Below are 144,179 nucleotides of genomic sequence, written 5' to 3' on the forward strand. Positions count from 1 at the left end.
ATAGGGGCTTGATGCGAGAACAGTTCCAGGACAAAGAGAAGTACTCTTGTAAAGAGGTTTTGAAAGATGTTAGAATTTGGATAGCTCTGATTGTTAATGGAAGGAATTTCCAGGCTATAGGTGCAATACAGGAGTATAGAAGCTAATCAGCAGATAGGTTAGGCTTGTGCACCAGCAAAAGTTGTGGATTTTCAGATCTGAGAGGTCTTTTGGGTAGATAGTTGTTAAATAATGCACTAAGGACAGGGTAGGCTAAAGGCTTGTGGATTATTTTATGAGCAATTGTCAGTTGTAGGTAGATGAGATAGTGTGGGAGTTCAAGCCAAATAAGGGAGTGTAGAGCTGTACAGTGGTGGGAAGAATAACAATTCTTTGTAGCAAACTTGGCGATTTTGTTATAGCATATTTCAATCTTAGTTTTTAGCAAGGATTGTAGGTTAGCAAGTAATGGGGCACCATAGATGAGAGAGGGGAGTTGATAAGTGGTAGCAAGGATTTGTTTTGTGGATGAGTTAGGAAAGTGTTTGTGCCGATAGTGAACGCCTAGTTTCTAGTGTGTTTTTGTTAATATTATGTTGTATGTGCAGGTTAAATTTTAGATGTTCATCTATTATTACTTCCAGTAGATTAGGGTAAGTAACAACTTCAATTATTGTGTTGGTTTGAGATTGTATGGTAAAGTGGGCTTTTCTATGAGAGTTTTATCTTAGGGGTAAAAAATAGTAGCTTAGTTTTGTGTGGATTAAGTGTCAGCTGATTGTTACTGAGCCAGGTCTCAATGGAGGTAAAGGCCAGTTGAGTGATTTGCTGAAGATGAGACATGGTATCAATGGAGCAGATAATAGTAGAGTCATCTGCATATTGTATGAGAGAGTCCTGGTGGGATGAAGACTAAAGATTATTAATAAAGATGTTAAATAGGAGGGGACCTAATATAGAGCCTTGGAGAACACTGGTAGAGTTGTGAAGATACAGGGAGAAAGAGTTCTGCCATTTGACTATCGGTTGTCTGTCTGATAGGTAACTTGAAAACCTATTAAGGAGGGGAACCAACTTTTGAGAGCTGATTTAGAAGTAGGGGGTGAGACACCATCATAAGCTTTTGATAAGTCGAGAAATAGGGAAGAGAGAATTCTGCCTGAGTTTCAGGCTTTATTGACAGTATCCATGAAAGATATTAAGGCAGTCATAGTACTATGAGATGGTCTAGAACTGTGCTGTGTAGGTGGCAGAAGTTGGTTGTTAAGAAGATAGTTTAGAAGTTGTATATGTATAGATCATTCAAGGAACTTAGAGATGGGAGACAGGATGGCTGTAAGACGGTAGCTGGAGATATCAGTAGAGTTGCCACCTTTGTGAAGAGGTAGAATAAATTACTTTTTCCAGAGTTTTGGGACATAGGATTCAAGGATGGATCTGCTGATGGGTATACTGATACAGTAAGCAATTGCTTTGGCTGCTAGTTATAGATAGTCTGTGGTAGGTTATCAGCTGAAGTGGAGCAAGGTTATTAGTTTGAGAAGTAGTCTTTTCATGTTATTAGTTGGAACGGGCTTAAGGGTGAATGTGGTTGATAAAGTGAGAGTTGAAGAGACTGCTTATTTTTGATAGAGTTTTATCAGGATATAGACATGAATTACTTTTAGTACTAGATCTTACGAGTGAAGTAATGGATGTCCATAAATTTCTGTTTATGATTTGTTTGAAGTTTTAGACAGTACTCTTTTTTGTTATTGTTCACTCTTTTTTTTTTTTTTTAACCTGGTTACTGAGCTGCTTGAATTTGACCAGGTCTGACGGGATTTTATTTTTAGCCGTTGTTTCCAAGCTTTGTCCCTAATTAACATTAGTTCATTTTTTGGCTTAATTAGCCATGGGACATGGTTGGTTTTGATTCTTTTTACTAGAGAACGTAAGAGGCTGTTTTGAGTTTTTAGAAATGTTGCATTAAAATACTTCACCTCATTGTCTAGAGATAGTATTTTTAGGATGCTCCAGTTCAAATTTTTTAGAAGATCAATAAATGTCTGTGGTTTGGAGTTGGTCAGATTCCATATTTGTTTATAATGGTGTTTCTTTTGAAAGGAGGGAACTGCTGTATGAACAAAGGCAGGAAGCTGATCACTAAGTGCATTTGGAAGAGTGCCAGCTGTGGAGATTTTATTTGGATAAGTAACCAATATCCAGTCTAGGTTGCAACCTTTGTTATTACTCATGTTGAATTTAGTTGGAGTGGGGATGACTTGGGTGAATTTGAATAGTTTTATATTTGAGAATGGGAATTTAGAACAGAAGTTTAAACAGTTAATACTGACATTGCCCAGAATTATGATTTCATTTTTAAGTGTATTAGAAATCCAGACGAGGATCTCTTCCAGAATAAGTATGTTATTGCCAGGAGGTATATATAGAACTATGATACGTATTCTTTTAGATTTCTTTTTTTTTAGAAAACAAATGAGAAATTTGGCGTTAGAGAACTGCAGAATATAATTTGAGTAAGGGGTTATATTGTAAGTGTTAGGGAAAAGGAGTGCAATACCACCTCCTTTTTTGTGGAGTTTATCTGACCTTATGGCACTGGAGCATGGAAGGAGAAATTCAGAGTCTTTTATGTTTAGTTTGAGCCAGGTATCAATAGCAGTAATTGATTATGGGACACCCAGGCATCAAAGTCGATATTTCTGTTACAAATACTTTGGAAGTTTAGTGTAACAGTATTTAAGGATTTATAGGAGTTAAAGGGGTTAGACAGAGTTGATAGGTTAATAGTGGAAGTAGGTCTTGGATTAGGGTGGATATCACTTCATAGGGGTAAGTTTGAGAATCTGGACAAGTAAAAAGATGGTAATTGATTGCTTTTTAATCTGCTAAGGTGATTCTGATGGTGGAAAATAGTGTGTTTTAATGGAAATATTATCAATTTGGGAAGAGCAATGGGCTTACTTGAAATAAGCTGGGAGATATATCAAAGTAGCTGTTTGATGGGTTAGATTGGAAGGATGTGACAGATGTTGGTTTGGAGAGAAAGAAGATAGAGTTCAGGGCTGTGTAATTTAATAATAGAAAGAAAAATAGGGAGAAATGGGAAGGCAACAGTACATTTATAGCTGTGAGAAACATTAAAGAATGGTGATATGAAGTGACTCTAGGGAAATGTTTGGATTACAGTTAGAACAAAACAGAGCTTAGAGTGTAGTGGAATATAATAGAAAAAATATGGGGAACGCAAGTAAATATTAAAGAATTTGGTAAGAGTGAAGCTGAAATAAAATATGATTTGAGAGATTAAGGTTAGCTAGGGGAAACTATGAGAGGAGAGGATAACTGACATGAGATGAAGAATTAGGTTAGCAAGAGTTTAAGTACTGGATGAGATGGTAGTAAAGAGAGGATTGGTTATGGATGGGAAATATGTACTAATGAATATTAAGTTACTAGTGGAGTGTGAGGAGTGACAAGAGAGTAGGAATGGTGCGAGGGAATTAAAGGTGGCAGTATATGAACAGAGGGAAATTAGAATAGGTGAGGGTGAGTAGAGAGGTAATTGATAAGACCGAGACTGGTCTGTCTAGGAACAGCGAGCAGTGTTAAGTGATATAAATTTAGTTATAGTGGGGCAAACTGAATAGGTAGCACCTGTCTGTGAGAAACTGCAAGTGAAGGATAAAAACTATCAGTAAGGTAGTTCATGCAGTATACATGTTTAGAGAAAATATGTCTGAAATGGTGAGGTGTTAATATGCAGAGGGTTGTGTTAAAGTCTTATTTTATGAGGAGCTAGTTTAGGGGAAAGCATAATATACAGGTTGATATGGAGGCAAAGTTATAGTGTAGCAATAAGGGGCTACTTGTGTTAAATAGCTCCAGTAATGCATAAAAAGTACATTGGTTGCTCAATACGTAAAGATAGTTATTAGATGGATTAGATGAACGAGTAAAGGAACCACAGTACAGGAGAGGTTAAACAAATAAATAACACTGATTTTAAAAAAATGAAGGACAGAGTTACTAGGGCAGTGAGATGGTAAGGAAAAACAATATCTGAAGAACTCAGGTATGCTGTCCCTAAGAAAAACATTATATGCTAAAGCTACCACTGTTATCACTGAAAGTGAGGTACTGTGGTATTCCGTTGGTGAATTAGAACATAAAAATATTCAAATTATGTCAATGGAATACATACAAGTCTTGAGGTGTAAGGACTTGATAGGTGTAAGGACTTGCTTTAGGTTAAGTTTCTGTGTCACTGACTTCCAATAAGGTGGACAGGAACTGGTGACTATACTGGGCAAAGGGTCCTTTTCTCCTGTGTTATTAATTAGAGGTAGAAGGGGTAAGACTATATATGAAAATATGTATAGGAGAATTGATACAGAAAAGTTACAGAAATATTAAGGCATTAAATCAATTTACTAATCAAAAAACTGGTAATTGCAATTTACATAACTGTATAAGTTGTCATTATCCTAGACTCAGAGACAAAAATGAGTTAATGGGCAAAAATTGAAAGTAATGCAGCTAGTAAACTTTGGGCAACAGGAATTAGTTGGACAAAGGGATGAGGAATAGCTCATAGAAAGAAAGCCCTACTTGAACTTCACATCATAGTTAGAGTAAGTGCAGTACGCATGTATCGAGCTAAAATATCTGAGCGAATGAGATTAGAGAGACTAGAACTGGTGTAGCACGTAGAATAGCAGGAGGATGAATGAGAACCAAGCAGACAATAATATAACTGATGTTGAGGAATGAACAATGAAATACGGGCAGTACACAAAGTAGGGATAGCGAGAAGTCAGAGCCAAAACAGGGGAGATCTGTATAGGACAATGTGTTAATACCCTGGATTCTCTTGGTGAGGGACCTCTGTGGATATTTTACCTGATGCATATGTCTGGTCTGGTATGTGCTGAAGAGGCATTGTACTCAGTCATGGGTCTGACATGGGCTGAGTAAAGTGGCACTATAACTTCCTTGGATCTGCACGCTATACCCTTACTTATAAGTTGGGTGACATAGAAGGATTTTCTTGCTAGCTTGGCTATTTGTTGGGTTGTTCTTAGATCCCTAACTACTGTGTCATCTCTTAGGAGTGTCTTATCAAGGGAGTACTTTTTCCCTAAAGGTACTGTGACAAAGGGAAATACTGCCAGCCAAGCTATCTGGATTTTTGTAAATAATTTTATGTTATTTGTGACTATTGATATGATTTATACAGAAGTGTGTGCAAAGTACTGAGCTAAAATGTAACTATGACATGCCCTATTGGAATAGAACAGGAAGGTACCTGCACTATTGTAGAACAAACAAACGAACTGGGCAAAAGAAACGAACAATCCAAAACAGAACAGGAACCCAACAGCAACCAGCAGAAAAAAGAGGTTAATCCCAAAAGACACTTTCTTTTAACATAAAGTCGATTTAATAAACAATTTTTCTCACGTTTTCGTCACTTTAAATAAAGTAACTTCTTCAGAAACACAGACAAACAGCCAGCAGTTACACAGTTTCTACAACATTTAAACTATGTAGTGTAAAATCATGTGACTAGTGATAGCAGTGAATTAAAAGTGCAAAAGCACAATAATTCAAACACTATTAAAATAAACCTTAAAACTTACATACTTCTTCAAATAAAAAGTATGTATGCAATCAATATACAGTATACAAAAATTATGTTAATATCTATACTTAAAAATTATAACCTAAAATGCACTGTCGTGTAAGGTTTCTTAATTTAAGCAAGCATGAAATATTGCAGTTCTCATTCAAGCCAGGAAAGCAGAAAGCATTAAGTGCTAACTGCCATTCTAGTTCTTGTACCTCTAATAATAACCTGCACTATTGTGACAGTTTAGATGTATATGTTTAATGAAAACTGGAACACAGGAGGTTAACTTGAAAAAAAATCAGAGAAAATAGTTAAAATTAAATTGTTTCATAACCACGTAATAAAAGAGATGTTATCTCTCAGTTTCAGTGCAGTAGACACAATGTTATACCTAGAAGTTTTTTGTATTGTCTTGAAAGAGAAGTAATTACTAGATTTAAGATGTAGAATTGTTTTATTGCTTTATGACTTCCAGGATCTGCAAACATCTGAGAGATATGCATTTTCATAGGGAAATGCTAAAGTTCTGTTAGTTTCTAAATAGGGGGGTTTAGCTTGGGAACCGAAGTCAGGTGACAAAAAGTGCTGTCATCCAAGCTAACTCAGCACTAATATTTGATATTAATTTAAGAACTCTCTCAATGAGCGAGAGAGAGAGAGAGGCAGTGCATTTTTTTTTCAAAAATAATTTTTATTCATTTTGATTTAAGAGATACAATACAAAGGTAATTGTGGTTACAACAATACATTAAAACAACAGGTATCGTTGAATAATAATAACTATCTACACTATATACAGTGGTGCTGTCAGAGGATAATTCAAAACATGAGGATAATCCTACTAAGGGAAAGAAAGAAAGTTTGGAGGTGGTAAGTTATTTTATCATATAAAGTATAAAAGCCTCCATTAAGTACCTAAACTAACCCTGTTCAGTTGTCTTGAGCCTCAAATATGAGGGGAATTTAGAGAAGCAATGGTATTTATGTGAGGAGAGGAAGGAGCATGTGAAAGTGGAGCAACAGGTAGTAGTGTGTCATCCGATATTTTGATAGTTAGTTATCAGCCAAAAGTTCAAAAATGACCTCCCAAAATTTTTGAAAGTATATGCGCTTATGTGTATTGGCAATAATGAGCTTTTGAGAAGTAATGTATTTAACAGCCAGATTTCTAAACCCCTCCCAAGTCATTTTAGAGTCGTCTAACCAATTTTTGGAATATAAAATCTAACTAGAAGGCACAGTGCAATTAGGATGTGGAATCTTCATTTTGAAAATTCAATGTTAGTAATGTGTAATACAGCCATTTCCCAAGAGAGAGTTGATTTGAGATAACCCATCTTTTCAAGTCTCACCTTTTGAGAGCACCAAATACTGTGTGAGTAGCGGAAGAACGAAATTATATGTAAGATATCGGCATGGGGGAAAGAACAGCAGGGACAGGTAGAGGATATATTAGGATTAAAGTTGTTTAAATGACTAGGAGTGTAGTACAGGTTGTTGTTAATAATCAATTGAGTATAGATGAGCTTTTTGAAAGGGGAAAATATGACGGTAGATTTAATAGCTGAAATGTTTTGTTCATCTGTTAAGATAATCCCCTTGTTTATCCCAAAAGTTTGCATATACCAACTTATCTTGAAACCTAATTGTATCTATAAGTTTATGAGAGCGTGAGAGCATATTCTTATTGTCTGATAAGACCTGGATCAGATTAGAAACCTGTGTAAAATCATGGTCTGGAATCGTGAGGTCTTGAATTAGAGATGTAATAAACTCCCTGATTTGATGCAGGATTATAATGTATTTCTTAGATACTTTTAATGTGTCTCTTAATTCTAATGGTGAAAGAGCTTTATGTTTGTGGATGTCCCATAGAGAGTAGTATTTTATTAAAAGAAAGTCACCAAGGTTGATCATATTATTATTTAATTTGATATTTGGGTTTAGGTGAATGGGTTAGAATACGAGGAGAGCTTTATCTAGCTTCAGAGATTTAAAGATCACTTGGAAGGAATTGATTTTACATTTCAGGATGTGGTGTATTTTTAATTTCCTAAGAGTTACTGGATCTAAAAATGGGAGAGCCTTGGGATTTAAGGCATTACCCATAATATGATTATACCACATTTTAACCCAAGGGAGAGTCCATGTATGTTTAGATGGGAGATAATTAACGATAGACATTAATCTGTTGGCTCGCAAAATAGTATAATAGAGATGTAAGTCTGGCATACTAAGACCTCCTTTAGATTTTGGGAAGATGAGTTTCTGATATGATACTCTAAACTGATTTTGGATGCCAGATACATTTTGCAAAGGCTTTGTGAATTTTAATGAAGAATGAGTTGGGAATGAAGGAGAGAGATGCATATAGGTGATAAAGGAACTTTGGGAGGATATTCATTTTAATAATAGACGCTTTGGATAGTAGGGTCAGTTTCAACTGCTGCCACCTGTTTAGGTCTTGGGATAGTGTTGAACATAGTTGGGAAACATTAGAAAATATTGTAGAAGAGAAAGAGTGGTCATAGCATACCCCTATGTATTTGCAAGAATAAGACATGTTAAAGGGAGAGACTGGAAAGAGATCTTCTTTGTGAGCTGCTGGATTGATCAGGAATGTGAATGATTTATTAAGACTGATTTTATAATCAAAGATATGAGCAAATGTGTTTATAATAGCCAATATTTTTTTATAATCAGTCAGAGGGTGTTCAAAGTAAACATTCAGGTCGTCAGCAACAAATGCGGTCAGACTTATATTCATGTTTAGTATTTTAGGTATTGAGTGATAGGTTGATTGTTTAATGGAAAGAAGTAGTGGTTCAAGATATAGATTAAAAAGAATAGGTGAAAGGGGGTACCCTTGTCTAGTCCCATTTGAAATTTTTATTGGCTGTGAGGCTTTCTTATTTATATGTATACACGTGTATGAACTGTTATACAGAATTTTGATTATATTAATAAAGTTAGAGGGGATATCAAAGTAGGATAAGACTGTGAATAGAAAACTCCAGTTGACCCTATCAAAAGTCTTTGAGGTATCCAGAATCATTGCATATCTAGGGCATTTATCATTTTTCGAAAGTCCAGTCATAGACTCTAATGTCAATGTATTGTCTCAGTTATGTCTTTGAGACATAAAGCCTGCTTGCTCTTTGGAGATCAAGGAAGTGATTACTTTTTTAATTATTTCAGCTAGCAAGGAGGAAAATATTTTGATGTCAACATTCATTAGAGAAATTGGCCTATAATTATTCACATTCAATTTATCCAAGTTGTTTTGGGGAGCAATATGGTCTTTGAATGGTTGAGATAAAGGTCTGATATTCCATTAAGTGAGATATAGTTGAATAGATTAAGCAAGATAGGAGCTAGTACCGCTTTAAAGGTTTTATAGAAGTCAGAAGAATAACCATCGGACCCTGGAGCTTTCCCTGATTTAAGATTATCAATGTTATTTAGGACTTCTTGTAAGGTAAGAGGGGCAAGTAAGATCTTCTGTTCTTCATTAAGATTTGGAAAAGTGATGTTGTTAAGATAATCTTTTATCACTGGGATTTGGGTTTGTTGATTGTTGTTTGCATAGATATTGGAATAAAGTTGATGAAATAGTTGGATAATTCGTGAATCTGGTTTGTAAAGTGTGTTCTGGTGATAGATAAGATTAATCCTGGGTGATCTCTGTTTATTCTCACTTAGTCTGGCTAGTAATTTGGAAGGGGTTTGAATCCATTCAGAATACTTTGTTATATACCGAAGTTCTTGCAGTGAGTAATTGGAATGGTGCAGGTCAAATAATTCCTTTTGTTTGTCTAACATTTCTTTTTCCAAGGCTGGGGAGTGGTTGATGGTTTTCTTTCTCTTTCTTTAGTTTTTTAAGATATGTGGATTTTTGTATAAAAAGACCTCTGATCACAGTTTTGCATGCTGCCCATTGGATGTCATAATGAATGTCTGCGTTGCGAGGGTCAGTACTGAGCTCTTTTAAAGCTAGTGCAATTTCATTGGTAATTGAGGAATTATGTAGCAAATTGTTATTTAAAGACCAGTTAGAAGCTGTAGTGATTGTAGGGGGGTAGTACGCAGGGTTTGTAGATACAGAAATCTTTGAGTGATCTGAAAGAAATCTTGGATCAGCACAGTATTTTATTTTCCAGCTTGTTACTATATTGGAAATTAGAAAAAAAATCAATACGGGACCATGAGTTATAAGATCTGGAATAGTATGTATAATTGTTTTTAATATGAATGCTAGCCCCAAAGCAAACAGGGTCTATCAGTCCAAAGTCTGAAATTAGATCCATCAGGGCAAGTGAGGCTTGTGTGTTGTATGATTTAGATCTAGTAGAGCGGTCAAGGTTAGGATCGATTACAGAATTCCAGTCATCCCCCAGGATGTAATAGAAGTTCAGGAAATTAAGTAAGAGGTTATAGATCTTCATAATAAAGTCATGTTGACCAGAGCATGGTCCATATATATTAAGGACTAATATTGGTTTGGGTTGTAATGGGGTTGAATATGTAAAATAACTCCACCTTCCTGAATTCTTGTCTAGGATGGTAGGTGTAAATGAGTTTTTAATGATAATAGCTATGCCTTTAGAGCTAGAGCTATATCCTGCTGAAATTATATCTTTAACCCATTTCCTCTTTTTTTCGTTGCCCCATTCCTCTTGAACCATGTGAGTTTCTTGAATAAAAAAATGACCGAGTCTGATTTTAAAAGGATGTGCATTAACAGGTTTCTTTTATTTTTATTTTGGAGTCCTCTAACATTCCACGAAGAAATTTTCCACCTCATACCTATATTTTATGTATACCATGGTTTGAGTCGGATACAAATCTGAGGTAACCAGAGTAATCCGGGATCTATTATGAGGCTTAAGATAGTTTTACCACCTACGTACCAATATTTTACAAATGATAATGCAGCACTATACTCTCTCAAATCAACACCTGTGCCTAACCACAAATACACTAAGTATGAGAGAGAAAGAAACAAAATTTCACAAGTGAACATATTCTGGGAACAATACTAGGATTAGCTAACACAAACACAAATCTCAATTTACATACTATGTACAATATTAAACTAATTCCAAATTACATCATCAGGAACCCTACTAACATATCCAACAAGCTCTAATGTGAGGTTTTTGCTAAGTTAAGGTAGTGACAGAATTTATAGGATTTTAAGGTTACAATAAGTAAATAAATAAATTATATCTTAGAGAGGTATACAAAGCAAATACCATCCCTTAACTAGAATATAAAAAATAAAGGAGTGGATACAAAGCCTTACAAAAAGGTTCAGGAGAAGGGAGATGTTTCAACAATTAGTTACAGACAATGTTAAGCAGATTATATGCATATATTCAACAGTTTAAAATAAACAACAAAGCACACATGACTCATCATATCAAACACATAAGGCAATTACAGTTACCAGGTCATTAAGTTTGCCTATTGATTTAAAGTTGGTGAAGTTTAGAGAGCTCTACAAACCAGCACACCATATATTGTTTAATTATAAAAATACTTTCAAACAAAACATGAATGTGAATTTATCACTAAACCAGACCTCACACATATAATCATGCCAAGTATGCAGTAAGGAATAGTATGACTTTACCCAGATACAGATAAAAAGAAAAAAAAAAGAACCAAAATAAAATCAGAGTTGTGCAGCTCCGGTGTTAAAACATTAGTGTCTTAGCTTTAAAGGAAGCACAATAGATTACATTGAACCACCACCCATTTCGGATACCATGGCATCAGGTTAAATCAGTTACTTAACTTTTATTTACACATAGACAAGATATTTGTTGAAATTAACCTCCTCTTGTTCTGAGCTCAACAACTGGCTCAGCTGCTCTCCCAACAGCTACAACCACCATAAGAAAATGACTTGCAAGATAATTAAATCAAGTTTGTGATATAGATCGCTGGAGCACCAGGGCAAATTTTCTTGATAGCCCTATATATGCAAGACACAAACCTTCTGATCCTAGTCTAAAATAAGCCAGATCACCTCATTAGATATAGATTATAATGTATAGTCCATTCATATAGACGTTGCGCTAGTTCATTTGAGCTCTAGTCCAAGCTCAGAAAATCTACACCATGTCTGATGTCTCCTCATAGAATTTTAATTTATCATTCCTCTCCTGACCCATTCTAACCTGACAAATTGATTCCGCAGGTGCAGAGAGGGGTATGCCTATCTGAGGCATACATAGGGAACCCCACCAGACAAACCGCAACAACTGGAGGCATAGGAAACCTCAGCTGAGCATTGGCCCAAGCAGAGTAGTTGTTAGTATCTCTTCCGGTATTCTCCTAGCTGCTTACTGGACCTGTAACACTTGCCGGTGACTTGATTTATTAGTACGGGGAACCAAACTAGGAGTGAGTCACTCCATGAGAACACTGGATTGAAACGCTCTCCCTTGAACAGCAAACAGATAACGGCTATAACAGAAGAGCACTATCATACCTGCGTGATGAAGATGCTGTGCACAAGATCCTCAGTGATATTCCTTACCTCGCTGTATGCTTTAACATTAGGACCAAAGCATTCACTAATTTCGGGTTAGGATACAGGATGATAACAGAGTGTGAGGAGAGGAGGGCATCAATAGCGATCCTTATGATCACGGCCACAAAGTGTAAGAAGATTGCAGGAAGTACTCCATGCTTTAGTTGTGTTATGGATTACTGGAGCCATCAGTTGCCACTTTTTGAGAGTCCTTCTGGCAACCTCCCTTCATACTGAAGGGGCCTGATGGATAGAGCTAAGCGTAAGTGTTTTCCTTTTTATTTTTTTAAAAGTGCAGAAAGAAAGAAATTCTTGTACATGCAATAGGTGGTGTGTAGATGGTTTAGTAACAGAAGGTATTGATCGGAAAGGTTAGCGACTGCTCTGGGAAGGAAGAGAATGAGAAAAAATAACTAAAGTAGAATGATGTGATATTTATTATAACTAGGCAACAGGTATTTTACCAAAGCATTTCTTGAATATCAGATTGGCTTCTTTAAGTGAAGCCATTGAGTATTTAACTTCATTTTGGTAGAAAGTTAGAGTATTCAGGAACCGCATTTGGAACTTTATCTTCCTTTTGATGAGGTCTGCACAGTACGGGGAAAGCTTCCGACTATTCTCCTTTATTTCTATAGGGAGATCTTGAGAAATGGAGATGATTGTTCCACACTAATTGCTTTTGTTTTTTGTAGGAGGAAAGAGCATCTTGTACATCTTGGAAATTTAGGAGTTTCACGTATATAGATTGTGGGTTTGTGCTGGTTTGAGATTTGTAAAGAGCTCGGTGGGATCTTTCAATAGTGCATTCCACTGGAGATTATCTTGTGTGTAGTAATGTACTGAGTATTTGCTTTATTGTAGGTATCAATTGTTTGTGATCATATTTCTCCATTACACCTCTTATAATTAGATTATTCCTCCTGCTTCTCGCTTCTAGGTCAATCAGTTTTGAGTGCGTGTCTGACAGGGCCTTGTCTTTAGCTTTGAGTTCTGATTTTAGCTGTTCTAAGTCCATTTCGTTTGATTTGATTCTTTCTTCTACAGAATCCATTCTTTCAGCGATCTGTTTTAAAGTTCCACCAAATGTGCTGAGTTGGTCCGAGAAGCTTTGAACTGCCGTTTGTAGAGGAAGGCGGGCACTCTTCAGATCCTCCATAGTGAAGGAGTTTTCAGGTTTTTGTTTAGAGAGATCTTTATTTAACTCTTGCTGTGCTTTAGAGACTTTTTGCCTTTTAGATGTAACTTCTTTTTTGGGGGATGTTATTTCTGAGAGCTTAGTTTTGGATGTGTGTTTCCATACCTTCAGCTTCTTTAGGCATTTTACTGCACCAATTTTGATTTCTTGCTTCCCTCGTGGTCGCTGTCTGTTGTAGAGGTGCTGAAGCCTCGAGGCCTCTATTTTACATGTGAAAGTTCGTGCTGTATGCTTTTTATGCAGTAAAACTAAGTTATTCTGATGATACTTGTAGATTTACTCAAGATTTCTATACAACCAGATTCCTTGCAGGTTTTCCTTTTCTTTAAGCCTTTTATAGCTGGCAGGTAATTAACAGAAGTGGTATTATCTAAACTTTGTTAGAGAGCTTTGTGGAGAGGGTGCAGCTCAGACGACCACCATCTTGGAATCAACTGTGCATTTTTGTAATTTGTCGTTTGACCTGACAACATTCACTCATCACCACCTCTGCACTTACCTTGCTGTAAGTACGTTTTTAGGGCATAGTAACTCTTTCAGATTCAATAGGAAAATAGTAAGGTATAGCTTAGATGTTTTTTTTTTTACTTATTTGAGACTGTCCTGCAATGTTGTTTTAAATATTTCCTGGGAATGTGAACTTTGATGTAACTGGTTACTTACTGAGTATTGTTTTTTTCTTTTATTATTTATTATTAAATATATTTAAACCTTTTAATCATGGCTGGTCTGTTTAGTGATATTTACACTCTGAGAGTACTTGTATATCTATTTGGTGACATTGTACAGGCCACTCTTAAATAGCCTTGCTGTTGGTCAGACTACCATTTGGATTAATAGTAACATTACACAGTAGGATTGGACACACTTTCCTAAGGGCTTTAAAGTAGCTGATAAAACTTGGCTGGTTGCAGCGGAAACTATCTTATAGTCTGGGCAGAAGGGGGCATAGCTAGTAAACCTGTCCCAGCCTTTCTCAAAGGTGTGAGTGTGTGTGTGTGTGTGTGTGTGTGTGTGTGTGTGTGTGTGTGTGTGTGTGTGTGTGTGTGTGTGTGTGTGTGTGTGTGTGTGTGTGTGTGTTTGCATATAAATCAAATTTCAACAAGTGTGTGTGTCAGATACTTGGGGAGAGACATGAAGCACTGGTGGGACAGAGAGGGTACTAGAAATCTTGATTTGGCCACTCAGCTGAGATCTCATCCCTATAGCTAAGCCAGTGTGCCAGTGGGGAGTCATACTGGGGATCTGGAGAAAGAGGGAGAAACCAGCCCCAGACTGACTGTGATCTTTGTGGGTTCTTAAGGGAAATTGCACTTTACTGTGTGTGTGTACTTGTCATCCTCCCAGTGTGCATGTTCCCCACTGTTGCCAGTGGTGAGGATTGAGGCTCCTTGATTACTGGGCCAATGCAGTGGTGTCACAGGCACTTTAATGCACTTCTTGGCATTGAGTTTTAATATGTGGCTTTGGCACCAGACATTTGTCTGTGTTAGAACCTCTTGCAGGATGTTATTGTCATGAGGTGGATATATATTAGCTCCCAATTTGCTGTCACCTGCAAACTTGGTGAACCAGAAGCCCTTGACATTAGCTTTGACCTTCACAGGTTCATAGGTGTGTACTAGGCTAATGGCCCTGGAGTCTTTACAAGCCTAGCCCATAGGATTACCCTGGCATCGTGCCACCCGACCTTAGTTCCCAGTGCCTCTATCGAGTAAAGCCACTAGAGTCATCCCTGGGCTGAATTTTCTATTTCCCATCCACTCATCAAGATTTCTTTGAAGAGGGCCAATGAGGTGCTCTGCTTGACATGTATGGGAAGTCTATTCCATAGCATGGGCAGTCTCTGGGTTATGAACCTGTCACTCCAGCATGTTCTGTTGATTGTGGTAATGAGGTTGTGGTCACTGGAGCATGTGGTGCGGAGGGATTTCTTTAGATGTAGCATTTCTAACAGAGCTGGGTCAGACATGGCTTTGTAAGTCAAGCAAAGATTGCATCTAAGTAGGCAATATGACACAGAGAATAGTTGGAGTTTTTTGAGTCTGTCCATATAGGACAAATGTTTAAGGCCCAGGATCCTCTTTGTTAGGTACTTTTGCAGCCTCTCCAGTTGTTGCAGGTGTTTAGTGAGGTACATGCCCAATGGGGCATTGCACTTAATGATTGGCCTAATGAGGGAAGGGTAGCGGGAGACAATGACCTCTTTCTTCCCGGATGCAAAACACTTAGTAATGAGATGTGCCACATAGAAGGACTTTCTGCCCACAGTGGCAATGTGGTGGTCAAAAGAGAGGTTGCTGTCAACCTGAGTTCCCAGATCTCTTATAATGCCTTCTGTGTTCAGTGGACTACCATCGATATGATAATACATGGGAAGCTGTTTTTTCCCAAAGGGGATGATGAGACATTTTTTTGGCATTGAGCTTAAGGCCATCATTCTGACACCACTCATTGGTCTTTCTGTAGGATGTTAACATCACTTGGGAAGTTAATGATAGCTCCCAACTTGCAATCATCTATGAACTTTCGCAGCCAGAGTCCCTTTGTGTTAGCCTGGACTTCAGAGAAGTAGATACCAAACAGGAGAGGACCCAGGATTGATCCCTGTGGGACTCCACTCATGACTGGCTGGCAGTCTGACTTGGAGTCAGCTACTTTCACACCGTGGGCTCCACCTGTGAGTCAGTTTGCAACCCACCTACTGATATAGGGGTTGATGCCTAGCTTAGTGAATTTTTCTATGATTCCTGAGTGGGGAATAGTATCAAAGGCCTTGGCCAGATCAAGGTAGGCTGTATGAACCACCTTGCCTTCATCCACAGCTCTGGTGATTGACTCAAAGAAGTTGACCAAGTTCAGCAGGCATGACCTACCCTTCACAAAAACAAACTGTGTGGGAGCCAGAGTTTGGCGATATCCTATACCCTTGTTTATTAGGTCTATGATGATGTGTTCCATAGCTTTGCATATCACACTCATCAGGCTAATGGGCCAATAGTTCCTAGGGTCTGTAGTTACTCCTCCTTTGTGGAGAGGGATGACTGTAGCAGTGCACCATTTGGTAGGGACAAAGCCTGAAGTGAGGCTGTGATTGAACAGGGCACACAGGTAAGGTGCCAGTTCACTCTGTAGTTCATGTAGAACACAGCCAGGGATATTGTCAGTTCCCATAGAAGCTGTATTCTTAGCCTTGAACAGTGCTGTTTTAACCTGTGCAACAGTAATACTGGATGCCTGGCAATCTACTGGTATTGTGACTGGTCCTTTGGGGAGGGGGAGACGGGTAAAGTTGACACTGAATCTGTCGGCCAGTATATTGGCAATATCTGTTGGCTCAGTATAGGAGGTACCATTGTGCAGTAGCTCAGAGCAAATCTTGGTATTGCCATGGAGATTCTTTAAATAACTATAGAAGGCCTTGTGGTTGTCTTTAGTATCTGCTGCAATTCTGTTTTCATAGCTAGCTTTAGAGGATTTGATGAGGGATCTCAACTTTTTGTTGGGCCTAATAAGGGAGTTTTTCCAGTCTTGGGGCTTCATCTTATTCCTCATCAGTTTCCTCCTTCTGTTTGTAGAGTTTCTTTATGGCAGGGTACCACCAGACTGAATTGCTTATTTTGGAGGAGAGCATCTTGGTTCTATTGGGTATGGCGAGATCCATGCATTTGTGCACGTGTTTGTACAGTACATTGGTGTATGATTTGGTGGTCATGCAACTATTCTCCATTTGCATGGGTGCTGTGAAGTTAGCCATCTCTGTTTTTAGGAGCCCAAAGTTAGCTTTGGAGAAGTTTCTCATGATGGTTTCCTTTGTGGGGGTGGGGGGTGGGTTAGGAGGGATGTATATTTCCAAGGTGATTAGTTTGTGGACGGATCTAACCAGGGAGGAGTTGATTATTGGTGTAGAGCAATGGTTACCCATGTTAGTAATGACCAGGTCAAGGATGTTGCTACCTCTAGTGGGGGTAAAAACGAGCTGGTCCAGGGCACTGGAATTAATGAATTCCAGGAAACGTTGGACAAGTGTTTTGGTACATGAGTAGTTTTCCCAGTTAATGGACGGGTAGTTGAAGTTGCCCAGTATGAGAGTGTTAGATTGGGCCCTAATATTCTCCAGGGTGCTTAGGAATGTGGAGTGTGAGTCTTGGGACATGGTTAGGGACCTATAGCAGGCTATGACTTGAATCACCATCTTACTCAATGTTAGCTGCACCTGTAGTATCTGAGATGCGTTATGTTGGGCTACCAGTCTGGAGTTGTGTGCATCCTTTATGAATATGGAAACACCACCACCTTTGGAGCTTCAGTCCAAGTTCTGGGGCCAAAATGTGTGGAAGGAGTTATAGCCTGGTTGTGCAGGGGTGCTTTCTGCTGCATTGAGCCAGGTCTCTGTTATGGCACAAATGTCAATGTTGTCCATTTTAAGGAGTACTTTGAGTGAGTGAATTTTGAGATTTAGACTTCTAACATTGAGCAACATGACCCTCAGATTGCATTTATTTGTAGCTATCAAGAAATAGATGCCAAACAGGAGACAGACCAGCACTGACCCGTGAGGTACTTCATGGTGACTGATCTCTTGGTGGAGGTATTCTCACCAATCCTGACTTCTTGTGCACTATCTGTGAGTCAGCTGGCAATCCAGTGAGTTATGAAGGGATTTATGTCTGGTTCAGGGAGTGTGACAGCAATACCAGAGTGAGGTATTTTATTGGACACCTTATCCAGGCCTTGGTAGGCTGTATGCACCATTTTGCCCTCATCCATTGCCTTGATGAACCTCTTAAAGAAGTCTGCCAGGTTAAGTAGGCATGACTTTCCTTTAACAAAACCAAACTGGGATGGTCCCAGTGTCTGTAGGTTCTTCCTGTCTTTTGTTGATCATTTCCATGATAATTTGTTCAATGGTTTTGCCTATTAGACTAGTCAAACCAATGGGTCTGTACCTTCCAGGTCAGTTGATGGTCCACCCTTGTGAAGAGACGTAACCATTGCAGCTCTCCATTCACGTGGTATATAGCCTGTTTTGAGGCTGTAGTTAAAAGGTGATCTCAAGTAGTCTCGATAGGTCATGTTTCAAGCTATTTAGAAGGCAACCTGGGATATTGTCTGGGCCCACTGGGGCTGTGTTCTTGGCCTTTGTAAGTAGCACCATGACCTGCTCTCTGCTAATTATTTGGGGGGTTATGCTAGTAGGGATTTCACTGCAGGAGGCATGGGGAAGTGGGATTGAAGTTAGAGCTGAATTTGTGCCAGCAGATTCGGTATGTCATTTCACTCAGTGAAGATGGTGCCATTTACCATCAGTTCAGCACACTGCTGTGTGTTAGTTTTAAGGTTTCAGACATAACTGTAGAAAGTCTTGAGGTTGACTTTAGCCTGAGAGGCTATATTGAGCTCATAACTGCCTTGTTCATAGGTTCATAGGTTCATACTAGGCTATCTGCCCGAGGGCATTTACAAGCCTAGCCCATCGTTTTGTGGCTTACGCCACCCCTTTAGTATGGGGAACTATACCCATTATTTTGCTGTGCCTCTGTCGAGCAGTGACACTGAGGTAATCCCTGGGGTATATCTGCGATCTCCCATCCATTGGTCAAGATTTCTCTTGAACAAGGCCAGCGAGGTGCTCTGCCTCACATGTACCGGGACTTTGTTCCACAGCATAGGGAGTCTTTGGGTGATGAATCTATCCCTCCAGCACGTCCTATTAATAGCCGTGCTGAGGTTTAAGTCTCCCGCCCTTGTGGCTCTGATGGATCTAGATTTTTGAGGTGAAGCATATTCATCAAATCTGGGTTTGACATGGCCTTGTATGTTAGGCAAAGGTCACCTCTGAGCAAGCGGTGGCGACTGAATAGAGCTGGAGTTCTTTCAGTCGGGCAGCATAGGACAGATTTTTGAGACCCTTTATCCTTTTGGTGAGGAACTTTTGTGGCCTCTCCAGCTGCTGCAAGTGTCGGGTCAGATACATTCCGAATGGGGCATTGTACTCAATCATTGGTCTGATGAGTGATGAGTAAAGGGAGACTATGACCTCCCTTGATCTAGATGAGAATCCCTTCATGATAAGGTGGGCAATGTAGAAGGTCTTCCTGACTACTTTAGCTACATGGGTGTCGAACGAGAGACTACTATCAACCTGGGTCCCCAGGTCCCTGATAACTTCTTCTGTGCTCAGTGGATTGTCACCTATTTGGTAGCTAGGGGTAACCTTGTTTTTCCCGAATGGTATGACTATGCATTTTTTGGCATTTAACTTTAGGCGTGGCTCTGGCACCAGTTATCCATTCCTGTGAGACCCTTCTGAAGGATATCTGTGTCAGATGTGTTTTCTACTATGGCCCAGTTTGCAGTCATCTGCAAACTTTGTCAGCCATAACCCTCCTGTGTTTGCTTGTACTGAAAAGTAGATGCCAAACAAGAGTGGGCCCAGGACTGAGCACTATGGGACACCACTTGTGACATGCTTTGACACTGACATGACGCCAGCTACTCTGACCCTGTGGGTTCTGTCACTCAGCCAGTTTGCAACCCATCTTGTGATGTATGGGTTAACATTTAAGCTGATGAGTTTTTCAATGATACCCAGTGGGGTATTGTATCGAAGGCCTTAGCCAGATCGAGGTAGGCTGTATGGACTGCCTTTCCTCATCAATGGCTTTGGTGACTGTTTCAAAAGTCAACCAAGTTTAAAAGGCATGATCTGCCTTTGACAAAGCCAAACTGGGTTGGATCCAAAGTCTGCAAATTCCCTATGTCTTTATTTATGAGGTCCATTATGATCCTCTCCATGGCTTTGCAGATAAGGCTTGTCAAGCTAATGGGCGGTAATTTCCAGGGTCGGTGGAGGCACCGCCTTTGTGAAGTGGGACCACAGTTGCAGTGCGCCACTCCTGGGTGCGTATCCAGAGGTAAGACTTTGATTAAACAGCTGTCCTAGCTGTGGGTTTAATTCCTCATTGAGTTCGTGGAGCACACAGCCGGGGACACCATCAGGTCCCATGGATGCTGTGTTTTTTGCTTTGGAGAGAGCAGTTCTCACTTGGGCGCTGGAGATGTTTGGGGGGCTGCAATCGTTTGGTATAGATATCTCTCCTTTGGGGAGGGGAAAAGTTTGCACTGAACCTGTCAGCCAGTATGTTGGCAATGTCTGTAGGATCAGTAATCTTCACATAATTTTGAACTAGTTCTGAGCATATCTGAGAGTTTCCTCCTAGGTTTCTAACATAGCTAAAGAAGGCCTTATGATTGTCTTTTGAGTCTTTAGCTATTTTTCTCTCGAAATTTGCTTTGGATGATTTTATGAGAGCTCTTAGTTTTTACTTATAGTGATCAAGGGTGTCTTACCTTTTAAGGATTTTGCTCTATCTTGTAGTAGCTTCCTCCTTTTGTTGTAGAGTTTGTTTATGGCTGGGGTCCACCAGACTGGACGCTTGCCTTTGGTACAAAGAGTCTTTGTTTTGCTTGGGATTGCCTTATCCATGCAGTCCTGCAGGTGCTGGTAGAAGGCATTTGTAAGTGATTCAGTGGCTTGAGTACTGTTTTCCGCCGGTTCGGGCGTTAAAGGAGACCACACTAGTCTTTAGAAGTGTGAAGTCGGCTTTTGAGAAGTTCTTTACTGTGGTCTTTTTATTTCAGGTGGGGTGGGATGAGGACCTCCAGCGAGATTAGTTTGTGATCTGATCTCACCAGTGAGGGGTATACTTCCGGTGTTGAACATTGTGCTCCCATGTTCGTGATGATGAGATCAAGTATGTTATCTCCTCTTGTGGGGATGGTGACTAGTTGTTCCATGGCATTTGAGTTTATGAATTCCAGGAACTTTTGGGCTAGGGTGTTTGGGCTTGAGTAGTGTTCCCAGTCTATATTAGGGTAATTGAAGTCACCTAGTATGATGGTGTTTGGTGATACATTTATCCCTCTAGTGTTTTCAGGAAGGCCATGTGAGGTTCCTGAGTTTGTGAGGGTGGCCTGTAACATGCTACAATTTGCAGAGCAGTCTTGCCTACGGTTAATTGCACCTGGATGGTCTCCGATGCATCATGCGTTGCCACCAGTCTTGAGGTGTGGGTGTCCTTGATGAATATGGATACCCTCCTCCTTTCTTGGTATTGTCCGGATTTTGGGGCGGAACGCATGATATGAGGTAAAACCTGATAGCTGGGGTGCTCTCAGGAGCCTTGAACCAGGTTTCTGTCACAGCACAGACATCGATGTTCTCCATACTGAGAAGGGCCTCGAGTGCGTGCATTTTGAGATTTAGACTTCTGGCATTGAGCAGCATTACCCTTAGTTTTTTCCTTTTTGTGTTCTAGGGTGGTAGGTTTAGAATTTGAGCCTTGCCTAAAAAGGCACTATGGGGTGGCAAGAGCCTTTGCCAATATCCGAATCCCAGGGTGACAGGTGCAAGCCGTCCCTTGCGCAGCAGCGTGGCTTGTCCAGCATGTCATCCCAGGCAGACAGATACTGGATCCCCTTTGAATGACACCAGTGTTTAAGCCAATTGTTAAAGCTGATCATCTTATCTCTGTATTGTGGCATCATTCTTGGTGAAGGTAGGATACTGCTCAAGGTCAGGGTCATACCTGCCTGGGCTACATAATCAGAGAGCTCCTCAATGTCTCTTTTCATGTAGTCCAAGGAGTGCGTCTCAGGTCGTTTACACCAGCGTGGACAATGACTGAGTCATATTTGTACCTGCTGTTGAGAGACCTGAGTGCTTGCGTTATGTGGCGGATTCTAGCCCGACAGACAGCTTACTGTGACCTTCTCCTTACTCAGTCTGGTGAGCGGGACGTCAGTTTGTCTGACTATGGAGTCACCAATGACTAGTGTGTCTGGCATTGTGTTTGGCCTTAAGGGCTGTGACTGTTTGACACTCTGACTGTGAGGTCTATGTGTTGCAGGTGTTGTGTTCTGAGGTGGTGGTTGTTTGGGTGTCTGCTTTGGTGGCCTCTGCTGTTTTGGTAGATTTTTGATCAGAGCCTCCGAGTATGTCTTTGTGTGTTTATGTGTATGATTTGAGGTTGTAATGGTACTATGTGAGACTGGGTCTATAGTGTGTGTGGTAACCTTCTCCTCCTGACTGGTCTTGCCAGTCCTATGTTGAGAGAGCTCAGCCTCCAGTTTGGCCGTATAGTTGCATCTCTCGCATGTATTTGTGTTTTGTGGGAGGAGGAGAGGGTTGTCTGTGTACATGAGGCAATTGTAACCCTGAGATCACAGCAACCTATACAGAATTGTTCACAGAAACCCTGTACATTGCATTTAATAAATTCTTTTAACTTCCTATTTAGTTTAATTAGTGAGCTCTTGTCATTATAAAAGTTGCTCTTTCTGATTTAGGCCATGTCTTTATTCATTTTGTTATATACCTTCTTAAGGTTAGGATTCCATCATTGTGGTTGATTTTTGGGTTTATTTTGGGCTTACATCTAGTAGGAACAGCAGTCTCTATGCAACCATTTACATCGCTGTACAGGGTTTCTGTGAACAATTCTGTATAGGTTGCTGTGATCTCAGGGTTCAAAGGGGCATGGAAATTTGACAAACTGTTGCTTAACAGGATGTAGTTTGCTTTAGAAAAGTTCCTGTTACAGGTTTTGCTGGTTTTTCCACGTTGATTTTTATTTCAAAGGAGACAACTTTGTGATAAGATTTCACTAGTGAGGATGTGTTGGGGGGGCAATGTTTTCTCAAACTGGTAAGTTCTAGGTCCAGTATGTTTGAACCTCTGGTTGGAGTGTGCACTATCTGGTCAAAGGTACCTGTGTTAATAAAGTCCAAGTAATATTGTGCCTGCAAGGTGGATGTAGTGCATGTTTCTCTGTCTACGGAGGATTAGTTGAATTCTCCCATGAGTAGTGTATTTGCCTGGGTCTATATCACAATGTCGATCTAAAAAAAGTTTGAATGTTGTAATACCAAACCCTATAGTCCGAAACCCAAGAAAACCAAAAACACAGAACAGTGATTTCTTTCCCTGGGAAAAAAATCGCTGTTCCGTGACCAAATAAATTTTTAACTTTAAACTTAAACTAAAGTGGGGGACTTTGCCCCCTGCACCCCACAACATAAGGGGCTATGCCCCCCACACCCCCTACTTAAATATACCAACTCTGAGATCACACCACAGTGGAGGAAATAGCAAAGCCCCAAAAATGGCCCACCGATTTTTTTCCCTGGGAAAAAAGTCGATGTGCTGTGGCTTTGCTATTTTCAACTTTCGGACTTTAGGGTTCGATATTACAATGTTCAAACTTATTTTAGTTCAGCGTTGTAATATAGACCCTATTTGGCTGTATGGTGAGTGCCTCCTCATTACCTAGGTGTGTTTTATGGGATTCTTAGGGCTTAGATGGTGACCTGTAGCTTGCTAGGAAGTGGTAAGGGACTTTACCTATGTTGATTTGCCCATGGATAAACTCTAGGGTGTCATCCTGTTTAACCAGCCTAGAAGTATACATATTGCTAGATCAAGACACCTCCATCTTTAGTCACTGTCTGTGTAGATGATGGTTGAAATGTGTGATCTTGTGACCAGGTTGTATTTTGTGAATTGATTATTGAAATATACTTGTGTGTATCTCCTTGCTATTACTTCATCCTTATATGGCAGTGGTGAGATTTAAGCTCTATCAGTGCCAGCCATCTTGATATCACAGTGGGTGGTATCCTGTCATCTGGAGGTCACATTGGTGGCAATAATATACTCAGTTAGGTAACACGGGATATAGTGTTGTTGCCATCTCTGCATTACAGTGACAATTTTAGATCAAGTTGATTCTAGAATAGCCCAAAGTAGAACAGTTTGAATTTATTTCTTGATGTTAATTTTAGGCCTTGATTCCACAGGTTCATCAATGAAAATGTTTGTAATTGTTATTTATCACATTCATTGATTATTTAAAGATATGTATTAAGTTATTTTATCTCTTACTAGGTTATTGTAAGGATGTTGCAGTTGAAAGAATCACAGTAATAAATAGTACAGAGATTACCTCATTAAATATCCTTGAGAAACACAATCCATTTAGAAAAGTATTATGCCATCCTTGATGGAGAGATGTATCTGAAAAGGCAGCATATTAAGATAGTAATTCACACAAATGGTAAACAGTTTGCAGGGTTAGCAGTTAGGAAAAAGGAATGTACTGATTTGTACATACTACTTATAAAGCTGCAGTAAAAACATATTAATATGAACCATGCCTGGTGGTAGTGTGCAAAGCATGCACAAATAAACAATTCAGTGTGTATAGTGGTACTAATGCAACTTACAGACAGTATTACAATACAACTACAGATTCTGAGCAGACCTGCAGCTGTCACTCTGCTGCATAGCTCTCAACCTCTTACTACAAAAAATCAGGACAACAGTGCCAAAAATAATGCAGGAAACAAATATCCCAAAATAGGGACAGATTTTAAACATTCCTCGTACAAACATAAAGTTGCTAGAATTAAAGTTCTTGTGTTACCATGCATTTTCTGAAGGATATGAAGTCTGAAACTCATTAGTTAGTGAATTCAGTCCTCACTGATTTGCCACGGAAATCCAGAAAACTAAAAATTTTATGAAGAACAGATCAAAGCCAAATGGCTACCAGTCTCCTACAGAGTTCAGATACTTCTAAGGTCTCTTCTTTCAAATTACTTCAATCAGGTGCCCTCCCCCCTTGCAGGCAATCTCCATAATAAAACCACCCCGTACAACTTCTGCAATGTCTCCAAATTAACACTTTCACTCCAGACACCCAAACCAAACTGCACTGTGCTGACCATTCCTTCTCTAATCTTGCACCCAAATTCTGGCAATCCTTTCCCTTCGTTTAAAAAAGTATCTTCTTTCCCCATGTTCAGAGGTCAGCTCAGCAGGTACCTTCATCAAAAAGTTGACTGTAAGTGTTTCTCCACTGGACATATAATCTAACACCCTCCTCATCTGCATCACTCTACTTTGACCCTCTGTTCTCACCTGCTGCTTCCCTTTCATACTTACTAATAAAATTACTTCCCATTTGTGTTTCTACTCTATTAATAATATTTAAATAGTGTAATCATTTTCTACGGGAGTATCTGCCTTCTGAGATTACTCTGTGAATTTGTTCTTTTTTGTGTGTGTGTGTGTGTGTGTGTGTGTGTGTGTGAATTTCTTGACGCAAAGTGTGCCTGCAAATGATCTGTTGTGATCGTGTACTACCCTGGTGAACAAACCTAATAAATAAATAAAAAAATGAAAACAAATACAACCATTTATTCATTTTATTTATTAATTTGTTTATAAAATCAGTAGGTTGACTGATCTGAGGCCCCATTTTAGCCATTAAATGAACGCAAAAGCAGAAAGGACACAAACAGTTCCCAGCCTTACAGTACATAAATATGAGAACTTTTAATCACAAACACACGCGCGCACACACACACACACACACACACACACACACACACACACACACACACACACACAAAGTGTAGTCACACTGAACATGTGTGTGAGCGCACACAGAAAGACACACACATATATATGGATCTAATTTGAAATAACTAATTATCAAAATCTTGAACTACAGAATCTCGAGACCACAATGTCAAAACTACTATATCCCGAATGTGTATAACATCGACATGCAAAATATCGAAACAAAAGAAGCAAAACCTAACCTTCCTGCCCTATACTACTACTACAAAATAAAAACAAAGAACTATCTACTTCTCTACATTTAAGCAGGGGCAAGACACCCTGAAATCCCCACACCCCCTGCTCTTTAAATATATCAACTCTGAAACCGCACTAAACTGAAGAAGACAGTAAATATACCTTTCTGTGCTGTACAGCCACAAATATACACTAACACTTAAAATAAGACTTAAAACACCAATATATTCTTATTTATACAGTCTGGTCAACATAGCACACTTACCCTTCCATTGCAACAACTAGAGCATCTATTCCAAACCTCTGACAGCTGCAAACAAACCCAACAGAGCACTACCTCTGACCTTAATAGCCGCCATACCTTTTTTCTAAAAAACGCTGCAACCTTAAAGAGATACATTACCATTTAAAAGTATACTGCACAACTGTTAACTTTTGACATTTCGACTGTCGCTGTTGTAAACATTCGGAGAATAAGACTTTCAACATTGTGGTCTGGAGATTCTGTAGTTCGGGATTTTGTTAATTTGTTATTTCAAAGTAGATCCATATGTGGACATATGCCTGCTTACATACATATTTTCCTTTGTTGTTAACAAAATAACTATGATAAATGAGTAGTAAGTATGAAAACTCATCATCTTATAGTGGAAGTTTACATGCGTAGCAGTTCTGCATTTGGTCAAAAATGAATAACTGTCGAGCTTTACATATTTATCTCAGTATAATACAATGCTTGCATGATCTTGCAGATGCACATATACTATAATATACTATACTAGAAGATTATTACTTTATATCAAGGTATATATATTTCATAGGTTCATAGATTCATAGGTAGATACTAGGCTAAATGCCCTAGGGCATTTATAAGCCTAGCCAGAGTGTATTTGGCTTCCGCCTCCCTATTAGATTAGCCTACTGTGCCTCTGTAAAGTAGGTCACAGAAGGTACCCTTTTAAGATTAGTTTACTGTGCCTCTGTCTAGCAGGGACACAGAAGAGATTCTAGGGGTGAATTTGCGATTTCCCATCCACGCGTCCAGATTTCGCTTGAAGAGGGTCAGCGAGGGGCTATGTCTAACATGAATTGGGATTCTATTCCAGAGTGAGGGGAGCCTCTGGGAAATGAATCTGTCCCTCCAGCATGTCCTATTTATTTTTGTGCTGAGGTTTAGGTCCCTGGAGCGTGTAGCTCTAAGGGACTTGGATTTTTTGAGGTGGAGCATGTCCATTAATTCTGGGTTTGAGATGGCTTTGTAAGCAACTGAGTAGAGCTGGAGTTTTTTTAGTCGAGCTGCATAGGACATCTGTTTGTAGCCCATGATCCTCTTGGTGAGGTACTTTTGGGGTCTCTCCAGTTGCTGCAGGTGTCGGTTATAGTACATCCCAAAAGGGGCATTGTATTCAATTATGGGCCTGATGAGTGACGAGTAGAGGGGCACAATGACCTCTCTTGATCTAGATGCAAACCCTTTCATGATAAGGTGGGCTACATAGAAGGTCTTTCTAACCACTTTGGCAACGTGATTATCAAAGGAGAGATTACTATCTATGTTGGTCCCCAAATCTCTAATTACTTCTTCCGTACTTAATGGATTACCACTGTGGTAATTTGTGGGCACCTTGTTTTTCCCAAAGGGGATGACTATGCACTTTTTAGCATTTAGCTTGAGGCCGTGGCTCTGGCACCAAGCATCCGTCTCTGTGAGACCCTTTTGGAGGATGCTTGTGTCAGCTGGAGATTCGATTATGGCCCCCAGTTTGCAGTCATCTGTGAACTTTGTCAGCCATAACCCCCCCGTGTTAGCCTGAACCTCAGAGAAGTATATACCGAACAAGAGAGGTCCCAGAACTGAGCCCTGTGGGACGCCACTTGTAACTGGTTTGGATTCGGATATGGCACCTGCGATTCTGACCATGTGGGTTCTATCTCTGAGCCAGTTTGCAACCCATCTTGTGATATAGGGGTTGATATTTAAGCTGGTAAGCTTATTTATGATGCCTGAGTGGGGTATTGTGTGGAAGGCTTTTGCGAGGTCCAGGTAGGCTGTGTGGACTACCTTGCCCTCATCTATGGCTTTGGTAACTGTTTCAAACAAATCAGCTAGGTTTAAGAGGCAAGATCTGCCCTTAACAAAGCTGAATTGGGTAGGGTCCAGTGACTGGAGGCTCCCAATGTCTTTGTTTATGAGTTCCATGATAATATGCTCCATAGCTTTACAGACCAGACTAGTCAGGCTTATGGGGCGATAGTTTCCTTTGTGGAGTGGGACCACTGTAGCTGTACACCATTCTTTGGGTACATATCCTGTAGTAAGGCTAAGTTTGAACAGTGACTTAATGTGAGGGTTCAGTTCTTCTTGGATCTCGTATAAGACACAGCCTGGGACACCGTCTGGTCCCATAGATGCTGTGTTTTTGCTTTGGAGAGGGCAGCTTTCACCTGTGCATCTGTGATGTCAGGGAGGTTACATTCAGTTGGGATAGGCATTTGATCCTTTGGGGGGGAAGGGGAGGAGACGTTTGTGCTGAATCTGTCTGCCAGGATGTTGGCTATGTCTATAGGTTCGGAATATTTTGTACTATTATGCAACAATTCAGAGCATATCTGGGGGTTTCCGCCCATGTTCCTGACATAACTAAAGAAGGCTTTGTGATTATCTTTAGTGTCTAGGGCAATTTTTCTTTCGAAACTGGCCTTTGATGATTTTATGAGGGATCGAAGTTTCTTGCTAATACTGGTCAGAGATGCCTTCCCTTTTTGGGATTTTGCTCTGTCATGTAGTAGCTTCCTCCTTCTGTTGTATAGGTTATTTATGGCCAGGGTCTACCAGACCGGTCTCCTGTTTTTGGAGGAGTGAGTCTTGGTTTTATTTGGGATATCACGATCCATGCATTCCTGCAGGTGCTCATAGAATGCATTTGTAAAGGATTCTGCGGATTGGGCTGTATTATCCTCTGACCCATGGGGCTTTGAAGGATTCCACCTCAGTCTTGAGAAGTGCAAAGTTGGCTTTTGAGAAATTCTTTACAGTGATTTCCTTGGCTGGGGGTTGGGACGGGATATGGATGTCCAGGGAAATTTGTTTATGGTCTGATCTTAGCAATGAGGGGTTTACCTCTGGGGTGGAACATAGAGCCCCCATGTTGGTGATGACCAGGTCCAATATGTTGTTCCCTCTTGTGGGAGTGGTGACCAGTTGTTCCATTGCATTAGAGTTTATAAATTCAAGGAACCGTTGGGCGAGGGTGTTTGGGCTTGAGTAGTTTTCCCAGTCAATGTTTGGGTAGTTGAAGTCACCCAATAACATAGTGTTTAGAGAGACCTTCATATTCTCCAGTGTTCTCAGGAATGCCAAGTGGGGTTTCTGTAATAGGGAGGGTGTTCTGTAGCAGGCTACAAACTGAAAGGCAGTTTTGCCAGCTGTTAGTTGCACATGGATGGTTTCTGATGCCTCGTGCAGTGCCACTAACCTGGAGGTGTAGGTATCTTTGATGAATATAGATGCTCCCCCTCCTTTTGTGCTTCGGTCCGAGTTTTGGGGCCGAAACGCATGGTATGAGTTATAACCTGGTAGTGCTGGGGTGCTCTCAGGAGCCTTGAACCAGGTTTCTGTTACTGCACAGATATCGATTTTCTCCATACTGAGGACAGCCTCGAGTGCGTGCATCTTGAGGTTTAGACTTCTGGCATTGAGTAGCATTACCTTTAGTTTTTTTATCCTTGGGTTGTCTATGGAGGTGGGTTTGTCCTTTTAGCCTTGCCTAAAAAAGGCACTATGGGGGTGGCAAGAGCCTTGACCAGTATACGAAAGCCTAAGGGTGACAGGTGCAAGCCGTCCCTAGCGAAGCAACGTGGTTTGTCAAGCATGTCATCCCAGGCTGACAGACACTGGATCCCCTTTGAATGACACCAATACTTTAGCCAATTGTTGAAACTGATCATTTTGTCTTTATACTGTGGCATCGTTCTTGGTGAGGGCAAGATGTTACTCAAGGTCAGGGTCATACCAGCCTGGGCTACATGGTCAGAGAGCTCCTCTATGTCTCTTTTCATGTAGTCCAGGGAGGCACGTCTCAGGTCATTCACACCAGCATGGACAATGACGGAGTCATACTTGTACTTGCTTTGGAGTGAACTGAGTGCTTACGTTATGTGGTGGATCCTGGCACCCGACAGGCAGCTTACAGTGACCTTCTCCTTGTTCAGTCTGGTGAGCAGGACGTCAGTGTGTCGGACAATAGAGTCCCCTATAACAAGTGTATTTGGTGTGTTGTTTGGCCTTAAGGGCTGTGACTGTGAGGCACACTGATTTTGTGGGATATGTGATTTGTGGGTATTGTTGAGGGGTGGCTGTTGCTTGGATATCTGCTTAGGAGGTCTTTGCTGTTTAGGCAGATTTTTATTTAGATCCTCCGAGTATGTTTTTGTGCGTTTATGTGTTGGGTATGCAGATGCAATAGGTCTGTGTGAGACTGGATTTGTGGTGTGGGTGGTTACCTTTTCCTCCTGACTGACTGTGACAGTCTTGGGTTGAGAGAGCTCTGCCTCCAGTTTGGCTGTGTAACTGCATGGAATAACAAACAATTTTCTTCTTAGTGCCTTATATACATAGAAAGAATAACATGATATAGTTTGCAGTGGATTTATTAATGGTGCACTTCAAGGGGAATTTACTTATGGTATAGTTCATAGGGGATTGACCCATGATATTTTTTGACAGGGAATTTACCCATAATATAGTTCACAGAGGATTTACCCATGGTATAGTTTGCAGGGTATACACCCTTGGTATAGTTCACAGGTGTAGTTCACAGGGGATTTACCCATAATATAGTTTGCAAGGTATTTACCCTTGGTATAGTTCACAGAGGATTTCCCTATGGTATGTTTTTCAGGATAATTACGCTTGGTATAGTTCACAGGAGATTTACCCATGGCATAGCCTATAGGGTATTTACTGTTGAACTAGTTCAAATGGGATTTCCTCATGGTATAGTTTGCAAGGTATTTACTCTTGGTATAGTTCATAGGGAATTTACCCATTCCTTCAATGTCACTAGGTGAAGTTGATTGGCTGCATACCATGCATTCTACCATTTTATTGCATGTATATATATATATATATATATATATATATATATATATATATATATATATATATATATATATATAGATAGATATATAGATATATATATATATCTACATACATATATCTATTTATCTATATATCTGTATATATATATATATATATATATATATATATATATATATATATATATATAAATATTGCAAGGAAAGATTTTGTTTAATTTAAAATTACTCTGTGACTAGATATGGACAGTGAGGACTTTACAAGAATAGTGTAAATATTTTAAACATAGACTGACCAATCAGAGAGGAGTCCTTTTTTACTGTACTGTTAAAATGTGTATTCTTCAACATGATAAAAATATTCCTTAAATATATTGTAACAGCACATTATGGAATGCCAAAAACAAGAAAACATTATGTTATGTATTGTACGGTGCATATCATGATTATGCACTGCAGATCAATATAATAAAAGTTAAGAACAAGAAATGCCTTCTGTTCATTATTTCAAAGTCTGGCATGGTGTGTATAAAAAGTTTGGTAATAAGTAACCAACTTTTTTTGGAAATGGTCTCCTGGCAAGAAGTACAGCTGTAAATCACTGAGAGGGCTCTCATGCATGATAGCTAATGTAGCCTGAATGTAAACTTGTTTGCCACAGTCTGCTGAGCTTTCCAATGAAACAAATAATTAAATGATACTGTGGAACAATTTGCCATAAAACTGTCTGTTTTGATTTGTCTAGAAGTTAAATTGGTTCCTGTCTAAGTTATATGTTTTCTCCACAGCATTTACAATCACAATTTGAACTCTTTCTTTTCTTTAGTTTTAATTTATTGTAGAAGGGGCAACAGAACAATATAATTAAGAAGACAGATGAGCTCATTGCACATTCTGATGAACTTTTTTTAAGTTTTTCTTTCTCCTTTTTATGTCTTTAGTGTACCCTTGCCTTGTTCCCTTCAGTTTTAAATGGATTCATAACTGTAATCTGTGACCTTTGTATGGTGGTGTTCACAATATTTTATCAGAAGCAGGCCTAATTTTAGTGTAACCTATTGTAACCACAATGTTTTCTTCAGAAAATGCATTTTTTGATGCTGATAAGAACCTGTGTAACTGCTTATTTCAGTGCTGCTAGTGCTGTGTCAGCAGATGAATATGCACAGCATTTGATGAATGCTGCTCACATCTGTGGATGGAAAAGCAAAAGGCCTGCCACTGGACATGGTGTGCTGCGAATTGCTGCCACTTTTGGAACTGTCACAGATCATGGAGCCATATACAAAAAAGGGGAAAAGGCCTTATGGATGGATGTGTGGGTTGTAAGAGAGACTACAGACACAGCAAACTAAACTCATGTTGGTGTAATGCAATACTTGAATGCCTATGCAGTCAGGCCTAACTGTGCAACACCTGAGCAGTGATTTACATGGTATGCATGTTTTTGTTGCAAACCATCTCTTTGCCAGTTGACTGCTGGCACTGCTGCTGATATGGCGTTACTGCTTGTATCATATTATGATATTCTTAGGCAGTAACCATAAACCATAGAATTCATATAGCAGATGCTACAGGGTACTTTACAGTCACAAGGTGGGTTAAGATAGTTACTAAGACTGTATGGCAGGCCATCACTCACTAGTAGAGGTTTTGCTGCCACTGTCAGAAGATTTAAGTCCAGTTCTTTTGATATGAGAATACTAAAGTGTAGAGATTATTTAATGATGGGCAATGCTCTAAGCATGTGGCTGACTTCAGAATGAAGTCTTCTTCCAATAGACTTTGTCAGGAGTTCATTTGCCCTGGCGACTGTCCAGCTGCCTAAACAAGACATGGTACCAAATGTTGATAATGCAAGACATTTGTTCTCACATGCCTGCTAGCAGAAAAGCAACCTAGTATCTGCTCATACATTGCAGATGTGAGCAAGGTGATCAGTACTATTATAGTAAATCCATTGGGGCGATGATGATGTTATCATTTACATGCCATTTAAGGTGAATGCTACATCTCTGAATCATACACTATTGCATATCATGTACTATAATGTGTACATAGTTTACAAATCAATGTATGATATTGGTTTGTCATTAATTTATAACAATAGTATTAACTATATGCATGCTTATTTTTACATGGAAAAAGAAAGCAGACAAGCTTGTGCCTGCAAACTGAACATGTAACACTAGCAAATGTTAGCATACATTTGTTCATCATGACTATGGCTTTGATATGTTATGCTACAATCTGTCAGCATGTTCTGTGGAGGTGGCTTTTACAGCTTAATGGCTCCTGCCTATGTCCCTTTGTGACAGATGTTCTAGTGCTGGTCATGGTGCATGCACTCTAATGGTGTTCACGATCATGTTAGACAGTATGACATAACTTAGGGACACCATTTACATACTGCATATTGCAGTGCTCCACTGCATGCATCTAGCAAATTAAAATGCATACTGTGCTGAAATAAATACATGGTCACTAACTTTTAAAGTTTGCTGGTGCAAGGTGTTGTATTCCTTTTCTGACTAATTTGCTGCTTTCCCCGTGAGATAGCATGTAAAGGTTTAGAGGTACAGTGGATATGAAAAGTGTACACACCCCTTGTAAAATGCCAGTTTTTTTATATAAACAAATGGGACCACAATAAATCATTTCAAAACTTTTCCCACCTTTAATGTTACCTATAACCTGTACAATTCAATTGAAAAACAAACAAATCTGTTAGGGGACAAAATATAAAAAATAAAAAACGTACAATAAGCTGGTTACATAAGTGTGCACACCCTTAGACTAATACTTTGTTGAAGCACTTTTTTATTTAATTAGAGCATTCAGTCTTCTTGGGTAAATACCTGCCATCAATTAAATAGACTCTGATTAACCCCAAATAAAGTTCAGCTGTCCATGTAGGATTTTCCTGACATTTACTTAATTACCTGCTACAGCAAAAGCCATGGTTCGCAGAGAGCTTACAAAGCATCAAAGGGATCTCAATGTTGAAAGGTATCAGTCAGGAGAACATTACAAAAAAAATTCCACAGCATTGGTTATTCCATGGAAAACAGTGGACAGTCATCAAAACGTGGAGAAAATATGGGACAACAGTGACATTGCAAAGAACTAGACATCTCTCCGAAATTGATGAAAAGAAGAGATGAAAACTGGTCAGGGAGACTGCCAAGAGACCTACACCAACACTAAAGAAGGTGCAGGAATTTCTGGCAAGCACTGGTTGTGTACTACATGTGACAACAATCTCCCATATTCTCCATATGTCTGGACTATAGGGTAGGGTTGCAAGACGGAAGCCTTTTCTTACACAGAAAAACATCCAGGCCTGGCTAAAATTTGCAAAACAATACATTAGGTCTCCCAAAAGCATGTGGGAAAATGTGTTATGTCCTGATGAGACCAAGGTTCAACATTGTGGCCACAATTCCAAAAGGTATGTTTGGCGCAAAAACAACACTTCACATCACCAAAAGAACACCATCCCCACGATGAAGCATGGCGGTGGCAGTATCATGCTTTGGGGTTACTTTTCTTCAGCTGGAACTGGGGTTTTAGTCAAGGTGGAGGAAATTATGAACAGTTCCAAATACTAATCACTTTTGTTCTAAAACCTTCAGGCATCTGCTAGAAAGATGAAGATGAAAAGCAATTTCACCTTTCAACATGAGAATGATCCCAAGCATACATCCAAATCAACAAACAAATGGCTTCACCAGAAGAAAATTAAAGTTTTGGAATGGCCCAGCCGGAGCCCACACCTAAATCCAATAGAAAATCTGTGGGGTGACCTGAAGAGGGCTGTGCACAAGAGATGACCTCACAATCTAACAGATTTGGAGCATTTTTGCAAGGAAGAATAGGCAAATATTGTCAAGTCATGATGTGCCATGCTGATAGACTCCTACCCAAGAAGACTGAATGCTGTAATTAAATCAACATACTTAACATACAAGGCCATGTCAAACCCAGAGCTGTTGGACATGCTACACTTAAAGAAATCCCAATCTCTCAGAAACAAATGCCCCAGGGATCTAAACCTTGTCATCACAATGAACAAAACATGCTGGAGGGATAGGTTCCTGATCCAGAGAATCCCCAGACTCTGGAATAGACTGCCCATACATGTCAAGTAGAGCGACTCTTTGGCCTTCTTCAAAAGGAACTTTGATGATTGGATGGGAGACAGGAAATTAACCCCGGGGATCACGGCAGTCATCCTGCTAGACAGGGGTCCAGGGAAGCAAATATTATGGGAAGAAATAGCCAGGGAATTGTTATGGATAGGCTTGTATAGGCCCTAAGGCTGATAGCCTAGTACCAACCTATGAACCTATGAACCAAAAGGTGCTTCAACAAAGTATTAGTTTAAGGATGTGCACACTTATGGACCAGCTTATTGTACGTTTTTTATTTGTCATATTTTTCCTCTAACAGATTTGTTTGTTTTTCAATTGAATTGTACAGGTTGTAGGTCACATTAAAGGTGGGAACATTTTTGAAATCATTTACTGTGGTCTCATTCTTTTATATCACAAAAACCTGGCATTTTAACAGGGCTGTGTAAACTACTTGAAAACCTACCTCAGAATTTCTGTTGCCACATGTTTTCTTATGCAGGGAGAAAAGCTTTGACCTCTATTAAATTATTAAAGGTCCTATTTACAAATACTGCAACAAATCCCTGACAGTAAAATAGACAGCATAATATGCTGCATGACGTGCACAATGGTGAAGTGTACCCTAAGTATGAGGATTGCCTGTACCCTGAGGGCATGCCTTCCTTTCAGGTGACAACGCACAATGCAGATGGTGAGAAACGGTCCACTTCTGCAGATGGGTTACTACAGCAATTCAGCAGTGGCAGATATGCAGTCATTCATGAGCTACGTTCAGAACTTATTGGGCTGCTCTAATTATCATGCTTTCTCAGTGCTGCATGAAATATGGGAATGTGTGTCTGCACTGCAAATGATGGTCATTCATCCCATTTTCAAACACATTTCAGAAAGCTAGATTCCATTTTAAGAGGGATGATACTCCACAACTCTCTGGGATGGCCTTCAGCTGTTATATGCACATCAGATTCAAGAAGATCAAAACAGATTCTATCATGGTCAGGAAATAGCAGATCGACTTTTTGTCCTCGTCATACCTTCCAACCTGCAGACAGAACAAAGGCCTCTGTAAAGGTGGGATATCCAGCTGAAAATCTGGACATTTATTAAGCATAAAATTTGAATATCTGGCAGCATATAATGCACTTCCAGGAGGAATGTGGGATACTACTTAGAAACACGTTTAAAACACAGTGACAAAAGGACAGAACAATATGAGGACATTGTCAATGAGACAGTGTACAATCTGTAGACGTTAATGAACTGTACTACAAAAGATATTAGATGCGTGTCCTCTTTCTTTAAATTATTGTTGCTCATATAGCGTGTCTTTCATGTACTTGACACCTTCAATCACATGTGAAGAGGAGTATTCAGAAATTTGTGTGAAGTGGTAAATCGGGCCTGAAAATAGGAATGTTCCACCATAATAGGGACAGTTCCAAGGTCTAGTCCTTGTACAAATAATAGTGGACTGATGAGAAGTTGTCAATATAGTTAGCATGTGTTTCTGGACCTCAAGAAGACACGTGACTGTTTCACATGAAACACCTTGTGGGAGAAGCTACTACAGTGTAAGGTCCAAGGTCACTGCTGCATACCGTATCATCTCTCTGTTCAAACAGCACAAGCTATGTCTGCTGTTTCGTGTGTTAAGTAAGATATAATCAGAATGAGTACAGTTCTCTGCCAAATGGGTGTGTCTTATCTCTACTCCTTTTCATGATTGTCATCAACAGGATATCAAGGTGCAGCAAAAATGTGGGGGCTATCCAGTCTGGGGATAGGGAAGTGGCTGGGATCAAAATAAACATCTCAAAATTACAGGTCATGGTTGTCTCCTGGAAAAAATGTGCATTGATGTCTGCTGTTAAGTCACAGGGGAGCAGTTTACATGAGTCAAAGTGCTTAAATGTAGTGGGATGTAAATATCATGGAGCCTTGTTCTTCGAGGGCTGGAATATTGAATATCAGATTGGTGTAATGAGAACTGTACTGCTGGCAGCATGAAGCAATAGCTACATTATAAAATGAAGCTTTGAATTTGGTGGCCATTTTATAGGTCAGTAGGTAAGCACTGGGTTACTTGCCCTTGTGGGTCATTCTAAGCCGAGCCAGTTTCCCTCAACAGTGAGAATTAAACTTATGTCTGTGAGGTAAATACCTTAACCATTATGCCAAACCTCACCCCCAAAAATACTGGATTATTACAAGCCTAGCTACAACCAAAGGTTAGAATCAAACCCTGTCCCCTGTATCTGCCTGTATCTGAAAGGTAAAAAAAAGCTTAAGCATTACACCAAACCCACTAATGTATGTTATTGCTTATGGGGAGTGTGCAGCACAGTCATGAACTTGGATACCTTTATCTATGATAGCAATGTCTGTGATAGGGTACCTGCAGCTGATACATTAATAGACTTACTTGCATAGTTTGGTCACTGTTTTTCACTGGAAAAAAAAAAAAAGAAAATGCCCTAAATATTGACTTAGGAGCTTGCAACTTAGAAAAATAAAATCAAGTCACTGGAAAAAATATAATGACACTGATGTTTTGTTACAATGAATCACAATTGGTCTAAATATGTGTAGTTAACTGAATGAGAGTGTACTTAAGTGGGGATAAATGAAGTTTGCGAACAAAACAATTTGTCCAGGGACATTTTCAGTGTTTAGGGGTTAGGGGAAGTTAAATGGGGGTATGGGGTTTTGATATGGGGAAGGACGTTACGGCTAGGAAGTAAGGGGAAGTTTAGGCAGACTCTGGGAAGGGAAAGGTTAATTTAATATAGGGAAGTTTCGAGGATGTGAGGTAGGTGTAGGGTGGGACTTAAGGGTTTTATGTGAATGTAGCTAGGAAAGGGATTCAGATTTAGGTGTGATCTTGCTAAGGCAAGTGCTACGTCAAGATGACCTGTGGGTATTTTGGAGAACAGGTAGGCCTCGTGTTAATAGTGGTTGGATGGTTATAGTAGGGGGATGGTTTATATATGTTATTTTTTTATTTTTGTTGTTGTTGTTGTTGTCCCTCTGCTGGGTTCCTCTTAGGTGATTAAATAATTTATTGTGGAGATAAGAAGAGGATAGTAATTTGTATTGGTTCAGTTTTAGAATTATTGTTGTTGGATTTGGTTATGGACCTTGCTGTTTTGTCTCCTTGATGTTGGTCTGAGCCATAGCAACCCTTAGTTTAATGTTTGGCTCCATTGCAGTTGCCTACTGTTGCTCTAGTTTGCAGTCAGTTTAAGTGAGGATTTGGTGGTATGCTGCCTAAGGGCAGGTCCCCTTATTTTATTTAAGCTGTTCGGCCCTTTTGTTTCACTTGTTTCTGTGGTTTGCTTGGTTAATGATCTTGTGGGTTCACTGGTGGTGGATCAGCAGAATGTGTGTTTTTGCTGTTCAGAGCAGTTCCCAACTGAAGGATCATGTTTGTGAGTCAGGAAATGCCTGCAAATAACAGCCATCCATTGTGTATGCACAGTGGGACACTAATGCTCATGGGAGCAGGGAGGTTGGTGAGCTTTTACATTTAGGCTGCTGTTCCTGAATTGGAGTGCCACCCTTTGCCATCCTGGATGTTTGGTTAGAGCATCCATGGAGTTTATTAAAAAAGAGACAGTCAGTATATAAATGTAGCAGGATTTCAATTGAATCCAACGGAAGTAAATCTGATGTGATTTTAATGTGGGTAAGATTTTAATTATTGCTTTAACCTGTATCTTGAAGTCATTTGCACTTATATTCCATAGTCAAGTTTCAGATCATATGTTACAGTGATTTCCAAGATGAGGAACCTGTTTTGGAAAAATACTTTTTAGTTTGGCCGTTTTTGAACTGGGCATTTTGAAAGTAGTAGGGTGTTAGCAGTGGATATGAGTAATTAGACTATGAGTAATTAGCATCTGCTAAAGATAGAATTATAAGTAAGTGAATTTGGTTGAAGAGCTACACTTGCAGTGATTGTTAAGCAGCCATCTTTTCACAAAGTAAGAGCATTATGCTCCTACTGTTGGACAGGCCAGCCCAGTGACACATTTTATTAGTAGTGATCTGTAACCCTCTTATAGGATGTGCAAACAGCACTTACAAGTAGGTACTACTCATGATTAAGATATTCTAGCTTCAGATGCTAGCAGAGTATATGCATGCAAATTTTAGTTTATTTACGAATGAGTTACAAATTTTTTTTTTTTTAATGTTTTTATCTGCTATTGCTTGTTCAGGAGTATAAATTAATACAATGCCTGAGCAAGTGAGAGGAGTTAAGAGGTGTTTTTTTTGTCTGTCTCTTGTGTTCTGCAGTCTTAATGTGTCTCTTTCTTTGTGCAGATGACTTTGTGCAGTACAAAACTAAAATCATGGTTTTACCCCACCCAAATCTATCATATTACACAAAGATAATTTCAAAATCTATAGCCCAAATAAATCTCTAATAGAAATTGTCCCCCACACGAAACTACTCAGAGTAGTCATAGATGAACAACTAAACTTTGATATCCACATACAACAAAATATATAAAAAAACCCATCAAAAACATGGATTGCTTTACAGACACATCAATACCTAACCCCTACACTCTTACCTCTCTGCTACTTGGAACCATTCTTGCTCTCTATCCTCTACTAACCTTCCACCATGAAACTTCTTAAGTCTTCACTGTACTTGCCTCATTACTCGTTTCTAAAAACGTCATCTTTAAAATGCCAGTGTATGATATTACTTTTGATATACTGTACAGAGGTTCTCCCTAACCCCCCACTTTTCAATATCTATACATGTTACAATGTGTTAATGACCCATTATTGTAATTGTATAACTCAAGAGTCTACTATTTGGTACTGTGTAACTTTTCTATTATTGTGAAGCTTTTCTCCCTGGGCCTCCACTGAAAATGGGCTCAATACAGCTCAGTGGACTTCCCCAGTTAAAAAAAACTTCAAATAAATAAATAATTAGAATAAATACTATAAAAACCAACACAGCCACCACAGCCAGAGTATGATCCTTCATCATATCCATTCACGTGAATGATCTGAAAGCGTTCATTCATTATTACTCCTATTAAAGTTGTGTTTTATGTATGTTTTATTCAATTAAGTGATTGTTTTTTTCATAAAGGACTTATTGGTATTACCCTGGCTGCAGTGGCTGTGTTGGTTTTTATAGTTTTTGGTCTCTTCCTACTACACATTTCTTTAGTGGGAGGCTTTATATTTGCATTTTTATCTAAATAAAATAAGCAAATATGCAGAGCTTGTGACAGAGGTGGGTAGCCATTGTGTCACAGGTGGCAGAGCTGTTCCAGGAAGTGCCTAATGCTGAACCTGGGATAGCAGAATAATCTGGTGAATCCAGTCGGAAGAGAAGATGTCCAGCCATGAAGAGCAGGTCAGTGGCTCAAGGGACATGGGCATGACAGTTGAGGAATGTTGTCACACTGGATCTTCTGGCTGCTGTAGTGATGCATGATAGAACTGCAGGCAATGATATGTTTTGGGAATTCCACTAGGCATGGTGGCTCGGAGGGTTTTGGGAATAATTTCAGATAGTTGCAGAAGAGGTGCATCAGGGGTTGTGTGAAGCTGTAGGTACTATGGCATATGTAAAGCCTTAATGAGCAGGGCCAAGGTGAGGCAGACAGTGGGGAGTGTAGCTTAGTGCTGTCCATGGGGAGCTGGGGGTCATCTGTGGGAGAGGTGGGATCACTCTCTGAAGTTGGTTTGGGCTTTGGCATATGATTGGGAGACTGGTTAGCTACACAGGTTTTGGGCAAGTAACAGGGACAGTTTTTCTGACCCCTCACATACTGTCCTTAGTTAAGGAGAAGATATATATGGGGGAGTATGTTGATATCTTGGAATTAATTGATGCAGAGGGGGTTCAATGACTGGTGGAATTTGAAATGGCAAATTGAAAAGACCTTTTGGCAGGTTTAGTGGCTTTGGGGAAGAGGAGAGTAGGTAGGCTGTGACCCAGAACATGGGGAAATTGAGTGGTAGGCTTTGTGTACTACATGGTAGTTTGGCTGGAGAAGGATGCCACTTTGGCCTTACCACTTTTGGCTTACTATCTTACAATTCAGGAGGCTCAACATTTACGGGCTGGGACCGCTTAGTTGAAGTATGACCAGAGGTTTCAGAAGCAAAAAGCAGTTGCTCACTCCCTCTGTTTGGAAGTTAGACATCCAGACATGTGGCTAGCCACTATGATGGACAACTTTGGATCTGTTAGTAGAGGGAGGAGGATAGGAGCATAAGGGGTGGGGATATGCTGGGCTTTTAATGTGGAGAATTGCTCATGGGTAGGGGTGTAGGTTCTCACATGCTTGCTCAAAGTGTATGGGGATCCATCCAGCCATGAAGTGTGGTCGGCAGAATGGTAATTTGGTGAATCCTGGTTTGCTTTCCACTGATGTGGGTGGTTTACCTTATTTTTCTTTTCAGGGTTTTCAGAGCCTACGAGGTAGGAGGAATTTTAGGAGAAGAGGGGAGGGGTATCCTTTCGAGGGGCAAGAGGAAGGCCAGGGATGCATTCTCCCATTAAGGTGCAAGTATTATTGCATATGCTCCAGCAATTTCCTGATTTGTCAATTAAGGAAGAAATAATTGATGGATTTTCCTGTGTGTTTTCTAATTAAATTAATGGTGGTGGGGGATGGAGTGGTTTGTAAGAATTTGTGATCTGTATGGGGGAAGGATGATATCTTGGAGGGTTTTGTAGAGAAGGATTGGTGGGTGGGTAGGTTTCTGCAATGAAGACATAACAAATGAAGAACCCTGAAAAACTCCAAGATGAAGCTAGAAACCAGGTCCCAGAGACTACAAGTAGGTTACTGTGCCCTTTTGATAGCCCCCTTTGGCAGTTTTAAGGTCTCGTCATTGGGTCTAGATCTTAAGATGCTGGCTTATGAGTTCCAGTTGATTTACCATTTATCATACCTGGAAGGTAACTTGCTTAATGACTTTATTTCAGTAGAGGATACCAAGGCCAGTTATGCATCTTTGGATGATGCTGTGAAGCTTATTCGGGAGTATAAGGAGCTGTGGTTGGTGAAGGTGACATTGAATCTGCATTTTGACTTTTGCCAGTGTGGGAGGAAGAGTGGCCATTGTTGGGTATGGTAGTTGGGAACAGGTTTTACTTTGACAAGGGTATACCAATGGGATGCTTGGTAGCCTGCTCTACTTTTGAGAAATTTAGCACTGTACTTTATTGAGTTTGGCAGCAGTGGGTGAACACGTAGAGGGTGGTGCATTACTTGGATGATTTCTTGATAGCATGTGAAGGGTTTGGCGGAGCGTGGGAAGGTTTGCAAGAGTTTTTGGGGATGTGTGAGGAGCTGGGAGTCCATTGGATATGCAGAAGCTGGAAGGCCCAGCTAAGGCACTGGATTTCTGGGGTTTATTAGTTGATGCAGAGTGTGGACTGTTTTTGTTTATCGGTAGACAAGATAGCACTTTTGAAGGGGTAAATTGGATGGGTGGTGTGCAAAGATAAGATGCAGATTAGGGAGGTTAAGGAGCTTTTATGGTTCTGAATTTTGCATGTTTGAAATTTCATCCAGGATGTGCTTTGTGTAGGTCAGTGGTCTTCTTGTTAAAAGGGGAGAAGAGCAAACATCATTGGGTCAGGATTAATAAGTTGGTGCAGATAGATTTATCATTTTGGTTGCCTTTCTTGGAGTGGTTTAATGGTGTTTTCTTTTAGCAGATGGATTCAGTTGGTCAAGGAGAATTGCACAGATGCAGCAGGAGGTATCACAATGGGTGCATTTTTGGTGGGGTATGTTTGCAGGTATTTCACCGGCAAATTGGAAGCATGAGTGGAAGAGGGATGTTGCCTTTTTGGGTTATGGCAGAAGTTTGGCAGGAGCAGGTGAGGGAAAAGAGGGTAATTTCTTTAGGATAATATAGCGGTGGTGTGAGTTTTGCAGGTAAAGACTGTGAGGTCTAAATTTTTATTGTTAGTTTTACATAAGTTGTTTTTCAGAGTTTGTTAATTAAGTTGTTTCACAGATATGCATGTGTTAGGTTCCAGGAATAGGATTGATGACAGTTTGTCTCAATTTGAGTTTTCTATGTTTCGACAGTTGGTTTGGGGTGCAGTGGAAGAGCCAGTGGTATTGCCAGATGAGGTACAACATCTTTGGCTGAAGTAACCAGACAGCTGGTGCAGCAATCCTGGGCACCATCTACTAGGAGGGTGTATGGTAGGGCAGCATATGATTTTGATAAATTTATTTCACAGTTGCCTGAGGAGGAGGGAGTTTGGTCAAAGAACTATTATCATGATATTTGGCTCGGGCTTTGGTGAAAGGTAAGGCAGTGCAGCCAGTCAAGGTGGACATGGCAGCGATTAGTATATTTGTGCAGGTGGCTGGGTTGCATGGTTTCACTAAATCCTGGACAGTGGGGCATATGTTGAGAGGATGGGGTAGAGTAGTTGGTGTGAATATGGATATCTGTTAGCCTTTGACAAGACAGATTTTGAAAGTTTTATTGAAGGGTTTAGATTTAGTGGTTGGTGATTCAGTGGATTATGTTTTTTGGGTAACCTTGTGTTAATGGATGTATTTTGGAGCATTCAGGGTGTCAAAACTGTTAGGGTCACTAGTTTGGGACAATGTCATGTTTTTTTCTGTGATAGTGCACATTTGATTACATACATCTCATAGCAGATCAACTAGGAGGGGGCACACAGATAGTTCTTGGGAAAGATAGGTGTGATTGGATGTGTCTAGTGGGTTGAGCTGGGAGATTAATGCAGACTCATATGGGAAGCCCTCAGGACTTGGCTTTTTGTTTGAGAGGGGGTAAGGTGGTAACAGCTAATCAGTTTGCATATGTAGTAAAAGGACTTTGCATTATATCGGTTTTCCAAGAGAGAGGTTTTCGACTCATTCTATTCGCATTAGTAGGGTAGGGCTTTGGATTTAGCAAGGGAAGGCAGATCATTTGAAGAGTAGGTCAGTGGTCTTCAAATGCCTTTTTATCTTATATTAGATAATGGATTAAGTTGATTGGTTTAATATTCATTTTTTTATTTATTTTTTTTTATTTTATTTTATTTTTTTTAGGAAAGGAGATTGTCATCCTAGGCCATTCGTATATTCATTGGGCAGCGAAGAGGGCTGCTATTAGGACACCTGGCAAGGAACTGGGTTTGCATTGAATTGGGTGGAGAGTCAGGTGGCATGGTATTAGAGGCCTTAGGTGGTATCAGCTTATGGAGAAATTTGCATTTATACAGTCATGGATGGGACTTCCTTGAGTGTTGGTGGTGCATTTGGCTGGTAATGACTTGGGAATAATTCCTAAGAAGCAGATGGTGTATAGGATAAGGGAGGATTTGGTTACATTGAAGGGGTTACATTGGGATATGTGAATTGTATGGTCCAAGATAGTATTGCAATTATGTTGGAGGAATGATTTTAGTTTTATGGCATTAGAGTGGGCACAGCACTTTATTAATTTTAGGCTAACACAGCAATTGGTTGCTTGGGGTATCCAAGGGATGGAGCATAGGGACTTTGATGACAGGTACCCAGTTTGGTTTAGAAACAATGAAGTATACTTGAATAAGTTTGGTTTGGATCTGTTTAATGTACATTTATGTTTATTTTTGGAGGGTTTAGTGAAAGTTTTTCATTAAATGAGGATGGAACACCCTGGGGTCAGGCTGATGGGTGGAGAAGAGGTGCAGGCTTGTCCCTCTTCTGTTCCCCTCTTTGTGTTGGGTGTTGCTGCAAGGAGTTTGGGGGATAAACACAAGCCATACGATGATACTTTGATTAGTAAGAATAAGTGAGTCATGGAATGGATGCTGCTTATTCGTGCAAGGTGAACAGGGATACACCTCCCTGATACACGGTTACAAGGATGTTACATGTTGCATTTACAAGGATGTTCATGTTGTGATTAACATTTTGAATAAAGTTATGTTGTTGTATGTTAAGAAAGGTCATTGAATGCCATTTTGTTGTGATGTGTTTTATTGAAGGGGACTGGGACAAATGAGGTTTGGAAGCAAACCAATTTGTTCAGAGACATCTTCAGTGCATTAGAGGGGTGTGGGGTATTAATTTGGGGAAGCATGTTAAGGCTAGGAAGTAAGGGAAGGTTTGAGTAGACTCTGGGAGGGGAAGGATTAATTTAATATTAGGAAGTATAGAGGACGTGATATAAGTGTAGGATGAGACTTAGGGGTTTATGTTAGTTTAAATGGGAAAGGGAATCCAATTTAAGAGTGATCTTGCTACCCAGCCACCCTCCATTTCTTTTTGGGTTATTTTTGGATGGTGTTGTTATTGAGGTGTGTGTTTAGACAAAGAAGAGGGACAGGCTTGTCCATCTTCTGTTCCCCCTCTTGGTATTGGGTGTTGGGTGTTGATGCAAGGATAAATTTATTTGTTGCTTGAGTAGCGAAGGATGTAGGTTTTTTATTTAGGGGAGAATGTATTATATTGTTCTTTAGTTAGGGCCTTTAACTCTGTATTTTTAACTGTGGTAGAATTTTAATCAAGTGATGTGTTAATTAACTAGTTCTAAGAGGTTTAATTAAGAAGATTATTTTATCTGATGAAGTCCAGCCACTGTGCTGGATGAAAAGCGCTTAATAAATAGAGTTTGTGGTGTTTCTAGCATCAGTTGCCTTTTCATGTTTATTCAGTTTGTGAAGTACTTTTTCATTTTCAAGGTGTTGATGCAAGGAGGTTGGGGGATGAAAGGGAGAGGCAGGATGCCACTTTGATTAGTAAGAATAAGTGAACAGTGGTATGGATGCTGCTTATTTGGGCAGAGTGAGTGGGCATATGCTGTCCTGACGTATGGTTACAAGGGTGTTACATGTTGTGATTAACATTTTGAAATGAAGCAATAAAAGTTATGTTGTTGGAAGTTAATAAAAGTCATCAAATGCCATTTTGGTGTGATATGTTTTATTGAAGAGGACTGGAACAAGGGAGGTTTCCTTTTTATCCACTGTTGTGTGACTCAGAGTTAGTATACTTAGAAATGTGGGGGGTATGGATGTGCAGAAATGTACGAGTATGGCTGTACATGGGTTCTTGCCCCCCAACCCCACCCCACTCTTGCAAAAGTGCTGTTTAAATGTCTATTTTGTCCTGTGATTATGTTATAGCAGCACATCAGTTAGATGACAATTCAGTAGGTATAAGGAACTTTATCTTTATTAACTTAGTTACACAATTGCACAGTTAGTATATTTACAATTTTGGGGGTGCAGGTGGACTTGTCTCCTGCCAACACACTATTTTTGAATTCTTTATTTTCTATGTTACATCAATTTAGTTTTGATTGTCTGTGGTCCAAATAGCAGTGTTTTCAACTGAGTAATGCATATTCTGTCAGATGCAGTTAAAACAGAAATTCTAGTTACTACCATTCTAATTAAATAGAGAGGAAGACACTGAACAAAATGGATAGGCCACAAGCATCATATTATAGGATAAGCATTGAACTGTGAAAATTAAAAGCTTTCACAAAAAAAAGTACATCAGTATTGGCAGACTTTGCGTTGTCACTTTGTGGTAGGACAAATTAAAAATACTGCCTACCACTTATACTGATAGTGGGCATTAATACTGCCTAGAAAGTCAAACTAGATCAAAACAATCCTTTTTTCAGTTTTTGACCTCACTCTGTTTATAATGAAAATATGTGGTTGTGGAAGCAATAAAATCAGTCAGTATTAAAAGATATTAATAGCAGTTATTTAGAAATTATTTGATGTATTTGCTTGTATGAATGCATTAGGGTTATTAAAGTACTCATTTCATATCTTTTGTAAGCTTTCTGCAAAATATTGCAAAATGCGATAATTTGTACCTCCTGAGTTCTGATAAAACAAAATGTTTAATAAGGAATAACAGAAACCAAGATCTTGAAATGCACCTCAGGTTTAAAACCTACAAAGGGTTGAATGTATATGTAAAGGAAACAAAACAGTGGAAAAATTTTCCAATACCTTAATGCATATATACACATAAATATTTTTCACATTTTAAAATGGGATGCGACTAGAATTGTTTTATATAGTGTTAATTTATATAGTGTTAATTCATTTTTTTATTTTTAAATTCATCTTAAATTTATTATTTTTTGACCATTTTTTCTGATGAAAATTGCTTTCCTTTTGGATATGTTACTTTGATTATTTTGTTCACTTGATTAAATTAAATATACATATATTCTTCTACATACATATATTTTTATATATATATTTTATGTGTACTTTTGTATTAATGGTTTTTAAATACAAACTAATGAATTTTTACAGATAGTGTAAAAGCTATTTAAATTACGCTTGTATGAATGAATGTTATTCTACAAGCATGAAGTGCCTTTAAATTGTAAATTGTATTATTGAATGATTGCTCGAGTCCCTTGTTAAATGCATAAATAGTGGTTAGATCCACTGTTTAAGTATTTCTGAAGAAGTCGAGACATTGTGTTCGACGAAAAGTGTACTGGTATTTTTAAACACTTAAATTAAATATAAGTGTTATTGAGTGGAGATCTTGGTTTCTGTTATTCCTTGTTGCGGAAGTTTGAGGATTTTTTATCAGTTTGTCAAAATGTTTAATAAACCAGAATATTAGGGTCTATATTAGAACATTGAAGTTTCAAAACTTCAAATGTTGTAATATCGACCCCAATTCAGCAAAAGTTGAAAACATCGAACATACAGAACAGCAAATTTTTTCATAGGGAAAAAAATTCACTGTTCCAAAACACATACACACAACAAAAGCACACCAAACAAACAGCAATCCACACACATACACCTAACATCTTACACCTAACCCTACACTAAACTATACACACACCACTAACTATCCACTTACCTTAACCCAAACGCTAACCCTAAGATCTGTCACTATCGCACATTCACCTCACCCGGACCCTAACCCTAACTCACCTACCCCGCCCTAACCCTCACGTCCACACAATCGCACACTTACCTGACCCGCGCCCTAACCCTAACTCACCTAACCCGCCCTAACTCTCACGGCCACATAATCACACACATACCTAACCCACACCCTAACCCTAACTCACCTAACCCGCCCTAACCCTCACGTCCACACAATCACACACATACCTAACCCACACCCTAACCCTAACTAACCTAACCCACACTCAATCGCACACTTACCTGAACCCGACCCATAACTTTCCACCACAGCACTGAAAATACAGAAGCAACAGAAACAGGCAACCAAATTCTTTCCCTAGGAAAAAATTTGGTTTTCTGTTGCTTCGATGGTTTCAGCTTTCGCTGTATAGGGGTCGATATTAGAACATTCAAAGTTTTGAAACTTCGATGTTCTAATAGAGACCCAAATATGGGATGTTAAAAGCAGGTATTCAAAATGTAATTGCCGAATTTGCTGTAAGATTAATTAATAATGCTCAGAACTGAGAATTCTCTTTTAAATAATGAAAATAAACTATATTAGCACAAACATCAAACTGTCAGTATACTTTTGAAGGGACTTGCTGATGTCTTGCGCAAATTTCTTGATTTCTAGTTTATGCCTAAAATCACTTTACTCTTTGAGATAGCTTTTGTTTTGGCATTATACATTGTCTTTTCTATATTAAAGTACTTAAAATAAAATTTGACTGACTGAGAAGATAAGTTGTACAGTAAATCATCCTTAAGTGGCTTATAGCATGAATAGACCAGTTGAACTTAATATATCTGCAGTTACTGGAGCCATTTTACTCTGGGATGCAATGTTTCCTTTCTGTGCCCTTTCCTGAAGCTGTTGTCATATATATTGACCTCCAAATATCTTCAGGAACATATTGACTTTAATGGAAGTCCAAAGAGGTCTAGAATCCTGGATGAATAGTGAAAAGAGCTGGAAAATATCAAAAGAAAGATACAAAGTACAAGAGAGAGTGAGAGTTTCAGATGGTGAGGGTTTTCATACCTTCCATACCTTCCTGCACTCATGATCAGTTTGACTCAGTGGATCAGACTATAGGTGACTAATGAGAGAGACTGGCTAAAAGCCGCAGCTATCATACTATTGAATATGACAACCTGTCTCCTACTTCCATTAGCTTCTGTGAAATAAAAACTAATGTGGCATCATGAAACTTTTTTAAGGGAAAATCAAAAAGCTATGTTGAAATGAGATATGAGATGGTAGTATCATCAGTGCGGGTTACCTGAGATAATCTGGAATGGACTAATATCTAAAAAATATCCAGAAAGGTTTGAGAAAGTTGAACCGACTGAAAAACAATATATTATTAACTACTAGTAGGGAAACTACAGCTTAGAGCCTTTTGGGAACTTAAAAATAGAAATGTTTACCAGTCACTGAATGGCGTTGCTGTCTTCAAGTAAATCTATAAATTTATTTATTTATTATTTATTTATTTTACATTTGTTTACCGGGATAGTCCAACTGGATATATGTCCATTTTCAGTGGAGGCCCGGGGAGAAAAGCTCCAACATGATAACATCAGTTTCTACAAGAATATACACACAGATTATTTACATTGAAAAAGTTATACAGTAGTAAATATATAGTATCATAGCATTTGTTTACAAAAATCTCAGTTAAATAAGGAATGCATGGGAAAAAGGACACATGGAAGCACATTTAGTAAGATGAAAGCAGACAAGACTGTTTCCAGATCCAAGTCACAAGGTATTAAGAACAGGAGATGAAGTAGAATTTACACTGGCATCCTGGATATAGCCAGTAGAGTAATATTTGTGCTGTAAAAGAGGTGAGAATCTTATGAAGATTTTTCAGAGTCTATAGCCAATTGGGAAATCATCTGGATAGTGTTATGGCATCAGCAAATATGAGACCTGCACTGATGATTTCTTACTTAGCTCTCAATTTCTTTGCTAAAGAATCAAGGGTAAGCCAAAATCAGAGACGGTTTTTAATAATTACTCTTATTCAATTAACAATTAATAACAAAGCAATTTTTGTATCAAGATGAGATTTTTGAACAATAGGATGTATGAAACTGTAATATCTAGATATATTGATTGACTGTAATCTACAATAATTTACCAGAAAATCAAAAATGTTATAAGTGATAAGGCAAAAATATGAAACAAAATCATTAACATTCTGCAATATCAGGGACAGTTGACAGATATGCACCCAACAGATTGTTAAATAGTGGTATGAAACTAAGTCCAGTAAATAGAGGTAGATACTCCAAGACAATCGAAGCCAACCAGGAACTTAATGCAAGAAGTAAAACAAAGTATCCTTTATTGCTGGAAAACAGTAAGCGCTTTCGCATTGCTCAGAACGCTTCTTCAGACTTCAATAAAAACAACAATACTAACACTGTTTTTATATACAGGAATAACCAATCAAACACATGTTATTCAAAAGATCCAATAGAACCAACAGGAATAATCACATGAAAAACATTCATTAGTTGATTCATGTATCACATGGCTTGAGGAATAAATATACATAAATTCCTTACAAAGACTCAGTGAAAAATACTTGGTATATGAGTATTAATAATTTAAAAAGACCAAATGTATATGTACAAAAGGATTATAAAAAGAAATACAAAAATTTTTGATATGTAATATCAATCTATATATAAACAGTGTATTTTCTAAAAATATATATATTTAAAAATGAATAAAATGGCAAAACCATGTAAGGAGGGTGGGGAGGTGTGTATGTGTGTGTGGAGGGGGGGGCTGGGTGGGGGGGGATGAGTTACAAAGGAAATTCAACAATAAACTCAATAATACTAGCTAAAATATGTATAATTAAATGTGATTAAAAAATATACATATTATAGTATATGTCTATGAATATTAGCGTCTATAACAGAAATTACTGAATTACTTCGGTTGTTTCTACTTTGAGAACTGCAAGCTTTGGATCTGTTTAACTTGGACTATTTAAGCATTTATATTACGACGAGCCTCTTGCCATTTCGCACCTGCATGAAAAACATTATCTTGAGTTTGTTTAAATTGTTCCAGGCAGGAGCGTTTATCTTTTGGGTGGTTTGTGTCTTATTTTGGTTATACGCTGTTACTGAGTACCACCCGAGGGAGATGGATGAGAGTGTGAGAGGTAACAACATTGAGTTGCCGTACAGACCGGATGAGAATGGGGCGTTGAACCGGAAGACCACGCGTTTCCTCGACTCTGTGTCTGGGAGAGAGAATCTTTTACTTTGTTATGAACCAGTTTTGGCGTCTGATTCGAATGAGGAAGGGACTATCGATGATGCGGGATTATCTACGTTGCTTTACCAGTTGGAGCTAGACTTTCTTAAGCTGAAGAGACTGCAGCTGCAACGGCAGCATTTCGAAGCTTGTATAGCCAAACAAGTCATCCCACGAGGTCTCCGTGTCTTGAAGATGCCTACCTCAGGTAATTCAGAACCGGAATTACTTTTGAAATGGCAACAATTGAATTTGAAATTAAGCTATGATTACATGAGACTATTGAATGATTTTCATATGTCTGAGGAGGAAATCCTCCGTACTAAAGTGAATGAACAGTTCAATGTAATTATGTCCAAGTTTGAGACAACTAAGGTTGAGACGAGACTTGACAGATTAATGGACAATGTTCACATCTTTGAGAAGAGACTTTTGGAACAAAAAAGGAACAAATTGCTAAGAGACATTAAGGATTTTAGAAACGGCCATGTCTTTACATGGCCGCGTTTTAACAGTGTCAATAATTCTGTTCCTAATCGAGATGTGAATGAAATGCATAATTTTAGGGGTAATAATAGAAGTTCTGTAGTAAGACCTGTAACTGATCTGCATTTGTCGACGGAGGCCTGTTCTACATCTGTTAGACCGGGAATGAATGAAGGGAGGAGATTGAATGAAGGAATGTGTGTTACAGTTATTGGTGATAATGGGAGAATGGAGGATAAAATTGATAATGAAGCAGAAATAATTAGTACACCAATACAAGGGGCAACTAATCTTAATGTAGTAAATGATATACACCCCACTATTGAGGGAGACTCTGTTAGAAAGAAGGTTATAGGCAACAATTTACCCATTATAAATGGAGGAAATAATAGCACTACACAGCAAGCCCCTTTCCCGATCTCTGCCTCACGGTTTGCAGGGAGACAGCGGTCTCGGAGCAGGGGCAGGTACAAACGAAAAGGTTCAGGAGAAGAACCAGCAGGACACACATTAAAGAAAATGTGGGAGAGAGTCCAGAATCGTTAGTAATAAATTTGTCTAGTAGGGCATTAAGTAAATATGAAGAGGAAGTTCTGAATAAAGGGCTCAGTTTTATCCCAACATGTGACAGTGATGTCACAGACTCAGTTATAGATGTTAAGTTATTTATTAGAAAGGTGCAATTAAGGTTGGATTTTGGAAGCTTTGATAACAATTTACTAGTGGGAGAGAGAGAGTTGTTCCGCCCTAATAGTGTTTATACACCCGTATTGCACCCACTCTTAGATACCTTCTCAAAACTAGTTGAGAATGAGTTGCATGAGTTTTATAATGATAGGAAACGTAACAGGACTTATAAATCTAAACAGAATCTTACGTTTCTGCAAAGGCAAGTTTTGAGAACACTGTGTAATGATTATTCCTTGGCTATTAGACCATCAGACAAGGGAGGACCAGTGGTGATAATGAATAGGTCAGATTATGATGAAAGTATGGAAGAACTACTTAGTGATGGGAATTTTTACCAAAAAATAAGAATGGAAGAAGTAGAGGTGAAAGTTTTTCAGATCTATGATGCTCTGGATGATTTGCTTAAAAGTGGTTTAATATCAAAAACATTATTTGGGTTTCTAAAACTCAATAAACCATTGATCCCTATAATTCAAGGCTTGCCGAAAGTCCACAAATCATTAGAAAAGCCACCTATGCGACCTATTGTGGCAAGTCAAGGTTGGGTAACTGAACCCTTTTCTATTTTTCTTGAACATTACTTAAGACCGGTAGTGGATGAAAACCAATTCACTTTGAGAGATAGTAAACAGTTCCTTTTGGATTTATATGAGTATGTTAAAGGACTGGACACTCACCAACATTTTATTTTAGTTACGTTGGACGTTGTCAGTCTCTTTACAGTAATACCAAACGAGGAAGGCATTTTTAGAATGCAAAGGTATTTGAAAGCTAGGACAGAGTTTAATGCTAGAACTATAGATTTGGTTGCATTCTTTTTGGAAATAGTCCTCCAGAACAATGTTTTTATATATGGTAAAGAGGTTTACATTCAGAAGGATGGCGTAGCTATGGGCACTTCTTGTGCCAATAGCTACGCCAATCTGGTAATGGCTGATTGGGAAAATGAGCTCCTTCTGCCGAATGTATTTTGCAAGAATAATGCTGGTTTTTATCGGAGGTTTGTCGATGACCTCTTCCTCATTTGGAAGGGGTCTGAAGAGTCCCTACTTGCTTTTGTTAGAGAGATGAATGCTATGACCAACTTTCTTAAATTCACACTCAATTATTCCGAGGAATATATTTCTTACTTAGATGTCAGCTTGTATAGACTGCAGAATGGATTATTGAATACTAGTATCCATAGAAAATCGTGTTTTAGGAATACGCTATTGCACCGAAGTAGCATGCATCCTAGGTTTGTCTTCGACAATATTATGAAGGGGCAGATGATGAGAGCCTCAAGGCTCAATCCCACAGCCTCAGGCTACACAGAAGAGATTGAGAGTCTAACAAGTAGGTTTTTGGAAAGAGGTTATTGTGAGCTAGATTTAGATAGGAAAATTAAAGTAGTCCAGGACCTGAGGAATAGTAAAGCACGTCCATACTTTTCTGATTGGGTAGAAATGGATTATAGTGAGGGAAAAGAGGAGAGGAATGACATTAGGTTTCCCTTGTATTTTACAAGGGATGTTAAGGAGATAAAGGAGATAATAGTTAAATACTGGGATATTTTTAAATTAGATCAAGATATTGACATAGTAGTAGGGTCAGATCCCAATTTTGTTTATAAAAATAAACCAAACCTTAAACGCAAGTTATGTCATAGATCATTTTTTCATGATATGAATGTTACAGGGGAAATTTATAACACACGCCCTTGTAATGAGTGTAATCAGTGTAGGTTTATAGACACCAGTATGGGGTTTATTCATCCTGTTACATGGTTTGAATATAATTTTAAGACAAGAACATGTTGTAAGAGCATGTATGTTGTCTATTTAGCCAAATGCACCTGTTGTGATGCTTTCTATATAGGGAAAACATCTAGACAATTGAGAGAACGAGTAAGAGACCATGTTTACCATATACGCCTAGGTTCTATGAATAATGCCTTAGCTAAGCATATTAGGAATACTGGACCGGAACACTATTTCTGTTTTTGTGTGATACAGAGAGTAGAACCTAGTGTTAGAGGGGGTGACATTGACAATTATTTACTGGAATGTGAGTTGAAATGGATCATTAGGATGAGATCTGACATGTACCCAGGTTTGAATGACAGGGTGCAGTTAAACCCCATCCTACGCAAGAAAAGGTTGCTGAAGCCTTGAATGTATTTATTTCTCCCTTTGTAGAGTCTTGCTTCCATCATTATTAGAACTAAATTTATGATGCTAGATAGGTTTAATACATACATATTTTCATGCATAGATAATACCTATATTACACTAGTTTGTACATCATTTACTTTGTGTGACCCCCTTCCCCGTTAGTGTAGATTTAGGTTTTACCTGTAACTTTTAGGTTTATAGGGTTTTACCCCCACTCCCCTCCCCCTTTTTGTCTCCTGCGCTGACACAAACATGTGTATTTGACAATGGCTATAGACAGATTCTATTTATATCTATGTTTGCATGCATTTATTGTTCTTTATTTATGTTTCAAAAGGTTCTATGACATGTATTTGTTGTTTGATTGACATTTTTTCTAATGACATTTTAAGTTAGCCATTCGAAATGGTGTCCTGTAAAAAATTTTTAAATAACTTTTTAAGAAAGTTTAGTAATGTTGACGCGTATGTAGGGAATGTTAGTTAAGAATAGGGTACTTACATCTCTGCATAAATTTGATCTTGCATCCCCTATTTTCTGGTGTATATGTCAGTTAGCAGGATTGTATAAGCATATTTATGACCTGTGTTCACGTACATTATTGGTAGGTGACTTTTATTTTATGCATTGTTTCATTTTAGATGAAGCGCTAAAAAGCGTGTTTTTTAATCAATTATGTATGTAAATTAGGTGAAGTTGTGCTGACCAATTGTGTGTTCTCATTGTTTTATTTAAACTTAAAGTGAGCAATGGCTGCTGTAATAGTTTGAAAAAGCCTACGGGTGAAAGCGCTCACTGTGCACAAATAAATTTTATGCTGAATTACTTCGGTTGTTTCTACTTTGAGAACTGCAAGCTTTGGATCTGTTTAACTTGGACTATTTAAGCATTTATATTACGACGAGCCTCTTGCCATTTCGCACCTGCATGAAAAACATTATCTTGAGTTTGTTTAAATTGTTCCAGGCAGGAGCGTTTATCTTTTGGGTGGTTTGTGTCTTATTTAGATTATGTTTAGTATTATCATTATTTCTATTTTTTTTATCTATATTTTGTCCCACACAAGTAACATTCAGCATTGTGCCACTTTTCAATCACTGGGTCTGCCTACTTCTCCTGACTCTCCCAGACTAATTATTAGGGTTAATGCTAGCAAGGGGACCAAGACATTCTGGACAGTACTATACTGTCACTATGAGTATATTTCCTACTTTTAAACACATCCATGTGCATACACAGTAACACCTCAAGGGCAGGACATACAGTGTCTGACAATGCTACACTGTCCCTCACTTCCACAAGGGACTGATTACAGTAGGACATGCCATCCACCCTTAGACAGCAGTTACTGGTTGTTTCCACTGCTCTCCGCTAGGGAGGTCAAACCACTATGTGTGCCCCAAGCACACGCCCATCCCTCCTCACACCTAGCATGAGAATGCTCATCCTCCCTTGCCAGTGTCTCAGTCACCTGATCTGCTAATCATTACCAGGTCACCTGGACAGTAATCAAGGATCTGTCCCTCTATGCCATGGTGATGGCTGCATTTATTATTTGTGTTATAATTGTATACAAATCATATTGTTAAATGAATATGGATGGTGCTGCAAAACAAAATTTCCAAGCAATTTGTCCAACCATGTCTCTCTCTGTTTCTGGATTGTTCTAAAACATTTATTGTGATATTATTGAAAATATTGGCAAAAGCCTCCTTTTCTTCTACAAACCATTTTTGTTCTTTTCATTTATGCTGAACAATTACTTGACAGAATTAAATTCTAATTCTGTGGATGCAGAAGAGTCAATCCTGGGGATTTAGTAAAATCCATGTAAAAACAGTGGAAGGCCTACATGGAAGGTACTGTAGCCGTGTATGCGGATCCTTTTCAGTAGTGCTCCTGGCATATTAATGAAGGAATGGAGAGCTGTGTATCTTAGTTAGTGAATCAGTGTAGGGAGTGTGCTACTGTGTCTGGAGATGAGTAATATACCCCTTGTACTGTCACAGTGCCGGATAGCAATGTATGTATATGTAATAGAAAAAGTTAATTTGTTTTAATTTTTTTTTTGCGTGTTTGCACAGTGTGGGACAGCATTTAGCAATGGACATGTGCCAGACATCTAAAAATAGAAACAGGATACATTTAATTATTTAGGAAGGGTCAAGTTTAAGCATAGCTGAGTGGGTCTGTGAAACGCGCCACTGTGCTTAATGATGCTTAAACATAGTAGACAGATATATGTAAAAGTTTAACAGCATTTCACATGGGCATGTAGGCAAATAGTTAGAATGACAGCCTTATGTGCAGTAGGTGCAGGGTTTGAATACACAAATTATTTTGTAAATACACAGTATGAGACATATTTTAAATCCCAATTAAATTATTTTGAATACACAAACAGGTTATTAGATTTAGTTTGCAAATACACATTTATGAAAAGTACTATTAAACCTTTATTGAAGTTTGTATGAATGCACAGACAGGGTATGAAGCATTTATGTTGCAAATATACAATTATAAGAAGTATGTGTAAACCCTTGATGAAATAATGTATGTATGCACAGACATGCTATTAAACATTGTAGTTTGCAATTACACAATTATAAATTGTATTATTAAATCCTGCTCTGCTGCGCTTAGCTCAGCTCCACTAAGCACAGCTATGCCTTGCCAAGGGGTCTATATTATATAATCGAAGAGACACTTCTTTGAATATGTAATCATCGACCCCTAAACACTGAAATGTGAAAACCGCGAACGTTCAATACCGCAAATTTTTTCCTATGGAAAATATTCAGTTGGCTGTTCCCGGAGTTTACCCTTTACCCCAACGTAGAGTGATCTAGGAGTTGGTATATTTAGTTAGGGGGGTGTGGGGGGCACATTTGAATTGTTTGTCTTGTTTCTATGGCACCGCAATTTTTTTCCTTAGGAAAAATTTTGCGGTTTTGGCCGTCCGCAGTTTTCGCATTTCAGTGTTTAGGGGTGAATGATTACATATTCGAAGAAGTGTCTCTTCGATTATGTAATATAGACCCTTGCCAAGCATTAGTTAAACAAGGACTATTTTAGCTGTGCCTACCTGGTTTGCACATTGCTAAGCAGTGCAAAGCACCACTAAGCAATGCCTGTCTAATCATTGGCCAACTCAACTAAGCTGGTTTGCACACCACTGAATATTGCTAAACATTTCCAGTTTAAGCACTGCTCAGCTGAGCTCAGCAGGTTTGTATGGTGCTAAGCAAACCGCTGCATTTTTAAAAATGGCCCAATGGCAATAACTGGTGGGAAAACAGGCTTATTTAAGTGCAACAGGTGGGAATACAACTATAACTTGCTGGAGTTTGAGCTTGGCAGAGACTATGGCAGGAGTTGGAGAGGGGGATTTCTTCCGGGTGCAGCGGTGGGGCATTCTGGAGTCCAGGGTCATGATTGGACTACTTGTAAAATACTGTGATGTCCAGCTGCTGCGGGCCAGTACCAGGGGTCGGAATACAAATCAGAGGCCTGGGACCAGTTGGCATGTGATCTCACCAGTGTAACTGGTATCCCCTGCACAGGTGAGCAGGTGCATCATCATAATGATAACCGGAAATGTCGTAACGGGGTTCTATTGGCCACTTAGGTCCAAGATGCTAGAGACAGGAATGTCCCACCAGTTTGTAAGTGTTGTTATCATTGTTTTACCAAATGATATTCTAAATGTGTGATAGACAGGTATGCATAATGGTATGTTTCTTTCCCCACAGCTGCAGAGGAGACAGCTCATCACCTGGAGGCCCATGCAGGGTGCCTAGCCAGGTTGCACTGTGAGTGTGGTGAGTACATATGTATCTTGCAATCTATAGTCATATAAACAAGAAAGAGTAAATTAGTAATTGCCAGTAGGTATATTCAGTTTTGACTGCACTGCAATGAATGTGGTTATAGACCTAGACTAATATAAGTGAGTAATGCCAGGTACAGTTCAATAAAGATGAAAGCATGAAACCTGGTAATGTTAAAGAAATAAAGTTATTATTGCATTAATAATTTTAAGGAAATAAAAGTTTCTACTGCATTACTAATGTTAAGGAAATAAAGTTCCTCTGCATTAATAATGGTAAGGAAATAAAGTTTCTACTGCATTAATTGTAGAATTACAGCTGTATTGCAACACCTGCATTACTTGAACTGTTCATCATAAAAGACTTTAGACATATAACAGGCACTGCATGACGCCACCCATAATAAAGTTGTGTTGAGCAATATGTGTGTATTTTGGGGGTTGGTCATGAAAGTAAGTATTACATCTGCTGTGAAGTAAAAACAGGAATAATACCACTAAGTGACTAAAGGTTTGCTAATAAAGAGCATTTTGCTAAACTGTAGACGTGGAGCTATACTACACGATATAATGCATAATGATATTTGGCCTACACTAAGATAAGAACCAATAATAGGAACACCCAAGGTATATTGTGTATCTCAGGACTGTCTTATGTTAATCATTGCATTTCAGCTATATGCATTCCTGCTCTTAGGTACACTGCTGCAGGCAATATGAAACTGCAACAGCTGTAGACTGCAAATATACCACCTGCAACTGTATATAGGTCAGGTAGCCAACCTAGCCCTCCAGTATGGTCTGTACACATCACACATATTCCCATCCACTAGGGGTTAATTGTCTACACCTGCATTCCATGTATTAATGCACAGTTCACATACTATCTCTGTCCTGCATGAACCTCATACATGTGTATTTATGTGTCACTGCAGTCTTGTATAACACTCTACTTCTATTACCAGGTCATATTTTATTACCAGTTGAGCTCTAGGCACATATCAGTCAATCAAAATTCAGCAGTGGCTCAGTATCTCAGTTTGATAAATGCTAGGTGCGATATACATTTTGAAACACACAGACCGGGGATTGAATCTAGGGACAACTATAGAAACAGTTATGTATTGTCAACAGATGTTCTCCCCACAGGAATGACAGGTAAATAAATGGCTGTAGTAAGTGTCTGAATGGGTTAATAATTTCTGTGTTCAGATGTACCAGAGTGTTAACAGCATTGCTCATCAAGGTGATCAGATGTCAGTAAATAAAGTCAACAAGTACAATAGTCATAAAAGTGAATAAAATAAATAAAACTGTGTAATTTTGGTATGGCTGTATGCCTGGTGTGTCTGTGAATGTCTGCTGATAGACTAACTCCATTCCTGCCAAGGACGGCATGATAGGTAAGCTCTCTGTACTGTGCACGAATCCCTTGGCCACATATTTATCATCCACTTGATTTATGTCAATAGTAAAGTCACACTACATTGGTCCACAGTACACCTTGGTAGTCATATATGTCCCCCAGACATGTAATAGTCCCCTGCAGTTGTGTACCTGTAGGTGTTACAGTTTGGCCCATACTGTCCAATGTGGGTAGCCTGAGAGGTATGTAGGTGCTACAGAAGCTATAGGGCACTTGTATACATAAAATAAGAGCAGATCTGAAGCGTATATAAGACTACTGTTGCAAACAATATCTCATATACTGGTAGTAATGAAATGTATTTCTCCCTCCCACACCCCTTATCTGCATCATAATTTATTATTTTTATACATCAGGTATGGTTTACTTTTAACATATGCTGTTCACGAAATGTTATGTTAGGCTTTGTGTTTTATTATTGTTACGCATTACAATGGTTGCATACTAACATACCTTGTTGAATTACCTATGTTGTTGGACTTATGCTGCATCTGTAACTGGCATGCTGTTACTATACAGACTGTTATCTCACTTATTGTTGTGTTCTATATGCTATGCAATGTTATGTTACTGAGTTAATTGTAACATTTTGGCATGCTGTTATAACTAACTAAATTTTCTGTTCATTACTAGCCTATACACTTTGAAATACCTCAACACCATAGCTCGACTGGGTAGGCCAGCTCCTGGCAATCCTCCTACCATACCTTAGCCAACTGTGGCACCGGGTCCCAGAACATCTGGGACTCACCCTGGTGCTGTCCACTCTGTTGGTCCTGCACCATCTATGGGTGGAACCATCTCAGAGGATGGACCCCATCCCCCAGGGAGCAGGTGTGGAGAGGGAGTCATTACCCAGCAACAGCTACCAGAGATGGTGTGTAGGATCATGCACCATGGCTACAAAGATTGCCTGTGCTGAAATGAGGGCAGACTGACCATTCTGGAGGAGCAAGGTGGCCTGGGTACCCAGACCCTATCACAGCTACCTTAAGGGCAGTGAAGGAGCAGTGTTGACTGCAAATGGGTGGGGAGCTCAGTCTCACTGCTGCTGTCTAGGGGCACATGGTTCTCCAATTCCATGACACCCTCCCTGCCCAAGGTCTTTACCCTCCATGTGTCATACACCACCCCTGTATGCTATCTTGTCTGTCTTGTCTGTTTGCAAATGCAACCTCTCCTACCCAACATACCTCCCCACCCATACCTATATCCCTTTCCCAACATCCCACTCTCTCCTTTAAAAAAAATGGACATCTGTCCCACAAAAAATATCACCCCATACATAGCTCTCCATTTCCCAACTGCATCCACTAGACACACTTTAATCATTACATGAATCAATCAACACATTTACGTTGCCCTCAGAGGCTCCAGATTCCAAATTCTCTACAACCTGTGCAGCTGTTGCCATACAAGAAAAGGAGAGCTATGGTCCTTTCCTACACCTGTCCTGCACATCTCTACCTGCCTTTGACAGTGTTTTTTTCCCCTGCTTGCCCCCATTTCCCATCACCCCTTTTTTTTCTTTTTTTGGAATTAACATGGGTTTAAGTGGGACACTGCGCAAACCCACCTTAATCACTTTCTGTGTTTTTGACAGTGTTAGGCACATCTGCAAAGTCTAACCCAGGACCCTGTCAACAACAGCACAGTACATTAGCCCCACAGGCCACTCAGTTCTGAAATGAAACAGGTTTTTCCATAAACATATCATGATTACCAGTGTTATACTGCTTGTACATATAATGGTAAAACTGACAGTGTACCAAACCAGTACACAGCCAAATAAATAATGATGAATGTACCTGAGGCCTAGGATATTACGTATATCTGACAAAGGCACAGACTGTTGCAGAATGTCCACAGTTGGGCCACCTACTGTTGGCACAGTTGTCAGAAAACCCTGTTCTGTGTCTTGAAGTACTGGCAAGTCAGTACAGATTGAGGTTACAAAATCATGACACACAGTTCAGTGTTACACATCATACCCATCAGAATACACATTTTAATGCCAATTCTGTGTAATAGACTTTATGCATGCACATATAGCTTGCAAATACACCTGCTTCAGTACTGACTCAGTAGCTCAGTCTGTTAAATTCCTAGCATGGTGTACATTTTGCCACCCACAGTCCTGGATTTGAATCCAGTGTGTTGCACTTCAATTACATGCTTGTGAATAGAACAATTAATGAGTGAGTCCTGCAATTTTAACTGAAACAGGTTGCTTCTACTGCATTCACTGCTGCCCATCTTAGCACACCAAAGGCCTGTAGGTAGGGGCACACTTCACAAATATGTATAGGCTACCTATATGTCGTCTACCACTGTTCAACTGGCACTGTAACATAACACATATATCTTAAACACATGCCTCATCTGGACTGTTATAGATACCCTCACCCTGGCTATGCTGTAACAACAGAGCTGACACTGCTCCCTCACTGACGCATACAGCTTGCTGTCCTTCAATGTGTTCACACTCCCCAGTATGACTTCTGGGCAAAATGCAGCAGCTGCAGCCTGCAACATATGCGGCAATATGTTCAGCTACCTGCTACAGACCTACCATATCTCACAACCACCTAGCACAAAAGATCCACACAACACCCATACATAAAGGGGTGGGGGGTAGGTCAAGCGACAGGGACATGTGTCACAGTCTTTGCCTGCAAACATACATAGCTGATAGACAAGCAGCTACTGCAGCAGCATGTATATTCTGATGCATATGACATATGACACTCACATCTGTCTTCCCCCTTACTGACTTCAACCCACATTGTTCAACACTAAACTGCCACATAATCAGAAAGTCTTTTCACAATGGCCAAACATAGCATGTAAAACTGTGGACATACCACATAAATCCCAACAGTGGACAGTATTGATACTTACCCTCTGTGAAGCTGTAGTCTCCACACCTCCATAATGTCCCTCTCACAGACTAGGAAAGGGGACAAGGCCTACATGAACCTTAAATATACCACTGTTGTGCTATGCCACTGGCTAATGAAAGTGCACCCCAGCTGTTCTGGATGCAGTTAGCAAGTCTGAGCCACAGACTGATGCACAGGCAATCACCTGTTCATGAGTATTACCTACAAAAGGCAAGCAGATGCCTATGATAAACAGGTCTGTGACTTGCTTTACAAACACAGACTATGATATTACAAGCATTATCCTTTAGGATTTCTGCATAAAAAGGAGTACAGCACTCTGCCATGTATGCAATAGACATCCCCATGTAATGGTATGCATATGGGAAGATGATGTTATGGGGAATAGGGATTACAAAAGTAGGCCTGTAGTACATATCTTGGAATAAAACTAAAGTAAAAAAATAAGCCAAACAATCCAATGAGAGGCACATGAAGCTGAAAACCAAAAATACAGACAAACTAATTTATTTGAACACTGGTTAGTGCTTTCGTCTGGTGACTATCACCAGACTTCTGGGTCTGAAGAAGTCTGGTGATGGTCACCAGATGAAAGTGCTAACCAGTGTTCAAATAAATTAGTTTGACAAATCTTGGAATGACATGTTGCTGTTAGTCAGCTGTCCAGCACCTACAGGCTTCCCTTTCAACCCTGCCTGCTGTGATGAAAATCACAGCTCTAGCCCTATGAATCCCTCCTGCAATGGTCGGCTCCTGTACAAATGCTACTGGATTGTGTGTTAGACAATAGTGACAGTAAGATATTGTGGACACAGATGGCATATTACATGATGTACTGCCATTCACCTCATCTCAGTCTGTGAATGTCACACAGGAATAGTCAAACATTGTACAGATGTCGCTGACTGTCCTGATGTACTCTGGCTAGGTGACTGTGAACTCGACATCCATATCTCATCACTCGAGAGTTATGGCTAGCATTCCTGGTGACCCCCTACAGCAGGATGTCAGGTCATAACCAGTATTACTGGGGGAACACAGGCCTGACCTCAGTAACAGAGTGTGCACATCGAGCATACAAATAATGAATACTGTACCAGATATTACTGTACCATAACTGTTTTCTGAGGGTTCTGGTATGTGACAGCCAGATTCCCCACAGTCTGAGAACAACCATTATGTACTGTCCAACCATTTGCCATATATCCACATTTGTCTGGCAGAGGGTCCATGTATACAGTATCAGGCACATGTACACATTCCGCAAATATCTGTGTACTGCAGAAATTGGACACCTGCAGGGAAGATACTCTACATCACATTTGCAGTGCTGTCTGTCATTGCGTCATACGGATGTTGCTGGACTGTCCCCATATACTTGTAGTAACACTTACCTATTTTTCGGACGGTGGCTGTATGACATGTTACTGGGAGGGACACTGTGCATAGGGGACACACCACAGACAATGGCATTGATGGGAGTGAAGACATAACAACACACTTCATCATGGTACACAGGGGCATAATTGGTGTTCATAGGATCATAGAATCATAGAAGGTTACTAGGCTATTGGCCCTGAGGCCCTTATAATCCTAGCCAAGAGTTAAGCCCATGTTTATGCAAGTCACCAGCTGATGCCCTAGTACAACAGGGACATGGGTGGAATCCCATTGGTGTACTTTATGTTTCTCATCCAGTTATCCAGGTTGCGCTTAAAAAGGGATAAAGGGGTACTCTGCTTGACACAGAGAGGGAGTCTATTCTGCAGATGGGGAAGTCTCTGTGACACAAATCTGTCCTGCTGATATCACAGACCAGGTTGAGGGTGTGCATGCAGGTTACTCGAGTGGAGCTTGACTTCCAGGTGTGCAGCAGTCCCATCAAAGTGGGGTCCATGATCGCCTTGTATCCCAGACAGAGGTCACCTCTGAGGAGTCTGTATGAAACTGAGTAGAGAGATAGGGCTTTTAGTCTATCTGTGTATGGTAGATGTTTAAGGCCCTGGATTCTCCTAGTGAGGAACCTCTGTGGTATCTCCAGCTGCTGCATGTGCTTTGCATGGTACATGCCAAAAGGAGCATTGTACTCAATAATAGGCCTTATAAGGGAATAATACAGGGATGTCATGACCTCCTTGTACCTAGATGAGATACCCTTACTTATGAGGTGGGCCATATAGAAGGCTTTCCGTACAATAGAAGCAACATGGTGATCAGAAGTTTGGTTGCTATCAACCTGTGTGCCCAAATCCCTCAAGACTGATTGCATGCATAGGACATTGTTATTAATGTGATACTTTGTGGTAATGTCACTCTCACCAAAGGGGTTGATGATGCATTTTGTGGTATTTAGCTTGAAGCCATGTTTCTAGCACCAGTCATTTGTCTGAGTGAGACCCTCTTGGAGGATGTCCACAGAACTAAGGGATTTGGTGACAGCATCCAACATGCAGTCCTCTGCAGACATGGTCAGCCATAGCCCACTGGTTTTGCCCTGTAGCTCAGAATCCCAAGTAACAAAGGCCCCAAGACAGAACCCTGGGGTATGACACTTGCTACAGATGTACTGCTTGAGGTGGCTTCCCCTATTTTGACTAGGTGGGTACTGTCAGTGCGCCAATTTTCTATCCATCTGGTAACATATGGATTGATGCCTAGTTGAAAAAGTGTATCTATTATGGCCGAGTGAGGAATAGTGTCAAAGGCTTTGGCCAAGTCAAGGTTGAGGGGAAGACAGTCATGGCCTTGGTGACTGTCTCAAAGAAGTCAACCAAATTTAACAGACATTATCTCCCATTGACAAAGCCAAACTGTGTGGGATTGAGTGTTTGGAGGTTGCCAATGTCTTGTTAATGAGGTCCATGATAATTGGTTCCATGAGCTTGCAGATTAGGCTAGGTAGGCTAATGGGTCTATAAGTTCCCATATCGGGGGACACTCCACCTTTCTGCAAATGGATGACAGTTGCTGTCCTCCATTCAGCTGGGAGGAAGCCAGTACTCAGGCTTTGGTTGAATAAAGTGTCTAATGGTGCTGCAAGTTCCTGCCTGAGTTCATATAGGATGCAGCCTGGGATGTTATTGGGTCCCATGAATGCTGTATTTTTTGCCTTTGAGAGAGCAGTGATGACCTGCTCCCTAGATTTAAGGGGAATGGGGTAGGTACTGGGGATGTCCTGATCAACTGATGGGGGGGGACAGAGGGGTGAAGTTTCCACTGACTCTGTCAGCCAACAAGTTTTCTATATCTACAGCATTTGTATATGTGGTGTCCTTGACCACCATTTCTGAACAGATCCGAGTGCTTCCTTTGAGGTTGTGGACATATGTGAAGAAGGACTTATGATTGTCTGTAGCAGATGTCACCAATTTGGACTCAAAGTTTGCTTTGGAGGATTTCAGTAGTGCTCTTATTTGCTTGTTCAGGCTAAGTGGGCAGTCCTTCCAATTGGGCACCTGCTCCTTCTTGGTGTTGGACAGCAATTATTTCCTCTTGTTAAAGAGTTTATTTTTTGCAGATGTGCACCAGACAGGTTTACTTATCCTTACAGAGGATGATTTAGTCCTGTCAGGTATTCCTGATTCCTTGCATCCATATAAATGCTTGTATAGTACTTTGGTGTAGTTTTGGATATTGGTGCCAGTTCTTACAGAAGGGGAGGGGGCTGTGAAGCTGTGTATACCATCCCTCAGGAGGCTGTAATCAACTTTGGAGACATTTTTATGTCTGAACCTAGCTAGATGGGTATTGTGGGAGATGGTGACTTCGAATGTGACTGCTTTATGGTCACATATTACCAGGGAGGATGATACTGTAGGGATGCTGCAGTGGTTACTCATGTTGTTTAATATCAAGTCCAAGATATTTTCACCTCTTGTGGAGGTATGAACTACCTGTTCCAAGGTGTTTGCATTGACAAAATCAATGAATCTCTGGGCATTTTTTGTTCTGGCATGAGAAGTTCTTCCAATCTATGTTTGGGTAGTTAAGATCACCCAGGATCAGGGTAAAGGGTTGAATCCTGATAGAGTTGAATAGATCTATATAGGTGGAATGGGCATCTTGAGTCAGATTTGGGGGCCAGTAGCTAGCTATGATTTGAATAGGGGTATTGTCAATGGTTAACTGCACTGGAGACTCCTGCGCATCATACTGTTTGACCAGCCAGGAGGTGTGTATGTCTTTGATATATGTTGGAACTCCACCATCTTTGACTTTACTCCCCACAGTTTGTGGTCTGCATTTATGATGGGATGAGTAACCATGTAAGGTTAGGGTGCTCTCTGCAGCTGTGAACAAAGTTTCTGTGACTGCACATATGTCAGCATTTTCCAAGGTTAAGAATGCTTGCAATAAGTGCAGTTTCATGTTTAGACTTCTATCGTTTAGCAGCATGACCTTTAAGTTGTGTTTTGTTGACATTTTTATGTTGGTAATTTTAACCTCATCACTTTTCCTAAAAAAAGCACTATGGGGCAGGCAAGAACCTTTGCCAGAAGCCTGAAGCCCAGGTGAAACAGATGCAGGCCATGTCTGGCAAAGTATCGTGGTCAGTCGATCATATCTTCCCAGTCTGTCAGGTACTGGATCCCCCTGGAATGGCACCAGAAACTAAGCCAATTGTTAATGTCAATCATTTTCTGTTTGTATTGAAGCATCATTCAGATTGATGGCCGAATGCTGCTTTAGGCTGGGGACATACCTGCATGGGACACATAATCAGTGAACTCAATCATGTCTGTCTTCATATAGTCCATGGAGGTATGTCTCAAGTCATTCACATAAGCATGGATTATGACAGGTCATAACAGTACCTATTGTTGAGATACTTCAGTGCGTTATGTGATGTGGCAGATTCTGACACCTGACAGACAACTAACCGTGACTTTCTCCTTATCCAGCGTGGTGAGAGGCACATCTGTGTGTCTCACAATGGAGTCTCGTATGACTAATATGCTGTGTTTATGGTAAAGCCTTAGTGGCTGTGAGACAAAAGTGTGTGGACTATGTGTGGTATGTGGTGTGGAGGGCTATGGAGATTGCATGTGTTTTTGCCTCAGAGGTCTCCTTTCTTTGGATATGTTTATGTTGAGGACCTCCGCATACGTTGGTGTATGTTTAGGTGTTTGCGGTGTAGTGATTGTGTTGACAACCTTTCTCGTGCTAGATATACTGGCTTGAGAGGGAGGGAGCATGGACTCTAGGTTCCTAATGTAATTGCATCTGTCACAAATTGTGTTCCTACATTTTGGTAGTAGATGGTTGTTTGTGTACATGGGACAATTGCTACACTGTGCCAGGAAGCCCATATCAATGAGACTGGCAGGAAAGACTGTAGGACATTGCCGATCCATATTTGTCAGAATCTGAGGGAAAAAGGCCAGGTAAACCTAAGTGCTTAAACCAAAAGTAAGAGGCTTAGAATAACACTTACAATTTAGACAGACTATAAACAAGCAGTAATAAATGCAACAGAAAAGATGCAGTTGAACACTTTAGACAACAAGCAGCAAGTAGCAGGAAAGAGCAAGATGAGGAGGAAAATGCAAGATGTATTGCCACTATGGTGCTGATAGCCACACACACACTGTGTTGATAGATGGTGGGATATCATGTGGGAGTTAGAGGAGGATAGTGCTGGCCAATTTGGACATGCAGGGTGTGCACATAGTGGAAAGCAATGTATGTGGTCCTGTGACGTGTTCCCCTCTTCTTGTCTTTCAAAAATGATGTACAGATGGATGCACCCACCTTTTTCTGCTGCCGAAAATTATGTGATCTTGGATGGCCTCAGACTGCATCACAACATACTCCTCTCCAGGAGTCATCAGAATCAGGAGCAATATGCTGCGCTGTATGCTGACCTCGTTTGCATCAGTAAACCAAGTAGGGCTAGAGGAAAGAAGCTATGAGCAGGTCAGATACGAGGCAATCAACATGATAAATGCTGCACGGCAAAGGGCCACTGCTGTGGCCAGGGACCATGCTGCCACTGGTGGAGGGCCTGCAGCAGAACAATCACTCTCAGCCACAGAGGAGTTCCTGGCAAACATGGGATCAACCACCAGCTCCCAAGCATCCATCACCTTATACATCATGGAGGTGGGTTGCACAGCTTCCACAGCAGAGGAGCATCCAGATAAGCCTCCTGTGTTCAACACTGTAATGCTGTAGCACTCACTGTGGCAGCCTCTGCATACCATTACATGGGTGTCTGGTCAATCTGCATTTGGTGGGGTTGTTTGTAATGTGCAGTTATTCACACATACTCAGAATGTCATCAGTGTGGGAAGTATTACAGTTCCTACTGTACATGTTGATATATGCACATATTATCCTATAATAATGGCACATTTGTGTTTGCTGACAATACCTCTTCCTCACATTTCCATAGGAACATCAGGTGTGGCCAGAGTCCAACATCCTGTAGCCGGTGAGTGTGAAACTGTTTTGGAATGGCTCATATATACCCTAAGAATGTTAAGGGCTGCCAGTTTGCTTAGACACAACTGTTATGCTTAACCAGAGTACAATATTTGTATTCTCAGTTTTGGAGGAATTCACTGCAGTGCATTGAATCAGTATTCACAGTAGTGTATTTGCAGGAGCTCTAACATTTTTACACTTATTTTTGTGAAGTTCTAAACAGTCTGATATACAGGGTCAATAGTATGGTGAATACGGGTGCACTGTGTTTTAGGTGTAGGTCCATCACGCACACTGACATATTGCTTATATCACAGGTGTATAGTACTGGCAACATTAACTGGACATAGCTGCAGTGCATGTTATTCAGGGCCTGTCTTGTCTGTGTATGTTGTAGTCTGCGTGTGTGTTGTGCATGGGATCAGAAATAAGGTGTGGTATGTATAATGCAGTTATGGTACCTCACCTGTATGTGTGTGTGTGTGTGGATCAGCAGACATAATAGTGCAGTTATTATTGTCTTCCTCCACACAGGTGACCGTGGGGGTTGGAGTGTGTCCCCCTCACAACCTGATGTCAGTGTCTCATCAGACTCTGATGATGATGGTGGCCATAGTGAGGCACAGGTGGGGTTGTTGGGGGCTGAATCTGCCCACTGGGTTCCATTTCCTCCCCTAATGTCCCCACACACAGTCAGTATGCCCACACATACCCAGTCACCTGCAGTCACAGATATTGGACAGCGAGAGTGTGGCAGCATTGAACAGGAGAATATGGTGACTATGGCATCAGTGAGTGTAGACACTAGCCATAGCCAGAGAGTTGGCGAGATCCCACACCAGCAGATTGACAGGGGTGCTCGATGAAAGACTGCTGCCCATCCAGCACCTGTCACAGGCTTCATATCACAAGTCACTTGACGCATGTTTTGGTCCATCATGGAGGCACATGCATGTTCCGAATGCAACACCAGATGGATGCTTAGGATCATGGATGCATCACTGTCTGGCATCCATGACTCCATCCATAACATTGGTGATGCCATGCATTTCACTGAAGTAGTGGACAGATGGTGGGATGAGACATTGTGAGTCCTTCACCACACATTGTCTGTGCTAGAACATGTGGTGGAAGTAGGGTGTCGGACACATGGCCGTAGGTCAGCAACAGCATCTGTTGAGAATCAACATGGCCATGCACACTCATGCTCCCATAGTGGCAGTACCTCTAGCACTACAGAAGGGAGGGTGCTGTCCACACCATGATGTCGCACACCATGGGCACATGGTCCTGAGTGGTCCTGAGAGGGCCCCTGGCCCAGCAGGCAGCAGTCCCCATCAGTGACTAGTACAATATCTGACCCTGGGCATGGTGGTGCCAGTGCCACTCCTGGCAGAACCAGTTCCCATGTTCTTGGCTGGAGATGGTGAACTGTCCAGTCTGCCATGTGTGGTCCACTGCTATCCAACATATCTACATGTAGGGCTAACACATGGCTTGACTGTGTACATGCACACACTCAAACATCAGTGTCACATGCAGGTTACAAACAGACACACACAACACCTATCCATGCGCAGCTGACCACCACCCCTCCCTGACTCCCACACATGATGTCAACTGTTTGGCACAGCCTAGGCCTCTGGCACCCACATACTACACCCTGTGCATATGATGATATCTGTGCCACATCCCTGCTATTCATACCATTGATGCAGGGACACGCAAACATGTGTCTGGCGCATGGGGTGACTATAGTACATTACATGACATTGTTTACTGTGGTTCTGTTATGCCATGACAGGGGGTGTCTGCTGGCATGTGCCTTGAGTACACATTAACTTGTTTGTTTCTTTGTTGCATGATGTTAGATTGACGGAGGTGTCGCAGACTGACAGGTGCCTCTCAGAACATTGTTTCTGTTGCAGGGGTCTGAGTGGCTACACTGTAGAGACTTGGTGGCAATACAGTGTCTCAAGATGGCATGGTAGCAAAGCAGAAATATGACATCAGCAAGGTCAGGCTTTATATGTGCATGGTTAACTAGGTGCATCTGTGTAAAGCAGTGATTCAGGGGCAATAGGCTGGACAGCATAATCCTGCATGTATACCCAATGACAAAGCATGGCACTCCTGATACATATCACCTGCGTGTTCTGTACCTACAACTGTAGGTGGTAGCATATAGCATTTATGCCTAGGCAGCTGTGGACTTTTTAGGGGAAGCAGGTACTCACAGGGTCTTAAAATGTATAACCCTTCCACAAACATAAGCAAGACAGACACACTGCTATAAAGGGGTGTAGCTACAAACACACACAGGCTCACAGAGGTGCTCTTCCCAAGGTTAGAACCACTACCTATCTAGTAGTATGTACTATAGCACTAAGTACTTATTGCATACACCATGGAGCTTATGTGTTTTGGAAGTGTTTGCCACTGCTGTTAAGGTGGATGACATCAGCAGGCCCTGCAAAGGAGGCCAATGGGGGGATTACAGGGCCCCAAAATGTATAACCATTGCACACAGATAGGCGAGACAGGCACACTGCTGCAAGGAAATCTATTTACACACACACACACACACACACACACACACACACACACACACACACACACACACACACACACACACACACACACATTCACAGAGTTGTCCTTTCTGAGATTAGAACCCTGACCTATCTAGTAGTATATATTGTATCACTAAGTGCTATTCACATGTGCTATGGAGCTCATGTGTTTTGGAAGTGTTTGCTACTGCTGTTAAGGTGGATGACATCAGCAGGCCCTGTAAAGGAGGCCAATGGGGGGTCGACAGTGCCTCAAAATGTATAACAGTTGCACACAGATCAGTGAGACAGGCACACTGCTGCAGGTGGATATGTATTTACACACACACATTCACAGAGCTGCCCCTTTTGAAATTAGAACCCCTACATATCTAGTAGTATATATTACAGTATTAAGTACTCATTGCAGTGCCACAGAGCTTATGTGTTTTGGAAGTGTTTGCTACTGCTGTTAAGGTGGAAGACATCAGCAGCTGTTGACAGGGAGGCCACTGTTGTGGAGGACACTAATCACTGGGAAATAAAATGATTGACCATTGCACAGGCATAGGCCCGATGGGCATGTCTGTACTGCTGTATGGGTAATAGCTACATACGCACACACACACACACACACACACACACACACACACACACACACACACACACACACACACACACACTAAAGGTGTCTGCTGTCAGTTTGAACCCCTACCTACCTACCTACTATTACACACTACAGCTCACAGTACTACTTCCACTCACCACCGGTTACATTTGGTGTACAAGTGGCTGCAGCACTACATCACTATGCACCTTTATGTGTGTGTGTGTGTGTGTGTGTGTGTGTGCGTGTGTGCGTGTGTGTGTGTGTGTGTGTGTGTGTGTGTGTGTGTGTGTGCATGTGTGTGTTTGTGTGTGTCTGAAAACTACTCATGTACCAACTCCTTAGCTCAACGCTTTCTGGAATTCATAAACTCCAATGCCCTGGATCAACTTATCCACACCCCCACCAGGGGCAACTATATCCTAGACCTAGTCATTACCAATATGAGTGACCAGTATTCCACACCTGAAGTCAACTCCTCGTTGGTCCGATCCGACCATAAGCTAATCACCCTTGATATCCACATCCCGCCCCCACCCCCCATTAAGGAAACCCACAGTGAAAAGTTTCTCCAAAGCCAACTTTATGCTTCTTAAGACAGAAGTGGTGAACTTCATGACACCCATGCAGATGGACAATACAGTTACAACTGTAGAATCTTACACAAATGCACTCTATATGCACTTACACGAGGGCATGGATCATGCTATCCCAAACAGAACCAAGTCGTTATCCTCCAAAAAAGGAAGCCAATCTGGTGGTCCCCTGCCATAAACAAACTGTACAACAGAAGGAAGAAAATGTTGCTAAAGAGAGTAAAATCCCATGAGTGGAGGAGCTCCTTGGTCAGCCTCAGTAAGAAGCTGAGATCCCTTATAAGATCTTCCAAAGCTAGCTACGAATACAAAATCACGACTAATTCTAAGGACAACCACAAAGCATTCTATAGCTATGTCAAAAATCTCGATGGCAACACCCAGATATGCTCTGAGTTACAGCACAATGGCACAAAAATTACAGAACCAACTGATATTGCCAACATCCTGGCAGATAGGTTCAGTACTAACTTTACCCCCCCCCCTCACCCCCTAAAGGGCCCATATCTATACAGCAAGAATTCAGAGTCCCTGTAATCACAACTACGCAGGTAAAAGCTGCACTCTCTAAATCCAAAAACACAGCATCCATGGGACCGGACAACATCCCAGGCTGTGTTTTACACCAATTTCAGAATGAACTGGCTCCCCACTTAAGCACCATGTTCAATAATAGCCTTGCATCAGGCTTTGTGCCTACTGAATGGCACACAGCAACAGTTATCCCACTCCACAAAGTGGGAGACACCACTGATCCCGGGAACTATCGACCTATTAGCCTGACGAGCCTGGTCTGCAAGGCCATGGAATGTATCATCATGGGACTCATAAACAAAGACATTGGTAACCTCCAAACTCTGCATCCCACCCATTTTGGGTTTGTGAAAGACAGATCATGCCTCCTGAACCTGATCAACTTCTTTGAGGCAGTCAGCAAAGTCGTAGATGAGGGTAAGGTGGTTCACACATCCTATCTTGACCTCGCCAAGGCTTTCGACACCATCCCCCATTTTGGAATTATAGCTAAATTCACTAAACTAGGTATAAATCCCTATGTCACAAGATGGGTTGCCAACTGGCTCACTGACAGAACCCACAGTGTAAAAGTTGCAGACTCCAAATCTGACCTCAAAGCAGTGACAAGTGGAGTACCACAGGGTTCCATCCTGAGACCTCTCCTATTTGGTATCTACTTCTCTGAAGTACAGGCTAAGACAGAAGGCCTCAGGCTAATGAAGTCCACAGATGACTGCAAACTAGGAGCCATAGTCAAGTCCCCAAATGATGTGGACATTCTACAGAAGGGCCTCGCTGAGACAGATGCCTGTTGTCAGAGCCATGGCCTCAAGCTCAATGCCAAAAAGTGCAGTGTCATCCCCTTTGGTAAAAACTCTGTACCCATGAACTACCACATAGGCAGCAATCTACTTAACACCGAATGTGTGATAAGAGACCTTGGGACCCAGGTGGACAGTAGTCTCTCCTTTGATAGTCACATCACCACAGTAGTCAGGAAGTCCTTCTATGTGGCACACCTCATCATAAAAGGGTTCTCATACAGGAAAAATTAGGTCATTATTCCCCTCTACTCGGCACTCATTAGACCCATTATAGAGTACAACACCCCTTTTGGAATGTACCTCACAAGACATCTGCAGCAGCTGGAAAGGCCAAAGAAGTACTTCACAAAGAGGATTACTGGCCTCAAACAAATGCCCTACACTGACTGTCTCAAAAAACTACAGCTTTACTCATTAGGATATCACCTGCTCCGAGGTGATCTCTCCCTAACATATAAAGCTGTGTCAAACCCAGAGCTGTTGGACATGCTACACCTAAAGAAATCCCAATCCCTCTGAGCTACATGCTCTAGGGACCTAAACCTTGTCACCACAATAAACAGGACATGCTGGAGGAATAGATTCCTGTCCCAGAGACTTCCCATACTCTGGAACAGGCTACCCATCTATGTTTACTTTCAGCATTCTAAATTTTCGGCTTCATGGTCTCGGAATGCTAAAATTTGGTGTTTCAGCATTTTGAGATTATGAAGTGAAACCATAGATATACTGATAGATTAGTGTAATCATGTCTGAAGGGGATAGGGAGAGACAAATACATATACGTAGCTGTCTGTATGCACAGAGATATTTCCGCATCTCAGTTCTTTAGGCAGAGGCATTAGACATGGGACAACACTAGCTAAGTATAGAACCATGCCCAGTGTGACCATCTGTAAGTCCAAGGTGACTTCAGGTCAGACCTACCTGCACTCTAGTCCAGGATTTTGCATGCTACAGCCAATTAGCTGCTGCACCTGATTCAACAGTCCAGCACATCCCTGATATTATGTCCAAGGGATTCCCAGCTGTGAGCTGTACATAATATCTAAGTCATAACTAGGGTGTGTACAGGTTGTAATACTCTGTGCAGGGTTTTGCATCATATGTCTGGTACATATTACATAGTATTGTGATTTTCTGATACATCAGTGGAAAATCATTATAGACTGACAGAAACTGATGCCATTTGAGTTATTGACTGCATACACAGCAGGGAACCCATGCTACTGCATGACCTTTTATTCTCTGTACTTTCTACATTTGTTGGGCCAGTAATTAATTCTTCTCCTTATATATATGGGCCTTTGTCCTGCTCCTGTTCATGCCTGTGTCCATATTTCCTGCTCTATGTAGTTGTAGGTATGCTGTGACAGGGTTACATTATGTAACAGTACACACAGGGTTACAGACTTCACACCTCTGACTGTACATGTTTAGCAGGATGTCCAGCATTTCACCCTATATATCTGCTCTGCTGCACAGATAGTTTTGTTTTTTGGTAATATATTACTACATGGTGCACACTGACTTGTTGTAAGTACTGACACAGTTACATGAAGGGCTTTACATCCTACTGCCACTCTGACTTGTTCCAGCCTGCTGTTATACTAGCCATGTTCTAGGTTACTCAGCACATGTGTAATGTCCATAGTTGTGGCCCCCTGTCCCTCCATTGTCTTTGGCTTTGTCCAGCTTTCTTGCAGTAACAAATACTGAGATATTGACAGTCTGTGGGACTCCTACCATAGCAGTAGCTCACATAAAACATTGTAAATGCAGCCAACTTTGAACCATGAACAGCATCAACCATGCTAATGTACTTAGCCCACAAAGTCACATCAGCTGCTAGAAAGTGATATTTAATTCCTGACACTGTCAACATCATACAGACATACACTCTGACCCCTGCATATTGAGGCCATAGAACATGTTGCCAGGTTGTTTGGGAGAGCCCTGGGATTGTGTGGTCTGCTGCTATAACCTTGCAAACATACTGTTAATGCAGTTGTATGGGAACACAGCTGTGTTGGGGGTAGGGGACTCTAGCATTTACAGCCTTGCATCTGCCATTTGAACCCACTGTTTGGCAATTCCCTGGCATAGTGCAGTGGGTTTCGCTTCCTTGTGGCCTACTGAATATTATGGGGCAGCCAGTATTGGACAGAGTTATTGTTGTCCCACAGAGCTGTTAGTTCTCTGCATGTAGCCAGTAGCCCTCTCTATTACCTTGCATACATGCAGTAGGTGTATACATATGCTACCATAGTCTAGTACCCCATACATTTGTTGTAAAGAGCAGTTACTTACCTTGTGGCTGCAGCAGTTGAGCTAACAGTGCTTCAGTACTGACTCTGTCAGATGCACGCAGTACACAGCCAATACATGGTAAGATACAGGTTGTGTGGTGTGGCTAGCATCCTTTTTACTATGTATGTGAATCAAAATGAGGTGCCAGTCCCTAGGACCCTAGGTTGTCAGTGCATGTGCTATGCATTGCCTCTTTGCCAAGACCAGGGCATACTGGGCACACCTATGTCTGCCTACAGGGACAGGCTAAGGGGGGTTCCTCTTCTGAGTCCTCATGTGGCTCTGGGGACCTTGACACTGGTGGGGGCCTGCATGTCCCCTCTCTGTGATGTTCCTGCCACAACTGTTTCTGCAGGATCATATTGTGTAGCATGGCACATACTGTGAACATCTGTGCACATGTGGCTGGAGAGTACTGCAGGGCTCCACCAGATATATTGAGGCAGCAGAACCATGACTAAAGCAGCCCAAACACATGCTCTATGATATTCCTAGTTTGTGCATATGCCTCACTACAGCATTCTTTGGTAGGTGTGTGCGCATTTCTGATGGCTTTCATCATCCATGGTTACAGTGCATAGCCAGCATCCCCCAGTAGATTGCCATGTGAGATGTTCCTTCTGGTACAGCTGTGATGTTTGCAAGATATGGGAGTCATGATAACTGCCTGGGCTGCCGACGCACACACTCATGATAATGCCCTGGGCATTGTGCATGACGTGGCAGTTGATAGAGTAATACCCCTTGTGGTTGACATAGAGTCAACCCTCTTCACCAGGTGGTGCTTTGATGTGCACATGAGTGCAGGCTATGGCACTCAGTACTTTAGGGTAATGTGGTACATGGTAGAAGAGAAGCATACTGCTGGCCCTCTCCTCAGGGGTTCAGGTTAAATAAATGTGCTCACTGGCATGTGTTTTCATAGCAGTCAGGAACTGGTGGAGTACCCTGGATGCAGATGCCTGTGAGACCCCCATCATGTCCCTCGTTAGTCTTTGAAAAGTACCTGTGGCTACTATTCTAATGGTTACACATACCTTTGTTTCCACTGGGATGTGTTCCCCTTTGTTGGCTCTGGGTCTGAGTTGAGGGCACCAAAGCTCAATGAGTTCTTGTAGTATGTCCCTGTCAACCCTGTAGCACTCTACAATCTCCAGGTTATGTACCCCTGGAAGGTTACCCTGGGCATGAACACTCTTCTCTTTATCAGTCTAGGCCTGTTGTCAGCAGCAGCATCAGCACTGCCCTCAGCCTCTAGCAGATACAGATGTAGCAGAGCAGCAGCAGCCCCTAGCATTCCGTCAGTTAAAATTCCCAAGTGTGTACCCCAATGGTCCAGAGTATGTGGGGAAAAATCAGATTGTATGGTGTATGTATACTATAGTGGTGTGCTACAGATGCAGCCTGCGTGATTGGCTAACTATGATACATTCCACCTGTCAGGTATATCATTGAGGGGTTTGAATGGCCCAGTATCTGTGGAACAGGCTTAACAGTAATGTATTGGCTTTCCCAGGCTATTTCCTTTTTTTTTTAAACACCTTCCCTGCTAAGCACTGCGGCACACAAACCCATGCTGCTAGTATAAACACTGCTCAGCAGTCTGGACACACCCCCATGCACGGGCATGCTCATCATAGCTTAGACCAGCTAAAACATGCCCCGCAGCTAAACAAATCTTAGCAGCACTAGACACACACCCCTGCTTAGATGACATGCACAGCATGCAAATGGGCACCACTGAGCTCTAATCTGATTAAATATCATGTGACGCACCCCCTTTTGATGTCAGCTACCTCTTCTGTGGACACCAACATGGTTTAGGGGCTACACCAGTTTCATCTGTGGACACAGCAGCCCATTTTTGCTATTCAGTAACCCCAGCTTATTTGCATACTGATCTGTGCATAAAACCTGGATACTTCACTATTCCAGGGCCTGCCTCCTTAGCAACCACTGAAATATATCATTGTACATAATCATACTGCTTGCAGGGTCCTATAATGCATTTTTCTTACATATGTCTTGCTTTTGGATCTTACAATTTATAATATCTTTTTTTGCATAACGGCATGCTTGTCCACCACTGTGCAGGGCACAAAAGTGATTTGCTATTTTTGCACATGCAGGGCGTAGTTTTGCACATATCTGTCCCTAATATCCAATCCTTGATCTTCAAAATGGGCTTTTACAGCCCCTGTTCAATTTTTGCTTTCTTGTACATGATAATTTTCCCTGTACATGTCAGACACCAACTCGGGGTCTGCATCATTGCCTATCTGCTGATGGATCACTCCAGCACCCTCATTTGACATCATATGCATGACATTCATCTCCTTATGAGGTGATTTGCATTCCGCGGACACTTCCGTGTCCACACACTCATGCACGCTCCTCTGCTCCGTTTACTGTATTACATGGCTGCTGGTTTCCGTGTTTGGGCTATGCCACTCTGCCTAAATGGGACATCATTCCATGTAGGCTTTATTGAATTCCCCCGAATGTTATAACTGACTGGTGTGTACATAGCGGGCACTGTACATGTTAGACATATATGCAACTTTAGTTTCATGCCTTTCATTAAACAAAAAGCTGATTATGCTCTAGAAGTACTCAAGAAACATGGCTTTCATTAAACCTTAGTGATTATTCTTATGGTTTAAGAAACAGTACATACAGGTGAACCATGGCTTATGCGTGATCAAAGATACAATTTTAGTTTGTGTTTCAATTTTTTTTTATTGATATAGCAGAAAAGGTTGTCAGCCACATGTGCAAGTAAATTTTTACCTAGCAATATTTCTGTAATTATTTTGCAGTGGAATTTGAACTTAAGTACACAATACCTTACAAAAAAACAGCTTGAAGGGAAAGACTGCTTCACACATGATTTTATGACATACAGCAAGTCTGTAACAGTGTTAAGCAAGTTTCACAAGCATCTTGCCTGAAAGCCATTAAAAAAGAAAAGACTCAGGTCTGTTTGAATAAAAGTGGAACTAATCTGAGTGCACATGAAGTCTTGGGATGCACTCTTGTTGTATAATAGCTGCAGGAATGTCACCAGACCTCCCAACTGTACCGATTTCTGAAGAATGTCCAGACTTTTGCCTCATATTTGGTATGTTTCTCATAAAATTGTGGTTTTCTGGCAATTTGTTGACAAATCATTGAGGGTTAAAGTCAGAAAATAGTGACAGATATTTGAGTTGCAGACTTCATACCCTTCAGAAAATCCATGCTAATGCAAAACCTATTATTCTATCCATTTTCTAAGTTTGTTGTTGTGTCTTTCGGCTTTTCCCGGTTAGGGGTCGCCACAGCGGAATTCCAGTCCGCTAACGATTGGCAGTAGATTTTTACATGTCGGGTTGCCAGCCCTGATGCACAACCTTTGGCGAAGGTACGCCCATTCACGCATGTCTCCACACAGAAGACGCTCTAGCTGCAGTTAGATTAGTTTAATTAGATTAATTATCTAGTTAGATTGGCTAACTATGATACATTCCACCTGTCAGGTATATCATTGAGGGGTTTGAATGGCCCAGTATATGTGGAACAGGCTTAACAGTAATGTATTGGCTTTCCCAGGCTATTTCCTTTTTTTTTTAAACACCTTCCCTGCTAAGCACTGCGGCACACAAACCCATGCTGCTAGTATAAACACTGCTCAGCAGTCTGGACACACCCCCATGCACGGGCATGCTCATCATAGCTTAGACCAGCTAAAACATGCCCCGCAGCTAAACAAATCTTAGCAGCACTAGACACACACCCCTGCTTAGATGACATGCACAGCATGCAATTGGGCACCACTGAGCTCTAATCTGATTAAATATCATGTGACGCACCCCCTTTTGATGTCAGCTACCTCTTCTGTGGACACCAACATGGTTTAGGGGCTACACCAGTTTCATCTGTGGACACAGCAGCCCATTTTTGCTATTCAGTAACCCCAGCTTATTTGCATACTGATCTGTGCATAAAACCTGGATACTTCACTATTCCAGGGCCTGCCTCCTTAGCAACCACTGAAATATATCATTGTACATAATCATACTGCTTGCAGGGTCCTATAATGCATTTTTCTTACATATGTCTTGCTTTTGGATCTTACAATTTATAATATCTTTTTTTGCATAACGGCATGCTTGTCCACCACTGTGCTGGGCACAAAAGTGATTTGCTATTTTTGCACATGCAGGGCGTAGTTTTGCACATATCTGTCCCTAATATCCAATCCTTGATCTTCAAAATGGGCTTTTACAGCCCCTGTTCAATTTTTGCTTTCTTGTACATGATAATTTTCCCTGTACATGTCAGACACCAACACGGGGTCTGCATCATTGCCTATCTGCTGATGGATCACTCCAGCACCCTCATTTGACATCATATGCATGACATTCATCTCCTTATGAGGTGATTTGCATTCCGCGGACACTTCCGTGTCCACACACTCATGCACGCTCCTCTGCTCCGTTTACTGTATTACATGGCTGCTGGTTTCCGTGTTTGGGCTATGCCACTCTGCCTAAATGGGACATCATTCCATGTAGGCTTTATTGAATTCCCCCGAATGTTATAACTGACTGGTGTGTACATAGCGGGCACTGTACATGTTAGACATATATGCAACTTTAGTTTCATGCCTTTCATTAAACAAAAAGCTGATTATGCTCTAGAAGTACTCAAGAAACATGGCTTTCATTAAACCTTAGTGATTATTCTTATGGTTTAAGAAACAGTACATACAGGTGAACCATGGCTTATGCGTGATCAAAGATACAATTTTAGTTTGTGTTTCAATTTTTTTTTATTGATATAGCAGAAAAGGTTGTCAGCCACATGTGCAAGTAAATTTTTACCTAGCAATATTTCTGTAATTATTTTGCAGTGGAATTTGAACTTAAGTACACAATACCTTACAAAAAAACAGCTTGAAGGGAAAGACTGCTTCACACATGATTTTATGACATACAGCAAGTCTGTAACAGTGTTAAGCAAGTTTCACAAGCATCTTGCCTGAAAGCCATTAAAAAAGAAAAGACTCAGGTCTGTTTGAATAAAAGTGGAACTAATCTGAGTGCACATGAAGTCTTGGGATGCACTCTTGTTGTATAATAGCTGCAGGAATGTCACCAGACCTCCCAACTGTACCGATTTCTGAAGAATGTCCAGACTTTTGCCTCATATTTGGTATGTTTCTCATAAAATTGTGGTTTTCTGGCAATTTGTTGACAAATCATTGAGGGTTAAAGTCAGAAAATAGTGACAGATATTTGAGTTGCAGACTTCATACCCTTCAGAAAATCCATGCTAATGCAAAACCTATTATTCTATCCATTTTCTAAGTTTGTTGTTGTGTCTTTCGGCTTTTCCCGGTTAGGGGTCGCCACAGCGGAATTCCAGTCCGCTAACGATTGGCAGTAGATTTTTACATGTCGGGTTGCCAGCCCTGATGCACAACCTTTGGCGAAGGTACGCCCATTCACGCATGTCTCCACACAGAAGACGCTCTAGCTGAGAATCGAACAGGACAACGTCTTACTGTGAGGCGACAACGCTGCCGCAGCACCACCACAGCAGTAGTCCATTTTCTAAGTATGTAAGAGCAATATTTCTCAGAAACATGGCTTAAACCCCATATAAAAGACTCTGAAATCATACCACCAAATTACTCTATCATTAGAAAAGATAGATCCCACAAAAAAGGGGGAGGAGTAGCTCTCCTATACTCATCCTCCTTATTAGTCACTACTTATAATAAGCCTACTCCACTCTTTAATAACGCCGAACTACTCCTAGCAATACTTCAAATTAACAAACACAAGTACATATGTATAGCTTCCCTCTATATGCCCCCAGGGGATAATATTTCTACACTTGAACACATCCTCTCCTGGCTCTCCACCAACATCAGTAACGAAACAATAATCTTAGGAGATGTGAATATTAACTGGGCTTCCATTCAATCTCCTACAAACCCACTTAACATCAACCTCTAAAATTTTTCACAACTAATAAATTCTATAACACACCCCTCTAAAAACCTCTCCAGTGGCAGTATTTTGGACTGTATTCTAGTCTCACATCCTCAATACTTCTCTGACAGTGGTACTCTTTCTGATCCTCTTAGCGACCACCTTCCCATCTTTACATATCGACTCCCTTTAGCCTTACATCGTTCCCATAACTATATTACCATTCATAACCAAAAAAACTTTAACGCAACATCCTTCACTAAAACTCTAAAAGCTATAAAACTGGAACTGTCTAAAAACATTACCTCTCGACAATGCAGTTGCTCACTTCAACACCTCATTCTTAAAAGTTCTAGACTACCATGCTCCCATAAGGACAAAGAGAATAAAAACTAAAACAGCCGCTTGGCTTACTAAAAATACACTAGCTACTATGCGGCACAGAGATAAAGCCTGGACTCATTACCTAAAAAACAGGTCTCCCCTCACCCTTCATGAATACAAAATACTTTGAAATAAAGTAAAAAAGCTCATCATTTCCGACCGACAAAACTATTTCTCTATTCTACAAAACAATAACAAAACAAACCCCCAGAAATTCTGGAAAGGTATCTCCACTCTCCTTAACCCCGGCAAACTAGACACCCCCTCCCCTGACCCTAATGCTCCTGACTCTGACTTAGCCACCCAGTTTAACTCTTTTTTCATTGACTCTATTTCTAAACTTCATCTTTCTCTAATACCACCACTCTCTCCACATCACCTCCTTCCTCCTCTACCACCACTCTTCCCTGTACTTCTACCACTCCTTCACTCTCCTCCACTAACTCCCTATCCTTCACCCCTTCTCCACCTATCACTCCTCCCTTTCCATCATCACCCGCAAATACCCCCCCCTTCCCAGTGTCCTCTCTTTTCATTAAAACCTATACCCACTTCTACTATAAAAAAACTCCTCCATAAATTGAAGCCATGCTCCTATGCTCCTGATAATATCCCTGCTTATTTTCTTAGCCTAGCTGCTGAAGCAGTCGCCTACCCCATTAGCATTCTAATTAACCATTCAATCCAGGAAAGCATAGTACCCAAAATTTGGAAAAAGGCCTTCATTATACCATTACATAAAGGAGGCAACAATAAAAATGTTACCAACTTCCGTCCCATTGCTATCCTGTCTCCCATCTCTAAACTCTTAGAAAAATGCATACAACTACAACTCCTTCCACACCTCTTAGATAATCAGCTACTAACACCCACACAACATGGATTCAGGCCATATCACAGTACTATGACTGCCCTCCTCTCCTCCCTTGAAACTATTAATAAAGCCCAGGATTCTGGCCTTATTGTTTCCACCCTACTACTTGTCCTTTCTAAAGCCTTCAATACTATCTCACATATCCTGCTTTTAACTAAACTCTCGAAACTTAACCTGTCCCCTCCCTCCTTGAACTGGTTCTCCAGCTACTTATCTAACCGATATCAAGCAGTAAAATGGAAAAAGGCCACCTCCTCATTTCTTAATACCCCAACCGGAGTTCCCCAAGGTTCCATATTAGGTCGTCTTCTTTTTAATATATTTATAAATGATTTTCGGAACTCTATTCCTTTCTCAAATATCATTCAATATGCAGATGATTCAACTATCATCTGCTCTGCCACATCTACCCCTACACTCCTAAAACTTAATCAAGAAGCTTTTTCAACCACTGAGCAATGGATGGAAAGAAACCACCTTGTATTAAATGCCTCTAAAAGCAAACTAATGGTATTTACTCCCTCTAAAGCTACCTCATTCAACTTAAACTCTTTCACTATTACTAGCCAAAACAATATGCCTCTGGAACTGGTATCAGAGACCAAATTACTTGGGGTCCAAATCGATAATCAGCTTAAATTCCACTCCCACTTACAACTAAATATCAAAAAAAAAACATCAAAAACTAGGCATGCTCTACCGACAAAATCATCGCCTTACACCTGCCACTAAAGTAACTCCCTCTACTTCCTTTCTTATCCCCTCCCTTCTCTACAAAACGCCTCTTCTCACTAACCTACAATCCTCTCTAAAAACACAACTTTCCTCCTGCTACAACAAAATTGCCAAATTTGCTACCAGCCATAAGTCCTCCTCCCATCACTGATCCTCTCTCCAAAAACTAAAATGGCTAGAACTTCCAAATCATCTCATCTATACTCAACTAACTCTTGCACACAAGCTCATTTTAACCCCTCCATCTGTCCCTCCCTCTCTTCTACCTTTAAGATGCACCTACCTGATCGAGTATTAAGGTCCAATAATCAAAATCTAATAGAAGTGTACAAACCATCCTGTCCACCAGGCAAAAATCTTCTATCTTATGGTCTAGCATGCCTCTGGAACTCCCTACCACCTTCCATTCGTATCACTTCTAACCATTACTCTTTCAAAAAATCTCTTCACTCACATCTAATATCCCAATGGGAATGCTCCTGCTCTCTCCCCACATAACTAACGATGGCAAACTCCTTCTTCCCTTCATTCCATGCTTTAGATTCCTTCTCTCTCTCTCTCTCTCTCTCTCTCTCTCTCTCTCAATCTCTATACTCATCAAAACTTTCTCCTTCTATCAATTCTCCATATATTTATATTCCTGTTACTTCTATGCTATTTGTAAATAATGCATCAGACTGTAACGGTTATCTGTATATTCCTAATAAGAAATGCCTCTCAGCTGCTACAATGCAATGTTCCATTGCCAGTCTGTTTCAATTTCAACCTCATCACTAGTCTGCATTATTTGTAATGTTTGCTGTATCAATTGTAAATGTTTTGTTGATTATGTTGTAAATGCTTTGCTCAAAACAACAACCTTTGTATAAATATCATCTTTAAACTATTGTAACCAAGTTTTGCTCAAAACTACAACCTTTGTATAAATATCATCTTTAAACTATTGTAACCAAGTTTTGCTCAAAACTACAACCTTTGTATAAATATCATCTTTAAACTATTGTAACCAGGTTTTGCTCAAAACTACAACCTTTGTATAAATATCATCTTTAAACTATTGTAACCAAGATTGTTATTGGAGCTTTTCTCCCCTGGACTCCATTGAAAATGGGTTCAAATGGCCCAATGGACTATCCTGGTAAACCAACTGAAAAAATAAATAAATAAATTTAAAACGTGTATGTATTTTGGGGTCTTTATTCCCCCACTATTGATGGCTTTGTCCAGATGTGTTGCTGTAAGAAGTTGAGAGGTATGAATGTCACTATGTTTTCAGAAATGGATCATCTGTAATAATATGTTCTTTATAATGAGTTTGGAGGACATTTTGCATTTCCAATCAGACATACTGTGTGACTCTGAAGATTAAATGCTTGCCTGGCATTACCTCTCAAATGTCACATATTATGAGGTATGAAACGGATTAAACATTCAGAGAACCCTGCTTCCGTTGGATAAGTTTCTCATGAGTTATGGAGGTTTCAGGTACTCATTTACTTATAAATCATGGGTTTTGTCCTCTTGTTAAACATTGTTTCACATATTTTAACAGAGAAAGTTTGAAGCCAGTGCTGTCAGCTGTCAAAGATGAACACTTTGATGATTGACCCCTCACTCTAAGTGAACAGCAGAAGAGGTATGGAGAAAGGAACATCATAAAACAGTATGGGAATAAGAGTTTAGCAGATTGAACTGCAGTTTTTTATGCCATTCCAAAATGTTGAAAAATACAAGAAGTCTGGGACAATGGGATTTAGCAGTAGAAATGTATGGTGAGGCTACAGAATTCAGAAGACTGATTGCTTGAAATACATTATTATTAACATGTTTATGGGAAAGTATACATTCTTATATTTTAATGCACTGAAGATTTTATGTCTACAATAGAAGAATGGGTTGAAATGAAGCAGTATGACTTTATTATTACTATGTACAATATCCCTTGACTACATCCTGAAAAATAAAATGAAGGTTATATCCCAGTGAAAATAGTTTTGCTTAAAGTGAATGTCACTGTAAAACATTAAGTCATGCTCTCATATCTGATTGTAGCTTTAATGTCTCATTCCTTTTTTCACAAAACATAAATCATTGTATGTATGAGTTAATTAATCTGACTGACCCTTGGATTCTAGCAATTACAGGTGTTCTGGATACAATCCCAGCAAAGAAACCTTGGGAACATATTTAATTTCTACATCAATCTTTAAGATACTTTATGCTGTGTTTATATATAAACACTGGTTGCTCTTTAATGGAGTCACGCATAATGTTTAATTTAAAAAAAGCCTGAAAATGAGCCATATTCCTGAGACAGTACCTTTACTCATTCAAAAAAGCACTACATTAAAACTGTTAAAGATTTTGGGCAGCATTTATCAGAAAGGATATCTTTAGACAAAAGCACTGCTATACACAAATTTACAGATTGTCTTTCAAATATGGTAATCATAAAAAGTTAGGTCAGTGTATATTTCTGATTGGTTTACAACAGCTAAATAACAAGGGTGCTTAATCATACAATGGCAGAAAAAGAGATCCCATCATCACCCTTGTATGGCCTCTGGGTGATGGCTCCAACCTACACAGATGAAAAGAATTACAATGTCCAGCCTAAGATGTTTTAACATCATCATACCTTCTGTATTCTAAATGTATGATCCACTATGTCTCATGTTTACATGAGTTGTATTATAGGGCATTTCCTTCATAGTCTGGTGGTTGTTTATTGAGTCATCAACCTACTGCATATTCAGCATTGCCTCAATGCAAAACCAATGACGTATGATGTGTGGTCTGCTTCCTACTTGCATGGCATCTGTATACATAGACATGTGCATTACAGACCAGGTACTCAGGCCTTGAAAACAACATATGTTTAGTGTATGTCTGCCAGGACCTTAGGGAAATGGGCTAAGTCATAAAATGTCCACATGGTGTTGGTTTTGTCCTCTAATGTCCCATGCAACTAAATATACTCCTCTACATGCTGCAGAATTATACTGGGGAACTGATTTAAGATTCATGAGTCTGATACTTATAGTATATAATGTTTCCTGCAGGTCAGGGGAAATTCCCTGTGGCTAAGATGGCTATAGCTACAAATACCTTTGCATTCATAGGAAAGGAATATCATCCATCTCATTCTCAGTTCTCCCGCTAGGCAATCCAGTTTGACTTGGTCCCTTACAATATCCTTGTCCACTCAGAAGCAGTCCACATCTGTGGATGTGTGAGTTGGAAGCATGGCAGGTGGCATCTGTACCCACTGTTGTCATTGATGGCTTTGACCAGCAGAACTGTACCACTGGCTGTGATGCTAACAACACTCCAGTTGTATGGCAAGAACCATGCCATTTGATACAATCAAACTGTACAAAAAAAATAGAAGAAACTACTCAAATTACCATTGAATGGCAAACCCCCTCTGCATGAAAAGAATGTAAAAGATCTCGCTTAGAAATCAAAGAAACCATAAAGACCAGCAAAGCACCCCACGAACTCATGCTAGCTACTGAGGTTATGCTTGAAAATTAAGAAATAATTCACAACACAACTCTGAACCTTTTCATAATGGTGCATCCCTCTCTGACCCAATAGACATTGTTAACATACTAGCAAAGAAGCTTGCAGTCAACTTCTTCCCTAAAGCTATCATCCCAACTCCAGTTATCCATGAGTCACTTCTCCCATACCATTATCAAGGATCATGTCCTTAAGGTACTCTCAAAAATTAAAAAAAAACACTTCTTCCATGGTTCCCAACAATATTCTGGGGTGCCTAATAAACAGAGTCAAACATGCACTTGCTGATCCCTCTTTAAACTATTTAACCTAGGTCTATAGACTATGTCGTTGCAGTAGTGATGCCGCTCAACAATGGAGGATCTACCATGGACCCTGAAAACTACAGACAACATAAAATTATGAGCTTTTTCTGTAGCACTATGGAGTGCAATTCTAATGACTTCACAAATCACAGCATTAAATACCTGATTAGGTTTGATCCACAGCAATTAAGCTTTGTAAATAGTAGATCATGTTGGCTAAATTATGCAAGCTTCTTTGTAAAGGTAATGCATGTGCTGGAGAGCAAGCACACTGTCAATGCTGCTTTTCTTTAACTGGCCAAGGCATTTGACACTGTGCCACATAATGCGATCATAACAAGCGTATGCATTAAACATTGATTCCTGATTGGTAAGAGGGTTAAGTATTTCAAGGACAGAAAAAAACATTGTCAGAGTTGGTGACATTTCCTCTGTCAGAGAGAAGGTAACTAATGTTGCCCCCTGGGGATTTGTGTTGGGCCCCCTACTGTTTGACATTATATCAATAACCATAAGAATGACTCAGATCTCTGGTTAACCATATTTTGTTGACCCTGATCTCTGGTTAACCAAATTTGCTGATGACTGCAAAGCAGATGTAATTATCAAGCAACACCCAAATACTTATATCCTTCAAAATGAATTAACACAAGTCAACACCCGGTATAGCAAAAGGGTATAAACTATATGTCAAGAAATGCAGTATTACCCTTTTTGGATTCTGCAAACTGTTTCAACCTACTACATCAATAACAGTAACAGTCTGCTAACAAGAAAGTCAGTGATTACTGACCAGGGTGCATGGGTTGATAGTTCCTTTTCCTTTCATCACTATGTGACAACTGTAGCTTGGAAATCCTTCTATATCTCACTAAAAAATTACAAAAGACATCTCTTATAAAACTGAGGAAGTCATTATTCCCATATACGCTGTCCTGATCAGACCCATTATAAAATATAATGCATATTTTGGCATGTATCTTACAAGAGACATCAAAAAACTTGAAAAAAAAATGCAGAGATTCCTAACAAAAGTAATCTCTAGATTCAAAAATCTTAGGCACTAGGAGAGACTGAAAGCCTTGTGACTGTACTTAGTGTTGTATAGGCTGCTACCAGGGTATCTGTGCATCATTTACCCTGCCCTCAGGGATCCTGCTACCCTTGCCATCCTTTTTCTTGATAAGTTAAATAGTGCAACAAACTCTAGAACAAGGGATTTTAACCTATATCAGGAACTAAATAAAACTAGAAAGAGGGATGTATTCATCATCCAGCAATTCCTTCAGCTCTGGTATGGGCTTCCCTTATAGGTCAAGCAATGGAATTCTCTGTCATCCATCAAACATAACTTGACAACTAAATGGGACTTACAGACATTACCTTTCTTGAAAGGAATGGTAGACCCTGATGGTGGTTATTGACAAATTGCACATGGCTTCTGACCAAATTTCCTTGTATATCTTATGATCATATGATCAAAAATGAGTAGGTATTGCTGCAAATTATTAATGCAATCACAGCCCTTAAGGCAAAATAACATACCCAACATACTAGTAATAGGTGACTGTAGTCAGGCACACTGACATCCCACTCACTAGGCTGAATGAGGAGAAGGTTACAGTTAGCTGCCTGTCCGGTGCCAGGATCCACCACATAACACATGCACTCAGGTCACTCCAGAACAAGAACAAATATGACTCTGTCATTGTCCATGTTGGTGTGAATGACCTGAGCCGTACCTCCCTGGACTATATGAAAAGAGACATGGAAGAGCTCTCAGATCACATAGCCCAGGCCGATATGACCCTGACCCTGAGTAGTATCCTGCCCTCACCAAGAATGATACCACGGTATAAAGAAGAAATTCTCAAGTTCAACAATTGGCTAAGTTTCTGTTGTCATTCAAAGGGGATGCAGTGTCTGTCCACCTGGGATGACATGCTCAACAAGCTACGCTGCTTCGCTACAGACAGCTTGCACCTGTCACCCTTAGACTTTCAAATACTGGCCAAGGCTCTTGCCACCCCCATAGTGTCTTTTTTAGGCAAGGCTCAAAAGACAAACCCACCGCCATAAATAGCACAAGTAACAAAAAACTGAGGGTAATGCTACTCAATGCCAGAAGTTTAAACCTCAAAATGAACACACTCGAGGCACTCCTCAGTATGGAGAAAATCGATATATCTGCAGTAACAGAAACCTGGCTTAAGGCTCCAGAGTGTACCCTAGCACTACCAGGCTACAACTCATACCATACATTTTGGCCACAGAACCCAAACCGAAATACAAAAAGCGGTTAGATATGACCATAAACAAATCACAAATCACTTTGGATATCACTTTGGATATCCACATTCCACCCCCACCCCCACCCCCGGACAAGGAAACCACTGTGAAAACTTCTCAAAAGCAAACTTCACATTACTTAAGACAGAGGTGGAAAGTTTCAAAGCCCCCATGCTGAAGGATAATGCTGCCCATCTGCAAAATCCTTTACTAATGCATTCTACGGGCACCTACAAGAATGCATGGATCGTGCCATCCCAAGCAAAACCAAGACTCACTCCTCCAAGAAAAGGAAACCAGTCTGGTGGACTCCTGCCATAAACAAGCTATACAATAGAAGGAGGAAACTAGTACAGAAAAGAGTAAAATCCCAAGAAGGAAAGACATCCCTGATCAGTATCAGCAAGAAACTACGATCCCTCATAAAATCATCCAAGGCGAGCCTTGAAAGAAAAATTGCCAAGGACTCCAAAGATAACCACAAGGCATTCTTTAGCTATGTCAAGAATCTAAGTGGCAATGCTCAGATCTCCTCAGAGTTAGTGCAGAATGGCACAAAATACACTGAACCAACCAATATCGTCAACATCCTAGCAGACAGGTTCAGCGCAAACTTCACCCCCCCCCTCTCACCCCAAAAAGGGTCCATAACCATACCAGAAGAATGTAGAGTCCTTGAAATCACAGACACTCAGGTTAAAACAGCCCTCTTCAAAGCTAAAAACACAGCATCAATGGGACCGGATGGTGTCCCAGTCTGCGTCCTACACGAGCTCAAAGATGAACTAACCCCTCACCTAAATGCACTGTTCAAGCTCAGCCTCTCCACAGGCTACATACCCATACAGTGGCACACAGCATTGGTTATACCGCTCCACAAAGGTGGAGCCACAACAGACCCCAGGAACTATCTCCTTATAAGCCTGACTAGCTTGGTCTGCAAGGCTATGGAGCACATCATCATGGAAATCATTAACAGTGACATTGGGAACCTCCAAACACTGGACCCTACCCAGTTTGGCTTTGTTAAGGGAAGACTATGACTCCTAAACCTGGTGGATTTCTTTGAGACAGTTACCAAGGCTATAGATGAGGGAAAGGTGGTACACACAGCCTACCTAGACCTTGCTAAGGCCTTCAACACCATTCCTCATTCTGGTATTATAGACAAGCTCACCGGCCTGAACATAAACCCCTAAGTCACAAGATAGCATACAGAACCCACATGGTGAGAGTTGCGGGAGCTAGGTCCGACTCGAAAGCTGGTTACAAGTGGCATTCCCCAGGGCTCAATCCTAGGATCCCTCCTGTTCAGCATATACTTCTCAGAGGTACAGGCAAGCACAGGAGGACTATGGCTGACCAAGTTCACAGACAACTGCAAACTAGGGGCTATAACTGACTCTCCAGCTGACACAGACATCCTTCAAAAGGGTCTCACTGAGACGGATACCTGGTATCAAAATCATGGCCTCAAGCTAAATGCCAAAAAGTGCATAGTCATTCCCTTTGGAAAAAACAAAGTACCCACAAGCTACCACATAGTTGGTAGTCCCCTAAATATGGAAGACTTAATAAGGGATCTGGGGACCCAAGTAGATAGTAATCTCACCTTTGATAATCACATTGCCAAACTGGTTAGAAAATCCTTCTACATGGCTCACCTAATCATAAAAGGCTTCTCATCCAGATCAAAAGAGGTCATTGTGCCTTTCTACTCATCCCTCATCAGGCCCATCATAGAGTACAATGCCACGTTTGGTATATACCTTACAAGACACCTGCAACAGCTGGAAAGACCACAGAAGTACCTCACCAAGAGGATCACTGGCCTCAAACAGATGCCCTCTGCAGCTCGACAGAAGAAACTCCAGCTGTACTTAGTTGCATACCGCCTACTCAGAGGTGATTTCTGCCTGACATACAAGGCCATGTCCAACCCAGAATTGATGGACATGCTCCACATAAAGAAAACCTTATCCCCTCAAGCCACATGCTTTAGGGATCTAAACCTCATCACAACAATAAATAGGATGTGCTGGAGGGATAGATTCCTGTCCTGTTGTACTATTGTCGAGAATAAAGTATTGGAGCAGCTTGATTACTTCTCCTGCGACTTTCCTTTTTTCTTTGATCCTGTCCCAGAGACTTCCCATGCTTTGGAACAAGATTCCAAGCTACATTAGGCAGAGCTCCTCACTAACACTCTTCAAAAGAAACCTTGACGAGTGGATGGGAAACAGAAAGTTTACCCCAGGGATCACTTCAGTGGCTCTGCTGGACAGAGGCACAAGGAACTAATATAAGGGGGCGGCGAAAGCCAACAAATTCTGGCTAGGCTTATAAATGTCTTCAGGCAGATAGCCTAGTACCTACCTATGAACCTATGAAATCACTAATATTTTCTACATTTGCGAATTGCTCAGACATTTCTGGGTTATCTCATTTGCATTTGCATAAACTACATGGCTAATCTGCACAGAGTTCCATATTTCCATATAATTATGCATTGATTAGCATTCACTTTATGTAAGCATGACTGTCTAATGGCTTAAGTCACACCTGAAAATGGTTTTGGATCAACACATCCACCCATTTAAAAATGTACAATGAAATAAATAAATTAATATAAATAGACTTAGTAGATGCATTCAGCAACCCATCATCTCTTTCATTAGAGGAAACATATTGTGTATCTACCTTCAGTTTAGATTTCAAGATGTCACCATCTGGATCAACACGATCATAGGAGATTTATCCAGATGTTTCCTATTCCTGGCTCATCTACAACAGCTGAGGGAATAATTATTATACTATGTCAGGAATCCTTGATTGGCGTTCTGATGTTACTTGACATCTTTTATCATTCCTCTTTCCTCATTCCTTTAATGAAGATGTGTTTGTTGTGCCTCTGTTGTAGTAGGACTTCTGCATTGCTTCTCTTTAATCTGTTGCTGTAAAATATCTTGATTACTACCTTACCTGCAACAATGAATATAAGGTAGGTAACTCTGATGTAAGGCACATCCCAAAGACATGCTGCAGGTGGATTGGACACTCTAAATTGGCCCTAGGTGTGAGTGTGTGTGTACGCGTGCCTTCTGTGGAAGGTTGGGCACCAGGCTGGCAACTCGACACTGTAAAACTTCACTGCCAATCATGAGAAGACAGGTGATCCACTGTGGCGACCCCTAACCTGGAAAAAGCCGAAAGAAGAAGAAATCTGATATAAGGTGCCTGCCATCAAGAACTGAGAGGCTGAAACACATGCATCATAAAAGAAATTGTTGCTGCATTCAAGTAAACAAGATTCTTTAGCAATATAGTTATATCTGGCAGGTTATGAATAATCTTCTAAAGACATTGGACTACTCTGGTAAGATACATATATCTGACATTAGGCTTTGTTTAGTTGTAGACATTTGCGACTCAGTGCGGAGGTTTAATTACCACTGAAACATGTTCTTCCTTTGTGGCATCCAATACAAGTAAGTCATCAATAATGTCTAGTATGTCAGGTAAATTTTCAATAATTTCAGCAAATGACCTTTGCAATACCTCAGATGCAGATCCTATATCTAGCAGAATTTTAAGAAATTTGTATCTGCTCAAATGGAGTATTAAATATACATAATTGTGAGATAGTTTTGTCTAGCCTTATTTGCTGAAAGCATTGATTTGCATATAAGACTGGTGCCTCAAGCCAATTCATCAATAGTGTACAATGGGAGGAATTACCTTTTAACTTACTTGTATAAGTTGTGGGGATCAAAAAAAATTTGGGGGGGGGATTTTATAAAGCCTACACATTTTTTTCTGTATAGGCATTGCACTGTGCTGTTAACACAGCTGCAAACATTTTTAGATTAAGGAGTGTGCATGAGTGCTCCAACATGGAAACTTTCATGCCATGCAAATCACCTCATAAGCAGGTGAATCTCATGCAAATGAGACAGGTAGAGCTATCCAGCAAGCAGGTAGGCACCTTTGCAGACCACGTGTCAGTGTCTGTAGTGTACATGGAAAAATTCCATGTACAGGAATATAGACAAACAAAAGGGGCTGTAAAAATGTATACAGATGGATAGAAATGGCATACCACATACAGATATGAGCAAAACTACCCTCTGTGTATCTGACAAATTGAAGGAACTAAGTTAAAAACTAAATTTATTTTTTTTAATAATTTGAGCATAACACACCATAGTGCACAAACATGTTTTATAAAAACATAAAAAAATAAATTGGAAAAAACAAAATTAATATTATGTGAAAGAAATGTATTACAGGACCCTACATGGGGTATCTGCAGTGGTGCATCGGTGCTGTTGTTAACATGGTACGACTTTGAATTGTGTAGTTTCCAGGTTGTGAAAATGGATTTCTATGCAAATGAGGTGGAGTAAATGAATAGCACAAAGGGGTAATCATGTCCACCTATACCCTTTGTGTAGGCAGAGAACCATGTTGTTGTTTACAGTGGAGGTAGCTGACATCAGGGGAGGGTGTGTCCAATGACTTCTAAGCTTATTTCAGCCTGTTTGCATGGATGTGATGAGCATATTCTTGCAGAGGGGTGTGTGTATTCAGTTCTAATCATTGTTTACCTAAGGGGAGTGAGTTTCACCATGTTTGTGTGGCAGTCCGCCATGCTGAGCATGGAAGTCTGTGGAGATGTGTACACTGACTGATAAGCTTTGTTTACCTATAACAATACAGTGCTGATTGTATCTACAACCCAGTGACATATTAATTAGTGTTGACCCCTGTTTAACTTAAACTAGTGCCATTAAATGATGCCAATGATATACTAGGCAGGTGGAATACATCATAGATAGCCAATCACACAGTCAACATCTACAGCAGAGCACTATAAAGTATGTATACAACCTACAATCTGATTTTCCCCCATACTCTGCATCATTGGAGTACAGGAATTTTAACTGAGAGAATGCTAGGGGCTGCTGCAGGTCTGCTACAGCTGTGTGTAATAGATGCTGAAGTGAATGCTGCTGCTGCTGCTGACAATAGGCCTAGACAGAGAGGAGTGTTCAGGCCCAGGGTAACCTTCTAGGAGCTACATGAGCTTGAGATTGTAGATCACTGCAGGGAGGATAGGAACATACTACAAGAACTCACTGAGCTTTGCCGTCCTCAACTCAGACCTAGAGCCAACAGAGAGGAACCCATCCCAGTGGAAACAAAGGTATGTGTAACCCTTAGGATACTAGCTAGAGGTACTTTCCAAAGACCAACTGGCGACATGATTGGGGTCTCACAAGCATCTGCTTCCAGGGTACTCCACCAGTACCTGGATGGCATGCTACCACATGCCAGTGAGCACATTCCTTTTCTCCCTCACAGCTGAGGTGAGGGCCAGCAGTATGCAACACTTCTACCATGTAACACACTACTCTGAGGTACTGGATGCCACAGATTGTACTCATGTACACATCAATTCATCATCCTGTGAGGAGGGTAGAATTTACATCGACCGCAAGGGGTACTACTCCATCAACTGCCAGAACATGTGCAATACCCAGGGGATTATCATGAATGTGTGTGCTGGCAGCCCTGACAGTTATCATGACTCCCATATCTGGCACGTATCACAGCTGTACCAGATGTTTGCTAGCGGAGACATCCCACTTGGCCAGTTACTGGGAGATGCTGGCTACGTACTGGAACCATGGGTAATGGCACCCATTAGAAATGCACACACACCCACTGAAAAACACCATAATGAGGCACACACACACAAACTAGAAACATCATAGAGTGTGTGCTTGGGCTTCTGAAGTCATGGTTTCAGTGCCTTGATATATCTGGTGGGGCCCTGCAGTACTCTCCAGCCACATGTGCCTATATGTTCACACTATGTGCATTGCTAGACAATATGATCCTACAGAAACATCTGCAGAAGGATCAGCAAAGGGAAGGGATAAACAGCCCCCCACCAGTGCCTATGTCATGAAAGCCATAGTCACAGGAGGACTCAGAGGAGGAACCCCCTGATGATGTCCCTGTAGGCAGACATAGTCATGCCTAGTACATCCTGGCTTTAGCTAAGAGACAGTGCATAACACATTCACTGACAACCTAGAGCCCTAGGGACTGACACCTTACTTCTACTCACATACATATTGTAAAATTGTTGATGTCAGACAACCCACACAATCTGTACCTATCCATGTATTGGCTGCGCACTGCTTGCATCACACAGAGTCAGCACTGAACTGCAGTCCTGTCAACTGCTGCATTCTCAAGGTAAATCTCTAAACTACACACTACTTGTAAGGATTACTATAATATGGTATTGTATGTATGGATTTGCTGTATTTATGCAAGGAAATATAGTGGGCTATGTGGACAGAAGTAACATTCACATGGGATTACAGCTACACAGTCCAGTAGTATGCATTCCCTAATAATCACTAGGCTTCACTGTTGGAATATGCACTACATCAGTCAAGGGAGATATTAAACAGTAGAGTCACATGATATTTGGACTACTGCCTATCCCAGCAGATCATGTGCTATTGTTCCCCACCCACAACACAGCAGTGTTCTCATACAACTGCTTTAAAAGTAAGTCAGCAATGGTATATCAGCAGACCAGGCAATCTCGGGGCTGTAACATAGAATTCGATCACACATTGTAGGTATACACATAATGCAGGAATAATAACATACATATTTATGCTGTTGATTGTGTGATGTATGACTCCAGTGTGTCTGGCAGCCTGTGTGGCTCAGTGGACAATGGAAGTTAGCATGGGTGATGGTGTTGATGCTTCTAATCTGGAAGTAGGCACAACTTTTGCATGTGAGGTATTATTATGTGGGTGTTTTCAGACTGTCTGTGTGTGGTGTAACGTTATGAACCTCAGTCACATATTAAGTACAGCAGACAGCTGGGGAATGCTGTGGACATTTTGAGTGATGTGCAGTACTGCAGAAACAGGAACAGATGTCAATGTCTGTAACATATCTCTCAACCTCTTAGTGCAAAAAATCTGTTCAAAGCCTGACAAAATGGGAGGACAAAGGCTCACAAATAGGGACATATGTTAAATACTGCTCTCATAAACATAAACAATTGCTAAAATAACAGGGTTTGTTTCAACAGACATTTTTCTGAAGGATTTAAAGTCAGACACTGAAATGTATGCCACTGTTTAATGACTTCAGTCCTAAGTTCATCCAGGTGATTTGCCAGAAAACCACAAATTTTATGAGGAACAGACCCAAACTATGAGTGAAAACTCTGAACATTTTGCGAAACTCTGAACAATTGAGAGGTATAGTCTGGAACACGCAAAATCTCGGACTGCAATACAGGTAGCTGTAGCCTGGTGTCACTTTATAAGTACTGACACTCACATTGGGCATGCCAAAACACTTAGTTAAAATGAGCTCAATTCTGTTGCCCCATCATCGCACTGATCTGTTATGTATAGATATGTTTCTATATACAGACATATACATATCCATCTAACACTATCTGTCTCTCACATACATAGTATATCTACCGCTATGTAGTGTCAAATAGATATATACCGAAATATATAGCTATATATATATCACATTGATACATAGACTCTCCCCATATATCTACATAACACATATACATATCTCACACACACACACACACACACACACACACACACACACACACACACACACACACACACACACACACATTTCTGTTAATTACATAAATGTGTATGTGGAGTTCTGTACTGTCCTACATACCCTAATAATGGAGAGTAAATCAGCACTATCACACATCCATACTGTTGCTCAAAGGATCGAAACTAAGGGTGCAATAGTACATAATCCAATTACCTACAGCCCCCTGTGCCTACTGGATGTTACCATGTAGAGAGACACAGGTGAGCAGGTGGTATAATGTATAATGTTGTCAATGCACGCACGGACAGGGCACGTTGTTCCTGCCCACAAGTTTGCCTATCTGACTACAAGCAGCCACATATGGCCATACTGGTAAATGTACACACATAGCCAGGATGATAACAGTTATCACACTGCTAGGATACTAGATGCAGATAACAGTACAAAGCAATATCACTCTGCAGACCACAGATGCTGTTCAACACAAGCTTAGTTTGTGTAATGCACAAGTACTGTGCTTGCAATCACTTGTACAACAGACTCAACCTGAGGAATGTGCAATAAATACTGTGATCTATAGTGAATAAGACATAGATATATAGGGGTTTTAACCTTACTCCAGGCTACATGATGTGTGTGTGTGTGTGTGTGTGTGTGTGAGTGTGTGTATATACCCCTGCAGAACAACAGCCATGCCATCATGGGCTATGCAACTGCAATGGTTGTACACATTTTTGGCCCTGTAAATTGCTGCCGGCTTCCACACTGCCCTCTTCTACAAGGCTTGATGATGTAATCTACATTAAGACTACCAGCTGACAGTGTAGTAATAAGACTTAATCTGTGGCACATGTGATAAATACTGTTGATCTATAGTATGTAAGACTCAATAGGTAGGAGTTTTAATCTCACTCCAGGCCACTTGGTGTGCATGTTTGTATGTATAACCCTACAAAACAACTGCCATGCTCTTATGGGCTATTCACCTGCAATGGTTATGCACTTTTTGGCCCTGTAACTTGCTGCTGGCTCCCACACTGCCCTCTTCTACAAGGCCTGATGATGTCATCTACCTTAAGATTACCAGCTGACAATGTAGTATCAATCTGTGGTGCATGCCATAAATGCTGTAATCTATAGCATGTAAGACTCGATTGGTAGGGGTTCTAATCTCACTCCACACTACATGATGCAGTACGTTGGTTCCCTTTGTGGAGATGGCACAGCACTGCTGCAGAGCATTGTAGGTAAGGACCTGGACCATTCTTTGAGCAAGTGAGCTGCAACATGACTAAGCAACATAGTGTGTACATATTACACTTCCCTAACATGTGTGTGCTCTGTATAGACACCTTGCATGACTCTCTTCCTGCAACATACTGGAAATAACTGCAAGACTTACTTCCATGGAGAACAACTAGCATGTAGTGCCAAGTGGTGTCCCCAGATCTCTGAGTCATGTCATCTGAAATGCCATGATAACACTTAGCATTGATATGAGCACTGACACTGTTGTACACCGAGTGACATTGGACCAAACACTGTCACTTTTGCTCAATGCTAGATCATGCCTACTGACTGTAACCAGTAGAGCCCATTTACTGTTACACTATGCAACGGATGTCAGACATATGTCTCACTCTACCAACCATGGCCTGACAAGGTGTATGACAATATTAGGCCAGCAGGCCTTGCTGGAAACTGTGTATGTCATGCACAGAATGTTATGTCAGCTGATAGATAGGCAAGTGTCTGACAGTCATACTCTGGGAAGATAGAGCAATGGCGCCAGTCACCAATGGGGTTATCCGTCCTATATTATTGGTATACCCCATCTATCCATTCCCTCTCTGCAATCACAGCTACTGTCAGTGACCTCTGGCGGAGTACATTAGCAGATGATTGCATATTGGGAGCTGTCAAAAACTCCCACACAGAACCAACAGTTATCCAGGATGGCCTAAGACACAGTCAGTTGTACTATGCGCAACTGACAAACACTGCTAATGACTGTACAATACTATCCTATGGGACATTATCAACCCCTGAAAAATATTGTAGTTCCCACACACCACACACAGTTGAGTCATTACACATGGAGTTATGGACACAGAAAGTAATGTAGCCTTTGAATCTCACTGGTTGGTAAGATGTGGGGATGCATTCACTGTTGTACACCCTACACTGACAGGTTTGGGATGTAAATCCCAGACTATCACTGCTATACTGAATGCGGCAGTCATTCCAGGTATCATTGTGTGCAATGGCACCCTTGCTATGTCACTACACAGGCATATTGTACAACTGTAGGAGCCACACAGGCTCCATGGTACACCGATACACAACATTGATAACATGTCCTATGGAGTCCGTTTCATGACCGTACATGTGTAGTCTGCCCCCTAAATATTTTGCAGGGTATGTGTCTGGCTCCATACAGGGAGGTGCTGGATTCCACTGTATACCCCCTGTGTATCCATGACAGGACTAACACATGTCTCACTTGTTCTACACACCTACAACATCAATATGGTATGCATAGTACATGCTAAGGGACAGGTATGTAATACAGACAGTACTCCATACATGAAACAGGCCCCCCATGCATGTGAAGCACACATCTGCTGTGGCACAGCATGTGCAGGTTACAAAATGGGATGCAGAATACGACAATCATAATGGGTGTCAGGCAACTGTCTGTACCAGACACATGATATTTGTAGATGGGCCATCTCTGTCACCACAGCTTGTAGATGCATGAGTTCCAAAAATCCTGGTGACATTTACCAAGGGTAGCAGACCTGTTCACAGATTATGGATGCACAAATGCACTGAATACTGCCATTGTCCTTTTAAAGCCTGTTATACATATATGAACCTATGGAGCCATGCACTTATAGTGCTGTACCTTGCTGAAGACATATTTCTGCTGTGCTGACATGCCATCCTGTGCTGCTTTATTGCCACTGTGTATCCATAGGTTACCCCAACAGACTTCTGAAACAGAAACAGAAACAGAAACAGGTCTGTGACACACCTGTCATCATGTAACTATGCTGCCATTACAACATCATACAACATAAGGTACACAAATGTATGAGGCGTATTCATGACAGATGCCAGCATACAGTATCTGTCATTAACCACTACAAGTGGTATGGCAAAACAGCACTGCATTACACAAGTACATGCTAACTAATATAGTCACCCTGTGCATCAAATACATAGCTTAATTTCCCTGCATCGATGGCGAGGATGACAAGGATGTGGCACAGGTATTATCATGTGCACAGGGTGTTGTGTGGGGGTGCAGGAGGCCTAGGCTGACCCAAAAGGTTAACAGCATGTGTGTGAGTCAAGAAGGGAAGCAAGTAAGATGGACCATGGAAAAGTGCCATGTGTGTCTGTAAGTGACCTGCATTTGACAGTGGTATGTGAGTGTGTGCATGCCACAGTCAAGCTCAGTGCTAGCCCTACATGTGTGTATATTGGACAGCTTTGGACCATACATGGTGGAGTTGACAGTTCACTGTCTGTGGCCCCAAACATGGGAACTGGCCCTGCCAGGAGTTGCACTGGCATCACCATGCCCAAGTTCAGAAGAGGTGCTAGCACCTGATGGCGACTGCTGTCTGCTGGGACCATGTCCTCCACAGGAATGCCCAGAACCACAAGCCCATGGCCTGCCATGTCGAGGTGTGGACAGCACACTCCCCTCCATAGTGCTGGATGTACTGTCACTACTGCCACTAAGTGTTTCTATTTGTCAAATACACTCCTGTGATTACCCCCCCAAGATCCTTATATACCTCTTCCAGAATGGAAAATAAAAACATTCTACCCTGTTTATACACAACATTATGTTGAAGTAGGGTACTATTCTGGCCTTTAACTTTAATAGAATATAAATGTTCCTTAAAAAACAGTGTCATAGTGTGTGACTGTGCACAACCATGTGGACTCTCAGCAAATGGGGTTGCTGACCCACAACCACAAGTCTGACTCTCAACTCCAATCACACATTACAGCACAGACAATGTGCGGTCCAAGATAGACACTGCCTCAGCTCATCTTCTGTCCACTGCATCAGCCAGAGCCATGGCCTGAAGTTAAATGCCAAAAAATGTATAGTCATACCCTTCGGGAAAAACAAGGTAACCCCAAGCTACCATATAGGTGGCAATCCACTAAGCACAGAAGAGGTTATCAGGGACCTGGGGACCCAGGTTGACAGTGGCCTTTCTTTTGACACTCACATTGCTAAAGTGGTTAGAAAGACCTTCTACATTGCCCACCTGATCATGAAGGGATTCACATCCAGATCTAGTGAGGTCATTGTTCCCCTGTACTCTTCACTTATCAGACCAATGATCGAGTACAATGCCCCATTCGGGATGTATCTCACCCGACATCTGCAGCAATTGGAGAGACCCCAAAGTTCCTCACCAAAAGGATAAAGGGACTCCAAAATCTGTCATATGCTGCCAGATTGAAGAAACTCCAGCTCTATTCAGTCGCATACCGTCTGCTCAGAGGTGACATGTGCCTGACATACAAGGCCATGTCCAACCCGGAATTAATGGACATGCTCCACCTCAAAAAATCCAAATCCACCAAAACCACTAGAGCAAGCGACTTAAACCTTAGCACGGATATAAATAGGACGTGCTGGAGGGATAGATTTATCACTCAGAGACTCCCTATGCTGTGGAATAAAATCCCGGTCCATGTGAGGCAGAGCACCTTGCTGACTCTGTTCAAGAGAAATCTAGACCTGTGGATGGGAGATCGTAGGTTTACCCCGGGAATCATCTCTGGGTCACTGCTGGACAGAGGCACAACAAACTAATGGGCACAGTATTTTTTCATATAAGGGGTGGCGTAAGCCACAATAATTTGGGCTAGGCTTATAAATGCCTTAGGGCAGATAGCCTAGTATAAACCTATGAACCTATGAACCTAAGTCAACCAATCCAGGGTCTCCCCAATGTAGTGGAGGCAGTTATGGATTTCAGACTGTGCTGCATGCATAACCCAAAGCATACATCTGGTGTTCCATTCAGAACATGCCTGTGCCTCAATGACAGCCTGAAACATGCGCCGAGCAACCCATTATGTGACACCTGCAACAGGTGATGGACAGACAGCAGGCCTTCTACAAACACCCCTGTCAATCCACCAATGTGGGACCTCACTAGCCCTCAGGCAATGGCCATTGTCTACACTTACTGGAGCCAAAGCTGCCACACTTTCCAGTTCAATGTCCCCACCCTCTGACTGTCCAACATCTTTGGCCTCTGGGAACTAGGTATGTGTGGGCATATTGACTGTATGCAGTGACAATGGAGGCAGAAAAGGGATGTCTACCACTGGGACAAATTCAGCCCCCAGCACCCCCAGCTGTGCCTCTCTGTGGCCACCATCATCATCCGAGTCTGAACAGAAACTGACATCAGGTTGTGTAGGGGACAGAGAACACCCCCCACCCCAGTCCCCTGTGATAAGAAAGAAAAAAGTGGTACATGAATACCTGCACTATTGTGTAGAAAAAATCCACCAATGTTCACATTAACAAACACCCACAACTGGATTAGCGGTCAAATTTTTCCTCTCTGATTTCTTCCAAAATAGACTTCTTCAGAACAAAATACACATTTAGCTCAAGATCTTATAACAATCACTTCAAGTAAATCAAGTAAAACATGATCAGTGCAATTTACCTTTTAATTAAGCAATATGACACAATTGTGTCTTTCGGCTTTTCCCGGTTAGGGGTCACCACAGCAGAACTCCGGTCCACTAATGATTGGCCGTTGATTTTTATGTACCGGCTTGCCAGACTTGACGCACAGCCTTCAACAAAGGTACGTCCATTCACGCATGTCTCCACGCAGAAGACGCTCTATCTGAGAATCGAACTGGACAGCGTCTTACTGTGAGGCGACAATGCTACCGCAGCACCACCACAGCGGGTAAGCAATATGACACAATACTTGATAAAATAACACATTAAAACCCAGTACACCTATCTTAACAAATATATTGAAATACATGTTTCACTGTCTAATTTAATGCCCTTTCAACGTTTTATGTTTTAAAAGGCATTTTAGAGTAAATGTCTCATAGGTTCATAGCTTCATAACTTTATAGGTAGGTACTAGGCTATCAGCCCAAGGTCCTACGTAAGCCTAGCCAGCAAGGTACCATAGCTTACACCACCCAAGAAAGTTATTTTCCTGTGCCACTGTCCATCAGAGACACAGAAGTGATCCCCGTGGTGTATTTCCTATTTCCCATCCACTCATCAAGATTTTTCTTGAAGAGTGCTAATGAAGAACTTTGCTTGACATAGATGGGTAGCTTGTTCCAGAGTATAGGAAGTCTCTGGGACAGGAATCTATCCCTCCAGCATGTCCTGTTTATTATGGTGACAAGGTTTAGGTCCCTATTGCATGTAGCTTGGAGAGATTGGGATTTCTTTAGGTGTAGCATGTCCAACAAGTTTGGGTTTGACATAGCTTTATATGTTAGGCAGAGATCACCTCAGAGTAGGCGATATGCTACGGAGTAAAACTGGAGTTCTTTGAGGCAGTCAGTGTAGGCATTTCTTTGAGGCAAGTAATCCTATCTGTGAGGTACTTCTGTGGTCTTTCCAGCTGCTGCCGATGTCTTGTGAGGTACATTCCAAAAGGGGCGTTGTACTCTATAATGGGTCTAATGAGTGACGAGTAGAGGGGGAACAATGACCTCTTTTTTCCTGGATGAGAACCCTTTTATGATGAGGTGTGCCACGTAGAAGGACTTCCTGACTACTGTGGCGATGTGATTATCAAAGGAGAGACTACTGTCCACCTGGGTCCCAAGGTCTCTTATCACGCATTCAGTGTTAAGTAGATTGCTGCCTACGTGGTAGTTCATGGGTACAGAGTTTTTACCAAAGGGAATGGCACTGCACTTTTTGGCATTGAGCTTGAGGCCATGGGTCTGACACCAGGCATCTGTCTCAGTGAGGCTTATCTTTTCTTAAATGTCACTGACAAAGTGTTTCTATTTGTTCAAATAGACTCCTGTGATTACCCCCTCTAAGATCCTTATGTACCTGTTCCAGAATGGAAAATAAAAACATTCTCCCGTTTACACACAACATTATGTTGAAATATGGCATTATTCTGGCCTTTAACGTTAATAGAATATAAGTGTTCCTTAACAAAACAGTGTCGTGCTCACCAGGAGCAGGACCATGGCCTTAGCGAATACCTGATGGACCTGTGAAAAGCTGAGGGTGAGGTAATATCAGTACCAACATGTTGCAGCACAACAAGCTAATACATATATCTCACATTTACAGTACTTACTATGTTACTTGTTGTATTGGTCATATTCTGAGTATAAGAGTACAACTGAGGTAACCCCCCCCCAAAGAACTAAGTATGTGCATCCTGATACACTGACTGCTACAGTATTACAATGCTGCTCACACTAAGATTAGCTGCACACTTTACTGTGGAAAATGTGGCACCACCTGCAGGATGTATGGCCTGATGGATCTCTGTGAGTTGTCAGGTGTGCCTAGGTTCACCAGGAATTCCTCAGTGGCCGTGAGTAGTTGTTTCACTGCAGGCCCTCCATCAGTGATGACACAATCCCTGGTTACATTTCCTGACCTTCATCATGCAGTATTAATAATATCCTTGCACGGTGTTGCACCTGCTCATATGTCCTGCCCTGATGGCCCATGCCATTCACATCACAGACAAGGTGTGCCCACAATGCAGCCCACTGTTCCCTGTTTTGTCTCCCCCTAGACAGTAGGATGTGATGATGTTGCCTTAGTCCTTTAAGTATAATTTCATTTTCTGCATCAGAGAAGGGTGTATGGCATCTATGATACATGATTCCTGAAAGACAAAAAAGGGGAACACATTACAGGATCTCATATGTGGAAGTTCACTATGTAGAGATACAGCAAGGACAAAATGTCTGGCACTATCCAGTGCTTGCTCACACATGTCATAGTCCACAGTGTTCAAACTTACTAAGTGTGTGGATACAACTGAAATAGTAGCAATAGTCAGGTATTCCTGTGTGTGCCATGACAGATTCTGCTGTATGATCATACACCCAACACTTGGGTTTACTGTGGTGTGTCCCCTATTGGCAACCCCCCCCCCAATAATATATCAGAGGAACAGTGCCACACAATTAGCAGTGTGCTATTACAACCACTATAAAGGGACAGTCCAAGACCAGTATGCCACAATGACAGCAGACAATGCACCCTGCTGTCTTACACATTCTGTGTATGTGTAAGACAGCAGGAGATCAATGACATGTCATTATCACAGGTCTATTCTAGGATTAATGCTGTATTCCCTATTCCCCATATGTCTATTCCCCCATCTGCATCCTGTTTTCCACAAAATCAGGTACATACCTGATGGAGTGCAGTACTCCTCTGTTGATATGTGGTGATGATAACAACGTTTTTACAAAGGTGTGCTCTGTGTGAGGAAAGTCTCATACAGACTGGTTCCCCATAGAGAACTGCTTGCCTTTTAAACATGCTTCTCATCAGCAGGTGATTGCCTCTAAACCAATCTGTGGGTCTGAAATGCTAATTGCAGCTAACACAGCTGATTTGCACTATCATCAGCCAATGACATGTAACAACTGTACAATATATAAGGCCTACATGTAGGTTAGGGCCCTTTCTGATATGGCGTGCTGGACAATACTGGAGTGAGGAGACTACATTGTTACAGAGGGTAGGTCTATAGCAGAAACCTTACCATGGAGATGTGTGTGCTACAGGCTGCAGCTGCTGCTGCTGATAATAGGCATAGGCAAAGACTGCGAATACTTTGGAGGACAAGAACCTGTAGGATTAAATGTGGGAGCTGTGTCAGCCTTGTTGTAGAGGCAGAGCCAGAGTGAGGCTACCCTTTCCACTCCAAATAAGGCATGTGTTTAAAGTAAGTATGTTAGGCAACGGTATCACTAACAGAGTACTAGGCAACATGTTTGGTGTGTTCTTGGGTAAGATGTGGTAGAAATATAAGAATATGTTCACCATTTCGGCAACTGCCAGGCCATGTGTTACAGTCTGGTAGTAATTTGCAGGATGTATGAGGGCAGGACTTGTTACAAGCCCAGACTTCCAATGTGTATGTTAGGTGTGAAGCTGTGATAATCTGCACAGTGACTTTGGAAGGATTGTGTGGTGCACTCTGATATTAGTGGCCCTCATTTGCAGTACCTGTGTTGAAATTCTGTGTGAATGCATATTAATCCATGACGTGACACTTTTTGCACTAGGGATATGTGAAGTGTGTTCCTACCTGCAGGTCTGTGACCTCCATCAGTGAAAAGCAGACATGTCATTTGAAATGCATTGTGTGGATAAAGGGTGCATGACTCAGTCATTAATTGCTGCCTTCACAATACTGTAAATTCACTTCTACACACCACTGGATTTGAACCAAGGACTGTGTGTGTGGTAAAATGTACCTTTTCATGGCAATTAACAGACTGAGCTACTGAGTCACTGCTCCAGCAGGTGTATTTGCAAAATATATGTGCACACATACAGGCTGTGACATACATTTTCTACATCCATCAGTATGTGCATGGCTTTATATGGCTGTATGCGTGCACCAGGGTCCTAGCTGAACATGTATTTTGCCATTAATGCCTTAGCAGGTATCTTTCTACATGTTGCTGCTGAAGGGCACATTTACCTGCTATCACAGGCCTCAGTTACATCCACTATTATGTCTTTGGCTTTCTAGTGGTGTATTATTGCACCAGAGTCCCTGGTACACTCTCATTTTTAAACTTTTTAATTTAATTAAATTTTAATCAAGTTTGCATGATGAAGTGCAGTGCGCAGCTCTGCTGCAACACCCTTAATGACTGTAAATGGCAATTACTATGCTTTCTTTAAACAACCTGTTTTAAGTAGGAAGTATGTGGCATAGCAGGTTAATGCAGTGGTCTACAGGTGCGATTGTATTGGGTTCAAAATATGGGACATTTATTTTGTAAGTGTGTATTACAAGTTTAAAAACACATATAGGCAATATAGCTCTATTTAGCTGAGCTGACCAAAGCTGCACACTGCGGCGCACCACTCAGCAAGGTTCTAAAAAACTATAAAGAAAAGAAAAATGGGGAGATAGGAAAGTGATGAAATGGGGTTCAAGCAGGGGGGAAAACCATAGTGAAGGGTGTAAGGAAAGAACCATAGCTATCCATTTCTTGTACAGAAACAACTGTGCACTTTAGCAGATTTTGTACATGACTTTGAACTCTCAACTCCAGAGAGAGGGGTGAAGACAACATAACTGCATTGTCCAGTGGACATGTGCAAAATGAAGAGCTATGTATGGGATGATATTTTTTGGGGGGTCAGGTGCCCATTTTTTTTAAGATGATAGTGGAATGTTGGGGAAGGGGCATAGGTACATGTGGGGGATGTAAGTTGGGTAAGTGAGGATGCATTTGCATACAGACAAGACAGCAGACAAGGACGATGCGTGATACATGAGGGGGGTGAACACCTTGGATAGGGAGGGTGTTGTGGAATCCATTCCCCATGTGCCTCCAGATGCCAGCAGCATGTCTCACATCCCCACTCATGGGTCTGTCGGCACTGCTCCTTCATTGCCCTGAGGGTGGCTGTGCTGGTAACTGGGCACCAGGCAAGGCTGACCCACAAGGTCAGTCAGCATGCCCTCAATCTGGCACAGGTGGTGGTCAAATTCATGTTAGACTATCCTGTGCACCAAGACTGGCAGTTCATCCCTGGAGACAACACCCCCTCCACCACTACTCCCAGAGGGGGGGCTGGCCCCCATCCTGTGGGACGGTACAACCCAACGCTGCAGATAGTGCAGGGGCAGCAAGATGGGCACCACCAGTCTCGGTCCCAGATGTGCTGGGACCCGGTGACACAGCCAGTTGAGGCAAGGTAGGGAGATCAGCCAGAACCAGACTACCTTGACGTGCTGTGGTGAATGAGGTATAGCAATAAGTTAAGGTTAGTAATAACTGAACCATTGTTAGTATTAACAGAATGGAACATCTGCCGTGGAATAAAACATAATTTTTATTCATCCAAATACATATTAATATATAGTATGTAAAGCATGTGTAACACAACAGTAAATAACATAACAGTCCATATGGTAACAACATGCCAGTAAGAGGTAAACTAGAAGGGCAACAAAATAGCTAGTTTAACAAAGTATAATAGTGAATCATAATAACACAAAACAATATTATGTCACATTTTGCAAAAAATATAGTTAGCTTAACAACATATGTTAATATTAAATCATAATAATAAATAACAATAATAAATAAATGAAAATAAGAGAGAGAGAGAGAGAAAAACAATCCATTACTGACAATGCAGACTATATCCCTGAAAACACTGACAGTAAATACTCTACAGGTGTGTAGTGTCAGTTCAGAGTACAATGACTAGAATTCTCCTATAGCTGATGTAGCACAGAGCTCTCAAGCTGTTAGCATGGGTCAGTATGAGCCAAGCAAAAACAAATGCAGGTACACTACTACACAGAACATTTTCATATAATGTGGACTTCTATAACTGCTTGACCCAAGTCCAGCAAGTACGAATAAGGTGCATGGCTCATAAAATGACCAAAAAAAACCTTTTACTTCAAGAATTAATGCTACTTACAAGTAAAAGAGACTGCGATGGCGGTCAACATTTGCACCAATTTCTGCAGCTCTATTCGTGGCTTATGTTGAAGAACAGATTATTTATGAGCCCATATATGACATTTACTTAGAGTCCATGGATATCTGGCATCGTTACTTGGATGATTGTTGGTTAATCTGGTGGTTTGATACAGACTATCTCATGGCATTTGTAGAGTATCTTAATAAAAACAAATGGGGACTACACTTTACACCTAACCATCATTCCACACATATTACATTTTTGGATGTGGATGTATATGTAGAGGGAGATGAAACTTCCACAAACAAACATTATTACAGGCAAATAGTTGTCATCCATGACATATCATTAAGAACATTCCAAAAGCCCAGTTTGTCCGGCTACATAGAATTTATTCTTCTGATGAAGCTTTTGCCAATCTGGAACAAGATCTTAATAGATTTCTTGATATAGATATGAGGACATTATTTCATCCAGAGATGCTGTGGGACAGATGGATAGGATAAACTTGCTTAAATACAACAAAAAAGTCATAGTATGACTGCACTTAGGTTTACTACCAGTTATAGCAATAATACATCTTTTTTGATAGAGTAAATACACAAACACTGGGGGATATTAATGTCTGATAACACCTTGAATGAATTGATACCATCTAGGTGCCATTGTTCTTATAGAAAAGGTAAGATGTTGGGTAATTTGTTAAACCATCATAAGAAGTTGGACAGTAGAGCTATAGGTTTGCAGCAAACACTTCTTCTGGCTTTTCCCAGTTAGGGGTCGCCACAGCAGAACTCCAGTCTGCTAATGACTGGCAGTGGATTTTTACAGTGCCAAGTTGGCAGCTCGATGCCCAACCTTCAATGAAGGCATACCCATTCATGTACGCACCTACCTGCATGTTGTTAGATGTCACTCGACCACGAGGAAGACATGAAGACTCCACAAAGAAGGCACTCCAGCCGAGAATCGAACAGGAGAACCTCTTGCTGTGAGGTGACAACACTAACCGCTGTACCACAGCAGCCAATAAGTTTGCAACAAACACTACAAGGTGGAATACTAAGGGGCTGTCGCCTTTGTAATCACTGTAGTTTTTTTTCATATATATATTCAAGACCACACAATTTAGCACTCAAACTACACCAAAGGTTTTTGACATTTATGTCCATGGGGACTATCAATCAGATTGGGTAATTTATTTGGCTTTATGCACATGTCTTGCCTTTTATGCTGGACAAACATCCCGTCCATTAAACTATGCATTTCGGAGCACTTAAGTGATTTCAGATGTGGCCTCCAGTCAAATGCTTTATACAAACACAAAGTTAAGCACCCCACCGCCAGGTTTAGATTTATTATTATAGACAGGATTATGTTCAAGGATGCAAATAAGATGGGTTGGCATAGCATATTAAATAAAAAATAAAAGAAATGGATTATTTTATTAGGAGCTGTTTTTTTCTCCAGGACTCTACGAGCATTTGTGATTAACCAATCAGAGGTTTTAGGTTACTATTTAGTGAAAGGATATGGTATAATGTTTGTATTGCACTGATGAAGGCTTTATAGCCGAAACCAGTACACTTAATTTACTTCTGTTTGGGGTATGGAACACCAATGATTAAATTTATTTTGCTGACAACTTAGTGCTGGCTTTTTGTTTTTTTTGGACTTCTATAACTACAAAGGTGTTCTGTAAGCAGATTTGGTAATACATTGCATTCCAGGTAATCATTTTTCTGGTAATCCTGTGACAGATGAATTAGGCAGTTTTAATTATTACATTAAGTTACGAACTAACCCCCCACCTAAACATGCTGTTCAACCTCAGCCTCTCCACAGGCTACATGCCCATAGAATGGTGCACAGCAATGGTTATTCCTCTCCACAAAGGAGGGGCCACAACTGATCCTGGTAACTATTGCCCCATAAGCCTGACTAGCCTGGTCTGCAAGGCTATGGTGCACGTCATCATGGAACTCATTAACAAAGACATTGGGAATCTCTAAACACTTGACCTGACCCAGTTCAACTTTTTTAAGGGCAGATCATGCCTACTAAACCTGGTTGACTTCTTCGAGACAGTCACCATGGCCATAGACAAGGGAAAGGTGGTTCACACGGCCTACCTTGACCTCGCTAAGGCTTTTGACGCCATTCCCCACTCGGGTGTTACAGAAAAACTCACCAGCCTGAACATAAACCCCTATGTCACAAGATGGGTCGCCAACTGGCTTACAAACAGAACTCACACGGTAAGAATAGTGGCCTCCAGGTCTGACTCCAAACCAGTCACAAGTGGTGTCCCACAAGGCTTGGTCCTGGGACCCCTACTGTTTGACATATACTTCTCAGAAGTACAGGCAAACACAGGAGGACTATGGCTAACCAAGTTCACCGATGACTGCAAACTGGGAGTCATAATTGACTCTCCAGCTGACACATGCATCTTCCAAAAGAGCTTTATTGAGACAGACACCTGGTGTCAAAGTCATGGCCTCAAGTTAAATGCCAAAAAATGCATAGTCATCCCATTTGGGAAAAACAAAACACCCACGAATTACCACATAGATGGCAGCCCCCTTAATACAGAAGCGGTAATAAGAGATCTGGGGACCCAGGTTGATAGTAATATCTCCTTAGACAATCATATTGCCAAAGTAGTTAGAAAATTCTTCTATGTGGCCCATCTAATTACTAAAGGGTTCACATCTAGAAATAAAGAGGTTATAGTGCCCCTCTAATCATCATAGAGTACAATGCCCCATTTGGGATGTACCTCACAAGACACTTCCAACAGCTGGAAAGACCACAAAAGTATCTCACCAAGAGGATTATTGGCCTGAAACATACGTCCTATGCAGCCCAACTGAAAAAACTCCGGCTGTACTCAGTGGCATATCGCTTACTCAGAGGTGATCTCTGCCTGACTTATAAAGCCATGTCCAACTCAGAATTGATGGACATGTTCCACCTAAAGAAATCCAAGTCACTACAAGCCATGCACTCTAGTGAGCTAAACCTCACCACAACAATAAATAGAACATGATGGAGGGATAGATTCCTGTCACAGAGACTCCCCATGCTTTGGAACAAAATTCCAAATTACGTCAGACAGAGCCCCTCACTAACACTCTTCAAGAGAAACCTTGATGAGTGGATGGGTAACAAAAAATACACCCCTGGGATCACTTCATTGACTCTGCTTGACAGAGGATCAGTTAATTAATCAATTGGGTGGCGAAAGCCGACACACTCTGGCTAGGCTTATAAATGCCCTCGGGCAGATAGCCTTGTACCTACCTATGAACCTATTACATGAATGTTTGTGTACAGTACATAATCTAGGCATCCATCATGCCTTAGTTGGCAGGGATGGGAATAGAACCCAATAGCTGTGTTTGCAAGGGACATCTGCAAAAATGTAACTTTATTTGTATTGCTGATAACTGTTTGTGAATTGTTAGCACAATCATATCTGCTCATAACATGGGCTACCTCAACCATCATATACCATTTGTTCCTGAAGTGGGAAAAAATAAAGCATTATATGACTGAATTAATTTTGCATTCTAGAACTATTACAGTGTTACACTTGACTGCAGTAACAGTAGAACACACATACATCGCATGCAGCCATACTGCATTTATTGAAATAAATCTCTTTTGGAATCACCTATACTGCTTAACACTTTATTGGCATTGCTAAGTGTCAATGAAATGCAACCACAATCATATCTTTTCATAACATGCGCTACCTCACTCATATACCTTTTGTTCCTGGAGTGGGAGAAAAAGACAGCACTATATGACTGAATTTGTTTTGCATTCCAAAACTATTACAGTGGTATTCCTGACTGCAGTGACAGTAGAACACAAATACATGGGAATATGGCCATACTGCATTTATTAAAACAGATTTATGTAGGAATTAACAATGCTGCTTAACACTTTATAGGTATTGCTGATAAATGTTTGTGAAGTCCACACAATATCTGTCCATAAACTGAGATATCTCAACCATATACCTTTATTAACTAAAGTAGGAGGAACAGAGAGCATTATGAGACTGATATTGGCCTGGAGACAGCTCTGGACCATATTATGAGTTAAACAATGCAGTTTTCAGGCCATTAATTTTGCATTCTACAGCTATTACAGTGTTACACCTGACTGCAGCAACTTTACCATAGACAAGTGAAGCATACAGCTCTACTGCAATGGTTCTGACAACACAATCCTGCAGTACACCATTTTCCTTACTGCTATTGGTATTGTTTATTGTTTATTGCAATACAGTTATTATTGTTCATTTATTGCACTACAGCTCTACATGTCCATTTGTTGCACTACAGTTTTTATGATGTATACTTTATTGCAGTAAATGCTTTACTCCTTCTTGCTTATTGCACTACAGTTAACATAATAAATTTGTACACACTCATGGAACAACCTGGCCAGTTGCCTGGCATGGGACTTGATATTGCAAGCCCTCTCCGCTGCAGCTGTTGGGAGAGAAGCACACCGTTATGCTTACCAGTTTTGCAGACACTCAGCTTGCATATTGGTAAAACAGAGGAAAACATACTTACATATTTGTGGGGCATTCCCAGCTCTAGGGGCTTGGACCCAGGTGTCCAAGGTTCCCCCTCTTTCTCCTCCTCAAGTCATTATAATGATGATGACACTGCTCACCTGTGCTGGTGATACCATTAACACTGGTGAGTTCCCTGGCCAATCAGTCCCAGGTCTTCACCTTGCACTCTGAGCCCTTGAAACCACCCTGCAGCAGCCTGCGTTTATGATTTTTCACCAGGATCGAATCAAAGACCCTGAACTCATGAACACCCCATCTCTGTACCCAAAAGCATGCACCTTCACCAGCACCACCTGCCATATAACCAACCGATCAGACTCCAAAGAACGTTGCAGATCCTGCTTATTGCACCTAATATAGGCTATTTTCCTTCCCTTACATGTCACTGAGCAACATTCAAAAAGGTGCTGTGTTGCTTAGCATCACACAGACCAGCTAAGTGCAGCTAAGTAGTGCGAAAACTTGCACAACCGATGGTTTGGCTCAACTTAGCACCATGCAAACAAAAGTAGCCATTAGCATGTTTAATCAGTGCTCAGCCCAGCGTAGCATTGCCATATTTCAATTTTTTTTTTTAATTAAACATATGCAATAAATTAAATTATATACATTTTATCATTGCTACAGACTGAAACCCAGGAACCTACTAAACATTACGCTGTATTGCTACTCATTTAGCTACTTGGATATTATGATAACTAGTATACCTTCACATAGACTACTGGGATACCTGTTAGTGTTTCTAAGCATCATGGCATGCCACACAAATGTGCTTAAATAGACCCAAACAAAAATAAATAATTACATCTAGTTTCTATTTTTAGATGTCTAGCAACTGTTGGCTATGTATGCAGGAACACATCTCAGCTCTGCACTGCACCAAGCAAACAACAATTAAAAAAAATAAAACAGAAAACATACAAAAATATTTCAAATAAAAATATGAAATTATGGTAATTAATGACATCCATTTTCTATTTTTAAATGTCCGGCAGGTGTCAGCTGTCTATAGGTGAGCATGTCTTGGCATTACTGTGCTCTGCGCTGCGCAAAAATTGGAAAAAAAAAGGAATTAAAATATTACATATTTGACCCAATTCCCAGCATTTCAACAGTAGTGGGCAGCAGGATAGGCCATCCACAACCATGTGTAGTCTCTACACTTCTCCCTACACCGATTCAATAACCCTGTTCCTATGCTCTCCCTCGGCAGTGCGCCATCATTAATATGCATAGCGCTCTACCGAGGGGGAACTGTGGCCGTGTACTTGGATACATTCCATGTAGGCTCTACACAGAGCCTACATGGATTTTATTAAATCCTGGGGCTTGTTTTTTCTAGCTTTACAATATGACTATGCTTTTGATCCATTCTGTATGGTGCCACTTTTTGATAAAAATACCCAGATATGCTTTCTCTTTATTTCCAAATCAGTTTTCTCTCTAAGAGTAATGAATACGGTTCTGTAAGAATGTATCATAGGGACAGTTTCATATTTTAATATGATTTTCTGTCTGAAGAAAACCTAAGCTATTAAAGAAATCATTGTATGTTTGAGAAAACAATATCTGGTTAGTTTGGTTGAATCTTGGGTTCCATGTATTGTTTCATTCTCATAGAATGATTCTGTGGCTCTGTGTTTTTTTCAGCACTGCATTCATTCCCAGAAAAGAGGACTAATCTTTCATTAGAGTCACTATGCATTGTGTTATACTATTTACTTTTAAGTTTTTGTATACATAACATTGTGCTCAAAGTTACACTTGCATGAATTTGTATACACATGCACATGATTGTCTCATCAAATACTGAACACTTAGGAAAATGAACACAGAAATAGTCATCATTTTTGATTGAATTGATTGAAAATAGCAATCACAAAACCATTTTTTGCAGGGGGCTAACCCTCCTGCACCCACACACCTGCTGCTAATTATTTATACTGCCCCACAACGATGAGGTAAAGGCAAATTTCCTAACCCTGCATCAATGCAATCTCTCACAAAAAGCAGCTGGCTAAAACACCATTGAGGAGAACATTCACTCATATGAACATCTGCTGTTATTTACAGCAGTAAAAAGCATTTGATCATACGAGTGTTTGCTCTTGACCTGCAGCTCTGTATTTACTTTGATTCACTACAGAAAACATTCCCTTGACTTCTTCCTCTTTTACAGAAAGTTATTATAGACTGCTTAAATTTAGAAATACAAGTTTGCTTATCTATAGGTTAAGAATCTAAATAATTTACTTTAACTTTTGAAGATTCACAGAGATAATCCTTGCAACTGTTTGCACTGCTCGGTGTCTGAATATTGTGAAACCTTTTAATCATAGGTTCATAGGTTCATAGGTAGGTACTAGGCTATCGGCCCAAGGGCCTACGTAAGCCTAGCCAACAAGGTTCCCTGGCTTACGCCATGTACTGTTTCTCACAAGATGAGTGACCCAGTATGTTAAGATGACTAACTGTATTCTTGGCTGGAACTATTTGAAATGAAAGCATGCCTTTTCCATAGATGTACTAACCAAACAGTATAATCTGAGGAAAAATGTTTCAGTTTATGACTTCATTGTGTAAATAGACTGCATGCAGAATCAAAGGGAAAACTATACAAGTTCAGTTTTAAAACACATTTCCAGAAATAATATTGCATTCTTTTTCTACATCTAAATTATAAGCAAATATTTCTGCCTTGAAAATTCAATTTCTGATCAAAAAACTTTACCTCAACCCTGATGGTGCTGTAATTATGCATTTGCACTCAACAGTGAACTTGAATTCATGTTTTTTATTTTTATTTTATTTATTCATTTTCCAGGTAAGCCCACTGGAGATGTGGCTTTTCCTGTGACAGTCTAGAAGTATCATCTGGTTAGTGGACTTGCTCAGAGTCACATAATAGACAAATGGATGCTGAGGGATCAAATCATGAACTATAGGATTAAGCTCATTAGCAACTCGTATCCTTAAACATCTGCAATTACTACCGCATATATCAGCTTGCATTCCTTCTTCAGTTTCTTCTGAATGCAATTTTCTTCTTCTTTTGTACTCCTTGGCAAAATTAGTAAACCCTTCACATAATCTGCTTTTCTAATTGTATGCCTTACACTGACTTATTTCTTGTTTGCAACCATGTTTCCTACATTTAGCAGAATCAATATTTCTATGTTTATTTATAGCACAATTTTGGCTTGTTTTGCTGTTGATTCAATTTCTGTTTCATTTAAATACTCCTGGCTCATCTACAGCAGCTGAATCACTTTTGAGCAGTATCTTGCACATGTTGTTACCTCCTTTGTAATGACTGTTATTTAAACATGCAAAAGTAGATAAACTGCATCATTTTTAAGTCACAGTTTCATCAAGATATTGAAATTGATTTTTCTAGATATGATATACTAGAGAAGGAAATATCAGATAAAGTCCTGCAACTTGTAAGTCAATAATTTAATATGGTTGCTAAGCAATACAGATTTACCTCAAGTCTAAGACATCCCAGGAGCAGTGGGTAAGTGGAATGCATGGTTTAGATTATAAAGGCTCTCATGGGGAAATGTTACAGTTAAGATAATTGATGTTAGTTTATTTCAGTATTGAAATATGGAAACCTATGTATGCATTTTTTGGGACTTTCACCAACATATTTGTTATTTTGGTTGACATCTCAATGCCAAGCTGCAAAATTGATATCCAATTTTAGTTCCAGGAAGAAAGGTAAAGAAGGCAAAGTTCAGACTATGACACATTGACAACACAAACTGCAAATTCAGAAAAGAGGAAAGTGTGAAAATTAGTAAAGACGTTTGATTTAATATACGGAAATGCAACTTAACTGCCATAGTGATTTTTCAAGCACCAGAGAACATACTAAGTGAAAGGTCTATATATGCAGATCTGCAAGAGAAATAGAAAGCATGTCACAATGTAGCAGAAGAGAAGGAAAGAAGATTATCTGTTGACTGTTCCTACATAAGTGCTACATCAAAGCAGTGAATCAAACAAAGCTTTACCACCTTCACACTGTGAAAATGATTCTACAAGCATTGCAGAAACTCAAGTGTGATTCCACAAAAAATGATGTTAATGGAAATGTGTGAAAGACCAACCTACTCCAAATCAGTACACAAAGTATGGAAAGCTGATTAAAAAGTATATATGCTGTAGTGGCTCTGTACAATATAAATGGAATCCTTGGATCCTGAAGTGATTATTTTCTTTAAACTTAGTATCAGGAATTCATTAAGTTGTATTGCTATATATGACATGACAAAGTTAGTGTGAGTTAAGTTTTTCAACAATAAATGCAAAACTGAGTATATTTATTGTAATTATCACATTTATTTTTAAAGCAATGGGGTGCATCATGTGTTCTGTATGTAATTACAGTAATTATATGGTATCTGTATCTTTAAACAGAAATTATCAGCAACTGGTTTTGTGAATCATTTGACTTTTCTAAGAGACTGCAAATGAGGAAAGCTGTTTTTTTAATGCACATCATTTCTGATGCCTCTTCAGTCAATTTGAGTATGCATTTAATAACTGTGTGCATCTGCTACACTGACCCATCCTGGCATAGATAGCAGTGCAATGGTCCATCTTAATAGTTCTCCTGTGGATCTATTATTTTTGTTGACTAGCTATAACTGATATATTATCCTTATTTTTACATAAATAACCCTGATAATTTTGCAGATGACCTCACAATATAAGTTTTAAGGGTTAACTATAAAGGCTTAGTATACTTGAAAAAAATCTTTGCTACAGCCATTTTTCTGAAAAAAAATGAAATAAGAACCCAGATGATTATTCTAACAAATGGCTTTTCTGAAGCTGAGGAAACTAATTTTCCCCTGTTGCTAGAAAGTTCAGATGCAGAGAAAATATATACAAGAATAAATGAATAGTTTGAATTATTTGCTTTTCAAGAAAATCTCTTGCATTAGAGTTAATTAGAATGCCCACAATTTTGTTCTTTTGTTAGCAGCCATTTTTCCAATACAGGGTTCTATTTTTATCAGTGATATTTCTCTCATTCTGAATCTTTTTATGGATTTAGTTACTGAAGCTTTTATATATAATTATTGACATTTATCAGCAGAGGAACCAATATTTCTTCCAGTTTGCTTGTATATATCCATAATCTCATAATGTGCTTTACCCAGTCAAGATGAAATGCACACCTTACAAATCTGTACTCCACAGATGAACTTCAGACTGAATTTTACAACACTTGATCTAGATGGGAAGCTCATTGCAATATCTAGACAGTTACTGTATATATGTTATTTTCTTAAGTAATTTATATAATAGATTTGATTTACTTGTGATAACACATGTAGTTTATTAAATATTACTCAGTTTAACATGTAGAAAAAAATCATGAAATGCCCCATAACTATGAACCAACTTTGTCTTTGAAAGTCATATGTATACTTTATCTGTACAAGAAATAAACTATTCAAGAACTGCAAAATGCACATTTTAAGTTTCTGCCTTTTTGTATCATGCAATGAAGGTCTCAGAGGAATAATTGCAGTTTACATGCCCTGCTACTTAAAGTAGAATGAAACTCTTAAAATACTAGGTTTAGAAAGTCAAACCCAACCACAAAAGCATAGGTGTGCCAAAACATGTAAACCAATTGAAAAAATGATATACCAATGTGAGAATACTGTAGAAGGACACCGCACCACATGCTATAAAATTCATTAGTTTATTAAGTGAACCAACATGACTTTTCAGAAAAAAATGATGATTATTTGAAGTTTGACATGCTTTTCATCCCAAATATGATACAAAATGGGAATTCCTCAAAAAAACATATTACCATCAAACCTTTCACTGAATAACTGCCAGATAAATTTTCTTGAACTTTTCTGATCTGTGCTTCAACAGCCGAAGACACTATGCATGATTTAGTTTCTCTGAAGGCATCTCTAATTCTTCTAATTGCAAATGTCCGATAATTGTAAGATGTAAACTTGTTGCTTTCCCTTAGCAACTGCTTTGATGGAAATATGTTGTGTTGAAGAAGTTTCATTTTGTATCACTTTTTTGGGATGAAAAGCATGCGAATCTAAACTGATCATTATTATTTTTGAAAAATAGTGTTTGGTTCACTTAATAAACTAATGGATTTTATATCCTGTCATTTGATGTCCTTCTACAGTATCCTGGTAATACAGTTTCTACTGTGGTAACTGGAAAATAATGATAAACTCAGAAATAAACTGCTCCAATGTCAAGCAAAAACTGTATTAAAGCAAAGCTTTCTGGTAAAGACCCTTTCTCAGTGCTAATTAGCATGGAGAAAAGGTTGTTACCTGAAAGCTTTCCTTTAATAAAGTTTTTGCTTGATGTTGGAGTGGTTTGTTTCTCACTTCTACAGTATCCTCACATTAGTTTATCATTTTTTAGTTAGTTATAGAAAGTCCTTTAATTCATTGAATGTATTGCATTTTTGAAACTTTATTTCTGCAAAATCAAATGTGGAGCATAATGTAAGCATAATTATACTGGAAAAATGGAGTCTGACTTCTCAGAACATGGCAATCATCATCCTGTCAGTAAGCTTCATCTTTCTATGGGAGCATTTACATCAACAAGTTGAGAAAGGACTTTATAACTTAAATATTCCCCCACAGTTGTTACAAACCAGAAATACATCAAACCCCACAAAGTTTCATCAAATACATGGTGTATGAGATTTTTCTCATAGCATAAAATGTTATGTTGACACATGAAATATTAAATTCATAATAGTTGGAGAAGGTAGATTTGACTGAGCAGCAGGTTCTATTATGTAGGCTATGATTCATAGGTGCTACAGAGTTCACAGTGCTCATATTCATGAGTTCATCTCGGGTATAGCATACAACATCGAAATCATGAATGACACATTTTCTTTGAATTCCTGCAGTCTTCACATGACCACGTAATAGCTACTCATGGTGCACTAGTTCTCTATAAATAACAGCCTTTATGTTAACTAGTGATTGTGATGGTAAGATAAGTTTTACATTATTCACACAAAAGAAAAAATCAAAAATGTAATTGATAAAAAATATATCCTACCATATATTTAGAAATAAGCTGATGAAGAACTTAATACAGTATTTGCAATATGTGCCAAAACTGTGACACTCTATTTTAAAAAGAAACAATCTAAGTATGTAGGTTGTAAGTGGGTTATTTAAGTTGAGGAATAAGTACATGAGAATGGAGAGCAGATTGTAATTAAATCTTGTGAAGCAATTAAATTGATAGTACATTTAGAGGTATTACTAATGCAAAGAAAAATATTCAATAATTGTGTTAACATTTTATAAAAAATTATTTCAGAACACCTATTATCAACAAGTGCTAACATGTTTAACACAGAGTTCAGCTTTGAACTGATGGATTTTTTAAAGCCACTTTAAACAAGTTAAGAAATGTCCAATAGCTAAAGCTAAAACAGAAATTGGCAGCACCAACAGAAATCTTGATGTTCTACAAATACTAAAAAATTTAGGAGGTATATGATTATCCAGTGTAAAACTAGCATAAGACTATGAATATATATATATATATATATATATATATATATATATATATATATATATATATATATAAAATGAAAACCTGAAAAACTAAGAACATTTAATTTTGATAAAATAACAAGGTGCCAATTCATTTCTCAAAAGCTTTTTCAGCATTTAAACATGTTAACAATAGAAATTTTACATTATTAGGCACTTCATAGATAAATACCACCCTTTTTTAACAAAGTTGAATTTGTTTTTACTGAATTAAACGTGCTTGATTAACTAATAATAATTATACTTCTGATTATTCTATAAGAAAAGAATATATATTTTATAGTTAGAATTCTGTTTAGAAATTGTTCTGGAATCTGTTAACTCAAAAAGATTTTTATTCTGACTGAAAATCATGCACTCAGCAACAGCTTACACTCTCTTTAAATGATCAAATTATTAGCTGATTTAATTTTAACCTTAGTCCATTAGAAAAATGAGAATATATTTATATATATATATATATATATATATATATATATATATATAACGAAAATGCATATATGTCAAATTCTGCAGGTAAAACATTCAGAGATGCAATATTCTTTATCTTACATTTTGAAACAATAATATTTAATTGATGCAGTACGAAAGATGATAAAAATGCTGTTCTACAAGCAGGTAACAAAAGTGTGGGCAGTCTACCCAATGAAGACTAAACTTATCTAAAATATATTTAATCAGTGAAAAGACACTTTGACTATACAACATTTTTAAAATGTCAGTGTTTTAAAACTGATTTTATTTTGATTCACAACGAAATTGATTTACTTTTAGTTTACATTTTAAGTTTAGTATGTTTACCGTTGTAAAAGGGTCAGTAAGTGAACCAAAATGCTGAATTCAAATCAAACCACTTTTTTAAATAAATAACCACAAAGTTGAACATTTCAATAAACCTTTTAATGACAGATTAAAAAAAAAATAGTAAGCTGTACCTGTAAAAATCTGATTATCCCACTGAGCAACTGAACAAAAGGGGCATCTAGATTAAATCCTTTTTCCCCAGTATAATGTTCTTATAATCAAATTAAAGCATTTCAGGCTTTAGGATTCTTAAATATTGCTGAAATCTACTTATCTTGACATGTCTATGTATTTCACTAACATTCCTTAAGAATGTCAAAACGTTAATACTTACAGAAAATAATTAAAATGCAAAAGATATGAGTCTGATCATTAAAAATAAAAGGAGGACTGAGGAATTGTAAATATTGAAAAATACACAGAAATAATAAATGACCATATAACCAACAGAAATAAACTATTGGTGATTGACTTCTAATGGCATTTGGCTCAAATACTCATCTTTTACATGAAAAATGATGGATAAAATGAGTGTAAGGAATAAAGGAATAAAAGTGCAGATTCACAGAGCAAGAGTGAACACAACATTTACATGCCATAGCTGTATAACAACTGTAACACACTAAATTTATTTCCAAATAAAACTGTACTGTAGTTACTAGATAAAAATAAGAAAAAACATACTACAAGATATAATATGTTAACCAAAGATTGCTTAAGTAGTACCCTATAACTCGAAACTTTAGGTGACATATTTTCTAAAGGAAAGCAAATCTTTTGAAGAGAAATATATTCATACAGGAAATTAATCTGAGACACATGATACTAAAACAATGTTTGTTAGCTAAATATCATCATAAATCCTGACTTCAGAATAATAAATAATCAAATAACATTAAAGACTCTATGAATCATGTGTCTTTGAACACATCAGCATAAAACAGAAAACAGCAGTTTCCCAGTAGCTCAGTGTGATGAGAAATACCTTAGTTGCTAATTTTGCACACCCAGACACAGTTCAAATCCAGGGAGTGGTACTAAGATGTGCACATATCTACACACAAGGAATCAGGAATAAATGTAAAAACAGTCAGGTAGTGTTAACAGATGTTTTACTGTGAACTAAGGTCAGGTGACAGTGACACAATGCCAAGGTTATCCTATGGGCTATGCTTGTAAAGGGGCCAGGGCCATTAGCCTAGTACACACCTATGAACCTATGTATAATGAAGATATTCTATTGTTTTGTGGAAAGCTGTTTGGAAAATGTGCTCTAGTGAATGTGTTAGATAATGGGATACATAAATGTCAAATAACTTAACATAATCATCAATGCAAGTAGTTAAAAAGATTAAAATAAAACCATAACTTTAACAATATGGAACTTTATATACAACTAAAAAGGTTTATAATTATAAATATTATATATTGACATTCAAAAATGGATCTAAATTAGTGTTCTTTTTAAAAAACACAAACAGGGTAATGAAAGCTGAAAACAAAACACAGCACTATAAACATACATAAAATGTATCCATGTGTAAATGTATTAATTAAAATCCTTAAAGTAAAGAACTTTCGTGTAGGTTGCTGGAGCAAATTCCTCTATAATATAATAAGAGTATAGAGGGTAAAAGAATAAAAGGACAGAGTTTTAGAGGAAGAATGAGCAAGACCTACACAGGATATAAGTAGTTATGATATACATAAATGTATTTGAAGCACAAGTCTGCAGACTAGTGATTCAGTGTCCTAGTCTGTAGTCATTAGCCTTACAGTATGTAAACCGTCCTTCCCAGATATCTTGCTGGTCAACTTTTACTCTCTGCTTCCTAACAGACATTGATATTTACTTCTTACTTTCTTATTCCTCAAGTATTTATTTACCTTATATTGCTACTCCCATTATTTTGCTCCTCCTGTCTCTTTTCAGTGTCATCACATGACTTCAAGGGAAGTCACCCTTGGTCTCTCTTCTGTAAGTTTATTTCTCATTTCCTTTCCTAAAATTTACTTCTCCTTGCTTGAGATAATTGTTAAACCAATTTCAGCTCTGAGTTAGTATTTGTGCTTGAGTCATCATCGACTCAGTGCACTCATCCTCATCTTTAAGGTTAAAAAAGTATGTTTTATTTTTATGCTTTGTAGAAGTGTTTCTGCAAGTAAATAGATCTGTAATTTATGTAACATTGAAGTTTGCAGTTGAAGCATCTGTATGAGGCTACATTTTTATGAAAATTATTTATAAACACTTTGTCAGCCCAAAGCAAAGAACTTTGTCCACTATTATTGCTTATTATCTTATACTACAGCATCTTCGTTGGTACTCGCTCCTTCCAACTAGGCTCCATTGACTGTTTTAGCAGTCCATTGTCTCTCTTCTTTAATTTTATGTTGCCTTTGACTCAGACACATGTTAAACCATTTTTAGGTTCTAAGCCAGTATTTTATTTTTCCTGAGCTGCGGTCCTGCATTAGAAACTTAATCTTTCTAATTGTTTTGGTGCTATATGGGAGAAGGGTAGTCTAGGCTATGGACATATAAATTCCAAATCCACAGAAACCTCATTACTGTTATCCAATTAGTTAAATAGCCAAGTATAATTTTTAATGTTATATATCACTATTAGTCTGGATAAATTGATAATTGACTGGCAGTGTGGTAATCAATTTAAATTTTTAAACTGAAGATGCAAATAAAAATAGTGAACATAAGCACCAACCTTTTTTTTCCAAGGCCACTTCACTGATTGCTTCATGTCCTTACCTCCTGGCTCAGTGTAACCACCTTATGTTTGCCTACCCTACTCCCAATTCCCATCCACCTTCACATTGCAAAAATGTATACATCCAAAGCCATACCCATCTAGGCGACAAACCAATTAAATCAAACATCTATTTAGCATATACATAAGGTCCCTCCTCAGTTATCAATTTACCTTTTACCACATACCTCACATACTCTCATTTTCATTTGCCCATGGGCTTTCTACACCTACCAAACCTGATAACTCTTTCTTTCCTAGCTAACCTAACCTTCCTTCTCATACAAACCATGTCCTACCACCACAATCACTTTTCAACTACTCAATCAACACAAACAGGGCTGTAACACAAACCACCAAAACTTCATCACTCTACTCTACCTCTTTCATTCATTGCTTCAAACTTAAGATCCAAACTTTGCAAACATTAAAACATAAACACACGTCCAAACAACTCTAAAACCCATGCCCCCTCAGCATGCATCCCATAGTTTATCATATCAGCATTAGATGGCATACATTCAGTACAGAACCATTCACTGCTAACTCCACTTGTAACCCACAAACCAAATATTCCTCTCTCAGCTCCCAGAACATCCTCATTGCAAATTTTCCACCTTAACAGCTGAAACATTTGCAAAAAATAGCTAAGCTGCATGCAGTGATAGCCTAACTGTCTCCTGACTTGCTAATAATTACAGAAACATGGTTAAAGTTCCATATTGAGGATGAAGAAATATTACTATCCATTTACAACATACTAAGAGTAGATATGCAAAACAAAAAAGCAGGAGGTGTACCCATCTTACATAAAAATAATATTATCATTTGCCCACTCTGTGTCCCAACCTTGAATAATGCCAAAATAATTTGTGCTTTGCTCAAGCAAAACCTCCACAAAACACTATCCATAATGGGAATTTCTATCCCTGGTGGAAATAACATCACCACCAGCAAAAATTTTCTATCATGAGTCAACTGTAATATCCTACAAGAAAAGATAATTTTAGGAGATTTTAGTATCAATTGGCTGGTTGTCAAGTGTGATTTCCCTCAAAATGCCATCAATTTCTATATCCTCACCAAACTAATTTTCTCTCCCAAATGCTACAACACCACCAATAAACATTAAATACTTGATATATTACTTACTTCCACTCCTAACAGCATATTCTCCTATGTTTCACTGTCAAATGCTCTAAGTAACCACCTTCCTACTTTTGTCATCAGAGCTCAAAACCATACTCTCAGAACACACCATTTTAATGAAGTATACAGTTTCTCTTACTTCCAAAAAGAAACATTTCTTCAGAACCTACAACTTTCTAACTGGCGACATCTAAAGGATCTTCCCTCAGATGATGCTGTTATAGAATTATCCAGAACTGTCCTTAACATTCTAAATAGTTTTGTCTGACTCAGAACAAAATATGTGAAAGACATACTTGCTAACTAGAACCGCAGAAGAAACTCACAGAGAATGCCAGGAATTTCTGGATCAAAAATAAAACACAAAGCAACATACAAATATTTTTGCAACTCAGAATTCACACTAAATTCCAAAGCAAAATAAATAAAAAACTACTACACTAACCTACAGTCAAAGAAACTTCAATTACCTGCCTGGAATATATGGAGAGAGATATTACAGAGTTTTCAGACTATGTACTTCAGGCTGGTATGAGCCTAGCATTGAGCACCATATTACCATCATCAATGATGATGCCACAATATTAGCAAAAAAAAAAAAAAAGATTTAATTTAACAATTGGCTGTCTTTCTGGTGTCATTCTAAGGGGATCCAATATCAGTCAGCTTGGTGAATATGGTTAATAGACCACATTGGTTTGCCAGAGATAGTCTGCACCTTTTCCTCTAGACTTTTGAATACTGGCTAAAACTGTATCCACCCCCATAGTGCCTTTAGAAAATCCCAAAATGACAAGTCCACCAACATAGCAAAATCAACTCAACTGGACCTCAAGATACTGCTGCTGCTTAATGGCAGGAGCCTAAAAAATACTACACTCCCTCCAAGCCCTCCTCACACTCAAGAATATAGACATCTGTGCAGTTACTGAGACATGGTTTAAAGAGGCAAAGAGTACTCCAGCAAAGCAAGGTTTTAGTGCTTTCCACACTTTTAGACCAGTAGCTGCACAGACAAAGGCTAAAGGCAGAGGTGACTTGATATACATCAATAACAAGAATCTAACAATTTTCTCAAGTTCACTTATACACACAGTAAGGATTACATTAATTATTTTGATGCCACTATATCTGTTAAGGATGGGTGTTTTTTATCCAACATTTACAGGAAACCCACCTTCAGTAATTCTTATTTACACTTTGATAGTCATCACCACTATGATCATAAAGTAGGGTTGGCGAGGAGGCAGTTCATTAGATTATAATGTATGGTCTCTGACAATGACCTGTTCATATGTGAAGCCAATAAGCTGAGGGAAATATTTCTGGATAGAGGGTACCTCAAGGTGTTGTTGGGCAAAATTGTAGATGAGATATCAAGACAGAGGTCAAGTTTAAGCCCCTTTTGGGGGTAGGTCTTAGTTATAATTCTCAATATCAGTTAACCAATTTGAACATGGGTGAAAATGACAAATGGAAGAGAGCCCCCATTCTGATATACTAGGATGGGTCCAAGGAAATTATGAGTATGGTTAAAAATAACTGGAAAATATTTAAGACCACCAAATTCATCTTCAACAAGGTGGATGCATAACCTGTGTTTGTATGCAAAACAGGGGATCACTTAAAAATTATTTCAAAAAGAATACATCTCCCCCACATAGGGTCAACAATTCCCAGGTGACTACAAAATTGAGAGGTTGTGGGCAGTGCAATTTTATTCTAGAACAGGAGGGAGTACAATTAAATAATTTACTGCTGATTACAATTGTTTTTAAACTGGGCGGTTTTGATTCTTATCTGGTGGTTTGTTTGACCAAATGCCAGTTGGCCCGCATTTTATCTGGGTAAAACTGAAAGTTCTCTTAAGAAAAGGATTTATGAACATCTTTATGGCATTTGTACTACAAACAAGAATGAGTTTTTCAAACACTCCTTAGTCTGCCCCAACTTCAAGAAATTTGTTTTTGCCCTGCTTGAAAAAGTTGACCGTAACCTTGGGGAGGCATGGTAGAACTCTACTGGCAGGTCAGACTAAATGCCACTTGTAAACCTGGTATCAATGAGACTATTTCTTTTTTCCCATCCTAAAGTTGATGTCTGACAAATATTACAGTTGTCTAATGTATTCTGAAAGTGCTTTGACTTTTTTAAAATTTTTTGAATAGAAATGTAATTATTTTTACATTTTTAAGGGGTCTATCCATTCTTTAGGCATAGGTAGTGAGAAGGGTACTTATAATTAAATATCACTTTAATTTTTCTTTGATTGTTTTTATATTGATTGTATTTATATTGTTCATGATTATGCATTTTTTGTGGATTGTGGTTCTTTAAGACTTAACCAGCAGAGTTAATCGTTGTGATGTAACATCCTGTGTGAGTTTAAATTTGAGCTGTTTGGTGTTAGTTTTCACTCTGAAGAAGTCCTATATACTTTATAGGGACAAAAGTGGTTACTAGTTTTACTTTTTTAAACTAAATCAAGTCACACCACTAGCCAACAGTGTTTTGCACTTTTTATAGTCATTTGCTTTCCGTACATTTTGTTTGTGTATTTCATTGTTTTTTTCATACAGATTCCTCCATTGCTGGCTATTTGTTTTATTGGGAGGCTTTTAGCATTGGACTATGGATTACAACACTAGACAGCAAGCTTCCTTCAGCTCTTGTGAAAATCCATAAGTGCCTGGTATTTCTTCAGAGATTGCCATTATGTAGGGTGAACTGACAAGAATGGTGGAGCTTTTATCTCAGTTCATGAGTAACACTTGCATGAACATTAATCAACAAAATGTCCATTTTCTTTCTGCAGTTCCTTCTGTGGATGGGTACCAGTCTACTAATGATTTTATATCGTGTCGACAGAGAATGCATGATGGTAGGGGTGATGACTATCAAAGTATAAATAAAAATGACTGAAGATCAATACAATATCCTAGCCAGCTATAGGTTACCATCCGTGACTCAAGAAGCTCACAATGCTTATTTGGACCTACTGCAGACACTTACCATCCAACCTAATACCCTGCTCATGAAAGACATTAACTATCCCTCTACCTACATGGTCTCAAGTCTACAGGCAAAGAGATTCCTGGGCTTTGTAAATGCAAACACCCTTGACAAAATAGTGAAGACTTCAACATACTGGACCTTGTGTTCACAAATATGGGAGAATGCTGCCCCCCCCCCCCCCCCAATGTCTCATGCTAGTAAGATCCAACCATAAAGCTGTCTCCTCTAAAATAAAACATCAACTACATAATCCCATTAAAACCAACAACAGTTAGGAATTATTCCGACAAATTACCTTTTATTAAGGGGTGGTTTGTCAAAAGTCTATGCCCTTCCAAACCAAGAGAACGCAATGGTGTATGCTGAATTTTTCTGAGAAAGTCTGTACAACTATGTCAATGGCTGCACAGAGGCTGCTGTACCTATTAGAAGTAAGCCCAAGACTAGCACCAGAAACAAACCACCCTGGTGGCATCCCAAATTAAATAGGATATACAACTAAAGAAAAACAAATAAGGCAAAAATCAGGAAAGATAATTCCCATAAAGATAAAAAACTCTCTCATTAGACTAAATAGGCAACTAAGAGGGCTAATTAGGTCAAAGCCACCTCTGAAGTTAAGATAGTTTCCCAGGTGAAGGATAAACATAAAGCCTTCTTCGACTATATCAGAAACTTCAAGGCAGCACACAGCAATGTGATGAACTGATGATTACTAGTGCAACATTCACTGAACCTGGTGATATGGCAAAAGTGTTAATGGACAAATTCAATTCCAGCTTTACTCCCCTCTTACCTACAACCATCCCCCAAGAAATAATCTCAAACTTAACTCCTCCAACTATAACTGAGGAGCATGTACTGGCTGCGCTCAGTGAAGCCAAGTACACAACCTCAGTGGGACCTGATAACATCCCAGGATGCCTCCTGAACAGTTTAAAATATGCCTATCAAGACCACTGTGCCTTACTTTATTATCTGCAATGACTACATTGCTATACTATTGAATGATTTTTCTATATCATGTATAAAGTTTAAAAAAATGTCTTTATTCACTAGACTATGTATACACTAACACAATGCTGTTTTACTATACTATATATACAACTTTATCTAATTATGTATCATTTCAATCTTTTCTCCTCTGGCCTCGGATGAAAAAGGGAGTTTATGCCCAGTCAGACTTTCCTGGTCAATGAATGCAATAAATAAATACATCACTAAACAAATAAGTATTTCCAAATATAATCACTTCATATTTAAAAAGTTAAAGTCACAAATACAATGTTAAACCAAGGTCCCATGTTCCTGAGATGGTAATAGCTCTGGTGGATGTAAAGTAGTCAATAGCTTCTATTAAATATCCCCTTGTCAGTAGGAATACCACTTGGGGTATCCCCTGAAAAAAGAACACCGGACTAGTGGGTCTAACCTGGTAAACAAAGAATCAATAAATAAATAAATGCATACATACATACATACATGCCTACATAAAAAATATATATAAATAAATAAATAAATGCTGGTGCTACTCTCAGGTGTAGCAGGCTTGATAGGATGGAAATGGGGCTGTCACAGCAGGGCAGAAGGGGAAATGGAAATGTAGAGCAGAGCTAGCAGCCTGGTTTATTGTATACACTGACCTGCATACCAGAGATCTTCCTTAGAACAAACAGTACCACGCCGATGTTACACTGTGAGGATGGAAAGGTAGTGAGGACATGCCTTCCTCTGTCCCTACAGCAACCTCCTCTGTTCAGCTGTCTCTTACACCCAGCTCAAAAATCAGAAGAATTTGATGAGTAATCATCCTATGTCAGTACAATCCGCCCCCAAGATGGGCATGCTCACCCTCCCTGCCAGTTATGTTGGTCACCTACGATGCCAATTAATTGTGGGTCACCTGGGCCACAAGTATGGATTTGTTCCTGTACATCAATGGAGCTGAAATTGGCAACTTGCTGTCTGCATTTACAGCAACTTAATTTAACCAGGAATCTAGGTCCTGCATCAACAAAATGCGAGTGCTTACAAATGCTTTCCTTTCATAAAGACATTACTAACTGCTTTTGTTCAATTACTGTGTAAATTTTTTGGCACCTCCATGCTGGAGGAAATATGACAGAGTGTTTGAATACAAATCATCATTTTCTGGTCACAACTTTCAAAGTCCTATTTGATAATAAGGAGCTTGTAATGTATAGTATTGTGATAGTTAATGGTTAATGCAGATGCTGGTGAGGGAGTCTGTCAGTTCAGAGGTTCATAATTAGGTACTAGGCTATCGGCCCTAGGGCCTAAACAAGCTAGCCAAAAAGCAGATATGAAGTTAACAGTTTAGATGGTTGGACTGCTGGAATGCACACTTCATTTTTAGTCCCAATAAATGCTTCCAAATAATGTTTGAATCAGCCAAATTTCCTGAAAGCTGTTCATAGGAAGATTGCTAACTTTAATATTATATTTCTGTGTTTCCATTGTTACTGCACTGACCAAGACAGTAAGTGTTTTTAGCATAGACCATAGGGAATACAAAATTAACAGTACACTGTTTTCAATACAGATATAACAGAGAGAGAGATAGTTCTAGATAATGAACAGTTAATTAAATACCAATAGGAGCAATAGTTCTGAAAATGTGTTAACTTTTAGTATGATGTTTGGAGAACTAGAACACTAACTTCAATAAAAGATGATAGTAAAATACAATGTATTTGATGTACTAATAAAATATAAGTACAAATAATAAGGTAAAAAGTGTTTATTAATTGTGGATAAAATACTTTACAAGGTCTACAGCAAAATTAGGTTATGAATATTTAGCTCAAATACAATAAAGATGAATATGATAGAGAAACATTAAGAACACAAAGTGGTTGCTGTTGTAGGAAAGGAAAAAAAACATTGCTTGAATGAGAACATGGGCAGGCATATGCTTACAAAATAAGAGGCTGTAGGCTACTAATAACACATGAAGCTTATAATTTGATGCTTAGAAAACAATTACATTAAAAAGGTATGAAGCAGTTTCTAATGTGCTAAGAATACTGTACAGAGTGACGTATTTTTAAGACATTGTTGTCTTATGTAGTATGTCTGTCGAAGAAGTAGCTTTGCTAGAACATTCAGTGAAAGGGCATGTGGATAAGGTTCAGCCTTCATTAGAAAATGGATGAACGGAAGGGAGGAAAGGAGTAATCTGAGTTCAGCAGAGGAAGGCTAGCTAAGTTTAAAGTTCAAGTCTATGTGCGAGTCTGAGCATACTGACTGCAAACATGTACATGTTGTTAGGTGTTACCTCATTTGGCAGGCACTGTGACACAATGCCAACTGGATAACTCTGTCAGAAGGATACAGCATGAATAACACTGTCAGAGTTATACTTCTGGATAACAGTGTGAGAGGGTTATGGCCTGGATAAGAACCTTGATAGCACTGTGATGGATGTAGTAATATGATAAGTCTCAGAGAGAGGTGTACTTTGAATAACACTGTGAGAGGTGCACTCCTTTGATATCACTGTAAGGGGAGTACAGTTTGGATGACTCTCGGGGGGGGGGGGTTAACACTTGGTTCTGACTATTAACTTGATGTGTTAATTACTGTAATTAGCACATTAAGTAATTTGTGAGACATAGGCTATACTTTGCTTCTTCATATGTGCAAGTTATGCTTTTGGCACTGAAAGTAATTTTTGTGGGTTTTGAATGAGTCAGTGTTGTAACTCTTCTGTGTAACTTCCCTCAAAGGAATCTCTTTAGAATCAATGCATAGATTTGTGTCCACAGCAGCTCCTTCTACACATGCAATGAAAATAAATAAATCTGGTTTTGATATGGAAATGTTAATTTGTTTTCATTACCTACCTTATCTTATTCAGGGTCACAGGGAACAGGATATTATCCTGGCAGGCAATGGTCTTTAGACAAAACATCAGTCCTGTACAGGAATTCAGTGCAGTCTTTCACTGTTCTCATGTACAAAGGCACACAAACAAACACACACTTATATACATGTACACACACACACACACACACACACACACACACACACACACACACAAAATTCACCTAGTACATGTCTTCAAAATGTGAGAAAAAAACAGATCCCAGGTCAAAACCTGGCATAAAGAGAACAAACAATCTTCATACTGAAGGCATCAGAACCAGGAACTGAACCGGGAAACTATTTGAGATAGCAAGTCATGCTTACTGTGCCATCCCAAAATGAAACTATATCTTTTATAAAGAACTTTTTTAAGTCTGCGATAACATCATTTAAATCTATAGATATCCCTTATTCAGTAGTAATCTGAGGCGTGCTTTAATATCCTGCATGCTGTATTATGCAACGCTGTTATTGGAATGGTAAAATTTAACACACATCCTTAAATGCAGCCAATTTAGCCACACTAAATGAACATAATGATTGCTTGTGAATACTGAATTCAGTTCATGCCATTACTTGTGCAATATCCTAAGCATTTTATTATATTTCATAATGTGTGTGACGTGCTTCATATCCTGCTGCAGAAATGGAAACAAAAGATTACTTCAAGAGAAAGGTTTAGCCTCTTAACCTTTTAGCAAAATCATGGGGTGTGCTCACTATTAAATCTGACTCTTACACATATGTATACTCCTGTATAGCAGGCGGTTTTATAATGATACAACCTTTTGGTCAGTTATACTACAATCTTCTTTTGAAGAGGGTAGTCAGATGAGCCAACAGTGTGAGCTGTCAGGGAATGTCTTCAAGCACACAGCTGACATTATCTGTGCCTGCATCCTGTATAATTATGGTATTTAGCTGGCATTACTGAGAAGGGCTGAAATCCATCAAGTTCTCTTTAATGTGCCTTGACTAACCACAGCTGGTTGGCCGGAAGGAAATTATTCTGAAATGCAATTGCAGTATCTCATAAGGACGATAACTATTATCCATTTAAGAGCATTCCAAGGCCAGTTGTACTGCACTTATTGAAAAAAGAACAGCAGGGAATGCGGAGGATTCCACTGACGCTTTGAAGTATTTCTATTAAATAGTTAGTAGTTCCTTTACATATTTTTCTGTCAGAGCTCTTGGTAACAGAGTTTAAACATGCCTACATTGCTAAGTGTTGTTCTGTGTTCTTTATCTTGCACCGTGGCAGATATGGGAATCTTTCAATACAGTGACCCCAAGAAATCCAAGTTTAATCACTAGAGTACTTTGGCTGAACTCAAAACCTCATCATTCTTAGTTCTATCATCACGAATAGAGCTGCATTTTATGACTTTCTGATGATACGTTACATAGTATTAGGCAGTATCTTGCAACGCTTACTGAGCAGTCATTAGCATGTTTAGATTTTCTTACATTTCAGCTTTGCAAAAGACTAGAATTTATTTGGGCTTTATCTGTGAAAACTATTCTTTTCTGTCACTAAAATCTGTAGTCATTTAGACCTGTTTGGTGAATGTCCATGTGTGTTTTTGAAAAGGCACCTAATGACAGATAAACATAAATTAAATAATCTGAGTTTCCTGAAATAGCCTTCCCCAGTGGCTCTGTCTTCTTTCATGCTAGAAGACAATGGAACAAAATAATCATTTTTGCAGCAGGTAAAGTTAACAATGCTAACAGTCTTTAAAAAGCTACCCTAACATCATTTCTTGTTGAGATTATCTTACAGGATTAAATTGCCTAGTGCATGTGATAAATGTAATGTTCATTTGCATATTTTTAAATCTTCAGCATAATTCCTTTTATAGATGTAGCTAAAATGTGTCATTTAGTCAAATAGAGTTTTCAATAATTCTGCCCAGAAAGCAAACAACAAATGAGACAATATACTGGAAGTACAGATTGCATTCGGAAACAAAGTCATTTTGTAATTATTTTATTTATTTACCTTTTGTTGACCAATTTATTCCCAGCAGGCCAATGGTCTCCTTTCTCGAGAGACCCAAGGGAGTATTCATATTAACTAGGGTTATTTTGGACAGGGGCATAGGGAACTTCCCCTATTCTTTTATAAAAGTATCATTAATTCCATGATGAAAACCACATTAGAAATTTAACATGTTATGGGTCAATGTGTCTCCAGAACTGAATTGCTACATCCAGGAAATACAGCTGGATATGAGAAAGAATGGTTGTATAGTTTAATTTAAAAGGCAAGGCAACTTCCATTTACAGATTATTTCTCATATTGTATACCAACATCATCTACTACATGATGTATTTAGAAACTTAGTACTTTTGAAAATATGACTCAGAAGGATGACAGTTAAAAAGTTGCAAACTCTTAAGCTAATATTCATTTGCCCAACCTGCCTAGGAGGACATTGTCATAACCAATGTGTAAGACATGACAAATAAGTCCAATAACAAAGAGGAACAACAACAGATAATATTGGTCTTTATTTGTCCATGTGGTTGAAGATAACCAAATAGAATGGGCAATAAAATAATTGAGAAATACCTAATTTATCACTTTTATGATTTCTGTGACATCATAGTGGTATTGCCCAAGCAAAATTCTTAAGCATCCATGTTTTGATACTTTAATGTGTTACTAATAAGTTTTACTGCTGCATTCTTATTTGTATGTAGTTATAACTGTATTTTTCTCTTGAGTATTATCATCCTTGAGTCTGATAGTGACTAAATGATTTATTGACTGTTCCAAACACCATACGCGTGGTCCCCTAAATGGCAATGAAACGTAGGATAAAAAACCTTCAACACGTTCTTTCAAAAGGCTGTAATCCAACTCATGAAGTGCAAAGCAACTGGTATAAATATAAAAGACTTTATTATAAAAACGAGTGAGCGCTTTCGCCAAAAGGCTTCTTCCGACTCTTCATGTATTACAATAATTTGAATTGCTTTAAAAAACACCACAACCACTGTCATTGGATGGAATATCCCATTAAGTACGGGATTTAAAGATATATGCAGTTCACATTCCAATGTCATAAAATATGGTACAAAATCATTTTAAAATGTATGTCAACAATAACTTATTGTGAATATATTGTCTATATTAAAAATCAATCAAAAAATGCAAGTAGTTTAAATTCTCCGCTATCGGGAAATACACACCGGACTTCCATCCTGTACTTAAAATGACTCCAATAGCACTCACAGTCTTTAAATACTTCGAAAAAGTATAAAAATATGTACCTACAAAAACACATTCTCGGAGTTAGTTAAGTTATTTTATCTACATGCAACCACTGCATTGAGATTGGTACACAGTATTATTTCTGATCTACCAGTTGATGGTACATACCATAGATCAGAATATGTACTGACCTAACCACTGAATATGTATGTGAACGATCTACGCTGCATAGGTAGTGTCTGTCGATTATAAAAATACTTACAAATCTACATATATTGTACAAATTGAACTGATCTATAAGTATTAGTAATGCATACCGTAGATCAGTATAAAGACTAACCTGACCCCTAAACATGTATATAAAAAACTACACTTCATGAATAGCGTCTATCAATAGTAAAAAATATTTACATATCTACCTATACTATACATCTTAAGCTAATCTATAAATATAATTATATATAAATAAAACTCCATAAATGGAGACATAACATTTCATCAAAGTGTACAGGTAAAAATATTACATATGCCAGGTACAAAGTCAGGGTTGAAACGAGAAACTACTCACTACGCTGGATGGAACTATCTTCCTATTACTTTCCAAAGGAGGACAGAAATCCAGTCTTGTTCATATTCAATACTTTTTCTTGCATAACCTCCTGCTCTTTAGGAAGGGCTTAATTTGTACTTTATCATTAAGGCCAGGGGGTTTATCTGATCTCAATCTAATAATCCATCTGGTCTCGTTCTCCAATGTTCTATTTATCAAATCACCCCCTCTAATACCTTGTGTGAGTTGTTGAATAACGAAAAACTCAAAGGTATGTTGTGCACCTTCCCTCTTATTATGCCTGGACAAAGCATTCACATCTGATCCTATCCTAATCTGGTATCTATGTTCTCTAATACGCTCTTTAAGAGTACGGTTGGTCTTCCCTATGTAATAAGCATTGCATGAACTGCACATTGCAGCGTAAATCACGTTCTTACTCTCACAATTTGTACTAGTCTTGAAATAAAACACACGTCCTGTTATAGGGTGTGTGAAAACAGTTGTTTTATTAATATAAGGACATTGATTACACCTACCACAAGGTGTTGTATTTATGCTTTCATTATTTCTCCCAGGTCTATCATACCTTGGCCTACATAATATGCTTTTCAAATTCGGGTGATTCTTAAACGTAACATGTGGTACTAGTCCTACTACATCCTTCACCTCACTGTCAGATGTTAGAATCTCCCAGTGTTTATTCATAGCTTTTTTCACCTCTAGATTCATTTTACTATAAGTTAATACAGCCCTTATTTGTGTTTGTAGGGGTCTGTCACTATTTGTCAATGTATCTTGTTCCATAAAGTAGGGTCTTGCACTACTTGTCCTCAATGAATCCACAATCTTGATGGTCTCTTCAATTTCTTCTTCACCATAACCCCTCTCCAGGAACATCTCCTTCATCTCCTGCCTCTCAGTCTCATAGGTCATTTGATCTGGATTAAGCCTCGAAACTCTCATAAATTGCCCCTTTAAGACATTGTTAAAAACATGTCGGGATGCATGCTTCCTCTATGAAGCAAGTTATTTCTATGACATCCCTTTCTATGTATTGATGTATTCAACATACCATTCGGCAATCTATATATCTCAACATCTAAGAAAGAAATATTCACACTGGAGAAATTCAAAGTGAATTTCAGGAACTCCGTGGTCATGTCAAGGTACATTACAAAGGTCTTAAGGGACTCCTCATCACCCAGCCACAAGAAAAAAAGGTCGTCTACAAAGCGGCAGTACATTCCTACATGCTCCTTAAATAAAGGGCATTCACAGAGATATACATCCTCCCACCTAGCCATAACTAGGTTGGCGTAGGTATTTGCACATGGCGTGCCCATAGCTCGCCATCCCTCTAATGAGTATATCTCTTCTTTAAATACAAACACATTATTGGTTAAGATAGTTTCCAATAATAAAGTAACCAGGTCTATTTTCTTTTCAGAGAACTGTGAACGTGTCTTTAAATAGTCCGTAATGTACTTTATACCTATGTCATTAGGAATTGTTGTAAAAAGACTCACCACGTCTAAAGTTACTAAGAGGAATTGCTGATCATGTGTCAGATGCTTAGTATGAGAGTAGAGATCTATTAAAAATTGTTTATTATCTCTCAATATTCTACTATTCTCATTAACAAGAGGCCTAAACACATCCTCTAAATATATAGACAGGGGCTCGGTGACCCACCCCTGACCTGCTACAATGGGTCTCATTGGTGGATTGTTGCTGTTCTTGTGGACCTTAGGCAACCCCTGTATGACCGGTATGGTCGGGTTATCCACCTTAAAATAACCATACAATTCTTGAGTTATATGAAAAGACATAACAAGATCATCTAAGGTATTATATACACTAAACACCTTATTTATTAGGCTGGCATGATCTATTTTAAGATAAAATTGTGTATCACTTAACATTGATAACATTTTCTCATTATAATAAGTGGTGTCCATAACGACCACGGGACCACCTTTGTCCGGTCGTATGGTGATCGATTTATCACCACTTAAGGCTTTCAGGGCTTGCCTCTGCTTATAGTTTAAATTCTGTCCATGTCTATGTTGTTTCATATCCTGGAAGTTCCTATAGATATCGTTTTCTAATACATTACCAAACACTTCAACAGCAGGGTGAAGTGTTGGTATGTATACACTATTTGCACGAAATCTATTAGTGCTCATCTGATTACTTGGGTCCCCAAAGTCCAATTTTAACTGTATATTTCTAATAAACAGTTTGGTATCTATGATGGTATCAACCAAATTACTGTCCTTAGTGGGAATAAACCCAAGACCCTTGTTTAACACTTGTTTTTCAAACGTAGTCAATACTCTGGATGACAGATTTATGACTAATGATTTATTTTCCCCCACATTTTCTTTATCGTGGGACCTATTTGTTCTTCCGCAGATCCTTTCCTCTTCTGCCTTCCTCTGCTTGTCGCACGTTTCTTCTCCAAAAAATAGTTCTGTGCTATGGGGAGGGGTGCTGGTAGCCCTGCAGTCGTTTTGGGTCTGACTACGGCCTCTCCTATTGGTGTATTGTTGAGATTCATATTATGTATGGGTCCTCCCATAGCAGTTCCTATTGTAGGGTTAACTCGTTCTCCTATGAGAACTTGACTTGAACACGGAGATTGTATTACATGAGTCAGAACCTGAAAATCATGGGAGATCAGGGGAAGGCTTAACACATTCATCCATCATAGGAGAACGAGTTAACCCTACAATAGGAACTGCTATGGGAGGACCCATACATAATATGAATCTCAACAATACACCAATAGGAGAGGCCGTAGTCAGACCCAAAACGACTGCAGGGCTACCAGCACCCCTCCCCATAGCACAGAACTATTTTTTGGAGAAGAAACGTGCGACAAGCAGAGGAAGGCAGAAGAGGAAAGGATCTGCGGAAGAACAAATAGGTCCCACGATAAAGAAAATGTGGGGGAAAATAAATCATTAGTCATAAATCTGTCATCCAGAGTATTGACTACGTTTGAAAAACAAGTGTTAAACAAGGGTCTTGGGTTTATTCCCACTAAGGACAGTAATTTGGTTGATACCATCATAGATACCAAACTGTTTATTAGAAATATACAGTTAAAATTGGACTTTGGGGACCCAAGTAATCAGATGAGCACTAATAGATTTCGTGCAAATAGTGTATACATACCAACACTTCACCCTGCTGTTGAAGTGTTTGGTAATGTATTAGAAAACGATATCTATAGGAACTTCCAGGATATGAAACAACATAGACATGGACAGAATTTAAACTATAAGCAGAGGCAGGCCCTGAAAGCCTTAAGTGGTGATAAATCGATCACCATACGACCGGCGGACAAAGGTGGTCCCGTGGTCGTTATGGACACCACTTATTATAATGAGAAAATGTTATCAATGTTAAGTGATACACAATTTTATCTTAAAATAGATCATGCCAGCCTAATAAATAAGGTGTTTAGTGTATATAATACCTTAGATGATCTTGTTATGTCTTTTCATATAACTCAAGAATTGTATGGTTATTTTAAGGTGGATAACCCGACCATACCGGTCATACAGGGGTTGCCTAAGGTCCACAAGAACAGCAACGATCCACCAATGAGACCCATTGTAGCAGGTCAGGGTGGGTCACCGAGCCCCTGTCTATATATTTAGAGGATGTGTTTAGGCCTCTTGTTAATGAGAATAGTAGAATATTGAGAGATAATAAACAATTTTTAATAGATCTCTACTCTCATACTAAGCATCTGACACATGATCAGCAATTCCTCTTAGTAACTTTAGACGTGGTGAGTCTTTTTACAACAATTCCTAATGACATAGGTATAAAGTACATTACGGACTATTTAAAGACACGTTCACAGTTCTCTGAAAAGAAAATAGACCTGGTTACTTTATTATTGGAAACTATCTTAACCAATAATGTGTTTGTATTTAAAGAAGAGATATACTCACAGAGGGATGGCGTAGCTATGGGCACGTCATGTGCAAATAGCTACGCCAACCTAGTTATGGCTAGGTGGGAGGATGTATATCTCTGTGAATGCCCTTTATTTAAGGAGCATGTAGGAATGTACTGCCGCTTTGTAGACGACCTTTTTTTCTTGTGGCTGGGTGATGAGGAGTCCCTTAAGACCTTTGTAATGTACCTTGACATGACCACGGAGTTCCTGAAATTCACTTTGAATTTCTCCAGTGTGAATATTTCTTTCTTAGATGTTGAGATATATAGATTGCCGAATGGTATGTTGAATACATCAATACATAGAAAGGGATGTCATAGAAATAACTTGCTTCATAGAGGAAGCATGCATCCCCGACATGTTTTTAACAATGTCTTAAAGGGGCAATTTATGAGAGTTTCGAGGCTTAATCCAGATCAAATGACCTATGAGACTGAGAGGCAGGAGATGAAGGAGATGTTCCTGGAGAGGGGTTATGGTGAAGAAGAAATTGAAGAGACCATCAAGATTGTGGATTCATTGAGGACAAGTAGTGCAAGACCCTACTTTATGGAACAAGATACATTGACAAATAGTGACAGACCCCTACAAACACAAATAAGGGCTGTATTAACTTATAGTAAAATGAATCTAGAGGTGAAAAAAGCTATGAATAAACACTGGGAGATTCTAACATCTGACAGTGAGGTGAAGGATGTAGTAGGACTAGTACCACATGTTACGTTTAAGAATCACCCGAATTTGAAAAGCATATTATGTAGGCCAAGGTATGATAGACCTGGGAGAAATAATGAAAGCATAAAACAACACCTTGTGGTAGGTGTAATCAATGTCCTTATATTAATAAGACAACTGTTTTCACACACCCTATAACAGGACGTGTGTTTTATTTCAAGACTAGTACTAATTGTGAGAGTAAGAACGTGATTTACGTTGCAATGTGCAGTTCATGCAATGCTTATTACATAGGGAAGACCAACCGTACTCTTAAAGAGCGTATTAGAGAACATAGATACCAGATTAGGATAGGATCAGATGTGAATGCTTTGTCCAGGCATAATAAGAGGGAAGGTGCACAACATACCTTTGAGTTTTTCGTTATTCAACAACTCACACAAGGTATTAGAGGGGGTGATTTGATAAATAGAACATTGGAGAACGAGACCAGATGGATTATTAGATTGAGATCAGATAAACCCCCTGGCCTTAATGATAAAGTACAAATTAAGCCCTTCCTAAAGAGCAGGAGGTTATGCAAGAAAAAGTATTGAATATGAACAAGACTGGATTTCTGTCCTCCTTTGGAAAGTAATAGGAAGATAGTTCCATCCAGCGTAGTGAGTAGTTTCTCGTTTCAACCCTGACTTTGTACCTGGCATATGTAATATTTTTACCTGTACACTTTGATGAAATGTTATGTCTCCATTTATGGAGTTTTATTTATATATAATTATATTTATAGATTAGCTTAAGATGTATAGTATAGGTAGATATGTAAATATTTTTTACTATTGATAGACGCTATTCATGAAGTGTAGTTTTTTATATACATGTTTAGGGGTCAGGTTAGTCTTTATACTGATCTACGGTATGCATTACTAATACTTATAGATCAGTTCAATTTGTACAATATATGTAGATTTGTAAGTATTTTTTATAATCGACAGACACTACCTATGCAGCGTAGATCGTTCACATACATATTCAGTGGTTAGGTCAGTACATATTCTGATCTATGGTATGTACCATCAACTGGTAGATCAGAAATAATACTGTGTACCAATCTCAATGCAGTGGTTGCATGTAGATAAAATAACTTAACTAACTCCGAGAATGTGTTTTTGTAGGTACATATTTTTATACTTTTTCGAAGTATTTAAAGACTGTGAGTGCTATTGGAGTCATTTTAAGTACAGGATGGAAGTCCGGTGTGTATTTCCCGATAGCGGAGAATTTAAACTACTTGCATTTTTTGATTGATTTTTAATATAGACAATATATTCACAATAAGTTATTGTTGACATACATTTTAAAATGATTTTGTACCATATTTTATGACATTGGAATGTGAACTGCATATATCTTTAAATCCCGTACTTAATGGGATATTCCATCCAATGACAGTGGTTGTGGTGTTTTTTAAAGCAATTCAAATTATTGTAATACATGAAGAGTCGGAAGAAGCCTTTTGGCGAAAGCGCTCACTCGTTTTTATAATAAAGTCTTTTATATTTATACCAGTTGCTTTGCACTTCATGAGTTGGATTACAGCCTTTTGAAAGAACGTGTTGAAGGTTTTTTATCCTACGTTTCATTGCCATTTAGGGGACCACGCGTATGGTGTTTGGAACAGTTTATTACATATTTACTGCGTGGATACCCGTCTCAACTGTTGTGCTGCCCTGC

The sequence above is a fragment of the Protopterus annectens genome, chromosome 2.part0 (genome assembly GCF_019279795.1).
Source record: "Protopterus annectens isolate FY-2018-M chromosome 2.part0, PAN1.0, whole genome shotgun sequence".
Taxonomy (NCBI): domain Eukaryota; kingdom Metazoa; phylum Chordata; order Ceratodontiformes; family Protopteridae; genus Protopterus; species Protopterus annectens.